The following is a 110,000-nucleotide window of genomic DNA, read 5'->3' as shown; positions in this document are numbered from 1 at the left end:
TCAGGAGCTTTGCATCGTACTCATCAGGTTAATTCCTTGCACTAAAGGGGTTAAGATATTTGACTTAATATGTTAATTTATTGTACTCAGGAGTTTAACATCGAATTCAAAGGGTGAAAATATCTTAATCATCAAGATATTTCATCAAACTAAAAGGTGTCAGCATCGTACTCAAGAAGTCTTACGCTCACCAGGTAAATTCATTATACTCAAGGGGGCTAAAATATCATACTCACTAAACTAATTAATCTACCTGTTCCCACCCAATCAGACAACACGGGGGCAAATAGATCCAATTTTATCATCGTAATTTGAAGTTACTGATTTAATACCTCATCTGTAGCCTTCAATCAGCCCCCATCCTTCAATCAGCCCAAATACAGGTAAAATAGGTGACCCAATTACCGTCGCCAATATGTTCATAGAAAATCAAATTAGTGGGTCTATTTTGATCATAATTTGTCTGTTTAATTAGCGTGTATTGAGGCAATTTGTCTTGAGAGATCTTTATCTAGGTGTGTGTGTGTGTGTGTGTGTGTGTGTGTGTGTGTGTGTGTGTGTGTGTGTGTGCTGGAAAGGGGGGAACACTGTTGTGGTCTGATTTCCTATTAAAAAAGATCGCATCGGATTAAACACCAGCAATCGAATTTATCCCGAGAATTGAAGCCTTTTGGCCACCAATTAGGGAAGCTTTTTGTGGCGACAATTGGGTTATATTTTGTCCTATTTCTTGGCGGGAAAAAGTCACTGAGTTCTCCCTCACCGCTCCTACACACACACACACACATACAGTACACACACACACACACATACAGTACACACACACACACACGTCAACAAACTCGGTAAAAAACAAGAAAGCAATTACTGGTCCCATTTAAATGTTCAAAGGAAGTTTGAATTAAAACGAATCAATACAAATGTTGAACCTTTATGAAAACTTATTGACAGATAAACTAACTAAAGAAACGAACTGTGTCGATCTAAAACATATTTGTTGGTTTATTCATCCGTCTGACGTTGAAAATACCGGGAATTTTTTATGGAGAATTTTACAGGATGTTTACTGACTTGTGTAATGTTGTGAAGAACGAGAATTATTGAATTTTGAGTAGTATGAATGCTGAGGATTGTGTGTCCAAGCTGAGAATTGTGTGATGTCACTGAGAATTATATATACGTACTGTATATCAGTGCTGAGAATTATGTCCAGAATGAGAATTAGGTGCCCGTACTGAGAATTATAGGCAAATAATGAGAATTATATGTAAGTACTTATAAATATGTGTCAATATGTCTCACTACAGTGACTATGCCGAGATGAGACACTATAAAGAGAATGCGCCCGTCAATTTTTTTTTGTGGTGACTGTCTGTATGTCTGTCTTTCAGTGTGATTAAGTCTCTTGTTCGAAATTCACTTTTGTATGAGAGGTACAAATATTTATCCAGGTAATAACAACAGCAGAAGTGTATTAATTACTCTTTTGATGACTAATTTACGTATTAATGTAAACAAAAGTGCCTTACTGATGCCTTTATCGGCTATCCTTCAGTCCGTTTGTCAGTCCATTCGTCTGTCTTTCAGTCAATCAGTCTTTCAGTCAGTCAGTCTTTCAGTCAGACAGTCAGTCCGCCCGTTAGTCAATCAGTCCGTTCTTCCCAAAATACATCGCAAACATCGCCCCCAAATATTACTATCAATCAACCTACTCGCTAATTGTTGCGTTTTACTTGAAGTAATACTCTAATGTCAACATAAATTACGTCACAAGTAATAGACACGGCTGGACCTTTATTCTTGGGTATATGCTTCGACCATAAGGAAAAGCCAGGTTGGTTAAGAGGCGAGTATACGTTTGCCTGGCGTAGGTTTGAGGGGGAAACCAGGAAGGTGTTCTTGATTATCCTCGGTGGCAGAAAGTAGGAGACATCATGTTATCTGTCTAGAGTGGAAATACTGGACGCCTGGTGATGTTAACTGTTCGTGCTGGCGATGTTGTTTTGGTTCTGGTGGTAAACATGTCCCGTTGAAAGATCAGAGGGTAGAATTTACCTCTCTCTCTCTCTCTCTCTCTCTCTCTCTCTCTCTCTCTCTCTCTCTCTCTCTCTCTCTCTCTCTCTCTCTACATTTTACTCTTTTCTCTTTCTCCTTTATAACTTTTTTTTCACAATCAGAAAACACGCAATCTGTTTTTCCACCTGCAAATGTTGACTTAATTAGCAGCCATGGGATGTAGTTCTCTCCAGGTAAGAAAAAATTAACCCGCACAAACAATCAACAAAAACAAGTGAAAATTGTTCAATACGCCTCTGTCTTTTGCAATAACAACGACTTGATTGCTGTAAAAAAAAGTTGGGGAAGGAGATCCAAAGATATGTGTTTTATTCGCCTTTTTATTTGTATTTATTTTTTATTATTTTATTTTATTTTTTTTTTTTTTATACATATATATATTTTTTTTGGCGTTCGTCTCGAGTTGATGACGGGGTGCTGGCACTCTGAAGGCTTTAGACTGTTGGGTTGGGTGCGTGGCTTGGGGAGGGTGTGTGTGTGTGTGTGTGTGTGTGTGTGTGTGTGTGTGTGTGTGTGTGTGTGTGTGTGTGTGTGTGTGTGTGTGTGGGGGGGATGGGGAGGAGGGAAGGAGGGCGAGTGAGAGAGTGGGTTAGGGAAAGAAAATGAGAGAGAGAGAGAGTTAGTCAGGGAGGGAGAGATATAGTTGTTTAGAGAGGAAGAAAGGATGAATAAGTTTGGAAGGGAGGGAGAGAAAGAAGATGAGGGAGTGAGAAATTGAATTACAGGGGGAGAGAAGGAGGAAAGACAAATAAAAAGAAGTAGATAAATTAACAAAAGAGAGAGAGAGAGAGATTGCTGGTAGTAAACAGTAAAATATTGAAAAGGAAAAAGAGAAAGAATGGGAAAGAGATCTAGTGAGAAAGAGGAAGAGAAATGTGTAACAGACAGTCAGATAATTAGACAACGAGGCAAATAAAAAAGAGAGAGAGAGAGAGAGAGAGAGAGAGAGAGAGAGAGAGAGAGAGAGGAACATAATGATCAACAAGAAATACTCGTATCGTGGGCTGGCGTGTTCTCTTCTTCAATTATTTTGATTTGTTATTTTCTTTCATCTTATTCCTCTAATCTTTTTCCTTTTCTTTCCTCCTCATCCTTCTCCACAGTTAATAGTCTACTCTTTTTTTTTCTCCTCCTCTCCTCCTTCTCTTCCTCCTTATCCTCCTCCTCAGTCCCTTTCCTTATTCTTTTTTAATTTGTCTCTCGTTCTCTCCATCCATAATTTAAAGTAAAAAGGAAGAGACAATTACAGTAAAATTCAAGAGAAACAAATAAATTGAATAAAAGTCGAGAGAAACAACAAATACAACAAAAACACTAAAACAAATACAATAAAACTGGAACCAAACAGAAATACCACCATTGACCCAGAGTGGAACAACCAGTCTTGTACACGTCTTGAACCTACACGGCTATTTATTTCTTTTGTCCTCCCAGTTGATACATGAGTGAGATTTTCCTCCTCAATTCACTTCCCTTGTTTCCTCTGCCTAGTTCTTCTTCCACAGTGAGAGATATTCAGGAGTATCTTACCATTCTTCCTCAGTTCACCTCCCTTGTTTCCTCTGCCTAGTTCTTCTTCCACAGTGAGAGATATTCAGGAGTATCTTACCAGTCTTCCTCAGTTCACTTCCCTTGTTTCCCCTGCACAGTTGTTTTTCCACAGTCAGGGATATTTAGGAGTATCTTATCATTGAGTGATGTCTTTAACCCGTCTGTGTGTTAGTGTGTACTTGTGATGGATTAAAGAAGCGTCAGTGTTTGTTGAGAACGCTTTGATTAGTGGACTGTGGTCGCCAACCCTCGTATATTGATTGTATGATTGATTGATTGATTGATTTGTTGATATTTTATTCACGCAGGAAGTAAGTATTGTAGTCCATGTAGTACTGAAGGAGGTGGTACTTTTTTTTTTCTGTGATTTTTTTTTGTCTCGTTACTAGTTCCGTTGTCATGTAGTAGTGTTGACGTTAGCTTGTGAAGGCCATTAGATGTATTTATAGTGAACATTCTTCGTTGACAAGCCAGCATTGAGTTAATATGGCCAACAATACATTAGATATATATACTATTCATGCAAACTACCTCTCTACCATACTATTACTAACAACTTCTATTTTTTCCTTACATAAATATGGGTAACAAAGGTAATACAATCCGATTTAAATAACTTTGTTTACTTTTTCGGGCTCGTGCACCATATGAAAAGGTTTTACCCTCCAGATGGCATCAGCTTCGCCGTGTTTGGAGACTGTAATATAATCACAAGGATAAAGATATCTTCCTAATTGACAGACAAGATGCATGATGCCACAAAACATGAGCCATTAAAGTCATGGTATCAGTTTTCTGTCTCCCGGATGATCTGGTTTCCGATGGTTCTTTGTGTGTGTGTGTGTGTGTGTGTGTGTGTGTGTGTGTGTGTGTGTGTGTGTGTGTGTGTGTGTGTGTGTGTGTGTGTGTGTGTGTGTGTGTGTGTGTGTGTGTGTGTGTGTGCGCCGAGCAAGTGGGCTCATGCTGTCCTTTGGTCCGTCTTAAGGCATTACACGAGGATGCTGGTTAAGTTAAAGCAGTAACTGTTCTTACCTACTCCAGTGTATGAAGCACCTGGCAGTATAGTTGCAACGCGTAGTTTACTGTAGGGCATGGGAAGGTTGTTTGGCGAAAGATGGAATTTAACCATAGAAAGAAAATAACACTTTCCTATGTCAAAAAAAAGGAGAAATTATCCATAAACACCTTCCCATGCCAAATAAAGACAAAAATTACCCATATAAAAGAGAGATACTTACCTTCCGTGGCGAGCGTGAGGAGTACAGTGACCATCAGCACGAGTAAGGATGTAAGGGTCATCTTTCTGGGAATTTCTGGCGTCAGGACTGATGTGTGTTGTTAGTAATTGGAGCCTCACTCGTCTCCACTCTCCGTTAATCACTCTCCCCTGTGTTGAGTTTCAGAGTCGGTGCCTTAAAGAAACCACACTGAGGGGAGGTTCTTTGTTGGTTCCCATGATGATGTTCCTTGGTATGATTTTTCCTCCATTATCTCATCATGATACACCAACGTATATATTCTCTCATACACCACCTGTAAAGATTCACGTCGTTCTTGGTTTTTCGAAAGATTAGTTTGTTTTCTTCTTGATTAAAAAAAATAATCACAAATAAAAAAATAACTGGAAAATAGACTTTATTCTTATGTATTTACTTTTCTATGGAGGAACCGTTTTTTGTTTGTTTATATAGTTCTAAATTCAATAGGTATATATAAGTGTTTTTTTCTGCTTATGTTTATCAAATTTTTTCTTAAAGTTACAGAAAATCACTAGATCAATTTTTTTCGGGTTTTACTGCTTAGATCTGTTCAATTTTCCCCGTCACAGAAAACTTACTATGAGATTTTTTTCGGTACTAATTGTTTATCTTTCTTAAAAAATCACTATAATGGCATTTATGAAAGTTTATGTTTATTATATCAGTTCAGTTTACTATAGTCTAAGAGAGAATATTAAAGAAAATTAAGGTTTTCTCTTTCTTTCTCTCTCTCTCTTTCTCTCCCTTTGTCTTTGTCTTTCTTTTCTGCTGAATTTCTTTTGATCTCCCAAGAAAAAAAAATCTTAAAAATCCCCCAAGAGGTTTTTTGTTCCTGTCCAGATTTTCCTGTTATTTTCTCTTCCCTTAATCTTATGGTGAGATCAGTGGGAATTCCCAGTACAGACAGCTCCTTCAGCGTAGGTCATTATCAGGCTCCTTTAGGGTCCTTCACGTCACCTTGTCCCCAGTGTCCGCCCACCTGTACGAAGAACGGCTCAACTCTGAAAGGAGACGAGATTAGATTAAGAAACTTTGAGACGTAAAGACATGATGCTTGCGAAGAAGGTAATTTTACTGGAAGAATGAAAGGACTCCAGTGCGTGAGGGTGTCGAGTCATGTTTTAGGCTCACTGGTGGGGGGATGAGAGGTGGAAGGGGGCGATTAGTGGATGGGGTGATGGGTGGATGGGAGGAGTGATGGGTGGATGGGGTCAGTAGGTGGGTGTCCAACAAGAGATGTTTGGTACCAACACAATGTTACGTCTTTTGTATAAGTATATATTGAGGTGTTGATAACTTCATTTACAAGTGTCGTTCTCTACACCTCTGATTCCCTTTGTATATCTATCGCTGTCTCTCCTTCCTTTACTCCGTCTTGTTATACTCTGAATGAGAACTGGTTTACAATCATCATCAATGGACACCGCAGGAACGAAATTACTTCATAAGAATTGATCAAACTCATAAAAAGAGAAATTTCATGTTTGTTTATTTGTAAATGAAAACCTGGTGAGTGTATGAAACATATTCTAACTCCATAAATTATTGGAAGAATGAAATTTTTTGATGATATTGGAAAAGCTGCAACTGAAGAACAGTGGCAAAAAGTGTGAGAGCTGCAGGTTTCATAAAAGGAAAAAGATACCTTTCAGTACTTGGAAAAAAAGGAACTCGATTCTGAGAGCTCTACAGTTTTTAAAATAAAAATCCTCTCCCACAGATTTAAAATAAAACAATGTCAATATTTATTCATCAGTTGTCATTTGGTTGTATAAATTCAAAGGTCAACTACGAATCCCACTTTTGCTGGGGCTGTTGTTCGTAGCTTGTATAAAACCTGAGGAATAATATGCAGCAGTATGAGATTAATCGGTGATCAGCCCTAATTAACGTACCGTATAAAATGTATATTATGGTTGTATGTATGTATGTATGTATGTATATATGTATGTATGCATGTATACATGTATGTATGTATGCATGTATGTATGCATGTATGTATGTATGTATGTATGTATGCATACAGTATTGGCGTTGTATTTTTCATATAGTTTATGAACATAATACAATATTACACTCCAATCCCCTCTCACTTGTGTGTGTATGTGTGTACAGTACTGCCATGTGTGTGTGTGTGTGTGTGTGTGTGCATTTTAATTATAATTCAGCGGTCCACAAACCGTGAACCTCAGGTCGGGTCCTGCCTGTAACACGATACATAACGGCCAGCGTCAGCCCGGCTGGCAGGTCAACTAACAACAATGCAACATGAACCTAACCTAACCTAACCAAACCAAACCACCTAACTTAGTTTCATTAAAATCTAAACTTCATTAAGCCCGTACCTCACATGTTTTCATATGCGAAATTATTTAAGACCAAAATTCGTTTCTTCACAAAGTCGACGAGGGAAAACACGCCGGTCTTATCACGCTGAAACAATGAGTCACAAAGTAAAGAAATTAAGGTTCATCATCTTCTGAGGCCTTAGAGGTGTTGCTGGTGGAGTTTAATGAAAATATGGTCAGACTTCCACATACCTGAAGACAATGTTGACACTGATATAAACGCGTTCCCTTGTTATATATGACCACCAGACCAATGATCCCTTAACTTTAAAACAAGTCACCTCGTTGTTCTTCACTCCACCCATGTTGAAGAGACTTGAGGAGGTTCAGGGTTAGATTTATTACAGTATTTGTGAGAACTTATAACACATTACCCGGGATGATGTTCGTGAAATCATGACTGGAATCACGACTGTCCAGTGAACACCTGCTTGAGATACTGGCGTGGGTACAAGGGTGAACATTACAACACGGCACACGGCGAAATTGACCCGTTTATTCTGCTATTTATAACGTGTGTTATGACCTGTGAGCTAAGGGAATTACCTAACCTAACCACCAGTACAGACCTCACTCACGCCCTCGGGCCCACAACCCCCCAGAGAGGAGGAGATAAACGCCACCAACTATTTTTCCTGTGTTGCTGGTAATGTAAAAAAGGAATATATTTTTAGTGAAACCCCCTTAGTAAAACATTGACAGCTTGGACAGTGTCAGGCATTGGTCTAACTCAATGATTATATGTTGACAGGAGAATGAGTCTAGTTACCAGCTTCGAGCATCACTGCGTATATTTCTATTAGATAACCAGTATATTCCAGTAAGATATAACTACTTACTACTGTGTTTAATAATACCCCATGTGTAATTGTCATCTCAGTATATATAAAAAAATAAGAATAGTCTCTGTTTATTAAAAGTATATTAAATCGTTGTCCGCCATATGTTGAGAAAAATTGATGAGAATGTTATGAGAATTATCTTATACGTCGATTCTCTCTTCCGTGTGGCCCAACACTGAGGAACACCCTGGCCCGCTGACAGAGTATTTCGGAAGTTGATAACCTCCTCCACCACCCCCGTTTCTTCCTCTTCCTACCATCAGCGCCACCTCCTTCTCCTCCTCCTCCTTCACCACCTCCTCCTCCTCCTCCTCCTCCTCCTCCACCACCACAATCCCTACCATCACCCCCCCCATTCCACATTTTCTCTTTTTTTTTCGTCCTCTTTCTCTCCTTACTTTACCTCTCCTATTAACCTCCCTCTTCACCCCTCATCCTTAATTCCACCACTCACCGTCCCCCACCCTCACCCCACCCTCACCCCACCCTCCCACCCCCCACCACTCACCCCCACATCTCTCACCCCCCACATCCATCCTTGAGCCTTGAGGAACTAATTCGAGAGGTAGGGTGTTGCCCAGGGCGGTACTACTCTGATCTCACTTACACCCTGTCTCTTTCTTGAACTCCAGCCTGCAACCTTTGACCTTTGACCTGTTATTGAAGAAGAGTGTGTAAATGATGAATGACTGTGTGTGTGTGTGTGTGTGTGTGTGTGTGTGGGTGTGTGTGTGTGTGTGTGTGTGTGTGTGTGTGTGTGTGTGTGTGTGTGTGTGTGTGTGTGTGTGTGTGTGTGTGTGTGTGTGTGTGTGTGTGTGTGTCTGTGTGTGTATGGAGGGTGCGTTACATAAAAACATGTTTGCTTCATTATAGTTTCACTAGAGTCCTGTGCTTCCGAATACCTGTACGTATTTCCGTGTATGATCATATAATAGGTGAGTGTATATATCACATATTATACCATCGTTATAATCCATCCCCAGTGTATTCGAGCGAATACACATTCATACCAAATACACACTCATTTCCTTCATATCTACACACACACACACACACACACACACACACACACACATACACACACACTTTGCACAAAACTGTTTATATACTGTATACACACGTTATGCATGTATGGATGAAGTTTATTTGCACACTAAATTCAACGTATAACATTCAACAGTTTGTCTGTGTATGTTTGTGTGTGTTTGTTCATGTTTTTATTGAGTTGTAAAGGAGAGAGAGGTACAGAAGTGACGCTGTTGTCAGTTCTGTTTACCTCCCCAAAAAGAAGAGAAATGAATAAAAGTGAACACGGAGAGAAATGGCGATAAAAAAAAACGGAGGTCAAAATAAATGTGGCCGTGGAAGGCAGAGAGCAGTAAAAAAAGTAATAGAAAAAGATATATCAAGAGAACACGGGCAGTAAAATAAGAAAAATACAAAGGAAAGTAAATACGACACTCTGATGAAATATAAAAGCATCCCTAAAAATTGTATATTTACTCGAAGGTAAAGAGAAAAACGAAAAGACTAGTTTTAAACATTTCGTATTTTTACGGATTCGTTCAGAATAGAAGGATATATATATATATATATATATATATATATATATATATATATATATATATATATATATATATATATATATATATATATATATATATATATATTTTGTAGTGTAGCATAATATAGTATAACAAGAACCACTAGTAAACAGAAACACGGAAGTATCCCAGCGCTCTGATGAAGATTCTGTTGCCTAATTGTAATTACATAATATATGAACTCTGTATCATCTGTGATTTTTTGTGCAAAGAAAATCTACGTTTACAAATATAGGTATTACTATATTATTTATATCCGTTTGTGTTTATCCCACACTAGATCGAGATAATAGTTCGATGAAACCTTGAAACACAACTGATATTGTTGCTAAACAACGATAATTTTATTTATACGGTTATTGCTATTACATAATATTAATTATTTTTTATATGATAAAATATTTGCCTGTTTCAGTAAGGACGTCGTTTACTATCATAATACAAAACAATCATCAACCGAGGGGATGTAAACTCTGCCAGCCAGCCGTTACCATGGTAGAGTAAACAGGGAACTAGTGACACTGTTTCTGTAGATTAATGTAGTCACCGTTAGGGAATGTCTCATGTTATCGTTTTCTTTAAACCCCCAAAAATCCTACTAGAGGTTCCATAACAACATTAGGTCTATTTTGGCGCGATTTTCACCAAAAGTTTATCATGTTGACCTTGTTACATCTTGAGTAAATCTAGGATTTAGTGTAAATCACACACACACACACACACACACACACACACACACACACACACACACACACACACACACACACACACACACACACACACACACACTTTCTGGCAAGGTATTGGATGAACAGCGGTACTGCTTTACTTGGACAGTTCAGCTACGTCGTCGTCCCAAATATATTGAGTGATACCACGATGATAGGGTCAAGCCTGTGAGGGTAAGACACCAGTACAGTACCTTGAAGTGTGCAGGTGGTGGGCTGACTGACTGGGGTGGTCCACTAAAGGGGGGGGGACCATTACTGTAGGGTGTTCCCATTTGTTTGATTATAAATTATATTAAATTATGTATAATGCTACTCACCCATCGAGCACTACAGATCAAACCACCAAAGTTCTACGTTTTTTAAGGAAAGTTCCAAGACTGAGATTCTATTCGAAGTTGGAACAAATGGTGTGTTAAGTAAGGCTTTCATTTTGTTAATTTGAAGACTTTGGGCGAAAACTTTAATTGCAGTACTGTATTTTATCTCAAGAGCATTAAAAGTAGGTTATTTTATACTGATGAAATATGAATATTCATTATAACGACAATGTTACTCTTGGTTAGGTTAGTGGATATTTCAATATTTTATTTAATCTTTCTTAATTAGAAATGTAAAATCACCCACAACAGAAATATATCTGACTTATAACTTTATAGAACTCGGAAAATCATAGATAGATAGATAGATAGATAGATAGATAGATAGATAGATAGATAGATAGATAGATAGATAGATAGATAGATAGATAGATAGATAGATAGATAGATAGATAGATAGATAGATAGATAGATAGATAGATAGATAGATAGATAGATAGATAGATAGATAGATAGATAGATAGATAGATTAGATAGATAGATAGATAGATAGATAGATAGATAGATAGATAGATAGATAGATAGATAGATAGATAGATAGATAGATAGATAAAACAACACAGTAAGACGACATTCAAAACAGTCCAAAACATTTTACTCCAAGTTTGACCCAGAATTTACCACCTTAATTTTGTCTCGACAAAAATCTTGTTGACAAACTTTTAACGATGGTGATAAAGTGGCCGAGTTACTGAAAGTGTCGCGCCTCACACAACTATACTCTTATACAAATATACTGTACTGTACTAGATGCTGAAAAGGGGAGAGGAGAAGAGGAAGGGAATGAAAGGGAGGGGATGTTAGAGAGGGGAGAAGAGGAAGAGAATTACAGGGAGAGAATGTAAAAGAGGGTGAAGGAGGAAGAGAATGAGTGTGAGAGAGTGTAAGAGAAGGGGAAGAGGAAGATAATGAAAGGGCGAGAATTGTAACAGAGGGCGAAGGAGGAAGAGAATGAGAGTGAGAGAATGTAAGAGAAGGGAGAAAAGGAAGAGAATGAGAGGAAGACAATGGAAAATGAGGCGAGAATGGAAGACTGAGAGAAAGGGAGAGAATAAAAGAGGGTGAGAAAGAAAGGGAATGGAAGGAAGGAATGGGAGACAATGTGAGAAAGGAAAGAATAAGAGAGGGAGAGAATAAAAGAGAGGGCGTGTAAGGAAAGGAATAAGAAAGAGAGAGGAGGGAAGGAGGGAATAAAAGCGAGAAAGAGAATGAGAGAGAATTTGAGTAAGGGCATGTAATAAAAGAGGTAGGTGGAGAGAGAGAGAGAGAGAGAGAGATGGAGAGAGAGAGAGAGAGAGTGAGAGAGAGAGAGAGAGAGAGTGTGTGTGTGTGTGTGTGTACCTCGCCATCTCACCTTCACACTGAGGGAGGAAGCACTTAATCTCATTTACTAACATTGGAAAATAATCAGGAGAATGCAGCGCCGCTCATTACTAGGGAACAACGACCCGGCCAAGATTGAAATGGAAGGTTTCTTATGTAGGAAGGGGCAGAGGTTCCCGGTACAGGTAGATCTTCTCAGTACAGGTAGATCTTCTCGGTACAGGTTGAAATTCCTAGTACAAGTAGATTTTCCCGGTACAGGTAGATCTTCTCAGTACAGGTAGATTTTCCCGGTATAGGTAGATGTTTCCGATACAGGTAGATCTTCCCGGTACAGGTAGATCTTCCCGGTATAGGTAAATTTTCCCGGTACAGGTAGACGTTCCTGGTACAGTAAGGCATTCCCGGTACAGATAGATGTTCACAGTACAAGTAGCTTTTCCCGGTACAGACAGACCTCCCAAGTACAAAATTCCATTATCACCTTGAAGGAGGCGAGGAACACGAACAAGATAGCGGAAATTACTGTTAGCTGGAGTGAAGTATTCATTTATTAGTGATCTCTGACGTCATGAGTTTGGGTTGGGGAGAAGGAGGTGTTGTAATAAGGACCACATACCTCCAGTAGTCTAACCGATGGGTGAAAACAATAGGTGAAAACAGTCTGACTTGTGACATTGACCTCAGAGGTGACCAGCGAGGACCCATTCTATCTCACACTGGTGTAAATACTCTCCCAGGAGAGGATGAAGTGTGTTGTCCATTGATTGCATAGCGAGGAGGTGAAAGCCTATTATTGGCCTTTGGCAACAATGCTGCATAGCCAGTGAGCGTGATATTGTCGACCTCCTCCAGATCTTACAGATAACAACAGTATTATTTGTGAGAGTAGTACAGTCTCAGGTTCTATTGACAAGATCCTTTGCCATTCTAGGAGTCAGCTGTAACGACAAAGTAACAAAAAATAAAAACACAATCACTCGGAATATCAACAGATCTGATATATATATATATATATATATATATATATATATATATATATATATATATATATATATATATATATATATATATATATATATATATATATATATTGTCCCTTAAACTGACGATTCTACCCGAATACATCTAATTGATTCATCTAACCTAACCTAACCTATCCTAACCTAACCTCTTAACCTAACCTACAGGTCAAAGTTAGTGTCGGACAGAACAGTAGTAAGACTTTGTCGTAACTAGATGCTCGTTCCCTCATTTCCAGTAAACGAGGAAAACTGAAGTAGGAATGTCTGATATTGCTGGTCTTGGCTACTAAGAGTAAGTAAACAGGGGAAGGAGATACTGCAAGTTGATTTGTGTGTGTGTGTGTGTGTGTGTGTGTGTGTGTGTGTGTGTGTGTGTGTGTGTGTGTGTAGAGATTAGAGAGGAGAAATAGCGAGTGAGATGGAGAGATAAAGAGCCAGAAGTGAGCAACAGAGATAGAGACGAGAGGTTAGAGACAGTGAAATATAAGGAAGAGTCAGAAAAGAGGAAAGTGAGAGAATTTGGAGATAAGAGAGAGGAGAGAAAGAGAGAGAGAGAGAGAGAGAGAGAGAGAGAGAGAGGGGGGTGGGATTTGATCGTAGGCACACACACACACACACACACACACACACACACACACATTACAGCGACCTGATTGCAAATGTACACATTCCAGTGAGTGGAACACAGTCCAAACAAACACAGACACAACAAGCTCTTCGTAAGTCAGAGAAGAAAGAGAGAGACAAACAGAAAGAAACGAAGAGACAGAGAGACAGAAAGAAAGGAAGAGACAAAATGACAGAAATAAGAATAGACAGAAAACAGAGAAACAAACGGACAGACAGTGAGGTGGAGACAGAGAAAGTGAAAGAAACACACACACATACAGGCAAAATTAATATCAAAAGAAATCCCCAAAAACTGATAAGCGAACAGAAAGACAGACAGCCAGACACACACGGAGAAAAATGGAACTACAAATTAATGTAAAAAATTCAATAAGTAAAATGGGAAGGAAGGAAAAAAATACATAAAAATCTATTGAAAGCGAGAGAGAGAGAGAGAGAGAGAGAGAGAGAGAGAGAGAGAGAGAGAGAGAGAGAGAAGGAAATCCCAGATGACAAAGACATATGGATAATAAACGATGAAGATGCATTTCGGATAGTGAATGACGGAAGAGGGAAAAAGCGAGAAACGTAAAAATGGAAAGAGAGAAGGCGAAGGATAGGAGAGAGAGAGAGAAAGAGAGAGAGAGGATAAAATCGCAGCAAACTAATGCACAAAACAAACGAAATAGCGGATGCACTTGGGCAAGCGAAAGAAAGAAAGTGAAAAGGTGTGTTAAAAGAGAAGACGATAAACGAAAGGATGAAGATATAGTAATAGCGAGAAGAAAGACAGATATAGAGTAATCGGAGAGAAGAAACAGAATCAAGGATAGTAAAGGGAAGTGAAAAGGTAGATGGCGAAATTGGAAGACGTGAAGAGAAAGATTGAGATAGATGGTAAGAAATAGTAAACGAGAAATAACTTGAGACATTCATTGAGAGAATAACGGGGAGAAGTAGAAAATATTTGATAAAGGGGGGTAGATAAGGGGAAAATTGCAAAGGGAGAGAAAAACTAAGAGAAAGAGAGAGAGCAGGAAGAGAGGGAATATATTGTAGAGACTTAAACATAGCAAGGAGGAAATTGTAGAAGGGAAATGATGTACAGTAGTTAGAGAAATAACAGGAAGAAGTGAGAGAAACAAGAAAGGGGAGAAAAAGAGAAGAGGAATTGTAGAGTGCAAATGGTGTAGATAGAGAAATGGTGGGATGGAGAGAGAGAGAGAAATAGAGAAGAAGAGAAACAGCGAGGAGGAAATTGTAGAGGGCAGATGGCCGGGGTTGTGTGTCATGGAGGACCCGGCTGATGGCGACTGACTCGGGAATTGTTGGCTGGAGACACACAGCCCTGATGACTCCCACCACCATACTGGTGAGACACACACAGCCCTGATGGCTCCCCCACCACCACCACCACCACCACCATACTGGTGAGACACACAGCCCTGATGACTCCCACCACCACCACCACCATACTGGTGAGACACACAGCCCTGATGACTCCCCACCACCATACACACACACAGCCCTGATGACTTCCACCACCACCACCACCACCACCATACTGGTGAGACACAGCCCTGATGACTCCCCCACCACCATACTGGTGAGACACACACAGCCCTGATGGCCCCCCCACCACCACCACCACCACCACCACCACCATACTGGTGGGACACACACAGCCCTGATGACTCCCCCCACCACCACCACCACCATACTGGTGAGACACACACAGCCCTGATGGCTCCCCACCACCACCACCACCACCATACCAGGAGACACACAGCCCTGATGACTCCCCACCACCACCACCACCACCACCACCATACTGGTGAGACACACACAGCCCTGATGACTCCCCCACCACCACCACCACCACCACCACCACCATACACGGGAGACACACACACAGCCCTGATGACTCCCCCACCACCACCACCACCATACTGGTGAGACACACACAGCCCTGATGGCTCCCCACCACCACCACCATACTGGTGAGACACACAGCCCTGATGGCTCCCCACCACCACCACCACCACCACCACCACCACCATACTGGGTGAGACACACACAGCCCTGATGGCTCCTCACCACACCACCACCATACTGGTGAGACACACACAGCCCTGATGGCTCCCACCACCACCACCATACTGGAGACACACACAGCCCTGATGACTTCCACCACCACACCACCACCATACTGGTGAGACACACACAGCCCTGATGACTTCCCCACCACCACCTCACCACCACCACCATACTGGTGAGACACACACAGCCCTGATGACTCCCACCACCACCACCACACCATACTGGTGAGACACACACAGTCCTGATGGCTCCCACCACCACCACCACCACCACCACCATACTGGTGGAGACACACAGCCCTGATGACTCCACCACCACCCACCACACCACCACCATACTGGTGAGACACACACAGCCCTGATGACTCCCCCACCACCACCACCACCATACTGGTGAGACACACACAGTCCTGATGGCTCCCCCACCACCATACTGGTGAGACACACACAGCCCTGATGGCTCCCCACCACCATACTGGTGAGACACACACAGCCCTGATGGCTCCCACCACCATACTGGAGACACACACAGCCCTGATGGCTCCACCACCACCACCATACTGGTGAGACACACAGCCCCTGATGGCTCCCCCCCACACCATACTGGTGAGACACACACACCTGATGGCTCCACCACCACCATACTGGTGAGACACACAGCCCTGATGGCTCCCCCACCTACACCATACTGGTGAGTGGCGGGGAGGAAATAGGGAGAAGGATGGGAGGAGATGTTGGACACTAAAGAAGAGAAGGGAAGATGGGAAGTGAATAAAGTAGAGAGGAATATAGGAGAGGGTGGTGGTCAGAAGGAAATAGGATAGGGTAGGATTCAGGGTAGGTAGGAGAGGCTAGAGGGAGAATAGATGGGAGAGGTGCGAGAAAATATGGAAGAAAAAGGAATTATTGGCGAGAGAATGGGAAATGGAAAGGGATGGTGGACGAAAGGGATGGGGGGTAGGTGGATGGGAGGTGATAAAAATGTGGAGAGAAGAAGAAAGAAGGTGGAAGGAAATTTGGATACGAAGGGTGAGAAAGGAGAGCGGGAAATGGAATAGGGGAAGGGAGAGAGAAGGAGAGAGGGGGAGGTAAGCAAAGGTGAGAGTTAAAAAGTGAGGAAGTGGATAGGTTGAGAAACGAAATTGAGATGTTTGGATAGATGACGAGGAATGGAAGAGAGTGGACGGCATAATAGAAGAGGCAGGCTGGAAATGAAAGTAAAAGAGTGAAATAAAAAGGAAAATACAAATGGAAAAGGAGATAGGAGGGAAAGCGGATGTGAGAGATGAGAGAGGAAGGAAGATAAGTGAGCGTGAAAATTTGGAGGAAATATGATGAGAATTGCAGTATGATAAAATGGGAAACTTGTTATGAGATAAAAAAAAAAGAGTAAACGAAAAAATATGAATAGATTAGAATAATAATGCAATGGAGAAACTGGCTGAAACGACCTGACAAAATGCATTAGTAAATACATTAAAATTGGCAGAAACAAAATATGGACATTAGGGGGGAAAAAGATGATTTTAAAATGGATATTCCTTAAAATTACCAAAGAAAACGAAAAAAAATAACTATAGTTTTGAAAAAGTATAATACGATTTAAAGTAATGGATCTTATAACTTAATGTTTATATAAAATAACTACATAGTCCACAGTGAGATAGAAAATTGACGTTTTTTATTCCCTTAACAAATAGGGGGAAAAAATCCCTCCTCGCCAGAAAATCTAAAAATATTGGCTAAAAAGTGGGCGTGGCGGTCGATAGTAGCCCGAGGCGACAAGGGGACACCAGACAGGAGGAGTAGAAGTGACGGGGGGCAGCAGCGAGACCATACGAGGACGGAGGTAACGAGGACTGTGAGAGAGAGGTCTGAGAAACGAGAAGCAAGACTAAACACAAGGACAATGAGATGATACCGACGGTTAGACGAGAACGGAAAAACTAGGATAAAAAGACGAGGACAGGAAAACGAGGGAGAAACTAGAACAAACAGATGAGGAAAAGACGATGATAAACAGAGGAAAAAGACGAGAATAAGGACAAAGGAGAGAGAAGTGAGGAAGATAGAAAAAGTAAACTGGATGAGGAAAAATAACTAGATTAAAAAACAAGAAGGACACAGGTACAAGGCACGAGAAAAAAGAGATAAAGATTTTATGAAGAGAAGATAAAGGAGGAGAAGATAGTGAAGGTCGCGCCTCCTCCCAGGTTGTGGTACATCACCTGCTACCACCTGACTCACCCACTCCTATTACTCTCCTCTGCCACACCTGTTACATCTGTCCACACACACACACACACACACACACACACACACACACACACACACACACACACACACAGATATATGTATCGTAGGAGAACTTATGCACATATTTCCTGACACTTGTGCTTGCTTCTTATCAGTGGGTTGGGTAAAAAATTACTTCAGTGGAGCTCGATGTAGGACTGGCCCTGGGAAGACCTACAGTGCCTGATAGGTTCGAACAAGTAATTGAATCACTATCGCAGTGTACTGGATAGCTCAGTGGTAGCATTCTTGTCTCTATATCGTGGATCCGGGTTCGAAGAGAGGGTAGTATATGTGTGTGTGTACCAGTTAAGTTCAGGAAACATTCAGCATCAAACAAGAGAAGAAATATTATTCATAGATATTGTTTATATTTTTTTCCTGGTTGTATTTGGATATCGTCTTCAAACACATTACAATTGTCGGAGGGTTTTGAGTCAAGTACAGGGGTTGTCTTATTTAGGTGATGGGAGTCTCACGCCTTCAGTAAATGTCGAGCCCAAATCATTCAGGAACTTTAGTACAGGTCACCCCAGAACCCAAGAGTCTCTGACCCTCCTGTAGTGGTCTAGATCTCTGTAGGTCAAATTATTCTAGGTCTTGAGGCTCTGCACCCCTTGTGTGGTTGAGCTGCACTGTAGGGAGACAGCCGTGTTCTGGTGAAAGGAAGCTTGTGGTGGGCAATCTCATACCAACTGCCTGCCGTCCTTCCTGAGCCACGCTATGATTAAATCTAGGTGCCAGCCACATCCATATACATGTATCTCTCTCTCTCTCTCTCTCTCTCTCTCTCTTTTGTTTGCTCTATATATATCAGTATATGATAGTGTATCAGTTGGACCGGCCCACAGTGTCACAGCCCCACTTAGCGTTATATCACCCCCTGACACTGCTTATACAAACAACACTCGTATCCGCCGCCCCATCTCACCTCTCTATTTCTCCTCACTTACTGCCCTTGTTCCATCCTCCCCCCCCGTCCACACGCGTTATCCCAAGTAATATCTCAGATAATACTTGGAGGCTCACACGCTTCTACCGTATTTTAGAGGCGTTTATGTCTTATATCGCCGAAAGGGAAATACATTTTTACTTTGTGAGAAAAGAACAAACTTAGAAATTCTTTGGGTGATAATGTTGGTCGTAAATGTTGTTGTTGTTGTTGTTAGGTTGTTTATTGTTATAGGTGTAGCTGGTAATATTTTTGTTTGTTTTTGTTTTAATCTTCTTTCTTCTTCTTCTTCTTCTTATTCTCCCTCGTCCAATGTATGAGCAAGAGGCGTTTTCGTTACCCATCCCGTGTTTGTGTGTTTATCTGTCTGTTTATTAGTGTGTGTGTGTGTGTGTGTGTGTGTGTGTGTGTGTGAATAATAATAATAATAATAATAATAATAATTAACGGTTTATTGAAAGAGCTTGGCAGAGAAGGCTGAAAATCTACAGTTACATATTTGGAGAATGGGTTACGAATTACAAATAATATACAAGTAACATAAGTGACACAAATAAGACATATAATAACTAGATGGGGAAAGGCTCAAACTACAGTTCGTTTCAACATAGTGACAGTGTAAGGAGCAGTGTGTGTGTGTGTGTGTGTGTGTGTGTGTGTGTGTGTGTGTGTGTGTGTGTGTAAGTTTTTCTGTGTCTGTAAGTGTGTGTGTTGGACAATCCAATCTCTATCACACATTACATCGTACAAACTTTGATTGAATAGAATGGAAACTTCTAGGTATCATCCTGACCAACCAGAGCTATTAATGTATTATTTCAAGGTGATAAGGTCAAAAGACTAGGTCACTGTTACCTAAAATTAACCGCGTGTTGTGCTATTGCCTTGTGTCGCTTTTGTTTTTGTTCATACTTCCCATCATAATACTGATATAATTTAAGTAAGATTATTGGTATAGCGAAAGGAAAATATATGGTTTTGTTTGTCTGGTTAAATACAACGAACTCACAAAGACACTTAACTCTTATTTTAGGTCTGGAATAGAATTTACAATCACAAATTCTAAAGGGAAAAAGATGGAAAAGTTTAATCACCTGCAATAATTCCACGGATCGAAGGCTATTACTTTACGATTTGTCCTTAATTGAGGATGTAATTTTATTTCTGGTCTAATTTGCATCGATCTTTCCTTGAATTCTCATTGTGGTGTTACCCTCAGAGATTTATTTTTCTAGTTAAATGTTATTCCCAAATATCTTTACTGTCCTACTGTCTTTTTTTCTAACGTGTGTGTGTGTGTGTTGTAGCTGTTGTTATTGTATATATGAATTTATATTTTGTTGGCTTTGAAAACATTGAAGTATATTGATGTCTGTTGACGTACGGAAATTTTCATTGCTATACGTCTCTCTCTCTCTCTCTCTCTCTCTCTCTCTCTCTCTCTCTCTCTCTGTCTCTTCAACTTCTGCATGAATTTATGGTTACGACGGATCGAAAGTTACTAAGATAACGTCGTTTTGAAAAGTCTGTGTCCTCGAGAATCACAATGAACCGCTGGAACGAACCATGTGAGTCCTCTGGTTCAGTTTTGATTTTCAACCAATAGATGGAGCTTTTTACAGCACGAGTTAAAACAAACGGCGCCTAGTATAGTTGCCGGGAGTGTCCCAACAGGTGGAGCTATTCACGCCTGGCGACTTTATACACAAATCACTAAATGTGAGAGCAGGATTAAATTATAATAAAAACATATAATTACAGTATGAGACCAATACCGTAGAAAGTAATATTTGATTACCATACTAGGTCAGTGGTGGGCAGACCAGTTAGTGGGCCATCATCTCAGTGGGCCACATAAGTGACCCTCCATCATCTCAGTGGGCCACATGGGTTCTGGATCAACGAATCGGGTATTTGGTATATTCAAAAAGAGTGATACAATCGAAGTCTTCTTACAGTAATTTTTCAGACCCATGAAGCTCCGACAACTGCTTTGAGATGTTTCATGAATCAGTGTCATGAACCGCAACAATTAGTTTAGTTGCCTACTTTCTCCTTAAATTAATTGAATATTTTTATATGGGTAAAGGGGGATTGGAGGTTTAATCTATGTTGTGTTTTTTTTCCAGGTAGGTGAAAGTTAACAGCTCCTCGAGGGACCGTAACACATCATGGTTCAGGTATGTCTAAGTCAGTTTTATATATATATCAGATATCGTTGTTTTTGTATTTACTCGGGACTTTTGCGTCTCACGGCCATATGTTAAAAGTGAATTAACTGTCTGGAAAATCTCCTCAATACGATTTTTTTTTCGATTATCAAATTTCGTGCGTTCATAAAAGTATTGGAATCTGGACGCCAAATTTTGAAGAGGATTGAGGCTGCCCAGATTCTATCGCAAAAACAAGAATATTTTATTTCGGAATATAGATATCTTAAATTCTTCTGCTATATTTTCGGAAAATAGATATCTTAAACTCTTCTGCTATATTTATAAGATATCTGAAGACCTTACGATACTCTCAAGAGTTATGGAGATCCGATGTCAACAAATCAGCAAACTTCTGCTCGCTCCTGGTGGATGATTCTGACCGTATCATAGCTTATTTCGATTATAGCTTTGATACTACAAGGTATGTAAAGTTGAAGGTTGGTATTTTGTGTTTATTACAGCTGTGATGTAATCAATTAAAGAAAAAGAGTTTACAGTCTGACTGATGTGTATTAATTTTGGCCAAAATGTGAGTTGCTCTGGCAAAGCAAAGTGAATGTTCAATATAATATCTTAATTTTTTTTCTCCATTATTTCATGTTCAAACTTGGATATAAATCATTCCAGAGATGATAAACACATTTTAATTAGATAGGTTAACCCAAGAAAACCTTTACTGACCATTTACTATGATGAAACATATTTAGAATCAGTTATATCCTCCATTATTTTTTCCTTTTTTTCAAAATTTCTATTTGGAAGATATTTTGGTTAAAACTCACGTTTAAGTCCTACATGGGATAATGTTATTTATTTTTTCATTCATCTATAGCTCTCAGAGGTTTAATCTAGGTATTGCAGCATTAGATTCTCATATTACTTGAGCTATTTTCTACTATGAAGAGAGAATCAAAACATAAAAAAAGGCTATACATACTCTAGGTGTACAAATTTTCCCTCGTATAAAGTGGATATGAAACATCTAAAATTGTGATAACAGCAATGAATTTATAATACAATGTTTCAATTTACATCATTATTATTTGCACTATTTATGTTTTTAGAGAAGTGATGATTGTTGCTGTTGCAGTCCTACCCAACATGTGTTAAGGTAAGTGTCAACAAGTATTGATAAGACATTTATAAAAATTTTAATATATATTTCATGAGTCTGAAGGGAAGTTTTACGTGGGTGGTTCAATGCTTTTCTTTTCCAATATGTGTGATGCTTTAGTGTTTTTGAAGTGCAAAGTAAAGTAATTGTGAATGTTAGAAAGCCATTATATAAGCAGTAACGTTTTACTATACCCTCTGCAAACACAGAATATATATATATATATATATATATATATATATATATATATATATATATATATATATATATATATATATATATATATATATATATATATATATATATAAAATTTGTGCCTCAACACGCTCACTGCAGGTTACTTCTTTGCTATAATGCCTAATGGGACGGGATGAAGAAGTATTCTATTTTAGATTCGAATAAGTCTGTTGTTTCAAGCACTGGGTAGCGAGTGATGGCAACCCTGTCACCTCACGCCGCTGGAGGTGTGTATGGTTTATATGTATATAAACTTGAGAGAAAATGGTCGGTTGGTTGGGAACATTAATATATGATATAGTAGAACATTTATATCGTCGTACAAAACTCTAAATCAATTTCAAGACCAATTTCACAATGAGTTTATTCCTGCGATAAACGGGACCGGCTCCCTTGAGACCAAGATGCAGTCATATATCAATTTACCCGCTAGAGCTGAAGCCCTCGGTGTTTGGAAGGGCATCACGCTCTCTCCAACAGAGGATAACTGTACGCATGAGAAAATAATTTGGTACTGGTTATCCCCTCACTAAGCCAGCATTTCCTGCCTTAAGCCAGCACAGTGAGGGAGAACACCAGCCATTTACCCAACAGTGATTTTCAGTTACTGGCCTCGCTCGTTACAGGTTGGAGCTCGTTATCTCTCAGTGTTTCAGTTAAGAACCCGTCTTGAACAATATAACCACTGCTGCCCATTTGTACACGCACAGACCGGCAACTCTACCGTCGATATTACCTTAATATTCTAACATAATTTCACAGATTTACAATTTTCATTAATTTTAGTTTATATTCCACACATATTAATCAATAGTTCTTTGATGTCTTTCTATTCCATTTTTAATTTGAGAAGTATGTGTCCAGTCCAGTTACATATATTAATATTTAACACGAGTCTCGGTCAATCTGTGTTCCGCTTCGCCAAACATCATGATAAATTAGATCCCACTACCAATTTATTTTCCGTGCTATAATATCGAATTTACTTCAGTGTTATATATCAATAATTGACTACTTCAAATTTGACTGCTCTTTCTGTTTTTTCCATAGTTTGTTTTTCTCGTTTTTTTATGAGTTCGTAATTTTTTTTTAGATTAACCATTGTAGTGTATACCGGTAATGTTGTTTCTCCTGTCACGGATTTCGTCACCAATAGTAAATACTTGTATGATATTGTTTAGAATATATGCAGTATAGCGCATCATATATTGCTGTATTAATGTTATATATTGCGAAAAATATTATTGTTATCTTGCAAAATTTGTTTATTTGCTAATGATTAATATTTTTATAACAAATGATAGTGGAGACAAGAAGTTCAGAAATGTGTTAATGTAATTTTTTTCTTCAAATATTGGTCATCTTTTTTTACTTTCTATATATAACAGGATGTCTCAGAAAAATGTATACATACTACGTTACAGAATTTTGTGGCAGACTATGCAATTTTTTTAGACACCTTTGTTTGTACGTGAGTTGCGTCTATGTTACACGTGCGGGAGCGTCGAAAGAATTGCCAAGTAACCAAGAGCTGAAAATATACAAAGAAGACACTGACTGGCGTGACAAGGAACATCTCGAGCAGACAGACAGACAGACTTATGGACACACGCCGCACGAGAGGTCTAAAAGTCATAAGGAGAACGATAAGACTACCAGTGATAAAGCGAGAAAATGAAAGGGGAGGAGAAGGATGGAGGAGAGGGCTTGGCAACCTGGACTAGATTTCAACCACGAGACTGATGGCTGAGAAATGACTAGGGGATAAAACAACAAAGGGTAAGCAAGTAGCATGTATTGATTTGTAAACACCACGCGATGACCCCGCTGAGGGTAGTGAAGTGTGTGTGGGGGGGGGGGGGGGACCTCCATTGTGGCTGGGGAAAGATAGTGATTTTGGGTTAGAGAAAATATACTGTTTTTAAGTTCGGGGAAAATTGGGTTTTGGTCAGGAGAAAGAGATGTGGGTTAATCTCAGTAATTAACTAAACAATCTCTTCCTCAAAATCTAAACACCATTTTCCCTCTAAACTGTGAATAAGAGTAAGTATTTAATCATAATAACAATAATCTTAGTACAAATTTGACTCCATTTTCTCAAGTATTTCTGAGTCTTGATCTTTACTGAGCCTCTTATATACGTGAGACGTTCTCACATCATCACTTACGGGAAAAAATTACAACAATATAAATCTTTGGGAATCCTTCTGTTATCTCACACAGTGTTTACATCCGCACCGAGATATAAACAAACATGGTCGTATGTTATGTTGGTCTTTACATATGCAAATTATGTAGCGAGCCAGCCTACTGTACTAGCACTACAACAATGTGTAAGCTGACAAGTATACACAACATCTCTCTCTCTCTCTCTCTCTCTCTCTCTCTCTCTCTCTCTCTCTCTCTCTCACACTAAGAAGCGAGGAAGCGTGCCAGTACTCATCAGTAAATGAATCGTTACAAACTTATAACTGATAAGACAAGCAACACGACTGAACACACAGTGGCTTTTTAACGAAGACTTCACACACAACGTTTTCATATATAATTCACACACACACACACACACACACACACACACACACACACACACACACACACACACACACACACACACACACATCAACGTTGTAACTGATGGTGGAGACTTATAACGTGTATGTTATCTTCACTACTGTTTTCCTTGTAATTCTTGTAACTATTTGTTTTCTTTAGTTTATTACCAAAATATGTGTACAGTATGTTGGTGTAATGATGAATTAACCAATGATGGGTAACTGTCCTTTTTACGGGAGAATATAGGTTATAGACAGAGCTCCTTTACTGACACATCCGTCGTGTCAGATACAGTCTTCATTTGTCCTGAACACCGGTCACTTTAGGCTGTGTAAGCAGATGTTGTGGTGCGGAAAGGACATCTGAATGGTATTTGCTACGTGACAGGAAACAATATGTTGTGTCTCATTGTCTATTATCTCATTACTTCGGGTGATGTAGAGTGTATAATTACTGTATGTATTTAACCCGCGTTTATATAATTGTTATTGTCTGTATATTTGACAGAGGCTAATACAATTCAGATATGATTCACACACACACACACACACACACACACACACACACACACACACACACACCGATTTTTACATATTTCACAAACATATTTTATATCTATATAGTAATTGTGTATATATAAATTAATACACGGTAGGATAATCTGTGTTGCTGTGCTGAGAATGAATCCATGGTATTGGCATATTAGCTCAAAATTTTACATGTTGTTATCGTCTTGAAATGGCTCAGTTGGGGGTTAGATAATGTATATTTAATGCGCTTGTGTTATCCAGTATGACCTAAGAGAGTTCGTGTTTTTTAATTGCTTTTAGGTTTAATTTAGTAAAGGGAGAGTGTTGGATATATTGTAATTTATGGTATTTGTAGGTACATAAATACACTTGCATATATACATACACACAAACACATATATACATACATTCACATATCTACACATGCACAAATATTCATCCATGCACACACATTTACACACACAAACACCCACCCACACATCCACTTACAAAAACACACAAACACCCACACACCCACCCACAAAACACACAAACACCCACGCACAAAACAGGCTACACTCTTACATGCCCACCCTAAAGCACACAAGCACTCACACACCCCACACACAAAACACACAAACACTCACACACCCGCACAAAACACACAAACACTCACACCACACCACAAAGCACACAAACACTCACACACCCACGCACAAAACACTGAAACACTCACACACCCCAAAACATCGGTCCCACAATGCAATCCCTCCTCCTAAACAATTACAGCGTATGACTGACAGTTCTCATCCAGGGCTTCAACACTTGGCTCAGAGCAGTTTTAATCTCAGAGCCAAAGTGGAATTTAGATCGAATCACCCGGGGAAAAGTTGCGTTTAAAAATATCTCGGTCGATTGGTAAGCAGAGAGTGGTTGTGTTAGGGGTGTGTGTGTGTGTGTGTGTGTAAAGTTGTACGTTAGTTGGTGAAGTGTGTGTGTTTGTGTATGTGTTTGTCCGTCAAAGGCCTCATATGTACAGTACCCCATCTTGCTCAGGTATATATACTTATGATTCCCGTTTCCCCATTAACTAAGAAAGAGTCAGAGGTAAGATTATACCTCTCCATCCGTATCTCATTTCGTCCCACCTAAATTTGTAACAGCAATGTGAAAAATATGAAAAGTTAAATGAAATTTTTCCTGGTTTCTCAATGGGCTTGAAAATATATCAAAGGTAGATCCATAAACATTTGTATCCATCTTTCACATTTTCCTGACTTTCTCACTTTTAAGACTAATTGAGAGGCAGGGAGCTTCACAAATATAACTCGACTGTAAATTCACCCTTAACCCAGATGAATTAAGGGAAGAGGAGTACGATTTTTTTTCCTTATCTAACGTAACTGGTGTTCCGCCAGGCCAGCTACTTATGAAAGTTTGTCATAATTACTTAACTGTCAAAAATTAACCAAACTTTGATCCCCATTAGGACTTTGGGCCTTTTGAACCCAGTAGTCAATATTTACAACCACGATAACACAGAACCCGCGGTGAACATAGTCATAAATTTGTGTCTTGAGTTTTGACGCCCATTGGTATATATTTCTCAATGGGACCCAGGCTTCTTCTGTTGTTATATTCTTATATTAACTTCTCGTGTGTAAGGTTCTCATATATTCTGACAGGAACTCTCTCTTTTTTACCAGATACGGTCCGGTTTATCCAGATTTCCAGTTTAATGCAATTGAATTCATGATTTATTAGATGAAAAGGAGTAAACTTATATGAGTTTGAGGTCTTCTGTTGAGTAAATTATATTGTTTTCTGAATTAAGAGAAAATTATCCTAGATTTTATTTTCCATTTTTATTAATTTTTATTGGTTTATTCATTTTTTTTATTTTAGTCGTTTCTTGCTAGGGTGACTTATGTAAATATTGATTTTACCGAGATTGAGGAAAAAATCCTTCATAGTTAATCATTTCAGCTTGTTTTCTTTTATTTTTTGGGCCATTTTTCTGACCTGTTCCAAGAAAATTCTCTTTTTCGTAGTGTGAGAAAAACTGCGTATTCTGATTTTTTCGTCACTTCGTGAAACTTCTTTTTTTTTTTTTCAAATGTTCGTCTTTTTTCTGCAATGTTTGAAATAAATGTAATCTTTCTCCCAAGTCTCCATGGCATTTTTCAGTGATAGAGTACGTCTGTTGTTTACCAAGTTTTCACATGTTTATGTTTTCTTAAGAGTTCACGTGTTTTTTTGTTTTTTTTCAAGCACACTATGTATTATGTATCCCCGAGTTTTCACAACTTCATTTTTTCTAGGATTGTGTACATATTGTAGTGTCCCGGATTTTTCCATATTTTTTCCCAAGGTAGTTTGAAGAAAATCTGCTTTTTCTTCTTAGCTGAAGGAAAAGTTCTTCGTATTATTATGATACTTTTATCTTTTTCCTATTTGAAGCGCTTTTATTTTTACTGTTATGGGTGATCAAAGAGTTTCGCATACGATTGTTAATGTTGCATAGGATTTTGTTTTGTTATATATTTTATGGTATTTTTCTTTCTATTAGAGGAATTTTCTTAATTTTACAGATGTTGCTTTACTGATGTGTTTTTGTAATGTCCCATATGTTTGTTTCTTTCAATCACATGTTTTCTTTTTCCCTAGAATGTGTGTTTTTTCCTATCATGGATATTTTATTAACCGCCCTTCTGTTGTTTTACTGCTCTGTGTGTGTGTGTGTGTGTGTGTGTGTGTGTTGTGGGAGTTCTTTTTTTTTCGTGGTAGGTATGGTTGTCTGGGGTAGAGGAGGTTCGTTGTATATGCATGCATGGAGGATTCAATCACAGGGCTGTGTGCTCCGCTGCCCGGCAATATGAAGTGGCAAGAAATCTGCTGGGGGGACCTTTTTTATATCATTTTAATACATAGAAGGAATTGGATTTGAAGGTGTGTGTGTGTGTGTGTGGAGGAGGGAGAGTTGGAGACGTATTGTGGGACGAGAGAAGAATTGGAGAGAATAGGAAGAGGATTGAGAAAGATGAGAAAAGGATTAAGAATGACAAAAAGGGGATTATGGAGAATGTGAAAAGGATTGTAGAGGATGGAGAAAGGCGGATTGGAGATGATGGGAAGAAGGGTTAAGGAGGATGGGAAAAGGAATCGGATAATGGAAAGAGGATTGACCAGGTTGGAAAAAGGATTAAGGGAATGGAAGAAGGATGAGGGAAAATAGAAAAAGGACTAAGATTGGTAAACGATTGGGAATTTCGAAAGTATTGGAAAAATAGGAAAGTGACTGAGGGAGTGGGAGGAGGGTTAGAAGATGTGTAAGAGAATGGAATGATTATTGGTATGTGTGGGTATGTTTACTTAAAGCTATATACATCTATGGTTATATTAGTGACTAGTGAAGTACATCTGTTTATGTCATTACATTATATATGTGTGTGAGAGTATGTGTCTTGTCTTTGTGAATATGTAAGTATTTTTAGCTCATGTTATTGACGTATGTTAGTGTCTGTGTGTGAAAATGTCTTGGTGAGTATATTGTGTGTGTGTGTGTGTGTGTGTGTGTGTGTGTGTGTGTGTGTGTAGGGAGGGAAGGAGAGAAAGATATACGTGTTAATATTTGAGTATATTAATTTTCCTATTAAATTTTCATGTGTATGAGAATGTATGTGTAAATGTCATTACATATCAGTTTATTAAGTTAGTGTTTGTTCTTAACTGTGTGGAGGATTCGTGCATATTTGATTATACCCATTATATGTAGAGTTATACATATGCAGACTTTTAATGTTGTGATTTGGGTATGGAAGCATATGTGTACAGCATGTATCCGTGCGTAAATATTTGCATGTTTGTGTGTGTATTTGTGGTTTGTATGAGGCGTGTAAGTGTATATATGTGTTCGTCTGATCATGTACATTTTTTATATACTGTACAGCTGGAGCTATATTCGTACTGTACGTAAAGTCTTGTGTATATAGTCGAAGATGAGTATGTGTGTACACTCGTGTGCTTGTGTGAACATCTCAAACTATAATATAGTCTGATTTATTCGTGCGTAATTCACTTTTCCATTACTTCTATGACCAGCCAGTTACTCCTCGCTGGTGCGTGTGTCGACCGTATGAATCTTATCAATTTATTCAGCCGAGAGTTCCACCTCCGTCTTGGTATACACACAGAGCGAGGCGTACTTATTACTGCATGTTTATGAAGCCAAACTTTACTTGTATCCCCCACTCTGGTGACCTATGAAACGCTCAAATTTATTTTAAACACATCGAATGTTTTTTTTCTTGTATGTAGTTACTCGTGTGTACATGTTCATAAAGTCATACATAATTTTATACAATTGGAATTGCTTCCTGTGCAACAGCATATGCATGACTGGAAAAAAATATGTAAATTTGTTTTGACTTCCGGGGGTATTTTGACAATAAAAATATAATAACAATTTACTAGGCAATACAATACTGATATAGGATAAATTGTTACCCACACGATCAGTGGGTGATACTGTGAGCGGGTGGTGATCCTTCAACATCCACGAGCGGAACATCCCAACTTGTTTTCGTCATTGAATATCACGTGTAAACAATGATACAAAAAGCCAGAGTTTATGTGATATTCATAGTACAGGACATGTAGACGAGAATGGTAAGGCCTGGCGTAATCTAGCGTATGATTGTTATTTAAAAGATCATTTCAGGATTTCAAAACAACACCATCTTATTCTTAAAACCTGTGGAGGAGACTTTCATAGTATATTTACGTGGTCAAACATAATTTCTTTCATAACAACTGTGAATCTTTATGATGATCCCTCAACAGTGTAAACAACTTCCCCTGTGTTGGTGATATATATACTACATGTCCACCAACAAGTACCAGGGCAATTTTTTCGTCCCCTAACGCTCTGAACGTCACTTATATAGACATACAGTAATTTCATTAACGATTATCCACGCGTATTTGTAATGAATATAGATGCTGTCTCTATGTCCGGTATAACATAAGGGAAACTATATAAATTCACCAATAATTTTTGCACAGATACAGATATATTTTTGTGTGTGATGTAACGTATGAATGTATTTATATACTCACACAAATACTGATTCTGTCTCGTAAGCTTTGATGCTGAAATTAAAAGGATTTTCCATAATTTACTGTGTGTGTGTGTGTGTGTTTTCTCTTGCTTGTTGGCCCCGTTTAGTCTATATCCCTATTTCCTATCTCTCCTATGTGAAGTTCTTTTTTATTTTGATTTCTGTTTATCCTCCTCCTCCTCTTTTACCTACTTCTCCTTCTCCTCCTTTTCCTACTCCTCTTCTTACTTCTCCTCTTCCTAATCCCCATCCTCTTCCTAATTCAACTCATCTTCCTACTTCTCTTCCCCCTTCCCTTCCTCCTCCAACTTCTATTCCTCTTTCACCCAGCCACTGTCATTCTAGCATTTTCTCTTATATCTCTCGCCTATATCTTTTCCACCCCTCTTCCTCCTCCCCCTTCTTTATCGCTCTCTCTTCCTACCTCTCATTCTCTGGTCAGTTCGATAAAATTAACTCGATTTCCTCTCTCTCTCTCTCTCTCTCTCTCTGATGCACCTTCATTGGAACGACTCGCCAACAGGCCCCACTCCTCCCCACCATCCTCCTCTCCCTACCCCACCACCAAACTCACCCCCACTCCTCCCCACCAAACTCACCCCCACTCCTCCCCACCTCTCACCCTTTCACTCCCCACCACCATACTCACACCTACCACTTCTCCCCATCGCACCTCATCTCTCTCCCCACTCCCTCACCACCATCCTTACCTTCCCATTCCTCACCACCATGCTTACCTCTCCCCACCCCCACCACCATGCTTCGCTCTCACCTCTCTCCCCACTCCCACCACCATGCTTACTTCTTTCCCCACTCCCCATCACCACCCTTACCTTCCCTATTCCCTCTCCAACCCATCCTGAAGCCGGCACAGCAGCTCACCAACACCCACTTTGTGATAGCATCTACTTGTGGTGAAGGGTTAGTGCAGCAGCCATTATAGTCAGTAGCTCTGCAGATATATACACGCTGATGAGTCCATTGACAACTACACACACACACACACACACACACACACACACACACACACACACACACACACACACACACACACACACACACACACACACACACACACACACACACACACACCTGGTGCTCGGATGGTGTACTAATCAGTGCTATAACATGAAAGATGAGTGGAAGAGAAAGGAAAGCAAGAGAGGAATAGTAAGAGGAAAGAGAAATTGACGAAGGGGAAGAGGAAACAAAAGAGAGTTTTAGAAGATTAAGAAAAGATATAGAATGAAAATGGCAAAAAAGGAAAAGAAGAAGAAGAGTAAATAAGAATCAGAAGATGAAATAAAAGAGAAAAATATGACGAAAAGTAAAAAAAATAGAAAAACGAAAAAGAAAATGGACAAGAATTAAAAATTTTGAAAAAATGGAAGAAGGATAATTATAAAGAAGAATGACCAGTAAATACAAAGAAACTGTGTCACTCAACATTCCCCCTCCTCTCCCCTCCCCACTCCCCTCTGCATGTCATCTGCTCGCCCCATTAATTGAACTATAAATTACACTGCTGAACCAAATGTCAAATCTTGATCAGAGTCATTCACAGTGATTTAGAGGTCAAAGATGATGCCTTGATTATATACTTGTTGTGGTTATGTGGTGATGGTCTAGTCCTGTTATTGTCAGCTGATGTTATTACACGCATTGTATTGACGACCAAGCAACTGTGAGATTCAACCTTGCTGGTATATCTCTTCTTTCCTGATTCCTTCCTCTTTCCTCCGTTTCCCCCCTCTCTCCTTTCCTCTCTTTCCTCCTCCTTCCTCCTTCCTCCTTCTCCCTCTTCCCTCCATACTCCTCTTTCCTTCTCCCTTCTCCTTCTACCTCATTCCCCCTCCCTCCTCCCTCCTCCCTCCTCTTTCCTTCTCTCTTTCCCTCTTCCTTCCTCCTTTCCTTTCCTCCTCCCTCTCTTTCTCCCTGCTTCCCCCATCTCCCTCTCCCCTCCCTCCCAAATATTTGAAGAGCCTGTGTATATAAAATTATTTATGATCTCAGACTTAATTGTATATTTAAGTATAGTTATACATACATAAAGCTTAGGTTACGTTACGTTTGTTTATGTTACATTATATTAGGTTAGATTAGGTAATGTTAGGTTAAGGTTAAATAATGTTAGGTTAGGTTACATTAGGTTAGCTTAGCTTAGGTTAGGTTAGGTTAGGTTAGGTTAGGTTAGAAAACACTTCGTAGTGATAAAAGTTCAGTAAATTAACACAAGTAATCTTGATGAAGATAATAGACCAGGAACTAAGAGACGCAGTAAATTACTACCGAGGGGGCGAGGGGTGAGGCGGTGACTTACTGCAATAAGGGAATATCATAACAATAATACCTCATGCATATTCATCAGCCATGATAACAGCACACTGGCATACTACCTCACTTTAATGTGCTGTCGTATATCACAAGGCTCGGCTAAAATTACCTTGAGATGTAGTAATATGTTCAAGGACTTAACGGGGACAGTCTGGGGTGGGAGGGAGCACGGAAAAAAGGGAGGTAGCAAGGAAGGAAGGGGGAGAGATAGAGAGAGAGAGAGAGAGGGTGAGAGGGAGCGAGCAAGGAAAAGAGGAAGGGAGCAAGGGAGGTAGGGAGTGGTGTAGTAGTGTGGTAGGAGAGGAGGGGTGATGTAGTGGTGTAGTAGAAGATGAAGGAGGGAAGGAGAGAAGAGGGGTGGTGTAGTAGTGTGGTAGGGGAGAAAAGAAAGAGAGAGGGTGGAAGGAATGGGTGATATAATAGTAGTGTGTTAGGTATAAGGGGGAATATCATTTTTACCCAATTATAAGAATATATGGCTCATGATAACATTTTTTTTCCTTGGGTTGAGTTGGTTGCTTCCACGTCGTCAGAGCCACTAGATGAGGCTCCTGGGACCCATAATTGTTGACTTTGATGTATTGGCCAGTTGGTTAAAGCTAGGTATTGCGGTTCAGGGGTTCATCATCCTCAAAAGTTCTTAATTTTGAAATTTTCTTCCCTTAATTGCTGATGTCAATTATTAGCGTTGGAGTTTAGGTGCAATTACGCCACCACCTTCTGCCGCAGCTTAAGTGAACCAATTAGATGGGTTTTCGCATCACCAATTAGAGGAAAATCATTAGCGTTACGTTGCAATCCCAGAGAATCCGAGACTATAGGTGTAACAGGCAGGTTAGGTTAGATCAGGGGTTCGGATATATATAAGTGCTCGTATATTCAATTCTCTTCCTTGGCTTGGTACATAAGACGTATATATGAAACTTAAGAAGAGGCACAAAGTTCACGACCAAAATTATGGTGAGTCTATTAGTGCAATTCTCTTTTAGTTTAATCCGTTCTTTAATGATCTGGGTCCAGGTTCCAAAGCCATTTGTGGTTAGGTTATATTAGGTTAGGTTTAGTGAGGTTAGCTTAATCAGGTTAGGTAAAATTAGGTTAAGTCAGGTTAGGTTTGTTATGTTAGGTTAGTTAAGTTAGTTAAATTTTGTTGCCCACGTAACATAAGTGAGTAATTTCAGAAGTGTTCTGTCCACTTAAGGTAGGAGGAGAATTTAAACTTTTTGAGAACTACAACTCTGGAGATGTTGTCTCGGGTCGTGTTTGTGCTGGCAAAAAACTGTCTCGCTGAATAGAAGTGTGGGTTTGTGTGTGTGTGTGTGTGTGTGTGTGTGTGTGTGTGTGTGTGTGTGTGTGTGTGTGTGTGTAGTAATAGTCGACAGGTTAGTAAAGTATTCATATGAACGGAGAAAGAGAGAGTATGTGTATAGACAGGATAAGTGAGTGCGGATACTTAAAGTTATTCAAAACAAGAGTAATAATTAAATCAAACATTTGTCTAAACGAAACATTTTCTGAATATTACACAAGACATGAAACTTTCCTTGTCTGCATCTCTCTCAAAAATACATGAAATCCCTTAACTGAAACAACACATAAGCCTCAGCCATAGCCATAACAAGACACAATATTTCGTAACAACACACATACAACGTTTAATAAGACACACAACGTTTCATAACAAGACAATGAAACGACCCCATCTGGTGAGACGTTTCATGCGAGGCCCTCACTTAGCTGGTCACGTGACATATGTGTTTACCTTTTGGTGTGCTCCGTCCCACCTCTTACACTATAGCTCTTAAGGCGTTTTATCGTCCTGATGACACGGTGTTATGTTCTTCTACGCTTGTTTGGCTTCGCAGGAGTTTGGATTCCCTCTCTTTGATAACCGGATTTTGAAATTTCTTTGCTTTGATAACTAGATTTTGGATTACTTTGTCGATAACTGGATTTTAGATTACTTTGCGGATTTAGGATTCCTTTCGTTGATAACTGGGTTCTTATTTATATTCAAGATAACTGGGTTCGGTTACATCTTCGTGGTAAATATTAGACGAAGTTAAGGTTGGGAGATAAATAGCGCTTAAGCTCGCGTCCCCCTCACCTCCTGTCAACTAGCGGGGAGAGATTAATGAAGTTGGATTCACAAGAACCATCACGTGGATTCTTCAGCGCCAGGTTGATGAACGCGCCATCCGACCCCGCTGCTGCCAAGATGTTTATATTATGCTCTCTCTCTCTCTCTCTCTCTCTCTCTCTCTCTCTCTCTCTCTCTCTCTCTCTCTCTCTCCACATCCTTATCATAACAACGAAACTCAATTTGTGTAAATCGTGGACCCGGAAATAGGCAGATTACAATTATTGGATTAAATGATAATTTAAATCCGGGTAATTTATGGCAGATGACTTTCTATATGACCTATGTTAAACGCTGCTGCATATTTATGAAAGTTTATGAAAGAATGTGGAATTTAATTTGTTTATACATATACAAGTACTGTATATACATATACATTGAACCAAACACACATACACGCAAACATATGCATATTTATACATACATGCATAAAGACATACATACATGCATACATACATACATACATACATACATACATACATACATACATACATACATACATACATACATACATACAGAACGTATATTAATCACAGTATACATCACATACGAGGCATACAAAAGACCCGTTGAAGATGCTCATAAATCCTCGTGGAAATATTATCGGCACAGCCTTTAAAAACCCTCACAATTGATACATTGGTTCCATTAAGACCTTCGGTAATGCATAAAAACAATGTTTCTAACAGTCAGGGAATATATCCTTCGGTTACGTGATGACTTGAGCAATTACATATAGATGAAACTAAAAACCTGTGTTGCAATAACCTTATATATCTGCTTCAGTGGCGGTGATTGTACTGTTATTGATGGTAACAAGAGATGGGGTTGAAAAGCTTGTTAATGATACTGTTGTTATGTAGTTTTAAAGTGGTATTAGGTTCTTAACGACACTAAACTGACTTATAGTTTACTTTCACAGCACTATACTGACCGATAGTTTACCTTCACAGCACTATATAGACCGATAGTTTACCTTCACAGTACTATACTGATCGATAGTTACCTTCACAACACGATACTGACATAGTTTACTTCACAGCACTATACTGATCGATAGTTTACCCTCACAGCACGATACTGATCGATAGTTTACCTTCACAGCACTATACTAGTTTACTTTCACAGCGCTATACTGACTTATAGTTTACCTTCACAGCTCTATACTGATCGATAGTTTTTAGCACTATACTGATCGATAGTTTACTTCACAGCTATACTGGTCGATAGTTTACTTTCACAGCACTATACTGGTCGATAGTTTACTTTCACAGCGCTATACTGACTTATAGTTTACCTTCACAGCTCTATACTGATCGATAGTTTACCTTCACAGCGCTATACTGGTCGATAGTTTACTTTCACAGCACTATACTGACTTATAGTTTACCTTCACAGCACTATACTGACCGATAGTTTACCTCCACATCACTATACTGACATTTAGTTTACCTTCACAGTACTATACTGACCGATAGTTTACCTTCACAGCACTATACTGACCGATAGTTTACCTTCACAGCACTATACTGACCGATAGTTTACCTTCACAGCACTACATTAACCTACAGATTACCAAGAACGAAAGTGTATGATTTGAGGTACAGCCGCCGTTGAAAGAGAACATGGTGTGTGTGTGTGTGTGTGTGTGTGTGTGTGTGTGTGTGTGTGTGTGTGTGTGTCCCATCTCTTACTAAGGTCCTTGCTTTATAGATTTTTTTTTCCTTCTCTTTCTGTAACGTTTCTTGCAAGATGATTATTGAGACAAATGTTCAGGAGGTACGGACCTACATGTTGTATTACGGGTCATGTCGAGTGACTTTTCTTTCTTAATTTCTTATCGTCTTTGGAAGATTATTTTTGAAGAAACGTGGGATAAATAGTGTTCATTTTGTGATATAACTTGCAGCTTCTTCATTGAAGATATTTAAATTTGTTATATTTTAGATTTATGATATTGTAGATGTGTATATTGTAATGTAGGTCATATTGGACGATTAGTAGGAGTATAGTGAGGAATGTTTAATGTGCTTGTCATGTTTTTGACGTGAGAGGAGTGGAGGTAGAGGCAGTAACCCGTCACCTCAAACGCGCCAGACTGAAAGATTTGCGAGTCATCCCAGGGTGTGGCCATGTTGGCCCCGGCGTCGTGTATCACAGCCGGGATGAGGAAGGACGGCTGCATCTTCTTCTTTTTGTCTGGATATATGTGAACAAGTTGGGTTTTTATATCAACCATGAAACATGTTCTACCAAAGCTGTAATGACATTGATGTGATACATTACAACAGTAAATACCATCCGCTTAACACCCTATTACTTTTCCATGGAATCTTTTACTGTGCCACTCTCCAAATACAGGTGCTATAATATGCCCCATGATGGACAAGTGCCAATTTTTTTACATATCATATTAGTACTTGTCACACCCGAGTGACGGCTGGTCGATGTTACGCTCTCACCTGTTTACTTTTCTCAATTGTATTGACAGTAGCGGTGATAGGACAAACTGTGCGCCCACTTTGTAAAATGTGAATGTTTAAATTTGTCCGTGTAGAGTTACGTTAGGTTAGGCTAGATCAGGTTAGACTCGTGAACGTTACTGAAATAGATCTTACCCTTTAAATTACTTATGTACACTAAAAACCACACACACACACACACACACACACACACACACACACACACACACACACACACACACACACACACACACACACACACACACACACACACACACACACACGTGCACTTACGTACCTGTAATAACTGTAAATATTAATCGCAAACAATATTTTTCGCTTACTTCGCCTCTCAGATCTGGTGTGCGTTCAATCCATGTCTCTGAAGAAAGATACAGATAGTTATAAAATGGACTCAAGATATAGCATGTATTTCTGCTACAGGTATAAGTAAAAGATAAGTGATTCAAATTCGCATACAGAGTGTGTGTGTGTGTGTGTGTGTGTGTGTGTGTGTGTGTGTGTGTGTGTGTGTCCGAGTCTATCTCACCTATAACCCCCTCCCCCACTACACACGCATCAAAGTTCACCCAGCCAGGTTTGGCCTTGATCACTTTTACCTCACCAGTGATTGCAGAACTTAAGGTGTCAATAGCCGTTTGTTGACTCGCGGGCGTCTGTTATGAGTCAAGTTAAAGAGAACAGTCTTCGTTAATGGAATGAAGACATAGGCAATACTTAATTAACGTGTTCCTCTTACAGGTGTGACCAGTCGCTTAAAAAAGACTGAGATGGAACTATTTTTTACCATTAATTGTTGTGATAAAGTGTGTGTGTGTGTCTCTCTCTCTCTCTCTCTCTCTCTCTCTCTCTCTCTCTCTCGCTCTCTCTCACACACACACATGTTCACGAGGAACCATTGACTCGACAAATACGTGTAACTCAGCGTATAAGTGATGTTTCCGCATCATGAGCCTGAATTAATGCTGGGAGTTGGTTGTTACGGGTCGTACATTCTTCCCTCTATAACACAGTTTACCTTAACACTGTCATAGTGCTGTGATCTTAACTGTATTAACTCTACGATGAGATAGTAACATGTAAAGGCTTCTTCTTCTTCTTCTTCTTCTTCTTGATACTGTTAACTTTATTTATTATTATTATTATTATTATTATTATTATTATTATTATTATTATTATTGTGTTTTCTCCTTCTTTTGTGAAATTCAACACAACTCCCAATTCTCACCAGGATGAAGACAAATCATTAATTTTTCTCACAAGCGTCACCAAAAATTCCACAGCTTATACATTTCTCATATAATTTGGTCGTGGGGGTGTTAATAAGTGGTCAAGACATATAGCTTGTGGGGGGTAAAGTAGTTTGTGTCGTGACAGTGTTCAATGTACAGAAACATGATATCTGTTTAGGGTTATTGACACCATTGAATGACATCACCACTCTTGGAAATTTACACCAAGAGAGAACGAGAGGAGTTAATAAACTGGCATTACTCTAATAGAAGTTCTGTATTTGAGGGGATAGAAATATAGTCTTTGTTTTCTATGTGGTCAGCCTTCATGATGGCCAGTTCTTGTTGTAGTCATATCTAACCTTTGAACTGTAGTTGTGGGGGCCATCAAATGTTTATGAGTAAGATCATTATTATTATTATTATTGACCTGATCGTATATAGTTAGTACAGAGGCCACTTTCATATTATTGAGCTCTATATATCCATCCAATACATGCAATTTATTTAGACGTTCATTAGGTACACTTGTTCAAAAGAAACTTGTAAATGTTGTAAAACAAAAACAAGACAGATCGGTGGAGATAATTGGAAGAGTTTGTCAGATATGTAACCAGAAAGGGAATTCTAAATAGGCGGTTAATTATTAAAGAAGAGACAATTGGATCAATGACCGCGTGATGAGCGATTATACCCGCAAGAACACCACAAGAGCGGCCTGATACACCCTCAGGGCCGTAAGTCGATCAAACTTCCTTTCCCACCTGCGGATCTATATCTACCATGGTTCACCCAAGGTCGGTGAACTGAGTGCAAATTAGCTTGTGACAACAGAAAAGCTAACCAAGAACCGTCACGGGGGAGATAATTTAGTCTAATATGGCCATCATCAGAGTGCTTCTTCCTCAACATAGAGGATATGTTTGTACCAAGGTTATTATTAATTTTTAGCCACTGTATTAAAACGAAAAGGAGAAGCCTGCTCACCTGCCAAGACGGAAAATCTAACCTCATTATATTCCAATTTTACGTGGTATGAAGATTAGTTATATATATATATATATATATATATATATATATATATATATATATATATATATATATATATATATATATATATATATATATATATATATATATATATATATATATATATATATATATATATATATATATATATATTACAAGTTATGGAAGAAAAAAGGTGTCACCAATAAGTACACTGTCTCTCCACTCAGTATTAACATTCATTACAATAACAAATAAGCATTAGGAAAGGATTATAATGGGAAGGATATTAGTGTAACGTTTACCCTCGCCCCTTGTGTAAACTCACTGATTGACTCACACTCACACAGTATAAAACCAATACCCACACCCCTCCCTTCCCCTTATACCTAAAGCAATAAGCACACCTTCCTACCCCTCATTAGTGACCATCTGACACCTCACTGACGTCACCAATGTCAACAAACTTGTACGATTTGTTGTTGATACTTGGTGACGAAGATTGTCATAGTCCTTCACTCCAGTGCCCCTCCCTCCCTCCCTCCCTTCCGTCCTTCCTCCGCCCCTCCCTCTCCCCCCCTAATCTTCCTCCCTCTAACCCCCCCCCTTCCTCTCTCTCTCTCTAACCTCTCTGCTCACCTTTCCTCCTTCTCTAACCTCTTTTCCTCCCTCTCTAACCTCCCTCCTTCCCTCCCTCTCGAACTTCTCTCCTTCCTCCCTCTCTATCCTCCCCTTCCTTCTCTTCCTCTCTAGCCTCCCCTTCCTTCTCTTCCTTCTTCTCTGACCTCCTTCCTTTCTTCTTTCCTCCCTTCTCTTCCTTCCCTCCTTTCCTCCCTCTCTAACCTCCCTCCTTTCCTGAATCATTCTTATTATTCTCTCTCCCTTTTCTCGTCCTTATCATTACATCTTCTCTACTTCCTTATTCATATATCCACTTCTCCAGACTTATCCATTCAGTCCACTTTACAACTTTCTGCATTTCTTCACCAGTTCCTCCTTCCCTTTTACTTGTTATTCAGTTCCTCCACTTCGCCAAACTTATTCTTTCCTTTCTTAGTTCCTTCCTCTCTCCCTTACTCCCTTACTATTTTCATCTCTTTGTTGTGTGCTTTTTATCCAACTTTTTCTCTCTCCCATACCAATCCGTTTATCTCTCTCTCTCTCTCTCTCTCTCTCTCTCTCTCTCTCTCTCTCTCTCTCTCTCTCTCTCTCTCTCTCTCTCTCTCTCTCTCCTACCTTGGAATTCACCCTCTCCTCCTCCTCATCATCATCACTTCATCTTGGCACCATTAATCATCCCCCACAATGCACTACCACCCGGGGGAATTTTGTTTACACACACAATGTTGTCACCATCTTGGTTGAACCAGTCGATGTGGTTGACGTAAATATTGGATGAGAGTCAACCAGCTGGGGCTTTTAAAGTGCGATGTTGATGTGTTACTACATGTCAACAGCGTCGAGGCTGATAAATTGTGTTATTGTGGTGTGTATAATTTTTAATCCATCTGAATTAAAATATTCAGATGTTGATATATTAGCCTTACTATAAGTCTAAACTTTCCTTTATTATCCCCCGATATATTTAACCTTTTCTTGCCATCGAAATATTTAACCCGATTACAGATCAAAGGTATTTTCAGCAATACTGTAATGTAACTAATGTTATCTTGGAAGAGGAGTACAGTTGTAGCTCTGTCACCATTTTGGCTGTGAAGAATTCTGCCTTACAATAGGTATAATTTTATTCAATTCAAATCACAGCTTGAGGTCAATTATTACAACTAGCATCATTTTGGCATCACATTTGGGTCATCGATCTACTGAATCTACTTTTGGGTACATTTTACACGCTGAATCTCGGTATAGATCAGAGCATTTAAGACGTCGATATACAGTAGGTAACCCGTTTCAGTTTGGGTCGAAATATTTTGGCCGTCGAAAAGATACAATTAACCTGGAATGTTTAGACAAATATACACATATAGTATATTTATATTAATATGTATATACCTGTCATAACAATTGCCAGCCTCTCTATAGTCGCCATCCCTCTTAATACCTGGTGTACAGATCACTGAGAACCATACTCCTGGCATCCAATTACAGAGCTCCACCTGATACACCCTGTTTCACCTGCGAATGGCGTAGTGTTGATTGGTTGTTTACTTTATTACATGAGGCTGTACCTGTACCTGTACCTGTATTTTGGGGGGACTCTCGGGAATCTTTTCTTAAAATCTGACGCAAAGATCTATATTTAGTTCATATGGAAACATTTATTTTTGTTACTTTTGCTTTGGGTATTGTTTTATTTCCGCCATTTTGTTGTGATTGAGACTAATATCATCGTTTCTTCCTATTGATGCTATTGCCAATTATACTGGATGCCGGTAAGACCATTGTCTGATATGCCTTTGAACTATAACATCTCGTCATCACTTCTTCCCATTAAACCCCCAATAACAACATCAGTTCTCGTTACCTTAGGGGGAGAAATAACATAATTTTTCCTTCATTATATTACCTGTTACCGATACCGTGAATAACATATCATGTTTCACAGCTACAACATCACATCATTGCCTGTTATCCCACTCACAAATAACATTAGCCATTACACCTGATGACTCAGTGTAATGTGTCACCCCCAAAGCGTCGAATAACATTACACAGAACTACATTAGACAACTGATTGTCGTAACCATACGTACGCCGTGTTCGGAGTCTGACTTCGGATTAGGCTACGATAACATAACCTGAGTGACAGATTCAAGAGAAATTGCGACCCGTATACGCTTTCGGACACAATATCATAACTTAGGATAATTATTTCTCACAACACCAATAATGTAAAGATGTGTGATTTGACGCACAGAAAGACAAAAATGGCGACGAAACTACACCTAGACTGTAACTGATTGTATCCTTTGGTGTCGTTTCAAGGTGAAAAATATTATCGTAGGACTCCTTATCATGTTTTACAGTATTTATTATGTTAATGTGTATTATAGATTTCAGAGTCTCCGTTGTGAGTTGTACTTGAGTGACAGTGACTTGTATGTGAGTGACAGATATGTTGAAAGGCTGTGAGTTGTTTACACATACACTCACAAAGACATGCCTCAATCTCCTCCACAAACACACACACAAACAAACTCCTCCACAAACACACACAAACAAACTCATCCACAAGCACATATATACAAATACACACAAATCCTCAACATTAATGGACACACACACACACACACACACACACACACACACACACACACACACAATCTTACACACATACAAACACACACACAACCTCTTCACAATCTTACACACACACAAATACATATACACTCAAACATCCACACAAACACAGACACACAACGAGTCAAACACCAAACAAATTAGAGTAAGTTACGACAGTGGCAACAACACGAGCTCACTCATCCTCAATTTGCATATCTTAACACTGAGACCAAGAAACGAGTGTGTGTGTGTGTGTGTGTGTGTGTGTGTGTGTGTGTCCTTATTTTCTCATCACACACACACACACACAAAAAAAATTAGACAAAGAGCGGTTAACACAGTGAGTAAAAGAGAAAGAGACAGACAGACAGACAGACAGAGGGGAAGGAACAGAAGTATGGATGATGTAAGAGAAAGAGAATGTAGGAGGGGGGAGACCCAACACAAAGACAGACAACATGAGTCAGAGAGAGAGAGAGAGAGAGAGAGAGAGAGATCAACAGAAAAATGGATATAGAGACATAATGAGAATGAAAGAACAATACAGAGGAAGCTAAGAATATTAGTATAAAGAATATTAACGAGAAAAAAGATAAAAAGGAGAGAGAGAGAGATAAAGAGAGACAAGGAGGTAGGTGGGTTGATTGACAAACGGTGGGAACAGAGATAAAGAAAGAGAGGGTTAATGAAAAATGGATGATTACTCAGACAAGAAGAAATAAAAGAGACATACAAACATACACAAAAATACTCTTGCCTCATTAAGCTCATTTAGAAGATCACAGCTGTGGAGAGATTTTCATTATCATAATTAAACTATAAATAGTGACTCGGTAAATTCCCTTTCGCATCATATATTTCCCGTACAAAAGTCATTAATTAGGGAATTTTACACCTGGGAAAACTACTGTAATTTGTATAATATGGTTTATTATTAGTATCATTATTATTATTATTTTTCATTATAAATAGTTAATGGTAGTAGCAGCAGCAGCAGTAATAGTAGTAGTAGTAGTAGTAGTAGTAGTAGTAGTAGTAGTAATGAAATTATTCTTCATATCATTTTCCAAGTTAATATCATTATTATCTTGCTATCTACCTGCTATTGTTCACATCATTAGCCCCCGCTTGCTGTGTACTGCTTCCTCCTGCCCCGTGCGTGCTATAACTTACATACTCATTAACGCGGGGATGAATGGACAAGTCCTCAATAATCGCCTTTAGGAACACCTGAGCTCTCAATATTGGGAATTCTGTATACACTTTGTTGGCAAGAGAATTAAAGTCACGTGTAATTGATAGGCGGAGGTACTAAGCGAGAGAGAGAGAGAGAACGTATGTGTATGTGTCTTTGAGTGTAAATAATGGAGTGTTTTGTGTTTGAGAGAGAATGAAGATATAGGAAGAGAGAGAGAGAAAAAACACTCAGAAACCTAAAAAAAATAATAATATTAATGATCTTTTTAACTTTCATCAACACCTTATCGACCCCTCCACCAATCCCCCACCCCCTCCTACCCTCCACCTCTTCACCAATCCCCTCCTCCCCTCCACCAATCCCCCACCCCTCTTTTCCCATTCTCGACCACCTCCACCCTCTTGTCTCACCGTCTAAGAACAGAGAGAGACGAATTTAAGGACCAAAAGTGCGAGGAGGAACAGGAATAACGATAACAAGGAGAGGAGAAGGTTGAAAGAATCATAAAGAAAAAGAAGGACAAAAGAAAGAAAGAGAAAACGCGGAATGATCAAGAAAGAAAAGGAAGAAGAAACGAGAACAAAAACAAGAAAAATTGAAGATCTAGGAGAAAATCCCCTTCGCCATCTCTGAGGACAACAAGTTGCCTCAACATCGTAGATAAACGACCTAATTTATACGAGAACTTGAGAAATTTTTGGTAACCAAATTCCCGGAGATTTACGATCGCGCTGTCGTGTTGACTTGGGCGACACCAAACTTAGAAGACGCTAAAAACTTTGTTGGTGGTGGTGATGATGACGCGCGGGCGGTGCTGAAGGTTCTTGGCTGCCGCGTTCGTGTGCGTGTGTGTGTGTGTGTGTGCGATGGAGAGAGAGAGAGAGATGGATGGATATGGATGGAGGACAAAACAGATTTAGGGATATATAATTATATACTTTAGTGTCTCAGCACTGGTAGTAACACATCTCTCAAATAATTGTTCACATTTTCAAGAAAACAATTTACTTTTATAATGATGAACAAGTCACCTTAAACACTACACTAACACATTCAGTGACTTCATATAGATTCAGGTTGTTAGGTCAGGAGGCTGGGAGTTTGTGAACCACTACTGTTTTATACTTCGATGCGTTCTTACGTTAGTGTTTGTAAGTCTCTCAGGATTGGTGTAGGTTTTGGAAGGTGACTCAGGTAGGCGCCTATAATAAAAATAATAATATTCATTTAGTAAAATCATTATTCAAGTTTATAGTTGGTTTGGCATGTATATACTATAGAATACGGTGAACAAAAACCTATTAAACCCCCAACCTAGCGACCTGGACCTGTTCACAGCAGTTACAGGTAGTTGGGTGTTACCTCACCACACTCACGTTGAGGTTAACTTTTTGGGTATCTTTCCGCAGTCTGACTAAAGAGTTAACATTCCTTTATTAACTTATGTCACTACTACTATAACCAAAACTTTTAACATATACAGTATGTTAACGAGAACTTTATTATGTTCCTGTCAATTATCTGACAGCTGCCTTGTAATTTTTCTTCGTTAGTTTTTTATCATTATTAATTTTTATTATTATTGGCAAATCTAAAATTTGGTATTGTTTCATCAAACTGAGGTTGTACACATGTCTTCCTTAAAACATTCCTGAACTGTTGTACAGAGTTAAAAAATATTAATTATTGGTTCTGAATAGATAATTACCCCGGGTTGTTTTCTGCTTCCCGACAGCCAGCGTCACCCTCCCCCTTACTGCTGCCTTACGTATTAATTTACTCGTGACCTTCACTCATAATGTTTGATTGCATTAAATGTGTTATTTAGTTCAAGTTTAGACCGGGAGTAATTCTTATCCTTCACAATCGACTGAAATAACTTTCTTGTGAGTTTAACTCGTTCAGATGCTATTACTTGTTGGACTTTACTCCCCGCCAGCCTGTGATTACTGCCACTAGTGAACTGGATTAGCACAGACTCATCCTGAAATATGAGTCATTTGTTGCCCAAAATAAAACCTTTTTTTTCCGCTGGTCCTTCCCACGTCCATTCTTCGTAAAGAAAGAATTTACAAGGAAAAAATTATTGTCTTCTACAGATTAAACGAGAAGAACCCCTCTCATTTCTATCACTCGCAACAAGATTTCCCTCAGAGCTAGTTTATCGTGTTCCTTTTTTCTTTCCAATGTTGGCTTTAAAATCACTGTGAATGAGTTTGAAATAGATTTTTCGTCTTCGTTTAAGTTCATTATGCATTTACATAATGTTTCCCTAGTTGTTAATTTTAGTTGGATGCTTGTCTCGGGTCATACTGATGGAATATCTAAAGCACTGGTGTCTAGAGTTGATGTAATATACTTTCAACTTGGACAATGCTATTTCTTACTGTTTACGAATAAGAAACCGTAAATATCTCATATGTTTTTATTCTCTCGATAGAAAGCTATATTATTATCTCTGTATTCAAGTATTCCCCTTTCAAATAACTTCATTAAGTCTCACAACATCTTTCATCTAGGTCCTGCAGTGTCTCCTCATTTGAAATACACAACCTCAGCATTTATTGACAGCTGAATTTGCTGTCCAAGAATTTTTAGTATACCGTCTGCTGCCGTACAAACTCGACCTCTGTCTAGGCCCGGAATAATGGCAGCGTATTAGTGTACTGTTGGTTGTAGATTCATACGCGGTGAAGGGAGCCACACACGCTGGCCAGACTGGGTTAGCAGAAGCATCTCGCACTATCTCAAAATAGCTCGATATATACCAGAACCTGATGAGCCAGTTGTGTGTCTCCACGAACACCCATTGACGTCCCCATGCTGCTTTGTGTGTGTGTGTGTGTGTGTGTGTGTGTGTGTGTGTGTGTGTGGAGACATACATAAAGATATTTCTACATCAGTGACGTGAAAATCCAGTTAATGTGAGACGACGAATCGGGTCATAAATTCCTCCCTAACAGATGCAGGAGACAACGAAGAAAAATAAATCCTGACTCAAGAACGTCCTTATGGTCCCGTCATCAATATGGAGTAATTACGTGTCATAAGCTTGATGTAAGGCAGGGACGAGTTCCTTAAATTTCACTTTAGTTGTTTATGAATTGCTTCTACAGTACCTTGAGACGGATGAGCAAAATAATCTAAAAATATTACCTGTGTATAGAAAAAAACATGTATTTGGCAAAATACTGGTCACACACACACACACACACACACACACACACACACACACACTACTTAACCTACCTTAAAGCTGACTTACCTACCTTTAACCTTACTTCACCTAACATTAACCTAACCTACCCTTAGTATAGTTTAACCTAACTTCACCTATCCCAAACTTAATCTAACCAGACTTGCAGTTTAAGTATGAAAATTCGGTTCCAAGACAGATTTCGGTTTATATTTTCCGGTAAACCTTCCTCACTAATGTTCGGTTTTCCATTTCTGTTTTATTTGTGTTTTTTTTTAATTCATTAGTGTATGTTAGTCATTCTGATTATATTATATTCTTTACCATCCTGTTCAAACGAAAAATTTCCTTCCCTCTCTGTGATCAGGGTAGGAATTATCCATTAAATCCCCCCTTGCCTCATCTTCCCTCCATTCCCTCACCTTCCCTCATTTCCTTCCCTTCCTCTGTCATCTTCCCTCATTTCATTCCCTCACCTTCCCTCCTTCATCTCCCCTCCTCCCCTTCTCTCTCCCTCATCTTCTCACCATCAACCCTCCAATTCTTCCTCCTCCTTCCCTCCCTCACTACTGCCACCACCACCTCCTCCCCCTCCTCCCCCTCCCCCATTTTCCCTTCATTCCCTCCCTCCTCTCCTTTCACCCTTTTTCTGCACCTCCCCTCCCCTCTCCTCCCTCACCTTCTCTCCATATATCCCCTCTCCCCTTCCCACTTAAAAACAAACAAAAACATAATAAAACAAAGCATCTGAGCCGAAATTTCCCCTTTTGCTTGACAGTTCAAGCGGCTATAAAAACAACGATAAATTTGGCGCAGTCTGTTATTGGCGTCGGTGATGCCTCGTATATTTAAGGCTCGGCGAAATCCTAATGAATTAGTCTTTCCTTTAAAGACACTAAAATACACCAATTTATTACAGGATAAATAAACTCGCCGGGACTTGTGTTTGAAGTTAGTTCGTTCATGTGTTTTTTTAGTAATTTATGTGTTTGTTTTTTCATATATATTAGACCGGATATTACGAGTTATTAGGATTTTATTTTTATTTTTTTTGTGGGGGGGGGTGAGGGAGGGAGACCACATTAGTCGCTTGCATTATGCGCTTCGTTAGGAAAAACAGAAAAAACACAAAGGAGTCATTTCTGAGGTGTGTTTTTCAGCTGGTGATTTAAGGTTCAGATTTTCATACATGTTTATTTATAGCGTATGATGTTAATTATAACTGTATGAGGGAGATGTGTGTTTAGGAGTGTGTTTATGGGTGAGTTTTGTGCAGTGTTTAGAAGTGTGTTTTGTGCTGTGTTTAGGAGTGTGTTTTGTGCTGTGTTTAGGAGTGTGTTTTGTGCTGTGTTTAGGAGTGTGTTTTGTGCAGTGTTTAGGAGTGTGTTTTGTGCTGTGTTTAGGAGTGTGTTTTCATAAATGGTTGTGAATTATGTTTGTGCTCTCTCTCTCTCTCTCTCTCTCTCTCTCTCTCTCTCTCTCTCTCTCTCTCTCTCTCTCTCTCTCTCTCTCTCTCTCTCTCTCTCTCTCTCTCTCTCTCGTGAACAAGCTCTGGGGTCTACCTCAGCAAGAAAAAGGTTAATTGGGGTTAAAAATACAAGAGAAACATGAAGATGGTTCTCCTAGGGGACCCAAGTGTTATAGATGATTCACAGGGAATACTCTCTCTCTCTCTCTCTCTCTCTCTCTCTCTCTCTCTCTCTCTCTCTCTCTCTCTCTCTCTCTCTCTCTCTCTCTCTCTCTCTCTCTCTCTCTCTCTCTCTCCATCAAACTTATCCCTTTCTTTTCTTTCTCTTTTCGTCACTTTCCCCGTTACATTTTTCTTCCTTGCCTTCGTTTCCCTCTCCTTTCTCCTTGTCCTCCTACACTTGCTCTCGTTCTCTGTTTCTCCTTTCTTCCAACCATTCCCCCTCCTCCTCTCCCCACCCTCTCCTTAGTGTCCCCTCCCTCCCCATCGCTTACCTCTCTGTCACTCCTACCCTCCCACTTTTCCTTCACTCTCTCCCCTCTCTCCCATCCATCCTCCTTTACTCTCTCCTCTCTCTCTCTCTCTTCCCTCTCCCACCCACCCTCATCTTTCTCTCCTCTCTCCCATCCACTCTCTCCTTCTCTCATCCATCCCTCTCCTTTCTTTCATCTCTCCAATCCACCCTCGTTTTTCCTTCTCTCCCCCCGTCCTCCATCCATGCCCCCTCCCTCGCTCTCAACTCCCTATTGTCTTCATCAACTTAGTCGCGGGTGAGGACAAACTTTTCCTATTTAGGGGAACTTGTGTGGACGCGCCCAAAGAATTGTGGCGGGGAAAAAAACCCGCGAGGAAACCCACTTAATGTCTCCTTCTTGCCCTCGAGGCTTGATAGATGTTTACTGTGGCTTTCCTGTATCATTATTCCTATGTCGACTGTCTTATCTCTTCTGTTTTTATGTGTTTTTTGGGGGGGTGTTTTTTTGTGTGCTGTGTAAGTTTTTTTTTTCTTGACTTGATAAATATGTCGTGTGGCCTTCCAGAGCAATTAATTTTACGTCTACTTTCTAAAAAAAAATTTCTGTGTTTTTTTTGTGTGTGGGTTTCTTATGTGTGTGTGTTCAACGGTTTTTGGCCTACAAGACTATCTACTCTCTGTGTTTCTTTGTGTTTTTCTTGGGTGTTTTTATGTTTTCTGTGTCTGTGTGTGGAGTTTATTCCCTTCTTGCCCAGGAGACTTGATTGATACGCATTGTTTTATTATTTTATTTGTTTTTTTGTTTTCTTTAGCATGTCTTTTCCTTTCAGTGTTTAGTGTGTGTGTGTGTGTGTGTGTGTGTGTGTGTGTTTTATGTGTGCGTTTTATGTGTTTTAGGTATGTCGTTTGTGCTTTTGTGTGTGTGTTTGCTTCTGGTGTTTCACGAAAATAAATGGAGGACAAGAGTGAAATAATGAGAGAGAGAGAGAGAGAGAGAGAGAGAGAGTTATAAAGTAAAAAAAAAATATGAAAGAAAAGCTGAAAGACAGAGAGAAAAGAATGAATGGTGGAGAAAAATAAACAAATTTGAAAGAACTGCTGAAAAGATATATGAAAGAGAGAAAGAGAGAGGAGGGGGAGACGGTCGCAATCTACCCCAATTATCAATGGTCACTGATCACCACAACAATAAAACATGAATTTCATTGGTCAGTGATTACCTCCCTCTTGAAACTCGACTCTCATTGGATCACGAATCTCGTTTACTTGAATACTGGCTACCATGCCCTTTAATCATCTCTCTCTCTCTCTCTCTCTCTCTCTCTCTCTCTCTCTCTCTCTCTCTCTCTCTCTCTCTCTCTCTCACATTGTCATTGCTCTGCCCTGAATTCCTTTATCTCTTACACTCATCGTTTTCTCTCCCTTCTCCATTGTCATTATTCTCCCTCCTTTATTGCCTTATCTTTATGTTCCCTTTCTATTCACTCTGACTCTCCCTCCCCATTATTACTGTACTCTCTCTCTCTCTCTCTCTCTCTCTCTCTCTCTCTCTCTCTCTCTCTCTCTCTCTCTCTCTCTCTCTCTCTCGTTACCTTTCGTAATTCATCACCTTTGGCCCTCTTCTTCGCCCTTTCCTAAGTTATTTTACATTCTTCTTTTTCTTCTTCTTCTTCTTCTTCTTCTTCTTCTTCTTCTTCTTCTATCAAGCTTCCCCCTCTCCTACCTCTCCCATTTCTCTCCCACCACCTCTTCCCTGTCATCTGTCATCCTTTCTCCCATATAATGATCTCGTCCACTTCCTCTTCCTTTCGTTTATTGACCCATTTCTTCCTTTCCAACTCTACTTCTCCTACATCCTTCCTATATCCCTACATCCATCCCACACCACCGGCCACACCTGTCCCATACTCTCCGGAGCCCATTCCAATCTCCTCCCTCCTCTTCCCTATCCCACCCATCCCACACACCTCCTCTTCTTCCTCATACATTTCTTTCCACACCCCTTTCACACACCTCCCTCCTTTTTTCCCCCATCCCTCACACTCTCCACCTCTTCTTCCCTATTCCATCCATCCCACACCCCTCTCGTACCCATCTCACACACCTCCACCTCTTGTCCCCATTCCACCCTTCCCACACACCTGCAACGCTCTCCCTTCCACAAGAATAATGCAGGTGCCAACTTCATTAGCGCTTATCGCCTTACCTCCACACTACCACGCACAAAATTGTAAATTAAAAGTGATTTCCGAATTCATTTACGTTCAAGTCTAACCATCTGTCGCTGGATTATGGCAGCCATGGTTAAACCTATCTGTGTGTGTGTGTTGGGATGCTTGTATGTGGGTGTGTGTCTGTGTGTATGTGTGTGTGTGTGTTTACGGAAGTCTGTAATAATCACAAATGGCAATACATAATCATAATACAAACACGTGGACAATAACAAAGAAAACAGCTCCAATTTTAAGACACAAGACAAAATGAACCCAGTTACTAACAAGCCATTAAGAAGGTGTGTTATATAAATGACCGTTGACTGTTGAGTTACTGCAGCTATCAGTCCTGAACCAACAGTTTTGTGAGATGTGAATTATATACACTAATGAAGGTGGTGTTGGAAGTTGTCAGAAGGTGATGGGTGTTGTCAGAAGGTAGTGGGTGGTGTCAGGAGGTGGTGGGTGGTGTCAGGAGGTATTGGGTGATGCTAGGAAGTGTTGGGTGATGTCAGGAGGTGTTGGGTGTTGTCAGGAGGTGTTGGGTGTTGTCAGGAAGTGTTGGGTGTTGTCAGGAGGTGTTGTTAGTGTTTGACGATGACAACAACTGCTCTACCAAACGTAAGGTAAACACACACACACACACACACACACACACACACACACACACACACACACACACACACACACACACACACACACGCACACACACACACACACATTCTTGTTGCTAATTCGTGTTTATTATTATTATTATTATTATTATTATTATTATTATTATTATTATTATTATTATTATTATTATTGGTGTATGTTCTGGACACAATTCTGCTGACGTGTTTAAAAGACGCTCGCGGTGAGTTATATTTGGGAATCCTTAATTATAGTGCTGAGAGAGAGTTGCATTGTTAAGTGACGTGTTTCCAAATATATATATATATATATATAAATTATCGTTGGGAGATTTTTTTTTTATGGTGATGGGAGAGAAGTGGACGAAGTGTTTAGGAGTCTTGATGATATAGTTGATGACATCACCAGTACAGGTATATCAACACGACTACCATTATTGCTATCATTACCATCACTACCACCACCATCAACTCTACCACGACTACCACCACTACCAACAACCACCACTACCATCACCATCTACCAATACTACCACCACCAATTAACAAACAACCAACACTACCATCAACTCTACCACGACTACCACCACTACCAACAACCAACACTACCACTACCATCAACTCTACCACGACTACCACCACTACCAACAACCACCACTACCACTACCATCCACCAATAATACCATCACAAACCACCTACAACAACCAGTACTATCACCATCCTCCAATACGTTGACTACTATCACTACCACCACCACTACCAACAACCACCATTATCACCACCAGCAACACACCACCAACGCCAGGGAGCTTTTACACTATAATTGAAATTCATACGCGATATTTACCTTACCATTAATTAAGGAGGCGAGGCCCAGGTGTCCCCAAGACATCCAACTTATTTCACCCAGCCTCCACCCTGTTCCCAGCGTCAACAAACTAAATTATTCTCAGGCCTCAAACTTAAGGAAATAGTGTTTTGAAAATTGTCAGCCGTAAGTAAACTGGTCGGACTATTACACACGAATTGTCAGTTGTTTTAATACATTTGGATGACTATTACACCCGAATTGTCAGTTGCTTAAGCAAATTTGGAAGAATGATACATTTTTTTCAGTTTCAAGTAAAATGAAGAGCTACTTATAGAAAAAAATGCATTAAAATTAAAATAATTAAAACTTATGAGTGTTTATCAAAATTGAGAAAATATTACGCTATACGTTGTCAGTTTTGTGCAAAATTTGGTAAAATATTACATTGATATTTAAATTTGGGAAAATATTATGTTAACACAGCGTCAAGTCAGGTGGGAAGAATCTAACATTACAGGTGTGAGTGTAAAGGAGGATATTACATTATATTTTGTTGTTTATTTTTCCCTGAAGAAACAAGTATTAAGCATATTGGGGCAGAAAATATTGTATGAAAATTTATTCAATATTGTGCCTGAGCTGTATACAGATTGTCAAAAATAGAATATTAAAAATTGCACAAAAGTCGTATCGAAATGTTATTTAAAGTGTATAAATTTTAAATCAAAGTTGAATAAAATTGCTCCAGAATTGTAAAAAAAAAAATTTAAATGTTTTTCAATATTGTGAAAAATTATGACAATATCGTTTCAAAATTGTGTTGAATTGTATCAGAATCGATAAAATTTCCTTAACTTTATCAAAATAGTATTAAAATTGGATCCAAAATTACAAAACTGACTTACATAGTATTAAACGCGTCAAAATTATATAAAATTCCATGAATAATGTTTCATCTTGTGTCAAAACTCCAAAATAATTATACTCTGACTTTTATAATACCTGAGCACACCTTAACCCCGCCAACCTTTAGTTAATTAGACAATAAACTATTACATTGAAAACGGAACTTAATTTTCTCTACTCTCTCATCTTCAACAAACTGGTGGGGGAATATTTTATGAAACTACCAACTGTAAACAAACTAGACCGAGAACTGCAACCAAATTTCATAAGAAGTTGTATCAAAGTGTAGTTCCAGACTCAGATACAGTAGTGATACATTTTGAATACAGTGTTCGATACAATAGTCTCGATACAGTATTGACTAAGATCTTAATATAACTTAGTCCTTAAATGTGTAATGAGAGACGTGTACTCTTATGCATTATTTACTTCACATTTTCCTGAAAATATATGTTAGTGACAATGTTTACCCTTAGAGCAGCTGTAAGAGGGAATGTTAATTGCAAAATGTTTTCATACTTTTAGTATTTGTTCTCTCGGGTCTTAAAGTTGAGTCCCTTCAGTCATAAGCAAACTGGGAGACATATTTGTGTACTTAAATTTTTCTCAACATTCAGTTTATCATAGACGTAAATTCATATTAAACTCAAACCTAAAGAAACTTGAAAGAAACAATTTTTATATCAGAATTAAAATGGTGAAAAAATATTTGTTTCGCCAGAACAATCTCATTAACTTCACTTTTCACAGAGTGAAATTATTTGGTAATTGCCTGTAATTGCCAGGGAATTCTTGAAATTTGGGAAATAATAGTATTACCCAAACGACCCAGAAAGTTCCCCCGTTTTCCTTTCACCAGTAACGTCACGAATGTAAATAAACAGCGCCTTGGGTTGTCCTGACGAGAGGGGGGGAATCCCACGTCTAGACCAAAAACACTGCCACAGAGAATTCTATCTATGTAAAGACTGAGATAATCTCTCTCTCTCTCTCTCTCTCTCTCTCTCTCTCTCTCTCTCTCTGATTAGACGACGTTTAGTGTTCAGTTAATCTGAGGTCAAGTTCCTCATGGATTTTCTTCCAGATTTCTGATTATCCGCGATTAGTGACAATCATCTCGAAAATCTGTGTACGTGCTAACCGGGGTCCCGACTCTTGCCTTCGTGACTCAGTAGGAAAGTATGATGATCCAACAGCTGAATTAACGAATTAAGACGACTTAAGACGAATTAAAAACATGATTGCACCTCTAATACGACATTTTCTCCCCATTTAGTAGCTCTGTAGTCGCTCCAAGATATGACTTACAGCTGTGAAAACTTATGTCATGTACGGCTAATAAATATAGTCTCCCCAACCATGACTTACAGCAACTCGAGGCCCTTGTCAACAAACACCTAAAAAACAAGATTCAATAGAGTTTTTATTTCGTTTACGTTATTTTTCCTCCTTGCGTTTCTTGCTCAGCTTTCACAGGCCAGAGCGTTCTTGTATGTAGATTGCTGTCTGGAATATTTTTTGCGGAAAATAAAACATTTTTGTTAGCCTTTTAGGAAATAATAATTATTTTCTTAATATTATTATTCAAGTTGTAGTTGTAGTACCATATTATTATTTTCGTCCTCATTATCGCTTGTATTATTGTAATCATTCACAACCATTATCAATATTATTGTTGACATAACCATTATCATCACATGTGTTAAAGAGAACAATCTATTATTTCACCCGTATGCAAATATTCGTGAAAAAGTTTAACCCCCCCCCCTTTCAAATCGATAATAAATGCCTAACACTGCTCACATCACGACCAAACTCACTGGAAAATTGATGTACAGTCGCCATACTGGAACACATACATTTATATATATATCTCTACAAAACTAACAGAAATATATATATATATATCCCAAATTTTACTAACAATGCACGTAATAAAATGACTCTGTTGCACCGTGAATTACATGTTAAAAAATAGTTTGGTTTTGGAGGTTGTATCAGAAAGTGTGTGTGTGTGTGTTGACAACGTACTGTGTTAAAAAGTTGGTTCTTCCTACTACTCGTATGTGCTGCTATAACGTGTTCTCAAAACTTGTGGAGAGTAAGTAAGACCAGGGAAAACTTACTGTAAATATTATTAGACTGTTTATTATACATATGTCATTACTAGGAACTTAATATATCTTACTAGCATACATCTGATTAAACTAATATTACTCGTAAATTTAATATAGGTCGCAGTAACATATTATATTATACTTAAAATACTAGAAAACCTAAAAATAAGTCACTATTGTATAATATATTAAAAAATCAAATTACTTGAAAATTTCATATCATACTAAAATGTATTAGAATTACAGTATACTAAATTACGTGGAACCTTAACATCTGTTGCTATAAAGTTTCAAAATAAACCTAAATTAAAATAAAGTATATGAGAAGTTACTATAATTTATTAAAAACTAGATTGCAAGAAAGCTCAATATATTGCAACATAGTGTAAATAATCACTGCAAAATCCGCCAATGAACGCATTATATTTCTGACATTAACTATCAAATTACTTTCCTGGAGCTAGATACCATTTACCCACCATGACTCTGTATATTGTGACCCTTGACCCCTGTAACATAATACAAGGTAAATATTTGTGCCAACTCTCGCGTTAATTGGCTGAAATGTGACCAAATGGCATCTGGAAATACAAGTTTTTTTAGTTTTGATCTATGACACCAAACAGTATTTAAATAGTTAAAGGTTAAATATAAAAAAATATAAAATAAAAATTAGTAAATGAAATGGCCTCTGGGTGTACTGGAACAAGGTACAGTCATGCCAGGTTTCCAATTAATTGGTCTAATATTAAAGGACTGATGACTAATTGTTAATTGTTTGCTAGAAGAAATATAAAAGCACACAAGAGACATGAAATACAATGTCTTCCCAGTTATGAGGAAGACATAATTACCAGAAAAATAGACAATAAATCTGTGGAATTGCATCATTACATTATTATATTACGACGCTAATGAGTCACCTACGCTCTTCGGAAGAATTTAATTATTTACCTTCTTTATAATCAGCCAAAGGTATCCATTATTGATTTGTTTACCTTGAGTATAAACTATGACTAATAAACAATGGATAAAAGACTTTGATATTTTCTCATGACATATTATTTCAGTTATGTACTTCTTTGATTCTTTATTTGTATTAGTTATCAAGATTATTACTTCGTCGTGTGTTTGGGTGGGTAGAGAAGTCTCGTACCATGTGTGATCTACCTGTCAGTGGACCGAATACCCTGAACACTTGGTAATATCTGACATCTACTTCTGGGTTTATATCTAATAACGCTGTTTTTCATCACATGATATATCGGAACCACTGCTTAATACAAAGAAAACCCTGAAAATACACTTTAAAATTACAATCCCTTCACCTAATGACCCTCAAGTACTTACGTGTCAGATAATGCCAAGTATCCAGGGAATTATGTCCGTAATTGTACGTATAGTGTTGGCCACATTGCCTCCTAATGTTCAAAGACTCTTGTTAGTTAGTGTCAAGGTTATACCACCTTCTTTCATTATATCCAGGTATTCATAATATGTAGTTATGATAGATGAAGTAAATACCTGGAACATTTGGTTGATTATATCGCGGATGAATAATGGTACTCCAGCAACGTTGGTAATACATTATACTTTATTATATACCTTTTATACTGTATATATATCCCTTATATACTGCATACCCATTATATCATCATACGAATGCTATTAAACATTCCCAAGATATAAATAAGTGGTGAGCACACAAGCCGCTTTTACCCTGATCAAAATTCATTCCACTCCTCTGAGCTGTGACCAGTCTCCTAAATTGCCCATGTTTTGCATAAACTGGTAATATAGAGTTTAAGTGAGATCATCTGCTTCAACTGCCGGTGGGGGGGGGGAGGCACTTGACATATTTCTTCCACCATCCAATTTATTACTACAAGTTATTTATATTTATACGTGTAAGGGTGTTATTATATGTGTGTGTCTCCTGTATGCATTTCCACTCATTGTTTCACTCACTCATCAACTTACTCATCCATTCATTAATTTACTCATAAACATAATAACTTAATCATCCAATCACTCTCATTTATGCATTAGTTGATTAATATATTCATTCATCATTCGCACTCATTTATTCACACCTCGTATAGTAAGCCCTCACTCATTTATGCATTCAGCCACTATCACACACTCATTTCATCATTCATTCAGCCACTATCACACACTCATTTCATCATTCATTCGGCCACTATCACACACTCATTTCATCATTCATTCAGCCACTATCACACACTCATTTCATCATTCATTCAGCCACTATCACACACTCATTTCATCATTCATTCAGCCACTATCACACACTCATTTCATCATTCATTCAGCCACTATCACACACTCATTTCATCATTCATTCAACCACTATCACACACTCATTTCATCATTCATTCAGCCACTATCACACACTCATTTCATCATTCATTCAGCCACTATCACACACTCATTTCATCATTCATTCAACCACTCACACTCACTCATTCAGTCACTCATGTAGTCATTCATTTACTCATTAAAATAAGACATAGAAGAATCTATTATTTTTGTAATTTGTGCTATGTATAAATTTTACTGAATGTGTGTATGTAGACTTAAATATGTATGTTATCTGTATGAATTCATATGAGAATGTATGTGCCTATGTAGGTTTTATGTATATGCTGCATATATTTCCAAAATTATAAGTGTATATATTGTATATACTCTTAGCAACGCCCCTGGGACTCCTTCCAACCCCCGGACACTTCGATGTGACCTTGACCTTTCTGTGAGAACCTGGCCCTCCACATTCACTTTGACCTTAGTCGAGCTGTAACTTGACTACAAACCAGTTTCTCCCTTGCTCTAACTCCCATGGGTCAAGTTTCACTGAAATTGGTTCGCCAGACTTGCTAGTGAAACATGTTGGTCAGTATCTCTTGGTGTCTGGGAGAGAAGGCTGTTTGGACAATATGTACACAAACACACTAAATGAAGGTAGACTGTCGGACATCAGTGTATATGACCACACGACAAAACCAGGGGAGTCGAATATATTTTGTGTTCTTATTATATTCCTCAATCGTCTGATCAATATTGAAATTCTTAGTGGAATTATCTGTGATATGAAGATAAAGAATGCAAATACGGATATCTCACATTCTCAGCTACTTGTATTGTTATGGTGGTGTTGGTCATTGTACTGGGTGTTAATTTTTATATGACGGGGAGATGTGTCTGTCTCCAGGCCGATACTTGTCTTCATTATATTCACACTTTCATTTTCATTGTTCTTTTGGTGTTCCCGCCTTGTTTAGTTGTCCTTACACAGCTTTTTATTCTCTCTAAGACTTAGCAACAACTTTTTTTTTCGTATTTCATCTGTTCTTCCTTTGTAATCTTTCACCAATCCCTTTGCGTTCTATTTAGTCCCCCTCCTCCTTTCCTCTTTCATCACCCCTCACTAGCTCCTGTCGCCTCTATAATTGTCTCTGTCAACTTTGAATACCACGATTCAATCATCCAGTTTTTCCTTCGTATCTCCCTGTATGTAGACATCTCTGCTGTACTGACTAATACCAGAAATGCTCCCATTCTTCTGCAGTCCTTCCTCCTTCGCCCACCTCTATATACCAGGCACCACCTTCTGTCAGTGATAATTCAAAAAGTTCACCTGTATTCTCGACATAACCATCTTATCTCTTAAGTCTTTCACTCTGAGCCTTCCATTCATTATCATTCTCGCCTGTCATCAGAGCCACCTCTTGTAGTCCAGGCAGTCCACTAACACAACACTAGAACTTCACCATTATCACACCTCTGTCTTTTTGAGCCACTAGTTCCCCGCTATCTCTCACTACACAATTATAGTATTCTCTCCATTTACATTTATTTTAGCTCTCCATGCTTCCTTACAATCCCTCTACTTCCCTTAATGAAGCATACAACGCGCACGCACACACACACACACACACACACACACACACACACACACACACACACACACACACACACACACACACACACACACACACACACACACACACACATGTTCATAGTCAAGTTAAATTGAATTCAGGGAAGAATTATAATTTTCCAATAGCTATAAACCACCTGAACTTCCTAGTGCCTACAATATGTGACCCATATATACGTAACCAAGGTAACATGACTCTCTTAGTAATATATACAGGTATAATTGGGAAAAATGCATTACTACATAAAATTTTAATAAATCAAAACCCTCAAATCTCACTACAGAAGATAATACATGGAATACACTGAATACTGTATTCTTATTTGTCTGTGTTTTATCTACTGCTATTGTGTGATTTCACTGATACATACAGTACGGTATATGTACGAGTATACTGTATTTGTAAATAGAACGTTCAATAATTTATTTCATAAAAAATCTCAAACCTTGATATGTAATTGACCAGTGTTAAAAAGTCAGCAGTTGGCATAGTGAAATATGTTCCGCTAAATTACTGCCTGTTAATAAAACACCGCCTGGAACTGTCGACAAATCTCACTTGTGTAAACTAACACATGTCCATTAATTGTGTTAAATAAAGCTTTCAAAATGAAATAGAGATAAAAAAAACTAACACCAACGCATGAAAATAGGTTAAAACTGGCTTATTCATTTTATAAAGCACGACCCCAGCCACACAACTGTCGTTATTGAGAGAAGAAGTGACCCCCAGTCGATAGGTTATTGAGTGTGTCTTCCTTCTCGCAATAAGCAAAGGTTCAGAGATAACAAGGTTTGGTCTGCTAGAGGAGGAGGAGGAGGTACCTTGAATTATTCGAGGGGAACCAGTGAATTGTTCCAGCGGGCGCTCGCCCGTCAACTTACTTCCCACTTTCACAGATTCTCCTTTACAGAAAACGTGAGGTGGCACGACGCACCTGCCATGCATCACAACACCAATAAGTGTGAAAGATAAGCAATAAAACACGATTGTGACTCACGAGGGAGGTCGACAAAAGACCAGAAGGACCCCATAGTGCATAGCTGTTTGATACTTGATTTGTGGACACGCATTCGATAGTTCCACCTAACTTGTTTGTGAATACTGAAACTCGCATGTGTCTGTTGTGGTTAGTTAATGCATTTCGTCATCGTTAGTTCAAGTTAATACTTATTTTCGGCTGAAATGTGTTTGAAATAATTTTGTTTGGGATTTTGAAAACAATTATTATGGTAACTATTTGGATGACATGGTTTAGTTGATGCATCATTTCCTCACTTAATATGTGAAAGCTCGTATATATACGTTATATGTGGCACTATTAATTTGTTTATACTATTTATATTCCGAGGACCACGACCTTTGAGTCATTCTCTGCTGGGTAAGTCTAGTTTATATGTGAATATTTTGAATTTGGGTTTAAAAAAGCAATTGGATATATGGTCAACAGTAAAGAAGACAAGAGTCATCAGTGTATGTATGATGAGATAATGACAGGTTTGTAGGTTGCCACGTTCATGATGGTAAAGGAAGCACTGGTAAACGGTGACCACATTACCACATCACCAATATAGACACTTTCATTATACATAAATATATAGTCCGCTGTTCCTGCTTCTAAAAGTTTGTTATGCAGTTTTTTGTCACTGGGATTAAAATGGTACCCTAAATTTGACGTGGTTGTGATCAAACGGTCCAACTGGAGAGATGATTGGTCGATTAGAATTACCTGTTTTGAGCACTGGAGGGGGAGGGAGGGCATATACGTGCCCTGGTGTACAGCCCAACGTGTGTAATTGCTCGTAAATATTGTCACCTGTAATAATCTGTTTGTTATGTAAAATACTGTATAGTTTATCCCTTATTTATACAGTATACGAAAGAACGTCTGTCTTCAGGAGAATTTGAAACATTTTTTGAGGATGGTGTTTATGTTACACAGGAGTTCTTTTTGTTCGTCATCAGGTTGGAGTTCCTCATGACTGACGTAGTGCCCACAAAGTACTCAGTTGTGTCCGTCTTTCAGTCTGTCGAGACCCAGAGGCAAGATGCAAATGACGTACAGTATGTAAATCATCTAAGTTAAAGTTTGATTAGATATCATGCACTATAGACAGTATATATATATGGTTAATGAGTTCAAAGTTCTTTAAGGTATAGAGGTGACGCTGATCCTTTTCCCGTTTGATAAAGAATAGTGTTGAGTGACACTAAGCAGATTCACTCCTCTGTGGGTGATGGAAGACTTGGTGGCTCCTTAAGAAACTTGTGTCAGCAAGTGTTGCCGCCTAAAACCTCGCAGGGAGACTCTCAAGCACGCATATAAAAATAACAAAGATACCAGATAAAAAGTCCGCTACAATGCTGAAGTCAACCCATATTACACTCACTCTAATCAAATAATATATTTCTTTATTCCTGAAACTCTGGCATATATTATAAATAATTGATTATCCAGAATATTTTTTCAGCTTAGATACTAATCCATTTGACCTTTCGCTGTATATTTTAGCGTTTATGAGACGCGAATGTTAAAGAAAGGCTTAAAAAAAAAAGTCCCTAGATCAGTCAATCCAGATTGTTAAAGACACAGAAGGAGCGCGTGTCGTGTGAGTAGGACCTTTGTTGGTGGTGTCTCTTTGTCTGGTTCACAATTGTTGCCATGATTGTTTCCCTCCAAAGGTGACAGGGATGGGGAGACAGACCAACATGGGTTTCTAATAGCAATGGATACATATATACCTGTACGCCAATGCTGTATCCTCAGGTATGTGTGTAAGTAAAGTAGAAGGTATATATAAATAAACAAACACACACACACACACACACACACACACACACACACAGTGTATACAGTTGCAAGTGTTACAAGAGGTGCACCAAACGTTAGCACTAACACTCACCAAAACCGTGTGAGCCGTAGATGTGATCCTCAACCACAACATAGCCACCCATCGTCATCCTGTTCGGTCATTCAGGAGATGATTGGAGCCACCACGTACTCTACATTACACAGTTCAGGTTCTTGAGTCACGTTCTATAATGTTGTATACGTGGGTATTATATGACACCCGAAGTTCACACAAAAAAAAAGCGAAAAAGAAGAGTAGATACACGGGAATTTGTTGGTAGAATAATTTAAGGAATCACTGAACGATTGACGTACGAGACTTTTGGCCAACCCTTAATCAGTGACTCCCCCTCCCAAACCACACCACCTACTGCACAATTCATACATGGATGTAGTTCACGTCACCCAAGGCTTCTGGTGGTGAACACTGCAGGACTGATCCTCACCACATGTTTATTTTCTGATGTTGAACTAAATTTCTTTCAGATTTATTTTAGTGTATTATTATTATTATTATTATTATTATTATTATTATTATTATTATTATTATTATTATTACACGCACACACAGCAATAATAACACACACACACACACACACACACACACACACACACACACACACACACACACACACACACACACACACACACACAGAGCAAGAATATCAGTACGACATTTCTTAATATAAATTAAAACCAAGCACTGTGTAATAACAAATGTCATATACACACATACAACTATAATTCTTCCGACAAAATACCCTCACTGAAAACCAGATATCGATAATAACTCAATTAATTATTACCGGAAGCACAAGACTACAGCACTGAAACAAAGATATTATCGAACTGAACGATCCTCTCACCAACACCGGACAACATATTGTGTTTGCTTTGATTTCTGATTTTTTGTTGTTTTGGATTGTCATAAAGAAAAACGTTAGGTTAATCTGCTTGTATGTTTCAGAGTCACTGTACGTTTAATTAAGCAGATGGGATTTTTTTTATAGTGAATCATGTGTGTGTGTGTGTGTGTGTGTGTGCGCACGAATCAACATACGAGTATTTCCCATTTTACAACAATTTTAAACCCTAGGGTAAGATTCCCGTCAACATTACTAAAAATTATCATAAAAAACAATACCATTTTACGTGTATTTCGCATTTTGTACATTTATTACTGATTGCAGCCGATAATTACTAATAATTACGATGGGAATTTACCAGTTATCAGCTGTTATGTTGATTTAGGCGAGAAACAAACGTGTGAGTGATTATATTGGTTTGTTGACATCTTTCCTCGCCTTAATACAACACATTGGATGCCTCCGCTCTTGAATTATTTTGTCCCTGTGACGATAATGTGTGTAAATTAATCATCCACGGTGTATTACATGAATAAGTGGGCATTTGTAGTCTATTTCATGAGTTAGCGATGATTCTTGGTCTATTTCATGAGTTAGCGATGATTCTTGGTCTATTTCATGAGTTAGCGATGATTCTTGGTCTATTTCATGAGTTAGCGATGATTCTTGGTCTATTTCATGAGTTAGCGATGATTCTTGGTCTATTTCATGAGTTAGCGATGATTCTTGGTCTATTTCATGAGTTAGCGATGATTCTTGGTCTATTTCATGAGTTAGCGATGATTCTTGGTCTATTTCATGAGTTAGTGATGATTCTTGGTCTATTTCATGAGTTAGAGATGATTCTTGGTCTATTTCATGAGTTAGCGATCATTCGTAGTCTATTTCATGACTAATTAATTATTCGTAGTCTATTTCGTAACTTTCAGTCTAAAGTGTGATTGTATGATACATCACTGTCTTACTTCGTGTTACAGTTTAATACATCATTTTCTCATTGCCAGTCACAGTCTAAAATTTAATACATTCTCAATGGCTATCCTAGTCTAATACATGATACATAACTCAGCAACAACCTAATACATAATATACAACTCTCACTAACAAGCTAATACATGATTCATATTTCATCAACAATTTAATACTTGATACATAACTCACTAGTAACCTAATACATGATACATAAATCTCAGTAACAGTCTGATACATAACTCACTAACAACTTAATACACGATACATATCTCAACAACAACCTAATATATGGTACATAACTCTCACTAATAACCTAATACATGATACATAACTCTCCATAACAACCTAATACATAATATATAACTCACTAATAACCTAATACATGATACATAACTCTCACTAATAACCTAATACATGGTACATAACTCTCCATAACAACCTAATACATTATACATTACTTACAAATAACCTAATACATGATCCATAACTCGGCAACAATCTAATACATGATACATAGCTCTCTCACAGGCCATTACAGACTGCTACGTGTTATATCAACCACATAAAATCGTGGCAACATTCCTGAAGCGCCATAAAAGCTTAATGTGTTCCATGACGTCGCCCAATTTACTTTATCACGTCATTTTACAGCAGTGATGAATGTTGGCGGCGCTCTTTTGCATTATTCCACTTTGGTATTTTTTTTAAACCCTTGAAGGAAGAACAGTTAATTATGTCTACTTTTGTGTGTGTGTGTGTGTGTGTGTGTGTGTGTGTGTGTGTGTGTTTTGGCATCGGTGATTTGTTTTTAACGTCATTTTAGGTTGATTATTCTGTATCTATACATATACGGACGTGTGTTAAAAATACTGGATTGCAAGAGACGAGTACGATCATGTGTGAATTTTTAAGTATATGAAAGCATGAATATACATATACGGTATACAACTATACATATATTCGACCCCTTAACAAGGTCCACCGGCAACATGCGTAAGAACATTATTGTACTGTGAATATCAGTAAGGTGTTGACGTCATTTGCGAGGTGTCAGCGACCCACCTGCCGCTGCCTTCACCAGTTTCAGGTGCGCTTAGGTGTGACGCTCCTACTTTATAATAAATATTGGTCAATATATAATGTGATTCATTACAAAATTGTTTCTAGAATTTGTATTTTATCAGTATTATTTATTTTTATTGAATTGTGATTTGTGAGGATAAAATTTAACTAATCATTTGTATATTTATTTTGTTATTTGAAATTTGTAGAATTAAAATTATTCACCGAGGTAATAATTAATTTGTTCTGTATGATTTATTAAAACACATAACGCCCATTCCTGGTGAACTGGTTATGTCAGCTGCATTTTGTAAAATATTATATCATATATAAAGTTATTAACTGAATTTATCTGCATGATCTACAAGAATAATTATGAGGCAGATTATCGACTGGTGGTGAATTAATTAAAGCATGAAAACTATGAAAATGTTTATAAATTTGTGAGGAATTATACTTTTGTATCATATACATAAAAAAATATATTATAGGTATTTTATTTTATCATAATATATATTTAGAAGGTTATGATGACAAACTGTCATAATTTACAATTATTTAGTTGATCTTTAATGAAATATTTGCAAGGCAGAAAATCGATTCCTCACGCCAGTTTAGTTATAGAAATGACACAAAAGGTTATCTCTGTTTGGCGGAAAATTTGACCACATGTCAGGGTTTAATCAGACGAATATTCTTATTTACTGTCACACACACACACACACACACACACACACACACACACACACACACACACACACACACACACACACGTCGCTGGAAGGTAATAACAAAGATTTTTTTCTGAGGCGTGGAGACATCACTTAAGTTAATCATTCTTAAACATTAATGAATGAGTACATCACACGTGATAAATTTCCTCGCGCTATAAACATTTCCCGTCGGTGTATCGAGGATAACGCCTCGGTATATAACGTTAAACACAGTACAGTGCGGAGAGGGTGAGCAACTCTTCAGAGATAGCCCTACCGGTAAGTGGGGTACTCGCCAAGCTACCTGTATTGTTGAATTACCCCAGCAATTGTTATGCCTACATCCAGAAATTATTTTTATAATAGCAGAATATTACTAAATACTCTTTATGGCTTAGAGAATATCGTCGATAGATATTTCACATACATTTAATAATTATTCAGTAAATATTCAAAGCACACCATAAAGATTGCCTCATTAGGAAGCTGTAATGCTTTAACGCACTCTCCTAAGTAAGGCCTCGGGGATATAACATTAAGCGAATAGTGAGTTCGGTTAATTATATAAACTGTTTATCCCCGACACTGAGAACATCTTGAGATATAATTATTTATTTTCTCCAGGTCATGATTCTTAGTGCCTTAAGGGTTAATGGTCATAAGAGGAATGTTTTATTCAGGTCGCCATGTTTGTATCGAAGCAGAAGGACCTTAGTGGTAATAAGCTTATGATGGCTTTGTTTGTATAACTACTCTGTCTATATACTTCGTTTGTATACCAGGACTGTCAACATGCATTTTATACCTACATTGTCTATATACATGCCGAACTAATGTGAACGTGTATGACGATATTATTTAATAGATTTCCATCCATCGATCTTGAAGGACACCTGATAATTTTTTGCCCGTTCACATCCCCAGGCAGAAAAACATTTGACGTGAGTCTTTGAGAACTTGGAACTTGCTTTGTCTCCATCAAGGGTTCCCAACTTGGGGTAAATTACCCTAGGTGGGTTAATTTGGATTTTTTTCCATGGGGTAGTGGATGGCAGACAAAACATGAAATCGTTGCTATTTTCTTTTGGATATTATAACCATGATTGAGGTGCATTACGAGCACCATCTAAGGATGAGCTGGCATCGGTGTTGCTGATTTTGGCGGTGTGGCAATAATGTAGGAGAGCCAGCCACAGCTAGGTGCAAGAGTTCCTTACAAGCTACAGGAGGGGATCGAGATATAGGCTACCATGACTATTGAATACTTGACTAGATCAGGCTGGTGTAGCCACACTAGATCTGGCTAATGTAGCCAACCAAATGTTTTTTTATAAAAACTTAGAGCGCATCAGTGTTGTGCTCAAGTGGTCAATCGTCCCATTGAATGCCGGTTGGTCTCGGACATTGTTCTGCTAGTTTGTTTTTTGCACTGAATAAACTATAATTACAAATAGGCCTAACAAAACCGGATGTAGTTAATAGTCTTTCTTTTATTGACTTTTTTTCGTAAATGAATTACCTAAATCTTGGCTACCAAAAGTTTCATTGTTGACGGTATTTTTATCATTTTTAGCTTGAATGAATAAACATACCGGCAGGTTCTATCAAAGCCAGAAGTTTGTTTCTTTGTTGTTTTGTATAAATTACCGAAGTCTTGCTATTTTTAAGTGCGGGGTTTGTTTGGGGCCGTTTGTTAACATGAATCAATTCAGGAATTGTTTTGCCCAATTCCAATGTGTGTTTAATTTTGTTTAACCACAACACCTGCCTGACAGTGACCTCGACTGAAGTGCCTTTAACCCATTGAGTGGTGGGGGTGTCTCTCAGCTGAATAAACTGCCTAAGTGCAACACTACGCCTTAAAGGATTAACTATTAAAGCGCTGTTCATGTAGAGTAAAAGGTCACTGGGTCATGGTGGGGGGAGGAGAATAGGTTAATGGGGAGGAAAAGGTTGGGAACTCTTGGTACGGCATCAAGTAAGGTTGAATATGTTTATAGTTTGGCATCATTTGGAAAGTGTCAACATTTTGTATTGTTTTTTCATCCCTTGTTACTGATCTTTATTAAGTATATAAATATACAGATAATGAGGTATGTGAACATTAATAGACAAATGAAGAGAGGGAGGTAAAAAAAAATGGATGGAATAATGCTCTATATACATCAAGCTAATTAAAAATGTAAGGGGGACAAAATTTATCAATTAATTTAAATGAACAAAAACTATTGAAAAAATGTAAGCTAAATAAAAAGATATTTATTCTAATATTAGTAAATCCTTTAAATATTTTCTAAACAGAATTAAAATATACTATAATGTGAATTTTTAAAGCTAATAATTATAAAGACTTCCATGGAATAATTTTAATGCCTTTTTTTGTAAATCATGATAAATTCTCCCATTTAAAGTTTGCAGAATGTAAACGATGTAATTAATTTACCGTGAACTGACTATTTTGGAAAAGAGAGATAAATGTACAGATACACGGAACATTATCCTGATAGATGGATGAATATGTAGATAGAAGGGAATATGTAGATAGAAGGTCAGTTGAACAGATAGATAGATAGAAAGATAGAATTACTTGGGGTCAAGGGTAATTATTCGTCTGCTTGCCATCAGCTTAACTAGCGTTCAGCAGGTGCGTCAGTAACTCAGCAGGGATGATGTATGTAATTCTCAGTAAACAGTGTCACGCCCTGGCCAGAGGATGGTGGGCAGCGGCACGAGAGAGAGAGAGAGAGAGAGAGAGAGAGAGAGAGAGAGAGAGAGAGAGAGAAGGGGGACGTAAGAAGAGAGGGAGAGAGAGAGAGAGAAGGGGGACGTAAGAAGAGAGGGAGAGAGAGAATATAGATAGAAATGAGAGAGAGAAATAATTAGAGGTACTGGGGAACTGAATAATGTGCCACTTCCCCTGTTGCTAATATCCCCGTCGTCTGCCACTACCTCTTCTTCTCCCTACCCCTCCCTGCCACTATCCTTATCACTATCCACACCACCGCTATCACTGTCTCTACCACTACATCACTCTGCCAATACCTCTTCCCTGCCATACGCCACCACCTCTTCATGCCACTACCCACAAACCCTGTCTGTATCTAACCCCCTAGTACCACCTCTCCCTACCACTACCGCTCCTGCCTATTACCCTAGTGCCACCACCCCTACCACCACCACTACCCTTACCTCTCCCTACACTACACCCACCACCATCGCCACCAACACCACCACCACCACCACCACCACCACCACCATCATCATCATCACCACTACCACCCTCCCCACCACCACGACGCCTCGCCCCAGGACGTCTAAACTTGGACAGCCAACTCTCAACTCACAAAATCCTCCATGGGTTGCCATTAATACCCATTACCCCAATTTCTTTGCCTCCCGTCTTCCAATTTTTATGTTCCACTTCGACAAGAATAAGAGAGGGAGAGAGAAATTTTTGGGATGGTGATGGTGAAAACTTTTGGAATTTGGTGGATTTGGTGAAGAAAATATAATTATGAAATAGGTTTTACTGAATAGTTTTATGAGTGTGTATATATATATATATTTCTTTTTTTCTTTTTTTGAAAGAGAAAAGTCTAATGGGGAAAACTTTGGCTATTTGAGGATTACTGAAGGAAATATTAATCAAAAGTATATCCTCTGTCTGGTTGTATGTACTGTATCTATATTATTTTTAATATTGAGAAGACAGAGCAATATATAGCAATGTTTCGGAATGGTAACAGGTGAAATCTTTTGGAATATGAGAACTGACGGACATCTTGAGGGAAGTTGTGGTTAATTGAAGTTAGTAGGAGTTTGTGTGACAATAGTGGTGTATATTAATTTGTAGTAGTAGTAGTTGTTGTAATAATAGTAGTAATTGTATTATTATTATCAGTAGTGGTAGTAGTAGTAGTAGTAGTAGTAGTTTACACAGATCAGCATTAAGTCAGGTAAAGTATACAGTGATATCAAATAACACAGTTGACGTCATCCTCGAGGCCCTTGTGGAACCACGAAAAGAAAGACAACGAAAGAAATGGTGAAAAATCTTTTAGTCTATCTGACGAAAGAAAAATAATCAAAAAGGAGGAGAAATAGGTTTGTGTAAGATGTATGAACGAGCGTATAGGAATTTTTGGAATGGCAGTGGTGAAATATTTGGGTTTTAGGAATTTAAAGGTTTTATGCTGCGAGAAAAGGTAGTATATATTAGTGTATTTTTTAATGGATTCATAATGGAGGTATACGTGATTTAGTGGTTTAATAATTGGTGATGTGTAGTGATGTTTGAGAATAAGTACTGCATTGACCTTTATAAATTATGTAAATTTGGAAGGAATGCGATATAGATTTATGGATTAAGCTGGTAATTTTACAGTAAATCGAGGTGTGATGATAATAATAATAATAATAATAATAATAATAATAATAATAATAATAATAATAATAATAATAATAATAATAAAAATAATAATAATAATTGATACTAATAATAAAATAATAATAAAAAATAAAATAAGTTATATGTTAAGTGTTTGTATATATATTTCCGTATGTAGGTATTAGTATTTACATATGTGTGTGTGTGTGTGTGTGTGTGTCAATTTACATTTATTATGCTTCATTGAGTCCGTTTTATGTTTAACATTTTTAAATATCGCCCATATTCCATATATTATAGCCACCCAAACACACTATACCCATAACGCTTTATTGCATAGTGACAGCACACAACAACAAATTGTCAGTCTCTCTCTCTCTCTCTCTCTCTCTCTCTCTCTCTCTCTCTCTCTCTCTCTCTCTCTCTCTCTCTCTCTCTCAAACACTAGAAGCGAAGGAGTTGTTCTTGAGAGCCGCCAAATCATACATGAGTGAACCTTTCCAGCCATATTGATTCAGTTTCCTATCTCGTGTAAACAGTGAAAAGTCCTGATGTTTACTGATATGTATAGGCAGATCCAACTCATCTAATTGCTTACCATAGTAAAAAAAATAAATAATGAAGAAATAGTGTCTTTGATATACTCGTACATTATATACTAGGTTTGTGTAAAAGAAAATATAATCAAAGTTTAGGTTTTAGTCATATTTACGTTAGTTTTGTGTCTTGATCTTTCTTCTTTCAAGCTTAGATTTATTTTTTTAATCACCGTCTGTTTTGAAGCTAAGAGTGTCATCACCCTGACGTTGCGGCATCAGAGGTATTCATTAGAGAGACAAGTATCACCTCCTGGCCATTCTGGAGGCTGACCGGCGTCGACTTGGTATTTAGTTTCTGTTTCCTGGCTACCGGAGAACCGTATATAGTAGTCATAGCACCAGGGCGCGGGTACAGGCGGTAATCATTGGAAATTTCGCCTCTTGGTACCCCTGTGACACCCCCCCCCCCCCGAGTCTTTAATTAGACGCACTCCTGGGTTATCATATAATATTGTATCATTGTTCCCTGGGACAAGAGGTAATCACTAAAAGCCTTTCGCCTCCCAGTCAGATTTTTAGTCCAGTGGAGTTCAATTTTGCTTAAGTAACCTTTAAAAACATTCACTACTGCCAAGACACAAACTTTGACTGTCTTTCACAAATAACGTCATTCACAGCCTCCACATAACAGTACAATCAGTAACACTCTCCCCCCCCCCCCTCACCAATGTACCAACCACCATTGTTCATGTTCTGAAGCCTTACTACAACTAATAACCTTTTTCTGGATCACTACATGTTGTAACGTTACATAGATTATATGCAAAAAGTAGGTTACTTTTTTTTCGATCTTGTCTACACTTCACCTCCACACAGTGTCTCATTCCTTACAGTAGTTATATCCTTCCTCACAGACCCTCACGCCTCATTTTTTGTCATTATTAAGCAAATTCCAATCAAAAGTTTTTTTCCGTCGTCATTAACGATCAATACCTCGCCTCCATCTTACCTCCCTTTCATGTCAGACGATCTACCTCTTCACTAACTCTTTTGTCACACCATTATCATATTCACTGTACTAATAAAATCCACTCCTTCCACCCCCTCCTACCCTCGCTGTTTCTTTTTGATCCCAGTCACAGCAATTGTTTATTATCATGCTTCCCTTTACTCCCTGCAAGATCCATTTAGTCGTACTTTATCATCATTCACTTCATTCCTTCCTTCCTTCCTTCCTTCCTTCCTTCCTTCCTTCCTTCCTTCCTTCCTCCCTTCCTTTCTTCCTCACACACATACACAAACACCTTACAGTTATTTATATAAAGAAAACATATATCTTATTGCACAGTTAAGTCTTGCATCTTCGTATCCATAGTGTGTCAGGCATAACTAGCTTGACATAAATCTCTTAAAAGTTACATAAGTCATGAGGTGACACTGGCAGGTATACAGCCATCAATTCCTCACACTGATCAAAAAAGAAAAAGTGCTTACACACCTTAACTCATTACCCGCCGTCTTAGAAATGATTCAATTAGCTTTTTATTTAATGACTTAATCTTTATGGTCTCAATTTTATATCGTAACTAAAGTGTACCAGTATTAATTTACTTGTCATGTTTCATTGGTCAAATCTTTGATTTCTCCACAAGTAAGGCGGTCATGCGAACAGTCAGGTGGAGCAATGATCATCACGAGGCGATAGTTATTATACATAAGTGTGATATGATAGTTCCTCGTAACATTTTTATTATTATTATTATTAGTAGTAGTAATAGTAGTAGTAGTAGTAGTAATAGTAGGACATTATCACAGGATTACAGTAGGTCAGGGTCACACCATTAAGTCAAGGTCACAGCGTTAAGTCATGGTTACAGCATTAAGTCAGGGTCACAGAATTAAGTCAGGGTTATAGCATTAGGTCAGGGTCACAGCATTAAGTCAGAGTCACAGCACAAGGTCTAGGGTCACAGCATTAGATCAGGGTCACAGTATTACTTCAGGGGTCACGACATTAAGTCAGGGTCACGGCATAAAGTCAGGGTCTCAGCATTAGATCAGGAACACAGCATTAGATTAAAGGTCACAGCGTAAAGCGGTGTAGTTAAGGGCTCGTGACCTCTTCGACGAACAATAGTGTCCTGTTCGGTCATAACTCGTGATAGTGTTGTCAAGGAAAATCGTGTGTAGGTCCCATGAGTGTCTCGGAGATGTGTATCACCTTACTTAAACCTCTGTTATTATTATTATTATTACTCTGCCCGCAACTTTACGGTAGGATATTGTTTTCGGTCCTGTCTGTTTGTGTCTGTCTTTCTGCCTCAAATATAACTTGAGATTTGCACCAAATTTGTAAGGGTTCATCAGCATGTATAAACTTTTGGTGTAAATCGTTCCAAAAATTATTAAGTGGTGCCACGGTAATGGTTCGCGCATTGTTTACAGATAGGTGTATTTCAGGGTTCAAGAAACAATAGGTTTTGGGGGGGTTAAAGAAAACGATTACAAGAGACAGTCTCAAGCGGTGACAACCTTATTGTACAGTTAGAGCATCACGAGTTCATTATTTACCCTTCCATAGTAACGGTTCATGGGCAGGGTTTGCATTCAATCAAATTATATTTATTTAGTTGTAGTAATAGTAGTACAGTAGTAGTAGTAGTAGAGTGTAAGATGCTTCTACGCCAGACTCGCGGAGGTGTTATCTGAACGGAAGCAGCAGCCCAGAAGTTATGTTACATCCTGGTTGGGATGTCGACTGTCCTTCTCTCTGCTTAGATCTGCATTGCTTTGCCTCAGGGGAACGAGAGCATCGGCCCCAAAGCCGACAACTGTCGCAGATATCGACTTTGAGGCAACAGTCACTGAATGCCGCATAGATCTGCTGCTCAACTAACTCAAGACAGCCAGGGTAGCTACTTATGTATTCGGATAGTTAATTTTAAGGTAATAAAATGGTGGAGAAGGTGTGGCTATTGGTTGAGGCTGGAGGCCACGTTTAAAAAAAAAAGTAGTAGTAGTAGTAGTAGTAGTTGTGTTATTATTAGTTATAATATTAGTAGTGTTCTTAAAACATATATATCATTATTGTCTAACTCTAATTTATCGGTAATTCTTTCAATCATCTTTAAAGTCTTTGTTAATGATGGTCCACAGAGGAGAAGGATTTCTTGTCACAGTTTACTAATTACGCAGGTAGTAGAAAGATGACTTAGATTAATGTTATGTAGTGATGTTATTAATTACTGTTTACATTGTGTTGATATTCGTAATTATTGTATACATACAGTAATGTGTTGATAATATTAATTACTGTATACATAATTAATATACTAGTATTATTAACGGACGACCCAACTGACGGTAGATTGGTTACATGTGATTGATATTTGTTCCTGTGATTGTGTTTTGTTCTTTATATTTTCAGGGGGTTTTCAACTTGTTATTTTTTTTTTTCGTTTTCGACTTGTAAATATATATATAGTTTTGAAGTTTTCGATTTGTGTTAATAATTTGTTTGAAACACTTTCAATCTATGAATATTTAATTTATCTCATTTTAAACATTTCGTCATGTGTACAAATACCTTTATGTGTTTTGAAGTTTTTAATAGACTACAAGCGGCTACAGCCCAGGGTCGTTCGGCTAACAATATACTGTAACTAAAGAACCGGATATGCCATATTGCCTTTGTACTAAAATATACGGTCTTGGCACGCACCTGGCCGATTTGTTCCTGACACGCATGGAAAGTGAGCAACGGCGTACACACAGACCAACATATCTTCTTACGGAGGAACGATCAACTCCGTATTAGCGAATGTGAAACCACGAGGCCTTGATGGAAAACGTTTATGATAAAAATACGAATCAGAGACTATTTATGCCAGTGACATGAAAATGCCATCAAGAAGGGAACACAAGAGTGACATTCAATATACATCTCGGTCACGTGACAGCTCCGGTGAAGAACAACTAAAGAAACAAAGCGAACAACGCCACACTGAAGAACATGACACCAGAGTGAATAACGTAACATTTCAGAGAATAACATTACAGCTGCAGTGAAGATAATGGTACCATAGTGACAATGAAGTGAAGAACAGCATAGTGAGAAAGGAACACACTAGGGAGGAAAATAACATTATAGTGAAGAAAATTACATTATGGTGAAGAACATAATTATAGTGAAGAAATAAGACTATAGTGAATAACAGAACCCATATAGTAAATGAACGTAACTTGAATACAATGAGGATTTTAACCAGTATGAACACAGTACTATAGTGAACACCTTACTATAAAAAGGCTGGAACACAGGACTATAGACATCATAAGGTAGAGTCATTAAGCCGGAACATTAGCATAAGTATCCCCTATAAATTAATTTGTGAGAATTAAGAAGATCATCCCTGACTGATATATAGCGAAATTTTATTTCAAAGTCGGTTTATAGAAGAACTGATTTATATATCCCAAAATATATACATACTTGCATATATATGATGTATATATATTAAGTTCTTACATATAGATACTTATAACAGTGTATTCAGGTCCTCGGAGCACAGTTATAACCTGAAACCCGCGGTCGTAAAGCAAGTGTGGTGGGCAGGACGCGAGGAAATCTTATTCTGAGGTATACTGACATCTGGAGTGAGAGCGTCTAAGCATGGCGGACCAAATATTCAGGACACTTAGATATGAAAACGTTTGTGTTGTACGAGACTTAAACTTTAGTAAAATAGCCATAACTGGAGATTTAGAAACAGGATTTGTTAGATATCTGTATTGTTCACGACTGTTGCCTTAAGAAATTTGTTGATAAATCTGCCCAGGGTAACAAATTACTTGATCTAGTTTTATAAAATAGAGAGTCCATTGACGTATTTAATTAACAAGTCACAAAAATCGGGCTTTCTACCAGAATGCTGGAGGATTCCTAATGTAATATTGATTTTTTAAGAGAGCGCAGATCACTTACCTCAAACTGCCGTCCAGTGGCTTGAAATCAATTGAGAAAATTTCTGAAAGCAGAAATTGGAGTTTCAACTCAACTTCACCTTCAAAGGCACAGATTGACTAATGATTCTCAACGTGGCCTTGCGAGAGGGCGTTTGTGTCTAACAAATTTACTTTATTTTTTCAAACCGATTTTGAATTATTGGACAATTTAGCAAGGGCTTTTTATGGGATTTCATACGACAGTTTAATAAGGAACGTGTATTGACCCGTCAGTAGTTGGGAATTGGATTATTGTATATCTAAGTGAAGGGAAACGTCATCGGTGGTGTACAATCAAAGACAAAAGTTGCGGTTTTGTCCGAAGGTTAAATATAACTCGAGAAACATTATGAGCCCCCTACCACAAGGCGGAGCGCACCAAAAGTTTAGTCCTTCGGCTTATGTTTTCACCAAATTTCACGACACGACTTTTGTCTTTCATTGTACTACCTCAGGGCTCGGACCATGGACCACTGCTCCTCATTATATACACAGAAGCTGTCGATATAGGCGTAGACGCGAACCAAAATAACTTTGCTGACGACACAAAACAAAGAGTATAATAATTCCATAAGAAAACTTAAATAAGCTTTTCGTGTGGACTTAATAATGACAAGTACAGTTTAAAGTAAACAAATAAAGTTCTAAAACTGAAAAGAAATCAGTGAGGACTAATTATCAGCTGAACAACACACACACACACACACACACACACACACACACACACACACACACTGTTAAGTTAAATCACATCAGGTCAAAACAGTAGGCTTTGGGAGTACAATGACGCCAATGGAGGTGAATGTTTGGTTTAATGGGATGTGCTATGATGTGTGGCAAGGGGGTGTTGGTGGTTGAGGGAGGTGAGTGGTTGAGGGAGGTGGTGGGGTTGTTGGTGGTTGAAGGGGTTGCTGGTGGCTGAGGGAGGTGGTGGGGTTGTTGGTGGTTGATGAGGGTTGTTGGTGGTTGAGGGGGGGTTGTTGGTGGTTGAAGGGGGTTGTTGGTGGTTGAGGTAGGTGAGGGGGTTGTTGGTGTTTGAGGGGGTGAAAGAAGTGAGAGGGTTGTTGGTGGCTGAGGGGGGTGAGGAAGGGGTACTGTACTGGCCGTAGATTACCTCACGTCAGCTCCTGGTCTGATTGTTAGGGAGGATCTGAGTATAATACCTCCACTACTCACACCAACTCGCACTAGTGACTGTTGGATTGCATACCGGATAATTGTGTAGATTAGATCGAGGATAATTGTAAACGCTATATACCGGATAATTGTACACACTAGAATACCGGATACTTATATAGTCTGGATATCGGATAATTGTATACACTAGAATGCCGGATACTTATATAGCCTGGATACCGGTTAATTGAATACACTATACACCGGATAATTTTGAACACTAGATTAAAATACTGGATAATTTTAATGCCTCATTTTTCACAGTGTTGCTCTTATAATTATATTTTATGTCATAATATTAATCTTCTTTACTAGCGAAAATGGAAACAGGGGGAGGGTAAGAAGGGGGAGAAAGGGAGACGAGAATAAAGGGGGTGAACGGGAGTAAATGGAGGCGAAGAAGGGGGGATAAATGGTGGAGGATGACAAGGAGAAGAAAGAGACAGAAAGGTAGGAGGAGAAAGAGAATATTACAAAGGAAGGATGTGAGATAGAAAAATAGAGATATAGGCAGTTAGAGAAAGAGACATTCAGAGACAGACAGAATAGAGAGAGTAGGGGAGAAAGAAGGAGAGAGCGCAGAAAGAGAAAGAGTGAGTAGAAAGCGAGACAGGGAGAGAGAGAAAATATAAAGAAGAGAGAGAGAGAGAGAGAGTTCACTGTATTAAGTGGATCACATACATCCATCCATCAGTGGATGAGTGAAGGCCTCTCCAGGTTGGCTGGTCATTCATCAATCAACCTTTCAACTCTTCAACTCTGGGAGCTTCTTACACTTGACAAGAGGATCTCCATCACCCACCTGTTACCTGTTACATGCTACCTGTCACTTGCCACCTGTTACCTGCTGACTGTCTCCTGTTACTTGTCACCTGTAACCTGTCACCTGCTGCCTGTCTCCTGTTACTTGTCACCTGCTGCCTGTCTCCTGTAACCTGTCACCCGTAATCTGTCACCTGCTGCCTGTCTCCTGTTACCTGTTTTTTCTCGCCTGTTACCTACTACCTGTCTCCTGTTAAGTGTCACCTGTCACTTGCCACCTGTTACCTGCTGAATGTCTCCTTTTACCTATCTCCTGGCACCTGTCACTTGTCACCTGCTACCTGTTACCTGTATCCTGCCACCTGCCCCACATATCACCTGCCGCCTGCCATCTACCGTCTGCCATCAACAAAGACCTTTAACTACGACAAACAAAAACCAGAGACAGACAAAGACACAGAAAGACAGGAGATGGACACAGAGAGAGAGAGAGAGAGAGAGAGAGAGAGAGAGAGAGAGAGAGAGAGAGAGAGAGAGAGAGAAACCTGACTTCAAGTTTCTCTGTATGTCAGCTTAGAACACTGCCCAACTAAGAAAGAAAGTGAGAAGAGAAAGAGACAGAAACGAGAGAATGAGAAGAGAAAGAAACAGGCGGAGGGAGAGAAGTAATGAGAAAAAGAGAACTAGCATAAGAAATAGAGAAAGAAAAAGGAAGATAAAGATAGAGAGCATGAAAGAAAACCACAACCACTAATGAAATGAAAAGAAAGATACCTGTGAGTAAGAAAACCAACACCAATAACGAAATATAAAACGAAAGAAAACTAGAATAATAAACAGAGAAAGAAAAAGAAAGTAAGAAAGAAAGAGAAAGTGAGAAAGAAAGCCCCCCAACCACTAAATCTGACCCTAAATGACCGCGTATGTCAGCTTGGTTCCCCATCTACGTTTTTCAATTGTCATTTAATCCACCTTTTGTGTAGGTGTTTGTGCTTGGCATTAGTGCATCCCCCTTGTGTCACGTGTCAGCCAATCAATATCAGCACAAGCACATCGCTGAGGGAAGAGGAGAAGGTGATAGGGAATTGGAGGAAAAGAAGGGGGAGAGAGAGGGGGGAAATTGGGAAGAGGAGGAACAGAAGATGGGGGGGAAGCGGAGGAAGAGAGAAGGGGATTGAAAAGAGGAAAAAGATTGGGAAGAAGGAGGGGGAGAGTGATTATAGAGTAACAAAGGAAGAGGAGGAGAAGAGGAGCGCTGGGTAGAGAGGAGAGAAGATAGATGAAATAGAAGAGAAGGAGGAGAAAAGAAAGAGGAGAAGAGGAGGGAAAATGGAGAAACAGGAGGAGGAGAAGGAAATGAGAAGAGGAAAGAGAGGAAGAAGAAACAATTTGCATTAAATTAAACACATCCTTAATGGAGGGAGATGGGAAAACGAGGATTAGGAAGAGAAGGAGGATGAGTGGGAGAAGAAATAGAAGAGGGACTAAATATTAACTAGTTAACTTAGGAATAGAAGAATAAAAAGAAAAAATGGGATAGATGAGAGAAGAAGAAGCTGGAGAAGACAAAGGGGAGATAATATGAGATAGGAATGAGAGGAAAGAAAAAGTAGTGTAGAGAAAGAGAGAAGAGGAAGATAGAAAGTGAAAAAGAAGAAGAGCGAATCAATGAAGGAAAATAAAAATAGGAGAAGAAGTAGAAGATGCTACTGATATTACACATAAGAAAAGAGAGAGTTCAAATAAAAGCAACTGGAGGCGATAACAGAGGATAAAGAAGAACAGGAAATAAAAGAATAAGTATAAAATAGTGAGAGAAGATATAGTACAAGAAGAAGCAAACAAACAAACAGCCAGACAGAGACAAACAATGAATACGTGTGTGATAAAACAACAATTAAACAGAACTTCTCGTAAGATTAAAAAGAAGAGACAGAGAAATTAGAAGAAAGGGGAAAATGTACGAAGACGATGGAGGAAGAGGAGGCGGAGAAGATAAAAAGAGAGAGACTGAGAGATAGACGGTCGGAACACAATAAAGACGGTAAACCAAGCGTAAATTAAAAGAGTTCAAGAGGAGGAAGAACACAATAGACCCACGTGGTGTGTGAGGGAGAGAGGTGAGAGAAAGGGTGGGTGAGGGAGAGGGAGGGAGGTAGGTTGGATGAGGAAGGGAGATGAAGGGAAGGTGGGTGAGAGGGAGGGAAGGGGGATGAACGAGGGCGAGGAAGGGAGAGGAAAACGATTGACTGGGTCCCTTCCTCCCTTCTCCCTCTCTTCCCTCACCCCTTACCCACCCTCAACTGGAGATCAACAGAAAATGAGAGAGAGCCAGTCTGCTGTTGATTAATTCTGTTGCTCGTCTGTTGACTTGTCCTCCACGCCTCGGATAATTAGATGATTTAATAAAAAAACACGAAAATGGCGACTCCTTTGTCTTAGTGCAGAAGAGAACGCAACAATGGATTTAGATTTTTATTTTTTTTGGAAACTCGGTTTTAATTTTGACATGCAAATAATAATATAAATTATTAAATGCAAAACAATATTATAATGTAAATGTGTAAATATTGTATATAATTTGTGTGTGTGTGTGTGTGTGTGTGTTGTCATACGCCACTACAATTTTTTGAGCGTTAAACAACCGCAATTTTAAAAAGAAGTGAGAAAAAATACCATTTTTATTCTGTTTTAATCTGCGCGGGAAAGTTTAAGCAGTTATTTATACTCTTGTACCTTTGTACACCTGAGTTCTGAACTTGCTAATTGAAGTTATGATTGAATTAGATTTCTATTTGCTTGCTCAAACGTCGTGAATTCGAGAGTTTTATTAAAATGTAAATTGCGAATCAAGATAAAATGCAAATTGAATCTTTATTCATGTAATATATAATTTATATTCATACAGAGTCGTGTTTTATACCAGTACCTTGGATAATATTTGTGTAGTATGAGATCTACATTAATGGAACGCTTGACTGGAGGTTTTTAATCTTGTTAATCTTCAAGTTCTTCTAAAATTCCTGGAATGGCCATGGCTGGTTTTTTAACTCTTCCTCTCAATTGTTTTTTCTTTTGCACATCGTAGGTGTTTTCTTGTTTCATATATTATTATTATTATTATTACTATTATTATTATTATTGATGATGATGATGATGATGATGATAAAGGATTATGATCACATTAAGAAGAAGCACCGTCTAATAATAATAATAATAATAATAATAATAATAATAATAATAATAATAATAATAATAAACACAACTTCTCTGGGCATGAAGGAAGATCAAATTCTATAACATCATCAGAACAAAGAAATAAACAAACTTTCCCCCCAAGAACTTAACTCAGATCTAAAAATTCAAGATTTGCGTAAATTCCATTCCATTTATGATAACAATAAAACACACGAGGATTTTCTGGTGTATTGTGTAGGTGTGTGTTACGGTGGAAGGGTGATGTTGCCTGTGAGTGTTTTAATATAGGTAGCTCCTGCAGCCTGTTGGTAGTCTCAGGCGGGAAGGATCACGTGCAGGGTGAGAGTTTCTATCTATGCCAGTCTACTGTTTACTTTGTCATTTGTGGTAGTGATTATTATTGTCATTATTACTGTTATGATGTTGTTATTTTATTATTATGTTATAAGTGTGATTATTGATAGTAGTTGTAGTGACTTTCTGATGCTGTATCTTTAGTTTTACTTTTACTGTATATATTATTATCATTATTAATTTATTTATCATTTCTATTTTATTATTATTTTAATTTAGGCTACTATTATTATTATTATTATTAGGATTTGGATTATTATTGTATTATCGGGACCAGCCACACGCCCACCCACCACCTTCCCACAGGCTGGCTCTCTGGTGTTTCTTTCTCGTGTCAAACATAACTGCTACACAATTAGTCACACCAACCGAGTGTTATGGGCTACCCTACCACCATATTGTGTAGTCATTCACAATGCAGAAAGAAAGACTATAGACTGTGTGTGTGTGTGTGTGTGTCGACCTCCAAAGTAAATAACTATAATAAGAATGCGAGATATAATAAAATGTTATAAGTCTAACAAAATAAATGAGGTTATATTAAACTTTTCCCATTACATTTCCCTAACTTATATAATAATCCTTCACTTAGGCCTCCTCTCTAGTCCCTGTTGAATTAAACAATATATATTGCTTCCCTCATTCACACCAAGACGAACAAGTGAGATTATTGAGCAAATATTTAGATTATTTTAATTTCCTATCATTCTTTTCTTTAAACATCAATATTAAAGAACTATAATCGTTATATTATTATTATTATTATTATTATTATTATTATTATTATAGTGCTTGTCATTTACAATATAGTAATTATATTAAGAACTACAGTAAGTATTGTTAATCAGTGTATATTTTTATTCCATTAAAATATAACTTAAAAATATTCCCTGTGTAATGATGCATGCATTTTTGTCTGTCTGTTCTCCTGTCCGTCCGTCTGTTTGTCCGTTAACATATTAGTCCTGTCTTCCGTGTGTCTTTGTGTCCTTTAAGTTCATAGTCCAATTAGATGTTCGTCCACCCGTCCGTCCGTCTGTCCAATTATCTGTCTGTTTGTATGTATTCATTCATCGAACATTTTATTTGTTTGTGTATCTTTAAATATGTATTTTTTATTCTTGTTTGTTTTAATTAATTACCATCGTGGATAAGAAAAGGGGGGAGATGAAGAGGAGGAGGAGGAGGAAGAAGCGAAGTAAAGGTAGAAAGAGGAGAGAAAGAGAAGGAACGAGGAGGGAGAAGGAGAAGAAACAGTGGGAAAAGAATAGGGGAGCAAAAGAAGAAGAAGGAAAAGGTGGGGAAAAGGAAGATGTGGAAAGAGGTGAGAAGGAAGAAATGAAGAGAGAGGAGAGGATATTGGAGAGAGGAAGAAGGAGAAGAAGAAGAGGAAGAGGGTGGAAGAGAAGAAGAAAAAGAAGGAAATGAGAAGGAGGAAGAGGAGAATAAAAAGAAGAAAGAGGGGAGAAAAATACGAAGGAAAATGAAAATAAATGTCAGCCAATTAAAATATAAAAACCTAACTTAAATAATTTTTATATTCGTTCACACTTTAAAAGATATTGCTTGAAAAGTTTTAAAATTTCGTTCATTCTTAAATAGTGAACGAAAATTGGGTATAACTTTTGCTTAATCCTAACGAAACACTTTAGGATTTATTTTATTTTATTTTTTATTTTATTTATTTTTTTTTTGGAAACCATAAAATTAGTTTGAAAGTTTTTAATTGTCGTTAATATTTATAAACTTGAAACTCTATTCTTCGTTCACTCTTTAAAAGCTAAAAAAAAATATACAGCTCAAAACTTTATATTTTATCCCAAACTTTTACAACATCGGTCGAAACTTCATAACTTTCGACTCGATTGTATAAAATTACTGAGTACTTGTCAAAACTTGGTAAAGGAAATTGTTTGTTAAGATAGTCTGTATATTAACTTTTTGTCTCTTAACTGGTCGATGCTAATGAACGTATCTAATTAATATACTGTAGAGTTTCAGTGTGATTTTATTACTACTTTTATTCGCTATTTTTGGCCTTTAGTTTAAATTCAACCAGTCAAGTTCATTCTTACGTCTTCAGTTACGAGGAATAAACTTAGCACGAGCCTGAGAATCTGGACTCAGTGTGTTATTTATTACAGCTATTTCATCCAAATTTATGATTCCATTTGCCTCTCTACTTAGAGAGATTTAGTGCAATTTGTTGTCTAGTTAAAATTAATATATTTCTTCAATTTATCAGTTCACATTACCGCTTTATATCCGTGAAGACACATACACCTCATCGACCAGATTCTGGGATCTTTATTTTGTCAACTTTTTTCTAAACTTCGGATGTAAAGTTTCAACATCCTCTTCTCCTAGACACCATTTGATCACAATACACTCAGCTTCCATTAACAAGGAAATATTTTATTGACCTCATTATAGAAGGCCAATGGTAAAGCTGTCATTCTTTTGCTATTCTGTGGGTTTTTTTACATCCCTATAAAAACAATGTGACTACAACTGCCTGTCTTGTGTTCTCTCAAAACCTGAAGGTCAGGTGTGTCGACGTGTCCCTGCAGTGTATCGGGATGAATTATTCCTTAATGCTTTTGTTCACATTTTCTCAGTCGTGGATGTAATATAAACACTTTATTATTGCTCGACAGCAACTACTACTATTATGTCACAGCATCAGATGATATTCATAATTCTATCTCATTAAAATATATATCATCCTCAACACAATTAATTGAACTTTCTATTACATTGCATCAATGTAAACTGTTGCATCTCCATCAGAAGTACAAACAATAAATATATCTCTGAGTCAGTAGAATTAAGTCTCTCAGTTGACTCAATAAAGACAAGATGAATTATTATGTATCAAGACAGACAAATATACAGTCGATGTTTTAATCTTTTTTTCATCAGCTGTAGAAGGAAAATTATGAATACAAAATCGTAAGTTGATATCAAATCTCTTCTCTCCTTCCTCTCCTTTTCCTTCTTTTCTCTTTCCTTTCTCCTCCTCCCCTCCCCTCCTTCAGAGAAACAAGTGACATGAGAAACCTGTATTCCGCAACGTTGTGTCGCTAAAACGATACAATTTCCTGCAATGTTGTCGATGTGGGAATAATAATATAATGTTGTGGCAAAAACTTTACATCTCAGAGAAAATATAAAGAATTGTGATCGTAATTGTGTCTTACAATTAGTTATGAGTTATTTCTAGCACCATACTTTCGTAATTACAATATGTCTTATTGTAATTATTCCGCTATTCGTAAAGTAATTGGATTCAGACTTAGGGTAGATATTGTGATGAAGATTAACAGTCAATTATCTCAAACCATCTCCACAAAGTTGTTACTGGAATGATATGTTATAGTGTTGTTTGGTTGTCTCAAAGTGTTTCATAAAATGGTGCTTCGAAGTCGCTGTTTGAAGTTTATAAAAAATAAAATAAAATAAATAAAGGCATATCATTTTTGAGTCAAACAAACGATGGGAAGTTTTCAAGTCACGGTAAGAGTTAAACTTCAACTTAACAGGTCAGCGTTATTACCTGAAGTAAATGTAAGGAGTAAATGGTCTTCACAGAACACTTTATTTCCTTGAAAGACGAAAGAAAAAAAATACAACATTACCTTCCAGATCACGAACAGACGTCTTGGGTATGGCCAAGATTGGTGTGGTAGTGGTGAACCCAATCTAATCTAATCATAAAGATTGGGGTCCATTCCTAATGGGCCCAAATCCTCCTAAGGCTTCCCAATCCTAATGGTGACGGGGGCCTATTTGACCTGCAACATGTGTGTGTGTGTGTGTGTGTGTCAATAAAAACTGCAGGGGGCAGGGCGTGACCTTCCTCTCGGTGTTCCTCGTTCACGGAAAGCAAAATACCAATGGCTAAAGTTTAAACTGCTTCTCTTACGACGATGCCAGTCCCCCCCCCGCCCCCTCCCTCCTCACACGTACGAATTTTTTCTCTGCGCGGAAATACAGTGAATTCAGATAAGTATGTGTAATGAAACACACACACACACACACACACACACACACACACACACACACACACGCTCTCATTTATTAGATTTTATCAGTGCACAACGTTTCATCATTTTTATAATAAAGAGATTATAATCTTAGTTGAAATTATCATATATATATATATATATATATATATATATATATATATATATATATATATATATATATATATATATATATATATATATATATATATATATATATATATATATATATATATATATATATATATATATATATATATATATATATATATATGTTTCCCATATAAGACATTATGACAAAATAAATGATAGGAAAAATGTTCGTGATTTTTGTAATAAGTACAATGTAGTAGTGGGAATATTCACTTATAAACAATGGCATTTTCTTAAAACTTTAAAACAGTAAATAAAGATTTTACAATGATAGCAAAGCCGAAGAGTTTCAATTCTAAAAAAAAAAGTTATTTACTATTTCTCCAAAAAAATATTACAAAAATTTAACCTAATAGAAAAAAAGTTTGTCACATACTTCCTGTACCAAAAACAGTCGCCTCTGCGCCTTGGTATCCACTGTTAAAAACTCTGCGAATTTTCCTTAACTGTGAAAGATAATCCTTGCAAGAAGTTCACTTGTCTAATAATAACTTCTCATGTTACGCCTAGTCATCATGTACTTTATTTTACACATTTATTTTGGAAAAGTTTGTGCGTGTCATCACTTTTTTATATTCCTGTTAAAAGGTTAAATTAAGATTTCTTGACAAGAAAAATATTAATTGAAACATTATCATTTCTCTGAAATTGTATGCTTGTAAGCAAACGTTGTCACCAATAAAAATATCAAAGTTTTAATATGCACTTGTTGGTGTAATAATTCATTCATATGGACACCGTGTAGTTTCCCCTAAAAGTATGTAATAAGTATAGTTTTTCATTAATTGTACCAGTCATTGCAGTGCTCACTTCTAGTTTAGTAAAAATATATGCTTCAACACCTTTCCATAAACCTAAGAAAAGTTAGTGTAACTTTTCATTAGCATTAAAACTCTGTAATCGTTGGAATATATATGTATATAAAAAAATCACACACACCGTCTCCAAAAAATCGCGGGTGGACGACGAGGCACATCACATGTCAACAAGAGGGAGTGGGAGGTGGGTAGGGAGAGTAGTAGTAGTAATGGCAGCGGCAGCAAGCACGTTCCTGTGAGCCAGTGAGTGTGCGAGAGAGGACTGACAGCAGCTCACTCACGTCGACGTTACTCCTAGCGCGTCCGGGAGCGTACTGAGGCGGCCTGGCAGTGTTTGGGTGGCCTTAAACTAGTGCCTCAAGCCCGCGGACACTGGCTTCTGAAGAGGCGCGCCACTGACTCCAAACCGATCATTTGCTGATGGACATGCGCAGTTTTTTTTTATGGCGCAGTGTTTGTCTTGTGAGGCGAGGTGGGGGCGGTGGAGAGAGGGGGAGTTGGTGGGTAAGTCAGTAAGGGAAAACTATACTTGTTTCTGTCTGTTTGCTGGAGTCTGTTTGTCTTGAGGGACGTGAAGGGGAATAGAGGGAAGGGAAGGGAGAAACAGACTGAAGAGTGTACCAGAAGGTGAGTTTATGTAATTATTATTGTGTGTAAGTCTGTTTGTCTCTTCTTGGGTGACGGGGGAGAGAGGGGGACAGTAGGGAGGAAAGGGGAGGAGGGAGGGACAGAAGAGAGGGGAAGGAGGGGCAGAAAGAAGGGAGGAGGAGCAGGAGAGAGAAGAGGAACAGAATAGGAGGGGCAAGAGGGGTGAGAGGAGGAGATAGGAGGGAGGGGTGAGGGGAACATGTGTCATTTTATCTCTGTTTTTGTTGCGTTCGTATGTTTGTCTATTGTCTTTTCTCTCTGGTGAATGTTACACCCTGTAATATCCTGCAATGGGAGCGACACCCCCCCCCTCTCTCTCTCTCTCTCTCTCTCTCAACCGCACATAAATATTAGAACTCAGATTAATAAGTACTCGTATTGTACCCCCACCCCTCTAGGAGAGTGCAGGAACGGCCCTCTAGCTACGGCAGATTCTAGAATAAATTTAAATGCCAATATGAAAAACCACCCTCTCCCTCCCTCCCTCCCTCCCTCCTTCCTTCCCTCCCTCCCTCCCTTCATCCCTCCCTCCCTCCCTCCCTTCGTCCGTCCGTCAGTCCCTCATTCCCACCTCCCTTCTCTCCCTCTCTCCGTCCCTCCCTCACCCTCTCCGCCCGTCCATTTTTCTGTCTGTCCGTCCGTTCCTCCCTCAGTCTCTCCCTCACCTTCCTCCCTCTCTCCGTCCGTCCCTCCGTCCTTCCCTCCCTCTATCCCTCCCTCCCTGCCTCCCTCCTTTCGGTGACGCAGCTTAAGTGAGCCAGTTAGGAGCGTTCTCATATTATCCGCTAAGGTAAAATTTTTAACTTAGGTATCTCTGAGAATCCCGGCTTAAGACTTTACGAGTGTACGTGGTTTGTTTGCGATTGTGTTTGCGATATTTTCTTTGGGATATTTGGCACATGTTAAAATATCCTAGAGAGAGAGAGAGAGAGAGAGAGAGAGAGGGAGAGAGAGAGAGAGAGAGAAAGAATGGATAAAAAAAAATAAGAGTGAAAGTAAGAGAAGGGATGAAGGAAGAAAATAGAAATAGAGAAATGCAAAGAAAAGAATAAGAGATAGAGAAAGAGGGAGAGAGAGAAAATTGTACAGATCCATAACCTTCCAACAGCTGCTTGCCCAACACCTCCGTAATCCCAGGATAACACACCCTAACTAACTAATCCTGGAATCACAGCGCGTTTACCCACACAATACTGTACCCTCCCACTCCCTCCCTCCCCTCCCTCCCCCCCCCCCCCCCCCCCCCCCCCCCCCTCTCTACTTTCCTACCCCCTCTAAATTTTCACTCTCTTCCTCCGTTTCTCCCTCCCATTTTTTCTGTTGCTTCCTCTATTATTTTTCTCTCCTACTTTCTTACCTCCCTTCCCCCTCTCTCTCTTATTCGTCTCTCTTCCTTTCTCCGTTCCCTCTCTCTTTTTCTCCTTTTCTCCTATTCTTTCTTTTCTCTCTCCCTCTTCCTCCTCTTCGTTCCCCCTTTCTCCTCCTTTTCTGTACTTTCTACTTCCTTTTCTTCTTTCTCCCACTTATTTTCCTCCCTCTCTTCCTCCCTCCTTCCTTTATTTCTCATGCTTCCTCCTCCCACTCCCCCCACTCATTTCCCTTCTTCATTTATCTAACGGCTCCCGTGGGCCCACCAGGACCCACCCGTCTCGAAGGTGTAGCCCCAGAACGGGAATGGGCCTAAACCCACTCATCACTTGATTTTGGGCCCCGTTTTATGAAAATGGGCCCCATGATATAAGGGTGTGGCCCCACAAAACAAGGGTGTTCCCAAAAGCAAAGGCAGACCCCACAAAAGAAGAGTGATCCCCACAAATGTCAAATTTGGAATCCCCCAAAATGGATGAATCCTAAAAATTCTAAGGTGGTCCCACGAAATCCACCAGCAGCGATGGTGGGCCCAACAAAACCCACCAGCGACGAGGGTAGGCCCAATAAACCCCACCAGCGACGAGGGTGGGCCCAACAAAACCCACCAGCAACGAGGGTGGGTCCAACAAAACCCACCAGCGACGAGGGTAGGCCCAATAAACCCCACCAGCAACGAGGGTGGGCCCAACAAAACCCACTAGCGACAAGGGTGGGCCCCACAAAACCCACCAACGATGAAGGTCAGCCTAACAAAACCCACCAGCGACGAGGGTGGGCCAGTGAGAAATGGTTACATCTTTTATTATGCCCCGGGCTGGGTGGATGGGGGGAACCTATTGTTCGGCCTCACTCCACCCATCTGTTTGTCACTTCCCGATACCCATACAGGCAGACGGCCGCCTACGTCCTGTCAGCTTGGTATTGAGAGGCATCCATTCTAGTGTATTTACTCCTCTTAATACATAAATATCAGTCCTGGTACATGATTAGACGCAAGTACTGACATGTAAGGATATAAAATACAGGTACATAAATAATTACAGGAATACGTAGATATCCAAGTACAGTTACTGACACAAGTACAGCTATAGACATAAACTCAGGAACAGGTATTTACACAAGCAGTTACAGATACAAATATAGGTCGTATACAGTTTTAGGTACAAATAGACTAGTTACAGTAAAAGTGCTGTTACAGGTACAGAAATATGCAAGTTTAGATATAATTATAGATACACATACAAATATTACTGTGTATTTTAAGGTTGAATCCATCTTGTTCACAAAGAGAATAAGATCAAAATAGTTCACTCACATGTCATTTCTAGATCGATCGTTGTAGTACTGTCCTGGTACGAGTGAGTTAATGTACCGCGACGCTGCTGGTAAATCTAGTTGTCATGTTAAGTAGAAAATTCTCTTTGTTGGGAGTTTGACGTTGCCCAGCCTGGCGAGGAGATTGATCGACTGTAGTCTTTTGGAGAGCGATCAGTTTTAAAGCCCTGTTTCTTTTTTGGGTGGATGAATGAATTAATCTGCTGCCTCACTTCACCCCCACACACACACATCATCATAGGCTGGCGCTACTGTTGTAAATGTCTCTCCAGCAGTCACACACACAGAGGGGCACGTGAGGCCTGTCTCCCTGAAATTGTGATTGATCGATTTTTAATTACATCGTGAGGAAATCGATTTCATTTCCTCCTCTGCCGACCCTCAAGTACTCGTTGGCTGTTGGTAAAAAAAAAACTGACGCTTTCACAGATTGACTGACATACAGACAGTCTATGTATGTGTGTGTGTCTGTGTGTGTCCTGGCTGCTAGACATTCAGATCGATCGATTCTAAACCCCCATTTTGATCATATCGACATCTGGTCCCACTATAACGACCCCAAAGACCTTCTCGGTTATTTCCTATGGGTTAAAATGGACAATCTGACAAACAACCATTCTACATACACGTGTCGAGGCTCTCAGTACCTTCAGATAGATCAGTTTTAGCCGCCGTTAAGATCATATTGATTTTCAGTTCCCCTTTGACGACTGAGTTAGTGCCACGCTCCCCTGACTGGTGAATCTGCTCGTCACATTATGTGGAAAATCGTCATTGTCGTGTGTGACGTGGCCATGTATGGGGGCAAGGTTGTGTTTGATGTTTATGATAAGGAGGGAGGAAGTCATTGTTTGGGCTAAATGTACCGGAAGTTGTGGGAGTTGTTAAGTGTGTGTGTGTGTGTGTGTGTGTGTGTGTGTGTGTGTTTTGTACTGGGTAAGTGTGAATTTTTGAGGCACGTGGAGGTCTTTATTTTATATGTGTTCCTTTAACTATCATGATCTCTCTCTCTCTCTCTCTCTCTCTCTCTCTCTCACACACACACACACAGAGATGTTCTTGCAAATATCATTCGCTTTATCACATAACATAACTTTTCGTAAAAACAGTTTAAAATACAGATTGATTCGTCCATGAAATTAAGTTCTTGATATTAAGATTAATATTTTTTAAGGCAATAAAGAGCAAACCGATTTAAAACAATTACTCATTATAATTTACACCATAATTTATCAAGTGAAAAATGCATATATATCTATCACAATTTTAATATTACGCCCAGTGGCAGATTAAAAACAATTAATTAGCCTTTTGAGAGATTATTATAATCCATATTAATAGCATGAATCCCCGCACACACGAGAGGCTTCTTATTTTGTTTATAGTTTGGTTATATGTAGCTTGTGTTTGTCTGTCTGTCTCTGTGTTTGTGTTTGTCCTGCATTTTAGTAATAATTGTGACATAGTTTCAATAAATATATATTTTACGAAATTTTCAGCTGGTCTGTATATGGAGTCGATCATATAGTTAAATATAATGTTATAAAATGCATTTATATATCTAACCTAACCTAACATAATTAAATAATTATTATTTTTTCTCTAGATAGCTAATGATGTGTCACTTGTGTCATCTAATTTAACTCTGCGTGCACTAATTTATATGGAGTTATAGCAAAGTAAACACACAAAATACTTATGTCGTAAAAGCCTATTAAATTTAAGGCTTACTTACATACTGTACATGCAAGACCATTAGTAGTAATCAACACACTAACTCCACCAACACTACCAGGCACCCAACAGCAGTACCTGCCTGCCGTGGCCACACCTGCACTCTACTATCACCCCTCCCTGCATCCCCCCCCCCTTACTAAAGCTGGTCATTAATTCCGCGTCACACAAACACACAGCATCGCTCTGGCTGGACTCCTGCTCCAAACACAGATTTACCCAACCTTCAAATTTATTTCTCTTTGATGCCGTATTTACTTACAGTTTTACTCCCAACATTTTTCCCTTTTTTTCAATATTTATTTTATAATTCTTCTGGATGTATCGGGTGAATATTTCTACACTATGTATCGTTTTAGTAAAGTGTTAGTGTAAAATTGAACCTTCAAAGTGGTGTTATATTCAAACATACACAGAATAAAACATATATAAAGCTTGGTTATATATTTGTCTGTCAGAATCACTGGATTGAGCTATCAGTATTGAGTCATCAATACGGAAATACAAAAAAAAATATTCTATCTAGTTCACTTCAAAGAAATATTTTATGCATTAAAAAAATCATATATACTGTATAAAATTGAAAGCTATATAAAAAATTCACCCAGTGTAGCCATATAGAACAGACACCTGGACATTCAGACGGACAGAAGAACGTTGAATGATAAGAACTAAGATAAGAATGTGCTATGGACTAAGGGGAGAGATGAGGGGAGAGTAGGGGGAGATAAGTTATGCGGGGAGGGCAGAATATAAGGTGGGGAGATGTCAGAGAGATTGAGATATGAGGCAGATGGTTATGAATGGAGGGAATACATTAGACATACAAACTTACATACACATACATACATGCATACATACATACATACAGACACATACATACATACATACATACATACATACATACATACATACATACATACATGCATACATACATACATACATACATACATACATACATACATAAGCAGTTAGATATACAATTGGACAGATAGACCCCAGTCCTAAGAGATTCCAGTCTCCAATCCTAATGTGTCCCGGTGCTAATGTATCCTAGTCCTGATGGCTAAGTAAGGATAGGATAGGATATGTGAAAGTAGGTTAGGTTTGGGTAAGTTTGGTTAGGTTAGGTTATGTTAGGTTGAGGTCTACATGTATTAAGATCGCCTTCAGGGAGTCATACACCTGTTGCTCCTCTCCTGACTGTCATCAAAACACTGACCTGCTGGAACTCTACTGAGACACAAATCTTCCCGTGACGTATTTTGTCCTTAAAAACTATTCTTTCCCTAAATTATCTCAGACACAAAGTTTTACACAGATTACTTAGACTTGTGATGTACATAGGTTACACACGTCCAGTTTAACCCATTGAGTGGTGTCTCTCAGCTGAATAGTGTGACGTGCGAGACTATCCTCATAGGGTAATGGAGGTACTTTAGTATCTAGATAAATTATAAAGATAAAGATAAATAAACCTAAATACTGATGGTAAATATTGACACTTAGGACTATTAGCAGGATTTTATTGTGACTGAAAAAAGGGCATACAGAGCTTCATGAACATATATTAGATGACGAATTTATGACAAGGATGACTTCATTTAGGTAATGGTGGGTTAAATCATTGAAAATTATATGATAGATCAAATAGATTATCTTTGTCACGATAACCAAAAATTCCTTAGATGTATCTTAATCTTAAAAGGAAAGACTGATAGAGGAGAACACACGAGAGTAGACACAACACACCACTCCTCTGTAACACAACACGCCACTCCTCTGTAACACAACACACCACTCCTCTGTAACACAACACACCACTCCTCTGTAACACAACACACCACTCCTCTGTAACACAACACACCACTCCTCTGTAACACAACACCACTCCTCACACCACACCACCTCTGCAACACAACACACCTCCTCTGTAACACAAACACACCACTCCTCTGTAACACAACACACCACTCCTCTGTAACACAACGCACCACTCCTCTGTAACACAACATACCACTCCTCTGTAACACAACACACCACTCTTCTGTAACACAACACACCACTCCTCTGTAACACAACACACCACTCCTCTGTAACACAACACACCACTCCTCTGTAACACAACACACCACTCCTCTGTAACACAACACACCACTCCTCTGTAACACAACACACCACTCCTCTGCAACACAATACACCACTCCTCTGTGATACACCAACCCCTCATGACAGCGCCACACAGGCCAGGAACAAAACACTAATGACTCAGCCACATCAAGTTGGTTACAGGAGAACGCATCGAACTGGGTCGCTTAAGCTCCGATACATAGCTAAATGACCACAAGAGCGTTGAAAGTGACTGAAATTAACTCACACTCTCTCATATACCGTTTAAGGAGAAACACAATTAACATCCCAGCCTTTGAGAATGAAGGTGGTCCTGGCTGCTGCTCGTTTCTGGAGGGACAGAGAGAGAGAGAGACAGCGAGAGATATTGGACGAAGGTAATCAAATCCTCGTCTTTGGCTTGATATTACTGTCGATGCCTCTCTCTCTCTCTCTCTCTCTCTCTCTCTCTCTCTCTCTCTCTCTCTCTCTCTCTCTCTCTCACACACACACACACACACACACACACACACACACACGACGAAATCCTACCCAAGCTGCAGTTCGGGTATATGGCCTAGTTCCACCTCACAATTGTTCCTACCATGAGACACATCCACTGTAGGCAGAATATAAACAAGCGTTCGTCTGGCTTAGCTCTTACACGTGTGTTATTGGAGGGAGGAGGAATGCCGAGCGAAGGTTCGTCGAATAAAAAGAAATGCCAGACGATGCTGTTTGCTCGTAATGGTGTTTTGTATTCCTTCCCATTACGTAGTTTCTTGTCGCTTCTCACTGCCCACAATGTCACCCTTCCTTCACACACACCACCCACAATGCCACCCTTCCTTCACATACGCCGCCCACAATGCCACTCCCCCTCTACACCTCCCGTCCGTAACACCCCAACTGAACAAACAATGTACGGGAAATACTCTGAAACATTTAACGCCACAGTATCTTGACTACTGGGGTCTGATAAACATTCTTTATGACCTCTGTTCTGTAATCCTTTTTTGCCTTACCCTTCACAGAATGAGTTTAGGTGTGTACAATAAACTAGATGCTTTCCGGGGCAAAATTCCCCCAAAATTCCCTTCAAACTATCACACACACACACACACACACACACGAAGACCCAGGACCGAGGAGCAATATGCGTGCAGCGACGGAATGTCTTTGGAATGTGATTTGACTCTCAACTGTAGCATCCAGCTCCACCTGTCCCGGGGAAAACAACATCAAAGACCCTGCCAAGAGGCTTTTTATATCTGCCTGTCGTCTTTTTCCATAAATACACGAAAATATAATCTTAAGAAGGATGTTTTGAGGAATCATTCTTATCATCCAAGGGAAAATTTAATTTTTTTTCCAGTCGTACAGAATTGCAATCGAAGTTTTTTTTAATGATTTCCACGATCATAGGAAGTTTTTCTTTATTTATTTAGTCTCAAAGAATCGCCATCACAGCTTTAAGGATTGATTCTTACCAACATGGGATCTTTCTTTTCGCTCATTCGTATAGAATCATGAATGATGTTTTGATTAATGATTATTCCCATAAGGGTTTTTATAACTTTTAATCTAATCGGAAATTTAACGACAAGTGTTCCTTAATATTGTATTTCCATGAATTCTTACGAGTTTTACTGGTGTTTGGCTCGATGAAGTTTGTTCTTATCTTGCGGCAACATATATTTCGGTAGAATAAGTAAATCTGTAATCTTACGAACCTCTGAGGAATAAATATAATTCTTTACACTTTCACTAACTCGTCTGTTACGTATCATACAGTTTTCCTGAATTATGTGTTAGACAGATTCACAAATATTCAGTCTTACGAATCTTGAAGGAACATTTCGTAATATGATCGTGACTTTAGATGAACTGACGAGCACTATAGGAGTCATTCTCTGACGGCAAGGTGGGGTTTATAACAAGGACCCCTCTGATGACGTCGTCGTTTACAGGACCCCTCTGATGACGTCATTGTTTACACGGCCTGACGAAGTGGGTTCGGCAGGCAGGTTCTCTTACACTATACTGATATGCTATGCAAAGCTGCCTGGTATAGTGCGTCATTAAAAACGGGAAAAAACATGGAGCTAAAAGTGAAAAAGGCTTTGGTAGAATTCTAAAACAGAAAGAGACGATAAAGACAAGCTTTTACTGACGGTCATGGTAAACAGGAGAGATTTAACGTCAACCACGATTTTTTTTTCCCTAACTTATAAATTACTTCGCTGTAACAAATTTAATCAATAATTAATTTGATTATATATAGACGTTCTATTTAATTACGATATTCTTTCTTGTCTTAGTGTTTTCTCGATAGTTAGTTTAGGTTATATTGTGTTATCTTTCCATTTTATCATGAGTACGGTAGGACAAATTAAATAATAATATACTTCAATGTATAATCTATAAAAGTTTCGTTATGTGTATAAAAATTACAGTTCCCTTTTTATGTGAACTGAATCACAATGTTAAACACGTAGAATAGATTAAGGTATAGATAACAAAGTTCAAATACGCCCCTCAAAAAAATCCCGAAATCCTAATGCCAAAATTCCATCATAGGAAGTCGTTTGTACACCTCCCAGTGACATCTCTCATACTCTTACTACACGAGTATCAGATAACACGATTTTAGTGTCTATCTGTTTTTGAGAGTGAGTTAACATTTTTCTCCGTTTCATACTTAAAAGCCAAACGATATCTTGGTGGAGTCAACGCTATGATAGAGAAGCTGTAATAAGTTTAATCTGTAACAATGACTGTAGACTTGAGTGGTAGAAGGTGTGTTTGTAAGGAGCAAGATACAAGAGCCTTTAGTGAGGGTGACGTACGTACTGCCTCACTATACCACAGTTTCCAGGCTCCTCTCACCCACGAACGGATGAAAGCAAATTATTAAAAAAATATATATAATAACATTTTTCATTACCATTGTGTACCAGCTGGCAAACGTCACATTTAGTTAAACACTTGACATGTTTGTTTTTAATGCTGCCCATAACCCCGTACGCCTTGTCAACAACAACATGCAAGTATAATGGACATTTTTAAAGGAACGATTTCGTAATGTTTCATTTTAACGCTTTTTCTGTATCATTTAGGATGTAAATTGGCAATTAGAATTATCATTTGTAGGAAACTGTGCTGAGAGGACACAAATCATCAGAGGCAATCAAGTCGATATGTTGAATTCCCGGCTGGGTGAGTAGTTCCGCCTTGTGCCTTGAATGTCAACATAGTGTGACGTCACTGGTTCGTAAACACGATGCTCCTGGTGTCCAATCCAGCTGAATCGAATGTTTACATAGATTTAATATGATTTATTCTGGTAAGGCTTTGATGAATGATTCTTACTACCAATCAAAAATTTGGTGTTCAAGTAGCACTTTGCTTAATAGTAATGATCTGCTATTACTACTATTATTATTACTACTACTGATAATAATAATGATAATGATAATGTACTACGATCAACATTCATAAACAATAACAAGATCCGTAAAAAGCTGTCAACGTGTTACTGTCAACTGCCGGACCTGCTTAGGGATGACAAAGCCTCCCATAAGACTCCACCAGTCTAATAGGTTCTTGTTACCTTCGGGGCGATGTAAACCCGACCAGGCCTCTCTCTCTCTCTCTCTCTCTCTCTCTCTCTCTCTCTCTCTCTCTCTCTCTCTCTCTCTCTCACACACACACACACAAAATTAAAAAATTTCTGAGCCACTGTTGTATAATTAGGACAGGCATCAGGGAGAATGGGAGAACATAATGAAAACATGTGAGCTGGGGAATCCGGGGCGACACACACACAGAGACACACACACACACACACACACGCGCGCGCGCGCGCGCGCGCACGTCATCATTTGGCATCATTTTGTCAATAACTTGGAGAACTATGCTAAGACACGCCATTTTGTGTATTTTCATGATAAAGGTAGAACCGACATTTAACACTTCGTTAGTTCGAGTTCCCTATTATTATACACGAGGTATTTGGAACAGATTTTTAGCAACTTTTCACAGAATATTAATACCAACACGTTTTTTCTAGGTCTCATCTCGTCGATTACATATATTAAATATTTACACGAAAGGCTGTAATAGACTTCCTTACATATGATCGAGGTTGTTACGAGTTGGGGATTTAGAACATAGTTATACGTCTACCCAGATCCCAACAGGCAACAAAAAAAAAAACCAAAGACAATCGGACTATAAAAGGGTAGACAAAGGATGCGAGTTTTCGTTGTATATAATAAAGTACCATAAATCCCTTAACAAAATATTCAGCTTATAAATTACCCTTAACCAAACTTAACCTAAACATTAACAATATATACATATTAATACAACATAAACAATTTTGAAGCAAGTGGACGTGGGGGAGGCAATACAAGATACAAATACTTAAGTGAGGAGCTGAGATGGCTGACGAGTAAGGCTGAGTATTGTAGAAGACGGTAGGTAGTCACTGCACCGTAGGTTTAGAGGATAGATGATCCTGTGGTCACTTCCCAGAGCCAAGTGCTCTCTCCTCGAATTGGAGCTCACAAAGAAGACTTGGAGGAAGTGACGCAACAACCAGGATATGGAGAAGGGAAACCCCGGAGTGGTAACTAAGACGAGTCATACTCGTGTCTCGTCCCTAGATGGCGTTGCTCGTGGTGCTGGGTGGAGGGGTTCGTAACAAGGTGAATAAACGGAAGTCAGGGTCAAACAAAAGTGATATAACAAAGGTACTCAAACTATCCAACCAGGAGCGAACTCGTAACAATGATTTTAAATTAGACAAATTTAGATTTGGGCTTGAGATAGGTAAACTCTGGTTTGGAAATATAGTGGATGAGTGGAACAAGTTACCAAACTTTATCATAAACTCGAACACGCTGGATAGCTTCAAATATAGGTTGGATGGATATATGAGCGATAGGGGTTGGGTTTAAACGGGACTGCCTAGTATGGACCAATAGGCCCGTTGCAGTTTCCTCCATTCTTATGTTCTTATAAAAGTCGATTAAAAAATAATTCAAAGGTCAACAAGTGGGAGCCTATATCCCAACCCCCAGCCTCTATCCCAACCCCTAGCTTCTATCCCAACCCCTAGCTTCTATCCCAACCCCCAGCCTCTATCCCAACCCTCAGCCTCTATCCCAACCCCCAGCCTCTATCCCAACCCACAGTCTATATCCCAACCCTCAGCCTCTATCCCAACCCCTAGCTTCTATCCCAACCCACAGCCTATATCCCAACCCTCAGCCTCTATCCCAACTAGCTTCTATCCCAACCCACAGCCTATGTCCCAACCCTCAGCCTCTATCCCAACCCCAGCCTATCCCAACCCACAGCCTATATCCCAACCCTCAGCGTCTATCCCAACCCCAACTATATCCCAACCCCAGCCTCTATCCCAACCCCAGCCTCTATCCCAACCCCTAGCTTCTATCCAACCCTCAAAACTATCCCAACCCCAGCCTCTATCAACCCCAACCCACAACCTATATCACAACCCTCAGCTCTATCCCAACCCTCAGCTCTATCCCACCCCATCACAACCCTATCCCAGCAAGCCTCATCCCAACCCCCCAGCCTCTATCCCAACCCCCAGCCTCTATCAACCCCCCAGCCCTCATCCCTCAGCACAGCCTCTATCCCAACCCCCAGCCTCTATCCCAACCCCCAGCCTCTATCCCAACCCCATCCTCTATCCCAACCAACAACCTCTATCCCAACCCCCAGTCTCTATCCCAACCCTCATCCTCTATCCCAACCAACAGCCTCTATCCCAACCCCGACCTCTATCATCAGGTTAAAAGGCTGGGGCTAATCTGGAGGTGATCCCTTTAGCGATATCATACATACTTTAATAACAAGAGGTCCAAGATCCCTGAAGTAAAAACACGTTTGCGACATAAAGTTCATTAATAAAAAATTACGCAATGATTATAACGTGAAAACTTAACACCAAGATAAAATGTGAATGGTTGGGAGTACGGAAGAGGTCATCAAGTCAGGGGTCAAGAGGTCATCGTATCATGGGTTAAGAAAGACCGGTGGTAGAAGCGGTACCGTTCTTGCCTCGCAAGCGAGATGTCGCGGGTTCGATTCCCGGGCCGGTGGAAGTTGTTTGGACTTACTTCCTAGCCCCCATTAGTCCCTGCTCACCTAGCAGTAAAGTAGGTACCTGTTGTAAGTCCAAAGTTGCGAATTCGTATTCAGGGACAAGTTGTTGGAGCTTCCAATAACTTGATGACATAAACCACTGACTCGTCAGGCTTCTACGCCCTTGACTCTTCAGGCTTCTGCGCCCTTAACTCATGAAACATAGAGGCAAGCATGAACTTAGCATGCTTCCCTGTTGGGCGCTGTAAACTCTTCTGCGCTTTACCTTACACAAGGATGTAGGGGAGTGCCCAATAAATAATAATAAAAAAAAAATGAGTCAAGCCTGGATGGCGGTAGGCTTCAGTCTCGTGAGGTTTTGTTGTAGCCAAATCGATTATTTTGATTAATATGTATCGTAAAATAATTGTTGGTTGTGGTTGGGTTTAAAGAATTAATGGTTGTTTTTTAATGACCACGGTAGTTGAAGCACCTTAAATAAAAACAACTGCAACCGCCTTTGGTGCTTTAAGTTCTCTCCTTGGACAATTACGTGTGTGTGTGTGTGTGTGTGTGTGTGTGTGTGTGTACATACATAGACATACATACATACATACATTAACATAATATGTCTACACACACACACACACACACACACACACACACACGCACACACATGTGCCTTTTGAATTTTAATTTTTGTTTCCCAGATCTTTTTAAATACTTACAGGTGTTGGTAAGAACCCATCCAGTGCCAACAGATGCTTGAAGATGTTTCCAGGTGTATACAAATGTTAGTGGACTTTCTCTCTCTCTCTCTCTCTCTCTCTCTCTCTCTCTCTCTCTCTCTCTCTCTCTCTCTCTCTCTCTCTCTCTCTCTCTCTCTCTCTCTCTCTCTCTCTCTCTCTCCACTTCTGATTGATGTGCCTTGTCTTTGTATTTTGTACGAATATCACACACACACACACACACACACACACACCCCTTTGGATAATGGTCCACAGATGATGACTGGCATATACAAAGGTGTTAACAAGTGTTTACTGATGTTTGCAGATATATTGTGGTGTTTGCAGGGGCTTATATTTGGATACATGTGTTTAATTTACGCATATTTACTCGTGTTTACAGACATTTACTTGTGTGTACGTATGTTTAAAGGAACTTACATATGGTCACAGGTGATTGTACATGTTTACAAGTGTCTACGCATGTTTACAAGTGTTTAAACACATTTTAGCTGTTTATCCATGTTGACAAGTGTTTAAAGATTACAGGTGTTTATTTTTACGAAAGTTGCACATATCCACAGATGTTTACACGGGTATACGCGTATTTCTCATGTTTACAGGTGTTTACTTATGTTTGCGGGTGTTTACACGTGTTCAAGGGTATTAGTGGTATTTAGCTTTATTTGCACAAGCATGGGGGTTCGACGGCAGAGTGGATATAACGCTCACCTTTTTTCCATGGGGCCGCTGGTTCGTTCCCGAGGTATCTCCAGATCACCCAGCTGTGAACACGTACCTAAACCTGCAGTTAGGTAAGTTCAGGTGGTCGAGTGTAGTGCCTGGTCACCATTTAAGAATGATTAGCTTAAGCTCTTGAGTCTGTTAGTCTAAATCACGCTCCTCAAGGGGTTTTAGCAAAAATATGCAGTAAAGTAAGTATGATATGGCTCTAGTGTTGGCTCTCCCTAAAGTTATCTCTCACTGCCTTTGATGTATTGTGAAGATAACACTCACTGGAGCCTGTGACAAGGTCTCACCCATAAATTGTGGATATCGTTCAAACTTGTACAAAGCTGGGTTGTGAGGCGAAATTTACGTGTATGATGAAGTGTTCTTTGTCTGCAGCAAAACTCTATTTTACGTATAGTGTAAAGTGTTGTCTCTCTCTCTCTCTCTCTCTCTCTCTCTCTCTCTCTCTCTCTCTCTCTCTCTCTCTCTCTCTTCTAATTTCAGAAACGGTGACAAGCTTAGAGACGCGTGAATAAAGAGGAGAAAAGGGTGTATAAATAAGAGTGAAGGCAAAAGTGATGACAAGGAATGTGTGAATAAAGATGATGAAAATAAATACGTGAATGAAGATGATAAAAATGTAAATGAATGAATGAAAGGAAAATAAGTGAATGAATAAAGACGATTACGAGGCATGTGTGAATAAAGTCAATGAAAAGCGAGTATGGAGAAAGGTGAAGAAAAAACTTGTTTAAATAAAGTGGAAATAAAAGCATAAAAAAATAAACTTACTAAGAAATCACAAAACCACGAAGAGGATGAATAGAAGAAACTGGTGATGAGTGGGAGAAGTGTTAAAGGGATAGAAAAGAGGGATGTTAGCGAGGGGGGGGGCGAAAGGAGGGAAGGTGTCTGTGTGTGTGTGAGTAACCAGAGATGAGAGATACAGGGGAATATATATGTATACGTTCATGTGTATGCACACGTACGTATATTGGTGTCTGTGTGGATGCGTGGGCAGGGGAGTGTCAACAGTGTAGGCAGTATCGTAACACGTCTGGTATAATTATGTGTTGACAGACGCGCCAGGATCCAGCCTGCCCTTACCTCACCACCTCCTACCTCGTATTCTGACTATATGGGTCTTCAAGATTTACGTGTGCGTGTATATTTATATACATTTATTCTCACATTGCCGTCAAGTTGTTATCTAAAAATAATATCTGCCCATTACTCAGGTTCAAGAACATTATTCCTGGGTAGCTGTAATCTATAATTCACCAGAACAGCTGTAATAATCTGTATATCACTAAGACGAGGCGATTACTGCCGACCAACTATTATGTCGCTTACTAAACCACCTTCTCGGCAGTCCAGACTCGACCTTGTGACGATGACTAGTCAATGTGGGTGGCGTCATAGTGTGTGTTAGTCAGTAGCTCCTGAGACAGTGGACTGGTATTACTGGATTACCTCGCCTCCTACTGCAGTTCACCTAACATAGGCCAAAGAAAGGTGATATAGCGAGTTCTTGTAGTTTTTAAGGAAGTTTTATGACGTCTGGATTAGGATTATTTAGTGTTTTAAATGTTGTTTTGTGGTTCTGATGTATGTATGTCTTGATTTCAGGCTCTGTTTCGTGGACAAATTACCCATGACCAGGTTCGGCTTCCCTTACAGTATAAGTGTTCTCTCCCAGCACCTCGACAGACACTGGCGTTGCTCCCCACTCATCCCTCTATAATAACCCTCTTGCCGCCCTGTAATCAGCTGATCATTAGTCCGCTCGTCAACCAGTCCTGATCTGACACTCACCTCACGATTTCCTGGTGTTCATTCTCCCTTAGCTGCTGTTCGTTGTACATTTTTTATGATTATTCTGTTATTATTCGCTGTGCTGTTGTTTTGTTCGTCAGGTTGTCGTCTGCCTTGACATTTGTGGTGTTGTAATGCTAATGATTTGTTTTCCTATTTGTTGATACTCACTTCACGATTTATTTGGTTAATGTCATTGTGAAATGTTTATGGTATTCACTCTGCATTGTTGTCTTGTGAGGCAGCGGCTGGTGTGTTCTGAAGTTTTTTTTTTACGTAAGTAATTGAAGGAGAAAGAATGTAAGCGAATAAGAGAGATAGGGATAAGTGAAAGACACAAACAGAAGAGTAAAGACAGATTTCAAAAACTTCTCAATTGCTTATTTCCCCCCATATCATTTATATTATGCCAAATTAAGAAGAAAATATCGGGATTGTAAGACACTATTACCTGATAGATAACACGATTTTACTCTGACGATCCATACAAATCACATTAGAATACTCAGACTAGGAAATGGCTGGGCTATCGCGTTTCCTTGAAGTGGTAACTTTTTCTGTCAACACCTGGCAACTCCTGAGCCCAACATGGCGCGCGTTCTTGTTTACGTCCAAGTTGAGGAAGGATACTTGCAGGATTTTCTAAAGTTCGTGAGTTAAATTTATCCCCAAACTACAGATGTGAGCACGCATCAAACTGTTGTACTTAAGAAAGAACTTAAAGATAAGTTCTCAGTGGTTTGTAAGTTACGGTATATATCTCCGCTTTGCTGGAGGGTTGGGGTGGGGGGGGGGGAGGGGGAGCGTCTAAATGTCCAACAAGACACAAAAATATTTCATCTTTATTCGCGCTATAAATTTTCTCCTTACCTGGTGACGTAAGGCTTTAATACCCTGGAAGTTCAAACATTATATTTCACTCTTAGAAATATAAGCGCACGTCTTGCCTGTCCAAATTAAAATATAACAGACAGGTTAACTTTTTGTGGTAAATTGTCCCCCTAATTGGAAAAAGGAGAATCCATCCGCCTTTTACGCTACAACAAAATGATAGACATTTATATGTTCAGTTGGTAAAGGTTCCTGGTGATGGAGGTGTGAGTTAGACTTTATATGTTCAGATGGTAAAGGTTCCTGGTGATGGAGGTGTGAGTTAGACTTTATATGTTCAGATGGTAAAGGTTCCTGGTGATGGAGGTGTGAGTTAGACTTTATATGTTCAGATGGTAAAGGTTCCTGGTGATGGAGGTGTGAGTTAGACTTTATATGTTCAGATGGTAAAGGTTCCTGGTGATGGAGGTGTGAGTTAGACTTTATATGTTCAGATGGTAAAGGTTCCTGGTGATGGAGGTGTGAGTTAGACTTTATATGTTCAGATGGTAAAGGTTCCTGGTGATGGAGGTGTGAGTTAGACTTTATATGTTCAGATGGTAAAGGTTCCTGGTGATGGAGGTGTGAGTTAGACTTTATATGTTCAGATGGTAAAGGTTCCTGGTGATGGAGGTGTGAGTTAGACTTTATATGTTCAGATGGTAAAGGTTCCTGGTGATGGAGGTGTGAGTTAGACTTTATATGTTCAGATGGTAAAGGTTCCTGGTGATGGAGGTGTGAGTTAGACTTTATATGTTCAGATGGTAAAGGTTCCTGGTGATGGAGGTGTGAGTTAGACTTTATATGTTCAGATGGTAAAGGTTCCTGGTGATGGAGGTGTGAGCTTACAGTCAACATGTCAAATATTATACGAAGATTACCGTAACTGGATGTTTTTCCGCCTCCTCATCAACGGTACTTGGTGGTTCGTCGTACTATTGATGATCCAATAATACACTTCACCGGGAGGACGTTCACCCACCTCCTTCTTGCAGTGACTCGTTTCTGACAGAAGAGCAAATGTTTTCAATGTATGTTCTTGTTTTTACAGGATAACTAGTGATCAAATGGACCATAATTTAGACCTCGGTGCTCTTTATCCCTTATCCTAATTTGACCTAATCTCATTGGGACAATTCTATTGGTTAGGTGTGGAGAGTAATGATAGGGATACAACTAAAGTCATCGTGGGTCAAGACCAATTACAGCTCGTCATACCCTCGTACGCGTGGATTGTGCCATAACTCATCAAACACCGATGTTCAGAGTTTGTCCGCCCTCCAGGTTTTCCGCCCCAACTTCATCATCAACTTCAAAGTATCTCACCAACATGTCAGGCTCAGTCAACGTTGAAAATGGCCCTGCGTCAGCCTTTAACCTTCTTGGTGGCGGAGTAACTTCTCTGAACATACGTATTACCTGTTTTCACCAGATGTGCGTCCCACAGTTACTTTGTTTACCTTATGCATCAAGGAGGAGTCGCTGGTTAGGATATCAACACTTTTTTTCCCACTTTCACGTTTACAATTCCCTTTGCGTTATATGACAACTTTAACTATAGGGAGTAGTCGTAAACCTGTTAATTATGCCCTATTCTCCACAGGTGTCCATTCCGTCGATGCCGAGACGTCTAAATCTAATGCTTTAATGTTTTTTTTGTTCTTTTTTAATAAATAACGCTCTGTTAACACAAGATGTTTTGTTGGTGTTCGAAAGGTGAATGGATCGGGAGGTTAACCACCATGACCACTGTGTTGATGCTGTCACACTTGTGGCCAGTTTTGGGAAAGACTGGGCATCATCGCGGTGCCCAATTCTTTTCTTCTAATCTTGCCAAGTTTAGTGTTCACCAGCAAAATTCACCGGTCGTCAAGATGCCCAAGGTGCTGCTAATACACATGTTATTGTTACTGAACTGTTTGGGGGGGGATTTATGTATCTCGGGCTGCTAAGATAAAGTAGACTTTAAACTTCTCTGTGTCGCCTACTTGCAGGCAGCAGACCGCACTGTGAGTGCGAGTCTTGCTTCCTTTCACAAGGCACGGTAAGCTTCCCAGAAGTTCGTTTACTTTATACATAAGGAAAGATGAGTCAGTCGTGAGCACATCAAAGGTGTTCACTCAGCTGATGCTAACATACCTGTTGCTAATTACGCCTCAGTCATGTCCTCGTCAGCTGGTCTTGACTCTCTCTCCTTAAAGTGGTAATCGTTGAAGCCGAGAGTAAGTCGAAACCTTGAAAATATTTTACACATTCTGCTTACATCTATACATACAGAGGTAATATAGTTTTTTAAGTTTTCAAGTTCATTTTTTTTTCATTCGGCGTTTCGATGTGAAGTTAATTTCCTGAATCTTTATCTCCCGTAACTTTCCAGCTGGCACTTGACGTCCCTGTAACGTTGAATTGACGCTGAATTATAAATCATAACATCATTTTCAACGTCGATTCAAACACCGATGCAACATCGTGTGGCCACTGGGTTAAAACATTTCAAAACTGATGTCAACAAAGGTGTAACAAAAATCATAAAGGTTCAATACTGCTTTTTTTAATACTGTTTCCTCGTTGTTCCTGGTCAAACTCTTTATAATCGAGAGGCTGAATTGGTGACGAGCTGCCTGTGTTTCGTTTAAGTAGAGCAAAGAACAAGAACCAAAATAGATGTAAATTATCTTGCTCTTTAGAGTGTAATTTTTCAGCTGGTTTTATTTTCCTCTTTCTTCTTCGACGCCTCAGTACAGCTGCAAAGATCAGTCTACCATTAATACCTGGTCTATTAACCATGTCCAATTCATTGAATCACTACCCCATCCATCTCCTAATTATCATATATTCATTCATTCATCCATCCATCCATCCATCCATCCATCCTCTCCTTGTTATCCACTTACCCATCCCTCCATCCTCTCCTTTTCGTGCAGTCATCCCTCCATCCTCTCCTTATCATACCCACATCCATCCATCCATCCAACCATCCATCCTTTCATCATCGTGCCCCCATCTATCTATCCATCATCATTATCCATGCCAAACCATCATCCTCGCCTCAGTATCACCGTAAAGCAAGTCAGCCTCTCAACTCTCCCTCTATCATCATGGTGACGCCCCTCTCTACAGCTCCCATGGGTCATCCTTAATCTGACCTGACACAGTGACCTTGATGGAGTGTGACCTGCTTCTCTACCTCACTCTTACGAAGACAAGTTTGCTGAAGTTTTTCCTTGTCTGATGGGACTATTACACGTTATACCAAAAACATTCCGAATAAAAGAGGAAAGGGAAGGAAAATGGTGTATTTAATGTGTTGTCACTCCATGGCGCCCGAGGTCGACCCCTCTGGATACAGTGGTCGTGTTGGCATCAGCGTGTCATAACTTATAACTAAGTCAACTTATCTCTCAGTCATTTACTACGATTAGCTTAGGGTATCTATCTATCTATCTATCTGCCTCTCGTAACTGGCAGCATCCTTTTGTGGTTATGGTTGTATAAACATTGTATATGGCTCTACAGTGACAGTGAAGGAAGGCAATAAATCACCTATTAAACACTAAGAATGAATGTGAATCAAGACGTGTTTACCAATACAGCATCTGTTTAAATAAAGTTATTGAAGAACATATTAACTTAACTTTCTTATATTGTATATTAATGATATACTAATTGATAGTTTATATTCTTATCTGCAGGGCTTGTTACTCTTAAATAGGGCCTAGGAGAACCCAGTACGGTCGGTTACAATTGAGCAAAACATGACAGCCAGTTAGGACAAGTCTGTGTTAAGTAATGCCCCGTTCGAAATGTTGAAGTACCTTGTTCTACGTCTTGTAAATTCACACGAAAAAACTTTACTAACAAGCGCAAAGAGAACTGACACAACGTGAGACTATTTGACCATAAGGTGGAGCACCAACCCTCCAGCTAACAAACTTTGATCCCAGAAACTTTTCGTCGTTGATATCAGATTTAAGGGTCTTGGGCTTGTTGAAAATCTGGTTGAACTATCTTTACGGATAATTAGTGTATCACCCTCTCTCTTTCTCTCTCATGGTACCCTCTTCCCTCCCTCCCTCCCTATCACCATCTTTGTTTATTCTCCCTCTCCCCTTCTCTCTCTACATACCTCTCACCTTCCTTCCCTCCATCCTCCTTCCTTTTATCCCACCCCTGCAACACCCTGAACCTCCTTCCTGCTCTCCCTTTGAATTCCTCTAACCATCCCTCTCAACCCTCTTATCATTCCATTCCCTCCTTCTTACCCACTCTACTCTCACCCACCCGCTCCTTCTCCCTCCTCACCACCCGCTCATCCCTCTCTCACCCACCCCGCTCCCACCCCCCACCCACCCACCCACCCACCCCTCACCAAGCCACTCACTCCTCCCTCTCACCCACCTACTCACTCCTCCCTCTCACCTACCTCTCCCTCCTCCCCTCCACTATCTCCAACACTACCCCAGAGAAGGCTGACGATAAAGAGGGAACAATCCCTTTAATATATAATAACACGACCTTATGACACATACAGGGCGCCGCGCCAACACATAAACGGGGGCAGGACCATAAAGACGACCCCTCTACCCCCTCCCCCCCTTATGTATACACACAGATGTAGATATAGTTTTTATAGAGGGGCTCACTGCCACTATACATAACGAGGCGCGGGTCGGGTGGAATTTAGGCCTTATATGCGTTATGGTTAAGGCTGAGAGTCCCCTGGTAAGGGTTTGTTGGAGGTCTTGTCATATGTTTTCGTGTGTATTCGTTTGAATTTACGCGAAAAAATAAATAGATTGTGTAACTAGATAGATTGATGTAACTACTGCTGCTACTTTTTTCAACGTGGCCTCCAGCCTCCCCCAACAGCCACACCTTCGCCGCCATTTTATTATCTTAAAAATTAAATATCCTAATACATAAGTAGCTATCCTAGCTGTGTTGGGTTAGTTGAGCCGCAGATCTATGCGGCATTCAGTGACTATTGATACTATTATTATTATTATTATTATTATTATTATTATTATTATTATTATTATTATTATTAAACCAATTTCAGCCACTAATAATGTATGTAACTGCAACAACAAAAATTGTGTTACAAATAATAATAATAATTTTAGGACATTTTTTTTTAACATTAATATTTGTAATACTAATTATAATAACAAGGCAGCATATAGTTTTTCACTTCATAAAAGAACAAACCAGTTCATGTTGTTCCTTAATGATGAACAAAACATGACTGTGCTGAACTGATGAACACGGGATGGATGTGGAATATAGTAACATAGTGTTGTGAACATCCAGGGAACACGTGAACAACTGAACAATGACATTATGAACTTGCAAGAGACATTTGAACGGCTGGGTAGAGAATAGAGAGACGGCTGATGAAC

The 110,000-nt window shown here is 39.0% G+C and overlaps 1 long non-coding RNA gene across 1 annotated transcript; it reads right to left on the bottom strand.

Moving 5' to 3' along the window:
- Positions 1-5,293: 5,293 nt before the first annotated feature.
- Positions 5,294-87,477, bottom strand: LOC121873726. The gene is made up of 2 exons (XR_006090298.1): positions 87,261-87,477; positions 5,294-5,887 (listed from the first exon to the last, which is right to left on the bottom strand). It is a non-coding gene; the product is annotated as an uncharacterized LOC121873726 (long non-coding RNA).
- Positions 87,478-110,000: the final 22,523 nt, after the last annotated feature.

The sequence above is a fragment of the Homarus americanus genome, unplaced genomic scaffold (assembly GCF_018991925.1).
Source record: "Homarus americanus isolate GMGI-L3 unplaced genomic scaffold, GMGI_Hamer_2.0 scaffold42433, whole genome shotgun sequence".
NCBI classification, from domain to species: Eukaryota; Metazoa; Arthropoda; class Malacostraca; order Decapoda; family Nephropidae; genus Homarus; species Homarus americanus.
This window is presented reverse-complemented; position numbering and strand designations above follow the sequence as displayed.